This window comes from Dermacentor andersoni, chromosome 6 (assembly GCF_023375885.2).
Source record: "Dermacentor andersoni chromosome 6, qqDerAnde1_hic_scaffold, whole genome shotgun sequence".
Taxonomy (NCBI): domain Eukaryota; kingdom Metazoa; phylum Arthropoda; class Arachnida; order Ixodida; family Ixodidae; genus Dermacentor; species Dermacentor andersoni.
The window spans coordinates 25,853,089-25,997,267 of NC_092819.1; the positions used below are offsets into that span (position 1 = coordinate 25,853,089).

Genomic DNA, 144,179 nt, shown 5'->3' on the forward strand with positions numbered 1-144,179 from the left:
AAGAAAAGCGATTAAGAAAAACTGCTGACATACGCAAGCGTTTTAGTTGCGTCATCATCATCACCAGCCTGGTTACGCCCACTGCAGGGCAAAGGCCTCTCCCATACTTCTCCAACTACTCCGGTGATGTACTAATTGTGGCCGTGTTGTCCCTGCAAACTTCGTAATGTCATCAGCCCACCTAACTTTCTGCCGCTCTCTGCTACGCTTCCCTTCCCTTGGAATCCAGTCCGTAACCCTTAATGACCATCGGTTATCTTCCCTCCTCATTTAGCGCGTTCTAAATCTAGGATTGATAAGTTGTAAATGCCCGATAATATCTGCGCTACACTTTAAAAACTTCTCGCCCCTAGTGTAGGGTAACAAACCGGACGTTCGTCTGGTTGATCTTCCTGCCTTTCCTCTCTTTGCTCTCTCTCTCTCTCTCTCTCTCTCTCTCTCCCTTCGCAGTCTTGTTTTCCCTCAGCCGCGCCAACGGCCATGCTCCGAAAGTTATGTCAGTAAGGACGATTCGCTGACCGCTCAGGCGGCAGCGACTGGCCTTCCAAGGCAACAGTCACCCCGAACACGCCAGAGCAATGCAAGGCCAGGTAACGTCATCCCTGCACTTGCATTCCGAACTTGCGGCGACTTCGTATTCGTTTCTGCGATGCAGCCACACGTATCGTGCAGTATTATTACCTTCCTGTACATATTCTTCGATCGACTGTACGCCAGTGTTCTTGCGAGTTGTTTAGCTTGGTCATCGCGTGCCAGATGAGTGACGTCATAGCCGCGGCAGACGCACTGGCGCCGGCGCATGCCCAGCTGTGCGCCTCCGTTACGCAGTATAGCCAAGTCTGATGCTGCGCCGGAGCCGCTTGATAGCGCCTCTCATTTTGTGCGCATGCGCAGATGTATCAGTGGGGGTATACATATAGCGGGGCGTTTGCCAGTGTGGTATAGTCGCAGAGAAGGAGAGCGAAATTGCTGCTCAGCGGCGCAGAAGAACGGAGAAGTTTAACTCATCGGATCCCGAAGTAGTTGCCTGGCAATTAGTGGTTGAGCGTAGGTTGAGCTCACGCTACGTATATCCTGGCATAGCCGAGCTAAGCCACTGCTAATATTTTTCGTTTAGTGCCGTATCCGACAGAATGAGGGGCAACTGGTGATAGTGGTAGTATAAGTGCTTCATATACAGGGTGTCCCAGCTAAATTTAGCGAGATCTTAAAAATATGCCGATGCGACCAAATGCATGTTGCTGACTATTGTATGAAGTAAGTCACACTGTTTTCTGCATTCTCCTTCATTGCATAATTAGTCAAGATTCAGTAACCAACGTCTGAAGCAATGAAGATACGAAAAAAATTCAATTAGAAAGTTCTAGAGCGTTTTGCAAAATGTCCAAATAACAGTTTCGAAATTTCTATCTATTATGTATTAGTTTTTTTTTTCGCTTACTGCAGATGTCCGCGATATAAAAAAAAAATTATCGTGACATGGCCGCTTGCGCGCCATGATTGCAGTGCTTCCAAATGTCCCACGCAAAAACGAACATAGCATTTAGCAGGGTGTGCTGCCGCTTAATAGGCGATAGGGTATCCTATAGGCGCCACATCATTCGGCGTCAGCGAGCCCATCTTGCAGCCACGCGATAATCTCGCTTTTGTTGGGAATGAAATATATTTTGTGGTGTCTCCATAACATGGAGACACCATAGAATTATACGAAGTACGTTTCAGCCGGAATGACTGCGCAATTAGCGCGCAACGTCAAGTCTCCAGAGGATAAGACACAAGATTTGTCTGCGTTAAGAATATGAAGAATGACTTCAGCTTGTGCTCCCTGAATAAGGACCCTCTTCCGTAGGTGTTGTCCGCGAATGGCCACAACAATGGTTGCATATTTCCTCTATGGCGTCAGTCGCTTTATTTTTAGTAAAGCAATGAAGGGGGCTATAGTTGGTGAACGTTCATGGTTATATTGCGCTCAGTTTTACACAGACAATATTAAGGAAGGACAGGACGTGGACGGACGTAGCGCAATCCGTCCACGTCCTGGACGGATTCGCTTTATTCATATCGCTTTATTGATATCGCTATATTGAGTCGCTTTATTGATATCGGTTGCGCTAGTAGGTGTAGTGGAATCCGTTCAATAGGGAAACGTTACACGCAAGAGCAGTTGGCTCCCTATGTTTCTACCTATGTTCTACCTATTTCTACTTATGTCCCTACCTATGTTCAGTTTCCTACCTAAAGAAGCACAGAGGACAAATTCGTTTTTTTTTTTCTAAGCACTTTTTCCTCATTGACCTGTCGTTATCGCTAATATCACTCTCGCTATGGTGATTAGCTGCGATCAAATGTGATGAGACCTATCGAGTTGTGTTTACTGCAGGAACACAAAACCGAACGCAGAAAGCCCGATGTCCTCCCGAGGAGACGCTCAACGAGACCGGCTGGGCGGCCCGTGCAGCTTTCAGGCCAGAATGCCTCCGGTGCGTTTGCGGGTCGATCGAGATCATAGTGGTATTTTTCCTCTCGTCCCGGCGCAACGCACGACCTTTACAGTGCGTGTGCTCGAAAGCGTTGTTTGGCCTAAGCGACAGTGCCCCTGGATACACAAGATGAACGTCGGGAAGTCACACTAACCGGTTTCCGTACGTGCTTCTCCAAGTGAGCTTGACTATAGACCCATCGAAACACGCAATTCCTTCTTTCTTTCTTTCTTTCTTTCTTTCTTTCTTTCTTTCTTTATTTCTTTCTTTCTTTCTTTCTTTCTTTCTTTCTTTCTTTCTTTCTTTCTTTGTATTTCTCAGACATGCGAGGTGTCAAGCTGTCCTTTCAGGCGCACTGTTTTCTCAAATTAATTACAGCCGCACTCTGGTCTGAAACGGCCTTTGTAACAGAGGCTGGTACCTGAAAGAGTACCGCGCAACTGCGACCGGGACGGACCAGCTCGAATACAAGCCATGCGTGCCTTCTCGCACTGCTGGGCGCCTTGCGTCCTTCGGTTGCGACGCTGCGCTTCCGGTGCCACTATACCGCGCGATTTCAACGACCAGCGCCGCATTGCACCCTGCGGCCCTTGAAGTTGGCCAGGCGGTAGGTTGTTATTACGGTGCCTTCAATCATTCGGCCGGGACCATGAGCCGTCTGGTTTCACTTCAAGCGATTTGGCGAGAGAGTATATGTGTGACCGCAGGGGCGTAGGGGCGCCAAATGTCGTTTCGCGCACAAATGCTATGTGCGAACAGTAAATCAAGCTAGACAGGTAGATTGCCATCGTGAAGCACTCCAAGCTTTTCTTTGTTGAAAAAAATGAAAACACTAATTAGCGGAAGAAAGCGCCCCTGCAGATCCGACTCGCCTTCCTGAATTCATTTCGCACTAAAACCGCGGAACTGATGATGTCATTGATTGACGTCACTAATCTTATACAGTTGATACAGTTAATACAGCGCCTGTGATCGTTCCTATTTTCTTACTTATTTCGCTACTACGTTGTATTACGTCACGAAGAGCTGCTTCGGGAATCTGATCCTTGCGTCGCCGCCTGAATCACTGAAAGAGTTTAGCGATTTTCTTGGCACGCACCGAAAGCTTTTGCCTCAATAAAAGTGATATGTTTGTTATAATATGATACATATCATAAGAAGCCAACAAACACTGACACCAAGGACAATATAGGAGAAATTACTTGTACTCAATAAATGAAATAAATGCGAAGGTTGGGGGATCGTTCCCCACCTGCGGCAAGTTGTTTTTTCATCCACTTTCATTTCCATGAATTTATCGTTTCTTTATTTGATTCATTAAGTACAAGTAATTTCCCCTATGTTGTCCTTGGTGTCAGTGTTTGTTGGCTTCTTATGACGAATAATAAAAATCGGGCCCCTCGGTTTACCCCCTCCCCTTTCTTCTCGTTTATAATATGATAGTTATATGTTGTACCGCATAGTTACATTAAATGCTGTTAATTAATTATGCTTAAGGAGAGAGTGGCACACAAGAAGGTACAGGCTGCTCCTCTGACGTATCGTTATTTTTCTTTTGTTTTTTATGACTCATTTTCAGGGATGCATATATAAGATACGTCTGCGAGGACGATATGACGTGTGGCTTGTGACACTCGCTGAATATATTACTGCTGTGTCACGCACACACGCACGAACGAATTACACAATGATGTCGCCGCACCGAAGGAAGTCCAGAACTACAGTATAATTACAGGACTATCCATGCTTACATAAGGCGCATCTAATTAGTATCCGAGCACCCATCCCAGCATGTGTCACTAATCTTTCAATAATAAAAATCTCGGTTGAGTGCCATATCAGTTATATTTCTTTCCCATGGGCAAGAGGAAACGTCGTCCTCATTTCAGGAGTTTCAATACTAATCAGGAGTTTCCCAAGAATGTGGACGCACTTGTGTGCCGCGCTTCGGATTCACGATTCGTGCCAGCAGCGCAAAATCAAACGAGACAGAAATTGGAGACACACGCACCGCGAACGCCGGCTTCTGTGGTGTCTGTGTGTCTTCCTCGTGTTGTGTTGGATTGATAGCCGAATACGTTAGCTCTTGTTACGCTCGACCTGCGGAGGCTGGCGATCTTCGGGAAAGCGACAGTCCCCAACTGAACGGCGCCACCATGTCTACTGCGGTGACTCGCTTTCTAAGGACGACAATACGACAGTCCCCAGCCCGGCGGCGCCACTATGTCTAGGCGCTGTCGGCGGACCAAGTATTGTTAGTGGATTCGCTGTCACCGTCACGGTTTGTTTGAAGCGGTGGAACTCCTGGAAGACGGTGTTTTGCGGCGCCATCTCACGGGTCTTAGAAGTCGTCAGTCAATGGACAGACGCGGCGGCCACTGTCTGCGGAGTCAACTCTAGGACCAAGAGATGCCTGCTCGGGGCAGGACCCGTGTCTGCGAGAACCCTCTCACCTCGGTGTGGTCAGAGAAACCTGCGCGGAAGTGAGTGTGTAAACCCTCCCCGTCAAAGGCGGGTCGGCGACGATGTCTTTGGACGCTACGAATTGGTCGACGGTCGACGGCCATTTTCCCTCACCTAGGGATCTAGGGAGAACAGAGTGTTTATAAGCAGCCGTCGCCCGGCTGCTGCGTGTGCATTCTCTTTCAGTCATGCTAGACTGATGAACTGTAACTTTCTCATGTAGATACTGTAAACAAATCTTATATTCCTCCTTCTCGATAAGAATAAGGCTCTCCCTTCAACAACGTTTTCAGCGTGGATAAGTTGGACGATGGCATGGGCCAGCTACCGTCTATTTCATGCCCGACCCCAATCATTACACTCAGCGGACATGCCAGGCTGTCAAGACTGGCATGTGTATTGGACGTGGACGAGGTGATGTCAAGAACATGGATGCTTACAAGACCGTGCAATATAAGCACAATATCGGTAATCAAGAATTTGCTGCAGAATCGTCAATTCAGCTCTTACGCTCAGACGTACCTTACGTGATCATTCTCCCAAAGCATCTGGTCAACCTTAATTTCTCGATTTTAAAGATATATACACTGGTGATGTGTTGACTGTCGTGAACGCAAATAAGGTGCTCTCTTTTGTTTTGATCCCGACGCAAGATAGACGGGGCCGGCCGAACGATGAGGGGTAGTGAGCGTGTACAAGTGGACTCCTGGCCCCTGTTTAGAAGATTCGTAAAAAAATTTATTTGAACAGTTCATCGATACCTTATTTATCAGCGACCATTATACGTACACCAAATCCTGACTGGGAGCTTACCAGTATCGTTGAAAGTAAAAGTATACCGTCAATGCACTCTGTCGATGCTAACATATGGGGCAGAAGCTTGGAGGTTAACAAAGCTTGAAGACAAGTTAAGGACCACGCAAAGAGCGACTGAACGCTGATAGTAGGTGTAACGTTAAGAGACAGGAAGAGAGCGGTGTGAATCAGAGAGGAAGAGGCGATAGCCGATACTCTAGTTGACATTCGGAGAAAAAAAAATCAAGCTGGACAGGCCATGTAGTGCATAGGGCAAATAGCAGGTGGACCACTAAAGTTGCAGAATGGGTGCCAAGGGAAGGAATGAGCACAGTCGAGGACGACAGAAAATTACATGGGGTGATGAAATTAGGAAACTTGCAGGCGTAAGCTAGAATCAGCTAGCGTAAGACAGGGGCAATTGGAGATTGCTGGGAGAGGCTTTCGTACGTCCTGCAGTGGACATATAAATAGGATAATGATGGTGGTTATGATGATCCATAGAGTTTTCTCAAACAATCCGTTAGCAAGCCTTTACAACACAACGACAGGTAAATGGATATAAATTCGATACTTTCGTCCAGCAGACAGCACACAGTACTCATAGTCAAAAGTACAAGTCTACAACAGGGCAAGCAGCAAACCCGTACATACAAGACGGGCAATCTACCACCTTCATTAATCCTCGTAAGAAAAGGCACTTGAATCTGTGCGAGCTGACTGGCACGGATCGCAGTTCCTGCCGTCATCTCGTCCACACTTATGATTGACAGGCTCCCTATCGTACGCATTCCCTGGTGCGTTTCTCGGGTACCGTTCTTGAGCGGTTCGAAGCTAACTCCAGGCTCAGCAACTGTTGCCTCAGCCGTGGCGTTTTCTTTCAAACGTTTACGCTGAAGTGGTTGGCTCACACACCCAGCGACCGCCGGGCTGAAACTCATCATTTCAGTGGAGTAGTCAACGCCGTCAAACCATTTGCCTAATACACAACCATTTGCCCAATATCCTCCTGTTTGATAGCAAGGAGTTTCCTCAATAGCGGAGGTGGGTCCAGCGGTTTCCTCATTACACATAGCTATCGATATTTGCACTGCGCATGTCGAACGACTCAAGCCAATTATCGGCCCATGCATCGTTTCATGGAAGGCGTCAGTCTTCCTCATAACAAACCACGCCGCACACTCCACCGCGTGACCTTGTCACCTAGCCTTACTTAATTTGTTTGCTGTAGTGCCTCGCTATACCCGCAGGACAGACCGGCGCATTAAGGTAAGTAAAAGAAACACCAAAAAGAAGAAAAAAAGTCACTGCAGATGTGGTTTCCTGTCAGAGGAATTGGAAGAGGAAGTAAACAATAAGGAAATTAAGTATTACCGTCAATGCCACCGTTTCCCGACAGATACGCGTGCCTGCGCCGCAACCTTCCAGCGCGGATCAAGTCGCCAACTACACTCCGTTTCTGTGCTAACGTGTCTGTAAACTTGGCTGGACTAACTTACAAAGACGCATCAGGCCTCCCTCTCCACCACCAGGGAGTGTCACCTGCGCAAAGGAAGACGACGCGTATCGCAGTCGTCGTTGATGTTGAAAACGTTCAACAAACTGTGTTCATCTCATTCGTCTTCTTCTTTGTTCAAAGAAAGCAACATCCGGGCTCTTACGTTGAACAGAACGGGCGCATTGATAGAGTAGCAGAACCGTTGAATGAAAGGAAAGCTTAAAGTACGTGGCACGTGATGCCGCTTTAGCGGTCGCGGACCAATGAACAACGACAGGTTCTTACTGCGAATTCCTTTTGTTGTAAAGTATTCATTTGGAAGTCATACTGAAGTTCATTTTCATGGCTGGGTGGAGCATACGGAGAGCGTGCCCATGTGGCACTACCTTAACTATCGCCTCCCTTAATGAAACTTCTCTGAGAGGAGTTTTGTGGAATTTTTGGTCTGTTCCTCACCACCGTTTATACGTCATATGTGGTGAAGTGCAGCGAAAAGCTCAAGTAAAAGACCGCGTTCAAATATGGCACCTTCCTCGCCTCCTGAAAGTTGGTGACGTCTTTGCAGATTCCCAGAGACTTCATCGACGCACGTGGTCGATTCGGCGTTCGCTTTCTCCCGAAATGACGTCGGGACGTTGCGACCATTAGCGTACATCGAACAGCCAAATTGAAGGATTGAATGTCTATTTCCAATGGCGGTTGCGACGCAACGTTGACGATTTCGCGCTCGATCTTAAGGTAACGAGTGTTTTATGCAGACCATCAACGACTTTTGATTTGGCGCGCAAGGACAATCAACCATTTGCTGAAAGAGTTACCGCAGGCTCGTGGCCGACGCGCTGTGCTTCTTAAGCAATGAAGACTGTAGAACTTTCATGCGAAAGAGTGAACTCAATGCGTTACCCTAAGGATTACTTCCGGTACTACTGTGAGCAATCTGGTCCATACTAATCGCCGACATCGTCCTCATTTCATCCCTTTCTTTTCCCAGCCTGTCCCTTCTCCCCAAATGCTCAGAAGTTGGACAATGTGCGTTGATATAGACAATGCCTCCTAGGCAACAAAATTAGGCCGGCGCCTCTTGCCCCGTGACTCGAAGAACCGTAGCAAGTTGGGCACCCCGGCAAAACTGCATCAGGTACAGCGCACATCACGTAGACACGTCACAAGCAGCAGCACTTGCGACGTGCGCCTATATGTCTTTTATTTTAGTTATCGCGTTGCACTGCATCATGTCCTTAAGAAGGCACAAACTAGCCTAACATTTCCTCCTCACTGCTTTCTCTCCCTCTCTCTCACGTTCGCGCTGTAGTTAAAGATGCAGTTGATTCGTAACATCATGGTGGGACAATCAAGAGTCCATTTAAAGCCAGGCTCTGGAAAAAAACAAGAATCAAGAACAGCATTCAGTGCAATCATTGCAATGCACTGGCTCTCTGGCTCTGTGTGTGACGTCAAGGCTTAAGGCTGTGCTTCCTGACTTCCTGGGTGTATTCAGTAAAATGCGATTGACCTTGGATATTAGTTAAAGAAACTCTTGTAACTGCCTGTGGAGGTGAACGCGAAGAAATTGATCTGACATGGCGCAACGCCGCGTTATCCACGAATGTCTTCTTTCTCTCCCTCTCTCTTTTCTTCTCGAAATGACGAAAGAGAAATGACGTCTGCCCGCTTCAGCGCGAACAGCTTCGCAGCCTTTGTTATGTATTTAAACACGTTAAATTATAATTTAAACACGTTAAATTCTTCCATTATAGGTATACGTAAAAAAAAAATACGGGTTGCGACGGGAAAAAAAATTGGCAGGGAAAGTGCTTTCAGTGCAACGTAAGGGTACATCTGCGTGCTGAAAGAGGTTTTTCGCTGAATTTTCGCACTCATTCGGTAACGTGCCTCCGACGTAAGCTCAAGGCGTTTGCCTGCATATGTCGAAAGCTGCTAATTCCGCGAAGGTCACTCACACTCGTTGGTCGGACAACAAAGCTTCAGGAGATAGCGGCGAGGTTCCTTCGATGCGTTACAAGACGTACATCAGTCCGACGGGCCTACATAGGCGTTTCTCATCAAGTACAGAGCGCAACAAAGAACGACGTTGCGCATTCTCATGACTATACATTTAGCGAACCCAAAACTTCCCGAGGCACTGCTTTCAGCCAATGAGTGTCCGCGTACGGGCAGCTCCTAGACAGCCCTGGGCACACTCGTAGTCTCGACGCACATATGTCCCACAAAGAATAAGCGGAACAATTATTAGATCAAATGTGAAACTTACTAACTGAAATCTACGAGGAACGAAATTAAGGATGCAGTCAGGAATGACATATTAGAAAGATTCCTAGCCAGCTATCCCCAGTCCGCGAGCCAAGAAATAGGTATATTTGGCACATGTTATTTCTCAACGTGGCCCTCGAACACTTTTCAAGCAACCGTATTCTCTTCATGCGTTGCGTAGGTTGACGGTTGGAGAGATAGATGCAACCAGAATGGCAGTGGTACGGGCACGCTGTCCCAAGCCATTCAGCCGACAATTTTCAAAATACAAGAACAGAAATGCATGCCCCCAACTGAAATTTTGCGCGGTCCCCTATCCCCATTTCTCTCCCCCACTGACGTAACCACTCGCTGTCAATGCTAAGAGCTCAAAGCGCCTACGTAGCGGAAGTGGGCACGTTACGGTTGCCTACATGCTCTACGTTCATTGATTCCGCTTACTATACGGTGGGCTGACGTCGCCGTTACCATGGTAGCAAACTACCTTCGCGCATTGCAGCTCATTTCATGGTTGCTGCTACTGGTCGAGCATCTTGGGACTGCGCAACATATCCTTTCTTCTTTCATAGCCTGCGCAGGCCGTTCAGCAGAGCACCGCGAACAACAAAAAGGGTGCGGAAGCAAGGGTGCAACGAGGAGCGACACTTGCACCACGTGAGGAACACTCACGAGTGTATTGCATAACGCGCAGCACGAGGCAACGAGGAGACAAGGTTGCTCACGACCGTGCATGAGCGAGAAGCTTTTTGTGCGAAGTTCCCGTGTGCGCACTTCTCTATATAACATAGAGCGATGTTCGGAGGCCAGAGGCGAAATAACAGCCAGCGCCCGTACCGTGTTTTGTAGTTGTAGTTATTCTTTTGTTTAACGATTTTTGTTCATACAGAAAGTACAGCACACAAAAATAAAATCAATGTTTAATTTATCATGTTTTTGCCGCAGTGCAGTGGTTAGCTGCAATTTTGTCTTTAACCAATCACGGGCGCGCGAGTGGCGACTAAGATGATGACTCTTGCGAGTGGCAATGGGCGATAATGCGGTCGGCAAATATTAAGTTACGGGGTTTTTACGTGCCAAAACCGTGATCTGATTATGAGGCACGCCGTAGTGGGGGACTCCGGAATAATTTGGACCATCAGGGGTTCTTTAACGTGCACCTAAGTCTAAGCGCACGGGTGTTTTCGCATATCGCCCCCATCGAGATGTGGCCGCCGTGCCACCTCGTGCTTAGCAGGTCAACACCATAGCCGCTAAGCAACCACGGTAGGTGGTGCGGTCGGCAGCGATGTGGTGATTTCCTTGCGCGATTAAAATATTAATACGATAGCGTTAAGGGCTCCGTGTCGCAGAAAATCCGTCGCAGGCGTCGGCGTCCGGCGTCCAGCGTTGGACGTCGTTGCGTCAAAAAAGATTTTCGAACCAGCCATACCCAGGCCCTCCATGTGGTGCAAGGAAGTTACCGAATCGATCGTATTTTTCAAGCTAAAATACGCAGAAAAATCGTGAAGTACGACTTACACACGCCCTACGGACATGATAGCGTCAGAATGTAATTTGAATATACGAGAAAACATAATTCTGTAACGCGAAAACTCAAGCAAACCTCTTTTCCAGCGTTCATACCATTCATAGACCGGCCACGACGTCCGCTATTTGCCCGCGCCGGTGCGTGAATATCTCGAAGTACGCGGAGCGGCGCGCCCGGTTTCCTGAAACACTTCCAGATGGCACTCGCCTCCGCCGCATCGTAAACCCGCATCGCGGCCCACGCAACAGGCCGCGTTTCTACCAGAAAGCTCGCTTGTGTGTACAGTGTTCGCCGTGAGCATTTCCCTGTAAGCATTGCAGTTACATAAGCGGCAGTTGTCGGGAAGCGTGACAACCAGTTAGGGGTCTTTGAATGCTGTTGCGTTCCACTCTTAAAGGCGAAGCTTAAGAGTTCTCCAAATTTTGAATATATTGATATCGGTGCTTTGACCTATGCCAGAAGCATTTCTAACCGACAGCCTACGCAAACCACAATAGAAGACGGTGGCTTGAAAGGCGTTCGAGGGCCCCTTTAGGGTGCGCAGAATCCAAGAGCATAACACGATCAGCGACAAAAACAGCAGTACAGAAGGGCAAAGCAGGAACAGCGACCATTTATTCTTTCCGTGAACTTTCCTTTTCATATTTATATATCAATACGTAAAGTAAAATAATGTAAGTAAAATAATTCGACTAGGACAGGCCGTTAACAAAGAAACATCAATAAGTGGCCGAGAATATGGCGCAATCAACTAGGCGTACGCGACGCGTATAGAAAGAGCATGCGCACACTTTGTTCGTCCACAGTGGTGGTGCCTGCGCGAAGGCACCTGGCAGACTGAGGAGAGCAAAAAAGAAAACACACACACACTCAAGAATAAAAAAAACGGGCAACTGCTCTGCAAGAAAGACTTTACTCTCTGAGTAATAGGAAAGAGCGGGATGCGCGGCGTGGGCCAGGCGGAGTGCCGGAGGTGCAACAGCCCACAGGATGTTTACTTGAGCGAGTCCAAGTGAAAAAGGGGTGGCCGGCACTCGGTTTTCGTGACGTCGGTTACAATTACTTAAAAACAAGAGAAGAACTAAAACGACGCCTTTCCGTAGACCAGAGCAGGCTAAATGCACACGCATATTGGCCTGACAACGCACTGACACACTTTTTTTACGGCCCCCAGTAAGAGCCATAGAAAAAAACCACTCTCATTTGTGCTGATATACGTGCGATTCGGTCACTGTTCCTCGTGATGCGCTCTTGGATTCAGCGCGATTTTTAAGAAGTATCCAAAAATCTACACGTACTCAGCACTGTAGCACGTATGAAGGTTGGTTGCTTTTGTACGAGGTTAAAAACGAAATAAGTGTTAAAGAGAACTCAAAGGAAAGGACATTTAGAGAAATCAGCTATAAGCTGGTCTTACGATGGACATGACAGCATATACATGACGATAATAAAGGTGAAATAGTACGATGGAAATAACAAAGAGATGACACGATAGACGTGTTGACAGCAAGTACAACCACCCCGACGATGGCAAGACGTCGGTCCTGGTGATGATGATGATGACGACGACGACGACAATGATGATGATGATGATGATGATCACTACGTCTGAATGACATCTGAATGACGTTGTTTAGAAGAAGTTTTACTTCAGGAGCTGTTATCTACCATATCTAACCGAATATAGGTCGACGTTGAGCCATAACCTATATTCAGGTCCAAGAAATGTCGACCCATATTCGTGAACAAACCTAGCAAAGTACCGAGCTAACGAAGTTCCTCCATCGCGCCCACCGTAAAGCTATAGTGTGACAATTATTCGGAGCGGCTTTAAGAAATACTTCGCACTCGAAGCACTCGACGGCACCAAGGACGACGTCGTTTGTAGTGCTGAGGACTTCTCCGACGACTTCTCAGCCCACTCTGACGACTTCTCTTCCGACGAGGATGCCACTCAACTAGCGAGGTTTAGAAGCCTAGCTTACGACAAATAAAGGTGTATCATTTTTAAAGTATATTTTTTCCTTGACAGATATTGGTAGACCTATATTCAAATCAAATTTTATTTATGTCACGGCGAGTTCGCTATATAGGGATCACGATATAATCGGGTAAATACGGTAAATGCATGGTGACAGATAAATCGTTTTGCTAATCCACTACACCTAATTTAATTAGGTTTGTTGAATTTACAAGGAAAAGCTAAAACATGCGTTCTACTCCGGTGGCCACTGTGTATGGCGCGACCGCGCGGGTCCTATCTTAAAATTGATCTGCGATGGGGACAGTAGGTGCGCCAAGCGCTGAACATTATCGCGCGCGCTTAGTTCGCGTTGAAGCGAGAGGCAGCACGAAGGTCAATTCGCTCGCTGCTGCTGCCGCGAATCCTCACACCAGCGTTTTGACAGCGAGTTCCCGCGGTGATCGAGTGAGGTGCGTTTATGTTCGCCTGTGCGCGCGTTAATGCTTGTTAATTTAGTTAGTAAGCGAGTGTTCACAAGCTTATACGGCCAATAAAGCTACTATTCTTACTTCGTATAGCTGGCTAATAATTTGCCATCGCAAACAATGCTTAGCCATTCGGGTGAAACTGCGTCTTTCTTTCCTTTCCTCATTATTTGAATTTCAACCACAGCTAATTACCCCTATGCTTTTCTCGGCTTCATTGCCTGCTGGCTTTATATCGTCGTGATTAGGAAATTAAATCCAGCCCCCACTTTTGCCTCCTTCTGGTTTACTAATTTACGAGTAGTACTTATGCAAAACCGTCTAAAACACAGCAACAATTTCGCTTACGTTGTAAACTCATGCATCGCATTTTTCCGCCTTAAGTTCTATAGCAGATACAGTTTAGACAACAGCTATATCGGCACATGGTACAGAATTACAGATCTGTAAGCTTCGCGAATCGGATGTCTTTCTTCTTTTCCTTCTCAACATGGCACTGCCCCCATTCTCCAATCCCCTACCACGAAGGAGTAGGAGGACCTGTCGACCAGCTCCTGCCCTGAGCACCAGCTTCGACCAGTGGACAGAGCACGACGGGCGGCGAGGGACCACGGCGTCCTGGACTGAGGACGCGCCTACCTGGAGACGACAATCGTCATCTGCTCATTAAATAAAATTTATTCTCTCTCTCTCTCTCTCAGTTTTGCAAAAATTTATAAAAGATTTGATGCCCTAACTGTAAACTGTTTCAAAAAGTCGGTGGGTTTTAGCTTTCTCCCTTAAATGCAGTAAATTTAATTGAAATACGTTCAGCGGTTGTCGCATGAGAGCGTTCCTGCGTTTCATGTGAACTTGAAGAGGGAAATCAGAGTTGGCCCAGAGGCAAAACAGCTAACTTGGTTTTTTCATTGTTTTTTTTTTTAGATTTCATTGAGCAGACATAAGACACGCACGTAACTTCAGACAGGCTGACGCGATTCATTGCAGGCACTAAGCATAGCTTGCTATTGCAAGTGAAATTTCGCGTGATTAGACGTTTCGGAGGCAAATATGACACACGAGAGAACTTGGAGAAAAGTCTTTATGGATCAATGTAAACATCATAGCCACTCGATCAAAGAACAACAACAACAACAACAACAACAACGACAACGACGACGACGATGATACTGGGGTTTTACGTGCTAAACGCACAATCTGATTATGAGACACGCCGTAGTGGAGGGGCTCTGGATTAATTTTGACCAGCTGACGTTCCTGAACACGCACTTGCAAATCTAAATACACGAGCGTTCTTTCTTTTTTTGCATTCCGCCCCCACCGGAATGCGGCAGCAGCGGCCGAATCCGCGACCTCAAGTTCAGCAGCGCAACTCCGTAGCCGCCGGGCGAGTAGTGACGAGTAGGGAGCACTGAGACGAGTAGGGAGCACTCTGGCGACCTCTGGACAATCGTCCACTTTCAGAACTAAAAGCTTTAGGCCAATGCTCCGAAAGAACATCCGCGTTGAAGGCCTTACTCGCGCTATTAACGTTCTTGCGGTCTACGGGGCTTCACGACAGACTCTAAGAATGCCGCCCCCTACCGTTCTGTAGTGTACGCGCTTTGTTCGTGCTTGTCTCCCTTTCTTTCTATCTCCCCCTTCCACTCTATTTCTCTTTTTATCCCTCTTAACCCTTCCCCCTGCGCAGGGTAGCCAACCGGAACTACCTCTGGTTAACCTCCCTGCCTTTCTCTGCATTATTTTCTCTTCTCTCTTTCTTCCACAAGAAACGAGATGACAAACACAATGGCGTTGAAACTTGCAACAAATGCCACGAGAATCGCACTGCAGACACCGCTTCGCTCACTGCAGCAGCACGAAGCTATAAGAGCGCCACCGCAGTTTCCGAAGTCAACAAGACCTTTTTTTTTTTTTTGGCAAAGATACAAGGCCCGTCAGGGCAGCGTTTTCACTATTTCAATGACAATCACTGGGCACGCTGCCTTTCGTTTCCACCCGTAGAAAAGACCGACGTTACACGTCCTTTAATCGGTGCTCCGCGATATAAATCGATGCTGTAAAGATAACGCGATAGGAACGACCTCCTTATTCCGATACGCCCGCCTCTAGCTACTTGTGCCTCTTTTTCTTTTTCGCAAGGCCTCACGTTTCACCCAGTAACGCTGCGAACTTGGCACGGTTTCCACGAAAGGCCTCCGGCGTTCATAAACGCTGCGGACAAGAAGGCATGGTGGAACAACAACGAAAGGACGCAACTTTGCCAACTCTTCCGAGGCAATTATATCTCAACAAGGTGCAAGGCAACAACGACGCCAACTAGAAAAAAAAAAAGAAAAGGAGGGGGGGGGGGGGGTAATCACAAGTAGAGCAATAAACACTTTTTCTTTAGCTAGCTATGCCGCTACGAAATTAGAAGCTTGCGTCTACGCTGTTTTGTGCCGATAACAAAACATGTGCCGCGCATATCGATTTCCTCTTCCGTCACAGCGATGACGCGCGACGCGCAGTGAATGTGGCCATCAGCATTCCCATCACTCAGGTTGTTTCGAAATAGCGTCAACACCCTTATCTTCTCTTGAGTAACTGTCACGCGCCATTGGCCACCGCCTATAGGTGATCGTCGGATTGTCATCATGTAGTGGCTGACGCCCCAACGCCAGTCAATCAAGAAATACCCTTAAGGTAAGATACGTTTTTGGGAATACCTGCATTCGCAATAACGTTCTCACGTTAGCACTGCTCCGAACATTGGATGTCAGACAAACAAGAAATTCTTTTACGTAAGAGAAATTTTGGGAATTCGTAAGAGCAGATTACGGCTAATTGGCGATGTCAAACGTAGTAGCGAAGGCAGTCAGCCAATGGCAAGCACCGCTTGCGACACAAAGAGCTTCACGAATTCAGCTGCAGTTGTTGCTAGGAGAGCGAATTAAGTAATTAAAGGGGGGGGGGGGGTACGTAGAGCAAAGAGGGCGGCTGATTGGCGTCCTAGATATGAGGCAAGTCTCGTACAGTAGCCATAACAAGTGGCCGAACCGTGGGAACAGGCAAGGCGCGTCGACAGTGCTTACATGACGTCACTGGTTCTGTGTTCACGACAACGTAACCAGCTGCGACGTCACAAACGAGAGGGCTATCATCAGGAACATCACTAATGTAGCAGACCACCCTCGCACCTCGCGACGTCATTCGGCGCGCGTGAGAAACATACGGGACAATGTTGCCAAGTCGTGTTTGCTTCTTTCTTTTCTATTTAGTAGTATGCATGGAGGATGACGTCAGCCGACCACCGATCTTCTTTTTTTATTTTTGTTTTTGCCGCGGAAGACCAGGACGAATAGCGGCCGCAACGGAATTAGTTGACCAGCCCGAATGTGTTCGCTCGAGGCGCTATGTTTGGATCGCGGTCACCGTCGTCTATGCGGTGCCCGGTTTCATTCGTCGCTTACGCAATGTTCTCCCGCGGTTTAAGGATATGCGCGTGGCGCAATGACCGTGTGAAACTCCGATCCCCCAGTTTCTTTCGCCAGCTGAAAGCTCGGTGACGACACACATATTAAAGCGAGCTATCCGCCCGATACGTTTTTTTTTTTTTTTTTTTGATGTACACTTACGCATGTTTTTCATCCTTGTCGCCAAAGCCTACAACGAGTCACCATTAAGTTTTAAAAATTAAATTGTGCGGTTTTACGTGCCAAAACCACTTTCTGATTATGAGGCACTCCGTAGTCGAGGACTCCGGAGCTTTCGGCCACCTGGGGTTCTTTAACGTGCACCTAAATCTAAGTACACGGGTGTTTTCGCATTTCGCCCCCATCGAAATGCGGCCACCGTGTCCGGGATTCGATCCCGCGACCTCGTGCTCAGCAGCCTAACACGATAGCCACTGAGCAACCACGGCGGGTACCATTAAGTTTAGTCATATTACTGAATTAACCTTAAGGGACTCTTGAAAATGCGAACCTGTCCTGTGGGCATAAACTCAAAGGCAAACTTGGATCCAAATTCATCACCTTCTGCACTTCCCTTCCTTGGTACCCATTCTGTAACTCTAACGGTCCATGGGTTATCCACCCTACACATTGCATGCCCTGCCCAGCTGCATTTCTTTCTCGTAATGTCAACTAGAATATCGGCTATCCACGTTTGCTCTCTGATCCTAACCGCTCTTTTCCTGTCTCTTAACGTTACGTCAAACATTTTTCGTTTCATCGCTCTTTGCACGGTCCTTAACTTGCCTGGAAGTTAACAAAAAAGATCGAGAGCAAGTTAAGGATCGACATGGATACTGATGCACAAGTGGAAAAGGACAGCTATTCCTGTCACTACGCCAGCTACAATAAATAAAATTCGCTGTTTCTATCAATTCTTTCATTGTTCTTGACGTTGACATGACGGATAGATAGGAAAACAAGATAGCTGGTCCCAAGAATAGCAGCACCGCTTGTGCGTTGAATGAGCTTAAAAAAATCAATGATGAAAGATAAAAGATTTCTGACGATAAACTTAACTGCTAAAGAAGTCATGCGGAATTTACCCAAAATTCAAAAGGAAAATTTATTCCTGGGATCATTGATAAGGATTTGTCAACATCGTTCCATACTCGATGACTACGCTTCCAGTGACACAGGTAAATAACTTTGACGTATGTTTACCTCCCTCGACGTTACACTTGTCTGTGAGTCCACTGTGAGTCCACTGTGAGTCCAGTTCTCAGGAAATAAAATGTGCCCCGCTGTGTGCAGACAGACTTCCATGAACACGGCGCCATGAGATTACTGTGCCCAGTGCCCGAGCTAAGATGTGTAAAAAGTTCTAGCCTTAGTAGGACCCTCCAGAATCAGGGAGGCTTCCGCAAACTGTGGTGTTGGCACGCCGTGCCCCACTTTCAGTATACCGACGAATATGTATCAGAACGCTCCCTCAACCAAGGTGAGCGTGATGAGACCATCGCTGCAGCCGAGGTCGGTCAAGACGATATCACGAGCAGCCTTCAAGCCATCGCCTTGGATTGAAGTGATCTTGCATGTCGCGCGACCCTGACCGTCAACACTGCGACGACTCACGCGCACTAGTCAAGGTGATCGACTATATATATAAACTTATATTTCAGGATTTCGCGCTCGCAAGGTGATAATGGATATTGGATTTTTTTTTCATCTCGGGAAGCAGCGAAATGGGCATGGTAAATGCTTTAAAGCGAAAAAGCCCATACTGAATACGAAGAGAACGAGCCGGGCAGCCACAGGCTTCGAGATAAGTGGAGAAGTCGCCGTTTCGCCCGGAAGGCTAAGCATCGATTGCGGTAGCAAATTAGTAGACAGCCTTAATAAGTAAGGGCAGTAGTTTTATCAGTAGTTTAGACTTGTAAACACTCGCTTACTCTCCAAATTAACAAGCACGGTGCCAGCGCGCACACATCACACTCGATGACCGCGGACACCCGGTCAAAAAGCTCGGGAGAGGAAGCGCGGCAGCTGCAGCGGGCGAAGTGACCTTCGTGCTGTCGATCACTTCAACGCAAACTGAGCGGCGAGAACACAGCACACGCAAAGCTACGAGCCAGCCGTCGGCCCACTTTCACTCTGCCGCTGAAGAAGATCGCTTTCAAGACAAAGCCACTGCGACTGCGTGCGGCCGCTCCATACGCAGTTGCTGCCGAAGTACAGCGCCGCCCCCCCCCCCCCCCATCCCTATCTCCCCTCCCCCAGTTCCTTGCGCGCGACGGAGCGCTTCCTCCCCGCTTTCCTCCCTCGCGCACGCGACACTGAGCCGCGATTGACGGCACACCCTCGCTCGCTTTCACTCGCCCATACAACATAAGGCGCGTAGCGACGGTGTTGGGACGGAGACGGCAAAAATGGAAGGCTTTCTTTTTTTTCTGGCGCTTTGATATCCGCAAAATTATTTTTGTTCCTAAAGCTAAGCGAAAGGTGGAATCATGGCCACGAGTTTGCGATGAAGCAAAATTATTTTTGTTCCTAAAGCTAAGCGAAAGGTGGAATCGTGGCCACGAGTTTGCGATGAAGCAAAATTATTTTTGTTCCTAAAGCTAAGCGAAAGGTGGAATCGTGGCCACGAGTTTGCGATGAAGCAAAATTATTTTTGTTCCTAAAGCTAAGCGAAAGGTGGAATCGTGGCCACGAGTTTGCGATGAAGCAAAATTATTTTTGTTCCTAAAGCTAAGCGAAAGGTGGAATCGTGGCCACGAGTTTGCGATGAAGCAAAATTATTTTTGTTCCTAAAGCTAAGCGAAAGGTGGAATCATGGCCACGAGTTTGCGATGAAGCAAAATTATTTTTGTTCCTAAAGCTAAGCGAAAGGTGGAATCATGGCCACGAGTTTGCGATGAAGCAAAATTATTTTTGTTCCTAAAGCTAAGCGAAAGGTGGAATCATGGCCACGAGTTTGCGATGAAGCAATATTATTTTTGTTCCTAAAGCTAAGCGAAAGGTGGAATCATGGCCACGAGTTTGCGATGAAGCAAAATTATTTTTGTTCCTAAAGCTAAGCGAAAGGTGGAATCATGGCCACGAGTTTGCGATGAAGCAAAATTATTTTTGTTCCTAAAGCTAAGCGAAAGGTGGAATCATGGCCACGAGTTTGCGATGAAGCAAAATTATTTTTGTTCCTAAAGCTAAGCGAAAGGTGGAATCATGGCCACGAGTTTGCGATGAAGCAAAATTATTTTTGTTCCTAAAGCTAAGCGAAAGGTGGAATCATGGCCACGAGTTTGCGATGAAGGTTCTATACATGGTGTGCTACAATATAAACCTATATCTTAATATGAATAATCCAGGTAAATGGAGCTCGCCGTAGATGAGAAAGGTCGACACCACTAAGATACCACTAGAACATCTTTTTTTCTACATAAAAAAAATCCTTGTCAGGTACGAATGCGACGTTATTGAGGCGCACCAGCTCAAGTTAGCCAGAAGCTTGAAGAAGTCCAGAAATTATCAGCACACTACATACAGGATAATTATTACCAGAAGTGACCTCGTGATTTCTAGAACGGAAAAAGAAAAGGGAACCAGACAACCGTGCGGTTGGCTACCCTGCAAAGGGGAATGGAAACATGACATGAAAAAAAGAAGAGGCTGAAGAACCGGCAGTTCGCATTTACGGTAGAAGTTTGAGCATGTCTCTAAAGGACAGCTCAAGCCTCGTGGCGACAGAAACATAGAAATAGTTACAATGGAAAGTAATTTTTTGTCTGAAGACTTTCATCGTTAGACCCGAGAAACATACTTACCTTTCTAGTAGCACGGACGTGTCGTTTACCGACGTATCCCAAATAATTACTCTCTAAATTCCTCTGCAGACAACGAAGCGGCACTTCGAGTGGCATGCCCGTCACCGTTCGTAAAGTTCGGCAGCCGCATTATCTCAAAGTTGTATGAAACTCAACTCGGAGCCTGCATCTCCCACCTGTGCGGACTGCTGCGCTCGCAAAGTCCTTTGTCACAACAGCAATCGAGTGGAGGCACTTACCCGCCGACGCCGTGCACCACTCCAGCCCCGATGATTTCAAGAAACACACCGAAGAAACCATCCACTGTTTCTAAAAACTCATCCATCAAGTAATACCTAAATACAGGGGCATTTGAGGCAGAGTAAAGAAAGAGAGAGAAAGAAAGAGAGAGAAAGAAAGAAAGAGAGAGAAAGAAAGAGAGAGAAAGAAAGAAAGAGAGAGAAAGAAAGAAAGAAAGAAAGAAAGAAAGAAAGAAAGAAAGAAAGAAAGAAATACACGAAGTGTTAGCCTAGAGTAGCTCACCTCATTGTGAACGACTACAGAACTTTCAGAGGACTGGACGAACAATAATTGCGAACAAATAATTTCAAAATATCGTACCAGGGCGGCCTGAATATTAACTCCTTCCCGATTGTCTTAATCTTCCCTACTCTATGGTGGCATCTCAATTTCCTTCACCGCAGCACGCGTGAACAAGCCCACGCGCCCCGTAGCTCCCGCTGTGGCTTACATAGATTAAGTGGACGTTTCGGCTCTCCCGCCATTTGCTCTCCTTCGCGGGTGTCGTGGGCAAGCGAATGAGAAGCGCTCGTCCGTGTCTCTTCTTGTGTCGTCTGTCTGGCGCTTTAGTACTTCAGTAACATGCACCAACTAGCCCAACAAAAAGTTCCGCTGGAATGAGAAGCGGCTGCGAGAGTGCGTTGTTGAAATAACCATCCCCGGGTGACCTCGCGCGTATCGCGATCGTGATATGCTAAACAGTGAGAGGACAGCCTGTGGGAAGACGCCTGACGGACGACGCTATAACATAGCCTGCATGGTCTGCGCATGCGTGGCGACGCGTTGGGAGAAGTTCAATTGCTTAAATATGCTGTAGTGGGCGTCTCAAAAGGAGCTCGGCGCGTGTACTCTGGGCTACGGCCCGCTGACATTGAAAAATACTTCGGGGTAAATACTTCGAGACAGGCTGCGCCTCTCTGCGTGTTTGCAAGACGTTATACAGTTCTTGGTGTACTTAAAAATTTTCCTTGATGTTTACAAACACGTGGCGGATATTACCCGTGTGAGCTGCGTATTAGAAAGCCACAGTTGTATTAGAGAGGCTGTTATTAGAGTGGTGACATTACGTAGGCTGTTTTATGACACGGAATTAGTTCCATTTCCTCTCTATCTGAGACGAGGAATCCCAAAGTTGTTCTCGAAATTATGGTACGCTTCCTGGCGGAAAAGTTATCTCGTAAATCATCTTACCACCCCAACCCGAGTAAATGCGAAGATACTATCTACCACTCCTAAAATTTTTACACATTTACGGGTGTAATAGGGGTGTTTCGGTTTTTCCCCCTTGTAAACACCCATGAAACGCCCTTTTTCAGGAAAGGATGTTCCACAAGAAAACACCCTTAGAACACCCCAGTCGTCCTACTTTACACCCTAATTTTGTGAGCCTAAATTAACTGCAATAGTTTGATAAACGAATATTGGCAGGTTACGCATTCATATCGGCTATACGTGAAACGCACGCTACCTGGCTGCCCCTGTGCCACAAACTTTAGGCAGCGCCAATTACCAGCTGCATTTCCTTTTAGATATGAATACTGCTTTAACCGTATTGGATATATGAGTAGGACGACTTACTGCAGTTCCCGGGTATGTCATAAAGAGAACTACACACAGCCACCAGAAAGCCTTAGTTTCAGCAGGTCGCTGGGGGCTGTGCAAGAGTGTGCCATTGTTAGCAGGGTCCATGATGATTCCCATTCACCGCTTTTGCAATTAAGCGAGATACTTTTTGTAAACAAGATTCTTGTAGTTGAGGAAACGGTATTTCGTGCCATTTGCTTTGATGAGCATTTTTTATGCATACGTTTTACACCACAGGCGACCACCAGATTATGTGGTCATTTCCAGAGTGATATAGAACCTGTATACTTGAGAGAGCACAGAGGTCGAACAATTGACACTCAGTGGAGCGGAAAAAAAACAAATTGAAATCCTAGGCGTTCAGTTGCGTGCCTGAACCACAGCGATTGTCAGACGCGCCGTAGCAGGGGACTCCGGGTTAATTTTGACCACCTGGGGTTCCTTCGGGCGCATCTGAAACTAAGTACTCGAGCGTTTTTTTTTTTTTTTTTTTTTTTTTTAATTTCGGCAGTTATCGACATCCTACCGCCGCGGCCGTTATCGAACCCTTGACCTGAGCAGCTGTAGACCAGAGCTACTAGGATACTGCGGCGGGTCAGCTGCTTCGGACTGCTATAGTGACACGGTTTTTGCCGTCCATTAAAGACATACGCATAACAAACGTTTCGATCTGTATCACTTGCGCCACATTAGCTTTTTTTTTTTTTTTAATTCCGGATGTTAGTGTCCTAAAACGCCAGCATTGTCTTTGCTAACAACGGAACGGAAAGGTGGAGAACGAAGAGAGTTCATAGAAAGCCAGTCTTCTTACGCTCTGAATAGCTCCCAGTGATGCTCCCATTCAGTCGGTGTCGCTTGACCAGTTGCAGACAGCGGATGTGCCATTACGGTTGGATGGCACGGCACAGTCTATGCACTACATGGAGTTAGTGAGACGGGCAACAAGAATAAGACTGTTTATTTTGACAGATGATTTGAGCAAGGTGCAGTTTAGCGCTGGTTTTACTGAGTACTCATTGCATTAAACACTACTGTTAAGTCAACGGAATTAAGCGATTCAATGCTACTTGACTGGACTTAATCCCAGATGCTGCAAACAGCATATATACAATACAGTGCGTTAACATACATTTATGCATTTGTACAGGAATACATGTCAAATACATACAGAAACTTACATAGAACAGGTAAGTTCTCAGTTTCACGATACTTCGGCGTATAAAAATGCAAAACTGACAACAGTTTTCTTAGACCAATAAACCGAAAATAACAGCATAAGTGAAGGCGCAGCAACAGACTTCCTTGCATACATTAAAGTTCGAATAGCTTCAAGCTGTAAAACTTATCTGAAATTGGTAAGCGTAGTAGAGCACCTTCGCTGGGAGATGGAAAAACGATTCCGGCATTCGTTTTCAGTAAACGAGAAAGCGCGCAAGTATTCGAACTTTCCCAGTTGGATGCCAAACGCACGGAAGGGACAAACACATTTAGACGACTATCTATACATACCACGTCACATCCTCTAATATGACCTCAATGTGCAGTTATTTCGTGCATCGCTGTCGTATTGCGAACTATTGAGTGCTGTGTGGGTGTCTTGTTTTTCTCTGCGTCCACGTACCATTTGCTTTAGACAAAAAAAGAGAAAAGCTTCCAATGACTCATACGAACAAAAATTATGAGGTTTTACTTGCGAAAACCACGATCTGATGATGCACGCCGCAGTGAGAGACTCCAATAAATTGGACTACCTGGGGTGCTTTAACGGACTTAAATTAAGTGAACAGGTGTTTTCCATTTCGCCTCAATAGAAATGCGGCCGCCGTGGCCGGGATTCGATAGCGCAACCTCGTGCTTAGCAGGCCAACACCATAGCCACTAATCAACCACAGCGGATGCCTATCACGAAGTCCAAATCACCGCACTAGTCGCAAACTGATTGCGAGTATTGTGTGGCGCAATTGCGAGATTGTCGTGTAACTGAAGATGGGAAATAAGGCACCCTACAGTAAGGCTCCATTGCTCTGTATGTTAGAGGTTAAAAAATGCATTTGACTGAGCACAACCGCGCATGCGTGGTTGCTCGACTCGTCACAGCGTATGAAAGCAGCGAAAAAAAAAAAGGCAGAGCAATGCGCCACGCGTGAACATTTACCAAGAACAGTGCTCAGTTTTTGGTTATCGAGCAACGCAAAGGTAAGGTTATTACAGGTTGAGAACGGAAGATTTTCGTAATAAATCAAGTGTGTGTCCTTATATCGAGATTAGTACAACAATGGTAGCGTGTGCAAATTCAATCACTGTTGAACGCAAACGCATTCAGATGCATGCGAAGAGCAATGGAAAGACAACGTACAGCAAAAAAAAGTACGGGGGGAAACTCTGGTGAACTTAATTCGCTTCAACACAAAAAATGCAAGCGGACATTTTCTAACCAAGATTTCTTTGAGCGTGCTCGTCACTTCTCTAGGCGTTTACACACGACTTGGCATAAAGGGAATACATGTAGCCCCTTCGAAGCAGCTGTTTGACAATGGCTCACGTGGTGCACTTTAATCACGAAATTACACAAGTTTGCGTAATCTGAACTACAGTCAGCAGGCAACGACGTCACCGTCGCGTGAAGGGCGCCCTGGCGCTTCAGTGTTCTTGCCTATCTTGCAAAGTACGCGATAGTTGTGGACACAAATATCAAACTACGGCGCGGTGTAAGCGGTGAACAAGCGACGACAGCGGGTAGCACTGTCCGATAAACAAACGACAGGTAATACACAAGTTGGACCATGTAGATCCATAAAAACGTTTGATGAGTCAAGCACACAAAAAAAACTAGCAACAGCGAGCCCGGTGACCTTTACAACCAACCAGTCTTATAGTTTGAAGTCATTATCATCATGAGCAAATCAGGAAATCTTTGTTGGCGAGAGTAATCACCCTCCCCTTTCCCATTCATTGACATTGTGTCCTTTTGTAGTGGCATGTTAATCTCTTCGAGTCAGTGATGTGCGACGTGGAAGAACCGAGAAGGTGTGAAGACCGTTTCTGGCACGAGAAAGGAGCCTGAACAAATCCGCTGAAGGCTGAAACGAGGACAAATCAATCCATGGACCAAAGCCAAAAAAACTAGCGGTTCTACCAATCCAAAAGCGCATGCCCATAGACGATAGTAAACCATCAAACCAGGAACCTTTCAACGGGAATGAACCGGGAAAAGCGAAGCAAATGTGACGATGGAAATGCTACCAGAACAAAAAATTGTAAGTGCGCCAGGTAGCAGCGGAGCTCATGTCATACGTTCTCGATCGAAAAAAAAGAAGTCCAGAGTAGGCCACACACACACACACACACACACACACACACACACACACACACACACACACACACACACACACACACACACACACACACACACACACACACACACACACACACACACACACACACTACGGAAGAACACAATGAATGAATGTCCATTACTCTCGCCACCAAAAATTTACAGATCGGCTCATGGAAACATTGACAGTCCTTATTAAGTACCGAGTGGTGTCCACTTAACCAGAGCTTTACTGTTCTGCTTCGTATTAACCGGAATCCTAGAAGCGCTATCCACTCGCTGAGCAACGTTCCACTCTTGCTAAACAGAAAATCTTGCTACACAAAACTTAAACATGCCTGCAGAAAAAGGCAACAGCGAACTGTAGGAGCACATCCGATGGACAATCTCGCGACGGTGACCCCACGCAGTCCTTCAGAGCATGAACACGCCGTCAACACAGTTCAGGACACCGCCACGACAGGGGTTCGACGCGTTCACTAGTGTGAAGAAGCTTGTTGTATAGAGCACGCGGCAGGATCACCGGGCTGAAGGTAGTTGCTCGTGAGGCAAGGCCAGGAATGTTCTTGTAAATAAGAGTGCTGGGACGTTTCTCTTGCGCCACAAGCGACAGCAAACACTGGGAACCTGAAATGACACAAGCGCTGTTGGTCATTCGAAAACACGCAGGCGCAGTACTGTCGTGTATACGCGATATTTACCAGAATTAAGTGTAAGGGCGCCAGGCTAAGTCCAGTCTGCCAGCAGGACGACGTCGGCGAGAGAACGTATAGAAGGAATAGTAGTCGCTCATGGAACGGCTGATGCTGGTGCCCGAAGTAATCTCTTCTGGAGCGCAGAACGGAGAGCCGATGTGCAGGAGCGTGCTAGGTGTCCACCGCAGTCAAAAACAGGAGTGCAGAACCTGTAACGGCACAATGTTTATTTTTTAAACACTGGAGGACACCGTCGTAATACGAGTCCCGTGTGAACGGCACTTACCAGTAGTAGTGCAGGGCGAGGAGACAAGTACAGTCTATCAGCAGGACGTCACTGGCGAGAGAATGTAGAAGCAATAGCAGTCGCTCCTGGAACAAGTGATGCTCGTGCCCGAAGTAATCTTTTGGAGCGCAGATCGTAGAGCCGTGCAACAGCGCGTTGGGTACGCTTGTGGACCACAATTGAGAACAGGAGGGCAGAACCTGTAACGACACAGTGCTTATTTGTTAAACACTGGAGGACACCGTCGTAATACGAGTCCCGTGTAAAGGACACTTACCAGTAGTAGTGCAGGGCGAGGAGACAAGTACAGTCTATCAGCAGGACGTCACTGGCGAGAGAATGTAGAAGCAATAGCAGTCGCTCCTGGAACAGGTGATGCCCGTGCCCGAAGTAATCTTTTGGAGCACAGATCGTAGAGTCGTGCAACAGCGCCTTGGGTACGCTTGTGGACCACAATTGAGAACAGGAGTGCAGAACCTGTAACGACACAGTGCTTATTTGTTAAACACTGGAGGACAGTCGTAATACGAGTCCCGTGTAAAGGACACTTACCAGTAGTAGTGCAGGGCGAGGAGACAAGTACAGTCTATCAGCAGGACTTCACTGGCGAGAGAATGTAGAAGCAATAGCAGTCGCTCCTGGAACAGGTGATGCCCGTGCCCGAAGTAATCTTTTGGAGCACAGATCGTAGAGTCGTGCAACAGCGCCTTGGGTACGCTTGTGGACCACAATTGAGAACAGGAGTGCAGAACCTGTAACGACACAGTGCTTATTTGTTAAACACTGGAGGACAGTCGTAATACGAGTCCCGTGTAAAGGACACTTACCAGTAGTAGTGCAGGGCGAGGAGACAAGTACAGTCTATCAGCAGGACTTCACTGGCGAGAGAATGTAGAAGCAATAGCAGTCGCTCCTGGAACAGGTGATGCTCGTGCCCGAAGTAATCTCTTGGAATGCAGACCGTAGAGTCGTGCAACAGCGCTTTGGGTACGCTTGTGGACCACAATTGAGAACAGGAGTGACGAACCTGTAACGACACAGTGCTTATTTGTTAAACACTGGAGGACAGTCGTAATACGAGTCCCGTGTAAAGGACACTTACCAGTAGTAGTGCAGGGCGAGGAGACAAGTACAGTCTATCAGCAGGACGTCACTGGCGAGAGAATGTAGAAGCAATAGCAGTCGCTCCTGGAACAGGTGATGCTCGTGCCCGAAGTAATCTTTTGGAGCGCAGATCGTAGAGTCGTGCAACAGCGCGTTGGGTACGCTTGTGGACCACAATTGAGAACAGGAGTGCAGAACCTGCAACGACACAGTGCTTATTTGTTAAACACTGGAGGACAGTCGTAATACGAGTCCCGTGTAAACTACACTTACCAGTAGTAGTGCAGGGCGAGGAGACAAGTACAGTCTATCAGCAGGACTTCACTGGCGAGAGAATGTAGAAGCAATAGCAGTCGCTCCTGGAACAGGTGATGCTCGTGCCCGAAGTAATCTTTTGGAACGCAGACCGTAGAGTCGTGCAACAGCGCTTTGGGTACGCTTGTGGACCACAATTGAGAACAGGAGTGACGAACGTGTAACGACACAGTGCTTATTTGTTAAACACTGGAGGACACCGTCGTAATACGAGTCCCGTGTAAAGGACACTTACCAGTAGTAGTGCAGGGCGAGGAGACAAGTACAGTCTATCAGCAGGACGTCACTGGCGAGAGAATGTAGAAGCAATAGCAGTCGCTCCTGGAACAGGTGATGCTCGTGCCCGAAGTAATCTTTTGGAGCGCAGACCGTAGAGTCGTGGAACAGCGCTTTGGGTACGCTTGTGGACCACAATTGAGAACAGGAGTGACGAACCTGTAACGACACAGTGCTTATTTGTTAAACACTGGAGGACAGTCGTAATACGAGTCCCGTGTAAACTACACTTACCAGTAGTAGTGCAGGGCGAGGAGACAAGTACAGTCTATCAGCAGGACTTCACTGGCGAGAGAATGTGGAAGCAATAGCAGTCGCTCCTGGAACAGGTGATGCTCGTGCCCGAAGTAATCTTTTGGAGCGCAGACCGTAGAGTCGTGCAACAGCGCTTTGGGTACGCTTGTGGACCACAATTGAGAACAGGAGTGACGAACCTGTAACGACACAGTGCTTATTTGTTAAACACTGGAGGACACCGTCGTAATACGAGTCTCGTGTAAAGGACGCTTACCAGTAGTAGTGCAGGGCGAGGAGACAAGTCCAGTGAAAAGACGAAAGAAAGATACCATGGAAAATAGAAAATACCAGACTGGATTGTGCCCGAACCATGTGGTGTAGAAGTGAACTGCGAAACGCGAGACTCGCCATGGTTCTTGGCGCCGGAGAAACTGACGACTTCCATTTTGAACTTTTTGAAGGCGGAATATACTGGCTTAGCTCCTCAGAAAGAAACGATGCATAAAGTGGACTATGTAGTTACAAGGACTGTTCAGAAGGATGGAGAGAGGAAGTTAACGTGGAAATCAACGAAGTTGCAATCGGAAGAACATCTCGAAGACACCAGACAAATGCAACAGCAGTGAGATAAAAATAGAACTGTTCAATGCGAGATGCTTCACACCCGGAAAGCAGAACGAGCGAGTTCGGAAGAATCTGAACAATAACTACCATATCGTGACATCAAGCAATTCGAGAAGACCGACTAGGAAGAAAATTAAGCGTAGCATTTGACGCCTCGTGGTTAAGATCAGGAATGTTCTGAATGATTATGTTCAGGCAGGAGGAAATTTGAATGCAGATGTACCAGCACTGTTAATGAATTTTCCAAGAAATTCTTGCAATGACAGCAAACGTAATTAAGTTTCCGTTGATGAAGTTATGCTTGGAGCGTAAGAAAACCAGCCAAAATGCGTGTATACATAGAAGCGAAAAAAAGAAACATTCTCCGAGCTGCAATGAATCTTAGGAAATGGAGATCGAACAGTGAAGAAACGAGAATTTAAATTCGCATCAAGGTGCCATTGTTACTAAATCAAGCCAGACCAGTATTCTAGGAATGAACTGGGACACGGCCGACGGTATTCTGCTTTCCCATGGATATGAAGACGCGAGTGAAATGCTCACGAAGCGATGAGTATTTCAAGCCAGGGCAAAAATATTTGGTCGGCTGGAATTTCTAACTTCCTGCACTGCAACAGCTAATATCGGTATTCAATGACGGCAGAAAAACCGGAATCTTGGCATAACCCTCTCCCAGACGAAAATAAATGATCTATGGAGAAATATACCGAGGAAGATAAAGGACTAAATGCCTCAAAGCGCATCGGCAACAAGAAACTGAACGTAAGCACCGACACTTTCTTGGGATGCAAGCCCGGCGGTGTATTCAAGTGCAGCGTTCATGGTACTACTATATCAGAGCAGAGACAGTGCTGGTCCTGGCAAAGAACAGAAGCTCCAATGAACACCGTCGTCAGTCTCGCAAATCAGAACTTGCGAGCAACAATAAAATATTGGACCACTTGTACAATTGTGCTGCATTGGAGAAAGGAAATGTATGAAGTAACCGTTGAACACAGACTACAAAAAAAAAGGATTACTTAGTAGGAGGACAATGGGGATACATCAATAATACTGAAAAATCGAGCAGATGTAACCAGGAGTCACTGTAGAAAAGATGTCGTAGTGAACAATTTTGTGGTAGGGATCCCAGTTGCTACAGACCAAATAGCTGTTACAATATGCCGGTTAATAATGAAAGGAAAGGAGATGATTCTCGTGTCAGACATACGCCGAAAATGATCTCAAGACGAGGCATTGAAGTTGACAGGTTCGGCAGTTACTTGAATATTTCGAGAGCAAATGCGTGAATGTTTCGTTCCGTGAATATTTGAGGACAAGTTCAACGGTCCGTTAAAAGCAGAAGAAATAAATACCGCCGAAACCTGCCTCGTTTGGCTAGAACAAAGTGTATAATGCAAAATTGCAGAAATTCAGCAAGCAAGCGAATGTGCAGACAATAGGGGAATACCAGATATTTTAAGATAAAAGACCCAATGAGACTTCAAGGGCGCCTTCGGTAGGGCCCGTATCACAAGAGGAGCAACACCCAATCACATGTAAATGTGAAGAAATCTGGACTATTAGTGCGACGCCTATATGGACAAACTTCACGGTGGAGTACACGGTACAATGGCGCGGGTAATAACAAGGTTTCACGTAATCGGAGGACAAAAATAAGTGAAAGAAGTAATACGACAGTGCTTTGTGTGGCGAAGATACAATTGCACATCCTTGTAAGAGGAAGTACCTCTTCTTGAGGATAGAGTAACGAAGACCACATTGTTTGAAATGGCTCGTATACGTGTCAACGATGCGCTGGGAGCAGCTACAAAGAAAGAAGGAGACTTAGCCAAAACGTGTAGCAACTTTCACATGTGCCGTGGCAAGAGGTGTGCACTGCGAAACTGTTGGAGACGCTTCACATCAGTTTTCTACACTATTTTCGGCGTTTCTCAGGTCGAACATAAATGTGATCAGCAACAACGCAAGACTTTCAGGAGAACTAATAAGGGATTGAGTGCGGTCACAGCAACATTGTCGATAAACAAATGAACAATTCATGACCTATTACCCAGTGGAAATTTCCTCCGCAAAACACCGTGTGGGGGCGGTTTCTATGAAAGGCTCATTCGTAGTTTTCAAGTCTACTGCGGAAAACATTGAAGAATAGGGCGGCAACCTTCGACAAAAGTGAAGACTACCTAGAGTTACAAAAGCATTGTGAAAAATGTGGCACTCCCAGTAAACGAAATAAATTACTGGTGAGGAAATGAACTCAGCTAAGAAATATAACCAGGAACGGAAGAAATTGAACGTCGTCTTACTCGGAGAGCGACAAACGAAATCCTTTTGGAAACTGGCGAAGGAAGTCTTCCGAAGCATAAACTTAACCTCGAAGGTCTGCATAGTAAATACATTCGACAGCAAATTTCATCGGAAGCCCACAAAGTTTGTACTTGCGGAACCGGCAAGTGTAGCAACATGATTAAGGAAAGGAGTACAGAGAACGCGAACCATAGCCGTCAGAGAAAAACACGGCTTCATTCAAAAGCAGACGTCCGGAACCTTAAATGCCACAGGGCTTATACGCCACACGAGAAAACATCCGTAGTACCATTGGAGTGCAAACATGGTACTTGTCAGAAGTAGTGCAGGGAGTTGAACGAATCTCCGTCTCCCAGCTGAAAGCCACCGGCGAGAAAAATTCAGACCTAACACGGCCGGAGACTAGATGTGCAGAAGCACCCGCTGGATATGCTTGTGAATAGCCGCAATGGAAAGCAGACGGTAGGAACCTGAAATCAGGCAGGGCTTGTTAAACATTGAAGAACAAAGCTATACTAGTATTTTAGTAGCCATGATACTTGCCAGGAGTAGGGCCGGGCGAGGAACAAAGTCTAGTTCCCCAGCAGCACTTCACCGCCGAGGGAATGCGAATAGTTAAGACGGTCGGTGACTGCACGAGTGGTGATCAAGGTCATCAACTGCGACGCAAGGAGGAAAGTAAACAACCAGAAAAGAACAGCTGGAACCGCAAAGAAATGGACCACTTACCGTAGCTGCTGCACGGCGGAGCTGCGCTCCCGACCGTAGGCGACGTAAGGTCGCCTAAATAGCTAAAAGCTGGCGAGGCAATTTCAGAATGGCGTTTGCTTCCGTGATGCCACATTTCGCTCGATAGCACTGACGCGCCCGGGCTACCTTGTCACGAAATAGTGGGGTCGGGTCGCAAGGCCATTCGGAAGGGTCCATGTCCCTGACGCAGTCGTAAGAGGACGGCTATCAGCTGTAGCCTGCGCAGTGGAAGCTAAGCCTGTGTGTCAGCTAAACCTGAAGCTATATATACACCGCCACCCCGCAACACGTGGCCCGTCCTCTTCGATTCCGGCACGGAGAAGACCCGTGTGGCCGCAAGCCATGCCCACGAAACCTCGGGCTTACAGCTAAGCAATTTTGTAGTGTAGCTATGCACCCTAGTGAGCGCTAGCTAGTGCAACTGAACAAACAGTTAACTTGTCTAAGGCGTGCGCCACCCTCGCCAGCTAGACCATCTAGAAAAAACGCACAAAGTGCACCTGGTGAGCGTTTAGGACGCTCGATGCGAAGCTCGTAGAGACGACGCTCGCCATGACGAGGGGTTCCCCCGCAGGTCCTGGGGTTAGTGGCCACGCTGAGACTTGGTCATGTCCAGTTGCCGGCCGATGTGCAAACGTGCACAGCCATGGACGGATTGTTGCTCAAAAGTATCTGATCTGGAACGTGGGTAAAAAAAAAATACAATTTTGAGCAGAAACCAGTGCTGCCAAATTGTCACGTGTACTTTTGCCACATATGTGGGCGAAAATTTTCCAATCGCCAAGACCATATTTGTTCAGAAAAGCATCTATACGCTGTGAGGAAGTCGCTTGCTGAGAATCTGAGGCCAAATTCCCTGCAGCTGACTTAACTAAAACCCATTCGACAAAGAAACTCTAAACAAGCAGGATGGAGTCCAAGATGTGTGCGCTTAAGTAGCCGGCAGTTGAAAAAAAAAAGTTTCGTAACCAGGTACAGTGCCCTGATAAAATTCCGTTCAAACCTCGGACATCGAGTGCTAGTGTCAGTTATTCACACGTTCAAGCAATATATAATAGCAATCAAGAAAGCTATCTAAATAAGAAGCTACACTTCCGCCTCTTCATCGGCTTGTTTCAAGCGCCATACTTAGCCTAGAAAAAAAAAATTGACGATGTTCAGTTTGTTATACATGGCCACGTTTTGTCTGAACACATGGCCCGAAACGTATGAAGCTGGTAGTCATCACCCCGCAGTAGAGAGATTCAGCGCTTTAACAAACGATCTAACTAGCTTTGCTGAAACTGCTTTCAAAATTAAGTCTTACTCGCACTGGAGACTCCAAAAAAGTGGCCGAGATCGCTGACATGAGCCTATTGTAATGCGTCATTGCAACTTGAAGTCAGCTGCAGAAAGCGTAGCCGAAGCTGGCCACACGCAAGATGACCTTTAGAAATCTCGCAAATAGCGTCCGTGTGATAATTCAGGCATGTCGCATTGACTTCAGTTGTCTGCTACTACTTCCCATGTCTGTACACTGCAGCACAAATTCGAAAAAGCACGTTTGACGTCATAAAATAGAACACGTTTTCACTGCCAGAATGATATTTCCCCCGAGAGCTCGGACATATTGTCCACAATATGTAAAATTTCTCACCTTTTGACAAGACTGCCTCGGACGTCCTCCTCGCTCACCGCCATCGAAAACGGTCATCTGCAAAACGAAATCAACAGCGGGCTTATTGTCGACCACTGGAGGACAGCCGTAGTACGAGACGTCAGTACGCGATACTCACCAGTACAGTGGTGGGCGAGGAGCAAGGTTCGGACTGCCAGCAGGACGCCATGGGTGAGGGAATGTAATTTGACAAACACGGTCGGCCAGAGTACGAGCGGTGCTCTAGGCCATCTCCCGATGTGGGGTCGTTGGGAGGATGGCAAACGGGGAACAGTACATTGGATAACCTGACTCATGGGCCTCAATCGAACGCAGACGTCAGGATCCTGAAAAGATAGTATCCGTACTGAGCATTTCCACTAGAACATATCAAAGAGTTTTGCACGAAAAGAAATATTTCTCGGTTTCTTGAAAAAACATGAAAATGATTTCGCAACACCAGTGGAGTTTCGAACAGGACAAGTTCTTTGAGCTACCAATGTTGCAAACAAAGGAAGCAATAATAAAATATGAAACTGTAGTTGAATGTAGTATGAATATATATGTACCTATGGGCCTTTGATGAAGTCAAATACTAAGTACTCTTCAGGATTTAAAATTAAGATTAAATTATGGGGTTTTACGTGCCAAAACTACTTTCCTATTATGAGGCGCGCTGTAGTGGAGAACTCCGGAGATTTCGACCACCTGGGGTTCTTTAACGTGCACCTAAATCTAAGTACACGGGTGCTTTCGCATTTCGCCCCCAATGAAATGTGGCCGCCGCGGCCGGGATTCAATCCCGTGACCTCGTGCTCAGCAATCCAACACCATAGCCACTGAGCAACCACGGCGGGTACCCTTCAGGATTTTATAGAATTAGTGGGTGGGGACATTAAATCAATGAAAATCTATCCAAAATTGTACCAATGTGTTTCACGGGTGCATCAATCTCCAAGCCAATCTCAATGACTAAAGGTAACAAAGGCATTTTAAGGCCACTTTCATTTTTGCTTTATAGGTAAACAATATCGCTACCATTCCAACAATAGAAAAAAATATTTTGTACGCGGATTACATGATTTGTTTCATGTAGTGCTGACAACGAATACAATCAAACAGGTGGTTAAGGGAGTGGCCAAATTTGCCAGATGTGAACGAGTTTCAATTGAAGCACATAAAGCAAAGCGAAGCGAGTATTTAAGGTTTCGAATCACGGGAGTAAACCCTTTAGGTCTATGGGCATTTATCATATAGAGCGGACAAACGGCATATTATTGGATGCTTTTCACGACTACCTTGGAATGGCCATGTTGACAATTTAAACATGAAGCCATCTGGTAGAATAGGTGCTTTAGGAAGGGTGACACCAAATGCCACTTAGATGCAGGTCAATCACAGATTGAGTATTTATTGGCATGTGGGGCACGAGTTCTAGTACTAAAATAAAAGGCAAACGACGAAATAAAGCATTTCCTTTCGCTTCAATGTTGCCGAGGAACAGACTACTAAGGATTCCCGAGATCGTTACAAATTGCTATTCGCAGTCCAACCACACGCGCATACTGGCGACATTAATACTGAGGCTAAGAGATTTACAAAACCTGAAAAACCGAGGACAAATTACGGCAGACAGCCTTGACCTCTTGAACACCGCTGTCGTGAATGGTTCTAATATTGAAACTGAAATTCAGCAAGCAAAGTCGTAGAGACATTTCGGCAAGCTACCAATCCATATTGTTTCCCCTAGGCTTAGGTAGTACAAAGTTTGTGCTTTTTAGATGCCAGGTTTTTTTCCTGGGCTATCCAAGTTCACCCAACAAACGGCTAGGAGGGTTTTCTTCGCCCAAAAGAAACGTATGTTTTGTATTGCGTTAACATTGTAAGAGACTTGTTCTTTCACGTTTACTCGCCAACAATGTGCACTTTGTACTCCTTTTTGCTAATTCCCTGAATCCTCCACTCACGCAATACTCCTTCGGGAGCCTGTGAGGTCATTGAATAAATAAATAAGTAATTGCCGACAGAACGTTAAGCTTTGCTTACTAATGTGATGTGTTGAATTATAATTACCACATAGTAAATGCATTACATGCTTGCTTATGAACTGGTAGTCTAGATAAGAATTTTGAGAAAGTGCAGAAAAATTTACGTCTGATTTTTATTTTTGTGACAATGATATGTTACCGCTGTTGCTCGAGTGCAAAATATTGAGGACAGGGACGTAGTCAGGTAGCGACAAGCACTTGTATTCCCTGGTTTTCCTCGTATTCTATTTACTTTGTCGTACTTGTCCAAGCGATAAGACGAATTTGAGTAACGAAAGGTAAGGCGAATGGAAAACGAGCTGAAGCATTAAGGCTTATTTTTCGACCACTCGAGGACACAGCCGTAGTACGAGTGGTATGTACGTGGTACTTGCCCGTAGCAAAGAAGGGCGATGAGCAATCTCGTCTGCCAGCGAGACCGCACCGGCGAAGGGGAACGGTCGGTCACGGTAGGAGCGGTGCTCTAGGCCATATCCTAATGGGGACGTTGGGAGGATGGCAAACGTGGAGCAGCGCGCTGGATATCCACCTTACACGTGGGCTGCAATCGAAAGCAGAAATCAAGATTCTGGAACAATAAGATGCAGTAAGGTGAAGTGCTGGGGGAAGTTGGTACATACCGAAGGAGCAATTAAACCAGTTAACCAGGCGCATACACAGCAAGGAAGAGCATAGGACGATGCTCGTTTTACTATCAAGCGACTCAACCAGCATCGTCCTGTGCACTTATTCGCAGTGTGTATGCATCTTGATCGCTGGTTTAGTTGCTTGTTCAGTAAGGCATGAGCATGGCAGTGCTACCAGCATTCCCCTCTTAATTAACCAATTGACCAGTTCTACGGTCTGCAGCGAATGTTCGCGCCGGATCTGCCGGCGCACGTGGAACAAGCGGTGCGGTTCGATGCGACTTCGTCTGCGCAGGAGCACATCGCCAGATGCTGCTCCCTGCCACACCCTTCGTCGGGTTAAGTGGTACGACTCTAAACGGCTACCCGTGTGGACCGCTCTGCACATATTGACACAGCGCAACCATACCTCCAAACTTGATAACGCCGCACCGTCAACGCCGTCGTGACCGGGCATGGCAGCGCTACCTGCACTTGGGTCTCAAATTAACCCCCTCACCTACATTGTGCAGGTGGGTAAACGTGGTACGTGTGTAAGCGCGAAGAATGCCTTTAGCGCTGGCCTTCCCACGACCATTTTTTGTGATCGACACGGTTGTGTACTTCAGCTTGCTTCTTATGCTAGGGTACATGGAAACCAGGCTAGACCTTAAGCAGATCGCTAAGGATCTTGAAACTGCTGTCGATATTGAAGACATTAAGGAAAAGAGACTGCTTGAAGAATAGAAACTCGTTAACGATGTTGCAAAAGAATTTAATGCTTGCGAAATCTAGGTTATTAGTATGAATGGAATGATTTAAACAAAATGGACCATCTAGAAAATGTTGGTAGGTTGTCAAGTTATACCGTTTATGGTATATGGCGAAGGAGTACGCAAGTAGAAGATACCGTTGCCAAGGGGTTTATTGAGAGCGGGAAGCCACGTTACGTGGAATCGTGCGCAGAGCAGCCGAGCATTCCCGACAGACGCAAGCGCGAGTTGCAGCACCGAACCTTCCATAATGTCAGCAGCAAAGAGGTAGGAGTGACACGAGCTCTCTTCGGCAGTACACAATCGGGACGTGCTCGGTCAGGAAGCGGTCACTATTGAATGCATCTATCGTTAATGCAAGGCAAGACGCAAGACAAGACGAAAGGCAAAGGAAGCCGTGTTATACGTAAGCTCCCGCATTCTCGACGAATGGTACTTCAATGAGGTTACGAATTGAATAGTACGGATATGGTTTATCGAGGAAGACGGAACGAAAAGCATGAAAACATAGAAAGAGACTTGGCACGGGACTAATTCCTAAGAGACATGAGAAAGTGTCGCTCGTGTTCGACAAGCTATGCAACAGCTATCGGTCATACGCGTCTGGTGCGACCGTTACAACAAAGTACCACTGCGGACAAATGCGGAGTCATCGAACATGTTGGAATTTCTGTGAAACGAAGCTTTCTTGAAGCTGTTCATACCGGCGTGTTTGACGAAAACAAAACAGGCGCGTGCACGTTCTCTTGCGTAATTAACCACGCTACACTATGCGACATCTTAAGCAGGCTTGTATTTGTTCGTGTCTTATTTTAATCATACCGGCTGCTTCCTCGGCAATGACCCATTCTGTGCTGTGCCATTGCACCATCCACTTCTTGGCCGATCCCCCGCTGGGGCTATGTGCCACAGTATGGAAATCTATTGTAAAATATCATCGAAGCACTCGAACACTATGAGCAAGAGAACGGCTCCTGATCACGATCACGTGCTACTTTAATAAACCGTTCATATTCGAAGCAATCACCGGTCTATCGTTTTTAACAATGGCGCCGCGAACCAGCATACTACCTCCCCGCCTATAAGGAAGGTCAACCAGCAAAGAAGCCGTAAAGGAAACTGGTGGAGCAGCGGATCGGGCAACGAGACCGAAGAGAACCATAAACATCGGAACAGCTCACTGACAAGCAAGACGCCATTGTTACTCTACTAGAAATGAGCGAAGGATATAGTAACGAAGAAAAGGAAAGCGCTTCGCCCCCACATCACGAAGCTTATCAACGCAATTAACAGACCAAAGTTGGACAGAACGCAAGAGAGTAAGCGAAAGCCTGAACAGCGCCAACGAACAAATGGAGGGATTTGTAGCAGAAAATACTGCCGCAGCAGTATTTGAATGATAGAATACGACATGAAAATAACGACGATCTTGCCTACAATAGAGTTCATAATTCGAGAGGCCATACAGGTAGACTAACAATAGAACAACGCCGGCGACTTCACTAAGTACAGAAGAAGACGCAAGGGAAATACGTAAACTACCTAATCTGGAAATGACAAAGTTTGGCGGAAGAGCTCTAGAGTGGGATCGCTTCTGGGCTCAGTACGTGTGAGCCGTTCACCTCAGATCCAACATGAGCAAGTGACAAGTTTATTAGCATCTAACCGGAAAGGCAGGGTATGCTGTATAAGGACTTCAGTGCTTTATCTGCTTATGAAAATTGTGATGAAGCGATAATATGAACTGAACGATCAGTAGGGCTGTGCATGAGCGTGCTTTTGAGCCCAGAGAAAGTGAGGTCGGTGCAAGAAACTTATTAACTACGCAAGATAGTGCACGGAGCGCAGTTGTACCGATTGTCGGTCTGCACCTTCAGTGATTCGAGTGCCAGTTTCGCGTCGGTGTTGACAGCGTTGAAGATAGCAATTCCACCGGAGTTATTGGTGCAGTTCAAGTGAAAAGAAGCAATGAAAAACAGCTCAGCCATGAAAGCTAGCGCGCAAATCAACATGAAAACAATGCGAGGAAAAGCTGGACTAAAGACAGGCGTTAAGTCATTTCATCGATAGCAAATATCTTTTCAGGAAGACAGTGTGAACAGGATAGTTGCGAAGCCAAGGAATAGCAGACAGCTTCGGAATTGCAGCTTTTATAGCTCAGAAACAGAAGCTGCCTGTTGTGCAAGCAGAACAACCACGCAACTGAGGACTGTCGCCGGAACATTCCAATGACGAAAAAAAAAAAAAAAGCCATTCTCACTGAGAATAGTGTTTCAGATGCACCCGGCCAGAACACTGCACTTATTTGTAGAGCAAGAGGGTAATGTAAGCAGTGCAAAGGACATGCTAGATCAGTAGACATAACGGTGCGGCAAGGTAGAGCAGGTCACAACACAGCAAGCGGAAGCGACGACGGCTACTATACACACAACTTTTGGAGAGTTCTAGCTTGGATAGGGGGAGAATAAGGGTGGCAGACAGTGCCGATTGCTATTAGACAGCGAAAGCCAGAGGACATTTATTGCAGCTGGATTAGTAGAAGAAATAGGAGCGAAGATATGACAGGAAAGGCTGACGACTGGTTCATTCGAAGGAGACGAAAAATTCAAATTAACATTGTCCAATTTACTGTAGCAACGGGAGGAGACAAATCAGCCGTGGTAATAGAACATTACAAGCCGACGTAATGTATGTTGTCTACCTGCTACAAATCAGAATTTCAACGAGAGAAATGCAACTAAAGCTGCAAGTGGCGGATGACAGAACCGAGACGACTGCAACAGAAGCCATAGGACTGCTGAAGTGCTCAATTATTGGGAGTTCACTGGTAGAACGTAAAATATCGAAAGCAGATTGATGGCAGTAGAGACAATACGGGGTTGAATACGACAAGGTTCCCCTGAAAGGGCCCCAAAACAATTTAACCAAGCATAATATCAATCGTACATGGTTCTGAAGGTTGAAGCTGCGTAAACAATTTATGAAGAGCTACAAAGGTTTTGGAGCATTGAATCAACGGGGATCCCCAGACAAAGTGAATACTAAGGAAGCCGAAATTCAATCACAGAGCAAAAGAAAGAACCATTTCAACCAAACAATCAAACCATTTGAAACAAGTGGCCGAGTGATTTGGAGATGCAAGAAACTGTACAGAAAGATTGACGTGGATGATTTATTCCTAGGGTAAGCAACTTTTTAAGGTGCGGTCAAGTTGTACCAAAAGGCAAAACAACTGATTAAAGAGGTGGCGATCAATTTGAGAAAATAGACATACAGTGAAGAGAGCCTAAATAAAATATATAAAACGAAAGGGACGACGATCACATAGGGATTCGATCGAAAGGATACACTATGCTTCTTGCCATTTCATGGAAGTACTCAAAAGACGTGCTAGCCTTTCCTGCGGACAAGTATGCATCCTTACCAGCAACAATGTACTTAACCATAAGGACAATGCTGCACAAGCAGCAGGAAGGATTGGTGCGCTTGGTTTGCCATCACCTTTTACGATACGCGCAGAGACAAGCTTTTAAAAATTAGAGAATGGACGACGCGTGAGATGAGCCACTCCTTAAAGAAGAATGCGACAAGTGTAGGGACCTGATGTCTGAAACGAAGGAGCTGCTAGTTCTAGTTAAATACTACGCAAGCAAGGATCAATTAGAGCACGCATACAAGCTGCATGTCGACGCGAGTCCAACAGCATGTCCACACTTGGCGGTCGTGCAAACCGATGGAACAAAGTCAAGCCTACCGACAGCGAGAAGCGACGTAGCTCCAATCAAAGAGCCAAGTTTAGCAAGACTTGAGCTAATGGCAGCAGTGACAGCATCAAGACTAGGCGTCTACATCAAAAGTCACTTCACCGCAAGAATTCAAGAAGCAACATGCTTGACCTACTCAATGATTGTACTTCATTGTTCCAGAGGGACAAGCAAAGGGGATAAATCAGTTAACAGAGTCGTCGACGTAAGAGCACAAACGAGCGAGTCATTCATTCATTCAAGGCGAAGACACTCTGGCCGATCTACACCCACGTGGTACAAGAGCATGACCGACTAAAAAATATGGTGGCATGGACCCGACTGAGTTACACCCGTGTAGCCGGAAAGAGCAAGCTTGATTCACACGAATGTACAGATGGACGATCAACACGAACCGCATTGTTACAACTTTTCAAATAAGTCACATGGGCGGCATCTAAGAGTTAACAGCATGGGTATTCAGGTTCATAGACAACGCAACATCACAAAGACCGTTTACAGGAAGAAATATAATTGCAGAGACATACTGGATCCGACAAAAGTACTCAGGCAACCAAGTGGCAATGCTGAGTCAAGCGCTAAATCGTTGAAAATAAATGGACAAGTCTATTGTTACAACAAAGGACTGGCAAGACAAAAAGGACGTTTGCACTACAGCCATGAATCAATGCTGGCACGTCATCGTATTTGCGAAGGACGGGTATTTCACGGAACCGCCAATACGTCACGTTCATCAAATATTGCACGGCGGAGTTCAAGCAACGCTAGCGCAACTGCAGGCTAAGTTCTGAATATTGCAAGGTCGCCAAGCTGTAAAAAGTTTAAATAAATGCATAGTTTTCAAGAGGCGTAACACAAGACCGGCCACTTAAATTCTGCCTCCCCTCCCGGCGGACACAGTCAACGAATCGAGGCCATTGCAAATCACAGGAACCGACTTCACCGGAACACTTTATGCGGAAAACAAAGACATTGTAAAACATAACGTAGTAATTTTCACCTGCGCAGTAACGAGAGGAGTGCACTTTGCGATGACCCACGACATGTCGATATTTAGTTTTTTTTTACATGCTTTTCGGCAATTCACCGCACAACGGGCTATACCTGCCGTAATCTGCTCGTAGAACGCGAGTACCTTTACGAAGGCCAAGAAGGAAATGCTTGAAGCTGTTGGGCACGGACGGGTGAAGGATTACTGCAGTACACACCGATGGAAAACAATAGCCGAGTGCGCCCCGTGGAGGTGCGGGGGGGGGGGGGGGGGAAGAATTTTTCGAGCGCCTCATACAAAGCCTGAAGACATCGATGCGAAAAATAATCTCAAGACGTACAACTACAGTGGAGAAGTTACGCACAATTGCAGTAGAAGTTGAAGGAGCGCTTAACAATTGACCGTTAAAATACGTGCATGGCGAACCTAATGAGCCCATGCCACTACTGATACCGGCAAACATAGGCGGACGCCAACAGCTTCAAAGTGGACATACAAGGCTATACAACGGAGACGTTGAAGCATGGCGAAGCAGATGCGAACTCGTGAAAGCTTGGTGGATGAGATGGCATCGCGAATATCTCAAGTAAATAGGTGCTAGTTAAGCGAAACCATTGTCCAAAGGCGATGCGGTGTGGAGACCGGGTCGAAGAACATCTTGGAAAATGTGCGAAATTGAAAGAAGTTACCCTGGACGCGACGAAATAAGGGCTTGTGTAATTCAGAAAGGCAACAAATAATGCCTCGGAACATCTGCGAACATCTTTGAAGGGTGCCTCAAAAATGCCGCCAGAGCCCATGTCAGTGCAGGTTGGAAGGCGGGAGCCTGTAAAATATCTTCACCAAGGTACTCGAAGACTAACACGAGAAAGGCTCCTTGCCGCGAGCTACTTCAATAAACCATTCACGTTCAAAGCAGTCACCCGTCTCGATCGTTCTAATATGCATCATCAACACGTCGCGGTGATCCGAGAGCTAGCTACGGTGCGCGCAGTATGGAATCTCCCGCTTCTTGGCCCGATACCTGGCTCTGGGAAAGTGCCACACATATTGGTTTGGCGCGTAAAGTCGCCTAATTTATTTAAAGTTTACCACTTCTGCCACTCGCCTTGTGAGGCAATGATAGTGCCGACTTTTCTCCCCGGCTATGAACAATGGTGCGCACGCAAATCCCGCATCGCTATCCGTCCTGTGCACTACGTAGACAAACAAGTCGATTACGCAAGGCAACATATCACAGGAACTCTGCGCTAGAGTAAGTACATGCGACGTAAAAAGAAAAAAAAAAGACCACCGCCAATTGCCGTCAAGCAACGCAAACTGTAAAGAAATCTTCGCTTATACCAATTGCAACAACGCGTGGGAGCAGAGTAATTTTTTTATGCCCTATGGCGTTCAGTATCACCGAGCACCTGGCAAAGTGGCCACACGTTGGCGCTCCTAGGGCGTTTGTGCCTGCAGTAGCACCACATGCTTTGCTCCGATTCAAGAGCGGCAGTATTGGGAACAGTAAGAACAGTATTAATAACAAGGAATAAAAATTAATTATACTAAAAACAAACACCAATAATAAAAATGAGCACCAATAATAAAAATGAGCACCAATAATAAAAATGAGCACCAATAATAAAAATGAACACCAATAATAAAAATGAACACCAATAATAAAAATGAACACCAATAATAAAAATGAACACCAATAATAAAAATGAACACCAATAATAAAAATGAACACCAATAATAAAAATGAACACCAATAATAAAAATGAACACCAATAATAAAAATGAACACCAATAATAAAAATGAACACCAATAATAAAAATGAACACCAATAATAAAAATGAACACCAATAATAAAAATGAACACCAATAATAAAAATGAACACCAATAATAAAAATGAACACCAATAATAAAAATGAACACCAATAATAAAAATGAACACTAATAATAAAAATGAACACTAATAATAAAAATGAACAATAGGACACAGCGATAGTGCTAATCGTGTTTAAGCGATATTTACCAGCAGTAGCAAACGAAGTCCCCCGTAGCAGAAGGACGCCATGGACGTGGAAATGCAAAGGAGCCAACGCGGTCAGCCACGGTAAGAGGTGCTCAAGGCCATCTCCGGTGGGGGACGTTGGGAGGATGGCAAACGTGGAGCAGCACACTGGATATCCTTCATACTCGTGGTCCGCAATCTCGAAAGCGGACCTCGGGATCCTGAAACGACAACAAGATTTTTTTTTTTTTTTAAGCACTCGAGAACACAGATGTACTACTATTCATCTGTACGTGGTACTTACCCGGTGCAGGGCCACAAGGCCACACCGACGAGTGAACACGGTAGGCCGCGCGCGGTACGAGTGATGCTCTGGAAAATAGCGAGGACAGTAAGCACACACTGAAAAACAAACAGCAAAAACGGCAATGAAACAGGCAGCTTACTGTAGCTGCTGCCCGGCCCAGCTCCGACGAAAACAGCAGGCGACGTCCGGCGTCGAGGTGCTGCGTAGAGCGGGTTAGTGCCTAATAGCTGGCGAGGTAATGTCCGAATGCCGTTTGCTTCCGTCATTCCACATTTCGCTCAATAGCACGCGCACTGACGCGCGCGGGCTATCTACGTCACGAAATAGTGGGGTCGGGTCGCAAGGCCGTTCGGATGGGTCCATGTCCCTGACGCAATCGTAAGAGGACGGCTATCAGCTGTAGCCTGCACAGTGTAAGCTAACCCTGTGTGTCAGCTAAAACCTGAAGCTATACGCCGCCACCCCGCAACACGTGGCCCGTCCTCTTCGATTCCGGCACGGAGAAGACCCGTGTGGCCGCAAGCCATGCCCACGAAACCTCGGGCTTACAGCTAAGCAACACTAACATTACGCAATTTTGTAGTGTAGCTATACAACCCTAGTGAGCGCTAGCTAGTGCAACTGAACAAACAGTTAACTTCTCTAAGGCATGCGCCACCCTCGCCAGCTAGACCATCTAGAAAAAAATGCACGAAGTGCACACACAGGCCTTTTGAGCGTTTAGGACGCTCGATGCGAAGCTCGTAGAGACGACGCTCGCCGTGACGAGGGGTTGCCGTGCAGGTCCTGGGGTTAGTGGCCACGCTCAGAGTTCATCCACAGTTCCATAGTCCCGGCGCCGTCGGGGGGTGGAAACGCGCGCGCACAAACAAAAGAACGAGTACTCGGCAGGAACGACTTGCGGCTTACATACGCTGCGCCGGCTCGACCGGAGTGTCGTCGGCGTATAGTAACGTAGGTATGCCGGCTGGCGGTCACTTACACTCCGGGAGCTCGAAAGCGGGGCCAGGAATTGCCGAGACAGCGGGCGGGTCGGGCTACAAGTCTCTCGAGGCGTGCCTCACGTCTTGCAGGCCCGGGGCATGAAGCCAGTGCTTCCAGAGTCGGCCGAAGGCGGGAACGTGCGCAGCGTGCAACTTCGAAAAGCGCTGCCACTGTTAGCGCGTAATTAAGACCAGCAGGAACTCGAGGTACGGTGAGGCGCAGAAGGCAGCCCAGACGAGGCACGTCGAAGTGGACAGAAAAGGCAAAATGGCGGCCCGAGCCCCCGGATGCTCGATATAAGCCCACGACGACCACAATGCCAAGCTCTTCGGCGCATGCGTTGATACGCCTGGGCAATTTCTTTTCTGCTCTCATTGGTCTAATGTCGAACTACGTCACCGGCTCGCTAGCCGCCGCGCCGCTGTTATCACCGCGATCGGCGCGAGTGGGGATGGTAAAAACAAAGGAATAAAAAGAAGAAAAAAAAGTTGCAGCCTGCGTACAGTTGCCGAACTCGGAATGTTCTAGAAGCTTCCACATGCTTCCACTGTGTTCTTGGACACGGAATGGCGTTAGCGCTGTCGCCGTAGTTTTATCGATATTATAACCCGCCGACGGAACCTTCGCGGTCCGTGGCTCCGTGGCCGCCTTCGCATTCGCGTTGGGCTCCGGCAGCGAGCATGACTTGCAACTCGTGAGCGCGCGTCTCGACCGTTTCTCTTGGAAGAAAAAAAAATGAAATTCTAGGCCTTCAATTGCGTGCCCGAACGACACAATCTTATTATGGGACGCGTTGTAGCAGGCGCACTAACGGGCTAATTTTGACCACCTGGGGTTCTTTCGCACGCATCTAAAACTAAAAGTACACGAGCGTTTTTGCATTTCGGCCGTTATCGAAGTGCGACTGCCGCGGCTGTGATCGAACCCTCAACCAGGAGCTGAGCAGCGGAACCCCACAGCCACTCGACTTGCCCAGCTTGCGCTTTTTCCGGATATTGGTGTCCCAAAACGCTAGCATCCTGTCTTTGTTGGCAACGTAATAGAGAGGCGCAGAACGAAGAGCTCAGTTAATAGAAAGCCGCTCTTCCTCTACTCTGAATGACTCGGCGAAAAGACATCGCGAACGATTTGGGACGAGAAAATCACACGCATGAAGATTTCATAACCGCATGAAATATCATGACAAAATTATTCTATAAAGCACCTAATCACAAATAACACTTTTAAATATATTTCGATTCCTTGTTCGAAACTTCCTTTACCAAAGATTAGTGCATCTGATCCTACCACCTGCTTCCTTCGCGTTGGTATGGTCGATGGTATATAGTGTTAATTTTCTTTACTTCCTAATTGTTTTCATAACTTTATTTAAATATTGTTTTATTTTTGCTTTGCGCGGCGACCTCTCAACAGTGGCCTCATTGAGCTATGGCCTTCTCGTGCTAAGCACGAGTTGTCGCGGTTCGATGTCTGTGGCCAAGGAAGACAGCTGCTTAGCATGGGTGCCAGTTTAGCGCAGGGTAAAACAACCTTTCATTTTGGGTTCAGAACTGTACGCAAATAATGTAGGTAATGAAGTAGCTGCGTGTCTAATCAACGAAACGTTTAAAGCCATGACAATTTCAATGAATACTGCACGATTCACCGCTAAAAAAGAAAAAAAATAATAATTGTCAACGCGGGTATGTTTATTGTTCTTTTTCATAGAGCTCCGAAATGCCATGATACACTTTACATACCAACAAAATAATTATAGGCATGTTCAATTAGCATTGAATATGGCAGAATTGCCAAGAAAGAAATGTCCAATCGTTTTTTTTTATTTTATTTCTTTTTTTTATACAACACTGAGACGCCATGAAACATGTTTACAAGGGCATCCACATCTCAGAGGTATGCGAAGACCGTAAGTTTGAATTCTCGCTTTCCCAAGAAAACACGCCGTGGGAACCGCGTAATATCTGCTTAATCGCGTGTCGCCTCGGATAAGCGTAGCGATAATCTAGACCGCAGACGAAACGATGTAGAAGAGATCGTCTGCTCCGTGTATAATGTCTTCTTCCGCGGTTCACGTTCAGAAGACCAACGCCGTAGTCTCTCGTGTGCCTTTTGCAGGCGGGACAATCAGCTGTTTACCGAAGCTAAGCTCCTGAGAGCCTGGCCTCAACGCTCTTAAACCCAGCAAAGCACACGAGAGAGAGAGAGAGTAAACTTTAATGAACACCAGCAGTTCTGTCGGCTGGGCCAAGGCCTCCCACGATGGGACGTCGAGGTCTTGCCTCTTCGCCGCTTCGTAGGCCTGCTGGGTCGCCCAGAGTTGGTCGTCGAGATGGGAGCTGCGCAGGGCGGCGTGCCATCTCGACGAGAGGGTCACGGGATTAAGGTCTGTGTATTGACGTTTGCACTCCCATAGCATGTGGGGGAGTGTTGCCGATTCAGTTTTACAGACCTTGCACGTCTGGCTCGGGTAGATGTCGGGGTATATAGTGTGATAGCGTGTGAGGGAGGGGTATGTATTCGTCTGTAGCAGGCGAAGGGTGGTTGCCTGTGCCCTGTTTAACTTGCGGTGAGGGGTGGGGAAGGTTCTTCTTGCGAGGTAAAATGACTTTACAAGGTCGTTGTATCTTGTAAGGCGGTCGCGCCCTGCGGGTGCACCTGCACCGTCTCCGGCACGGTTGACTAGTCCTCGTGCTACGGAGTGTGTAACCTCGTTGAGGTTGGTGAGGTGCGGGTGGACAACGCCGGCGTGTGCTGGGATCCAGACGAGGGTGATTTGATTTTCAGACGAATGCGGGGCTTGTCGTAAGATACGGAGTGATTGATGAGAAATACGACCTTTGATGTAGTTGTTGACTGCTGCGCGAGAATCGCTCAGTATGGTGTGACAGGATGGGTCAAGAGTGGCCAGGGCAATGGCCACTTCCTCGGCCGTCTCGGCATTTTTTGTAATGATGCTGGCAGCATGTCGGAGCAAGCCGCCTGCTGTGGTAACCGCCGCAAAGCGCCGTCCATCTTGGTACTCAGCTGCGTCGACGAAGGTGACACCCGCTTTGTTGGCGTAAGCTTTGATGAGGGAAGTAGCTCGTGCCTTCCTGCGTTCTTTGTTGTAGTCTGGGTGCATGTTTTTCGGAATAGGGTCGGCGTGTATCCATTGCTGAATTTCGCGTGGTATTGGGTGTTTGTCTCCATGTTGACGGTGGTAGGTGATATTAAGCTTGTTTAGAATGCTGCGGCCCATTTCCGTGAGAGTAAGCCGCTCTAGTTGAGATCGACGTTGGGCCTCGATTAACTCGTCTAGCGTGTTGTGGATACCTAATTGTAGTAGAAGATCCGTGCTGGTGTGGTTGGGTAGTCCTAAGGCCTGCTTATAGGCTCCTCTAATGATGATGTCCAGTTTAGTCTTTTCAGCTTTGTACCAGTTGAGAAAGGGCGCAACATAAGTAATGTGACAGACGATAAAAGATTGGACAAGGCGGATGAGGCTGTCTTCCTTCATACCCCCTCGCCGGTTGGTCACTCGTTTCAGCAGTCTGGATGTATTGGCGGTCTGTCGAAGGATCTTTGAGATAGCCGTAGAGTTAGCTCCGTTGGCTTCTATGGTCATACCAAGAACGCGGATGCAAGGGACCACGGGTATAGGTCTGCCATCCCTCAGGTTGAGCTCTATTTCCTCGTATTGGCGTTTAGTCGTGGAGCCCCGCGGGGGGCGTCCACGTAGTGTGGGTCGGTATAGGAGAAGCTCCGACTTTTCGGGGGAACAGCGGAGTCCCGTGCCTTCAAGATAATTTTCTACGACGTCAATGGCGTCTTGTAGGGCAGTTTCGATTTGGCCGTCACTGCCCTTTGCAGCCCAGATTGTAATATCATCGGCGTATATGGTGTGTTCAATGCCGTCGAGTTTTTGGAGTTCTTGTGCTAGTCCGAGCATAACCAGATTAAACAGTATTGGGGAAATGACAGAGCCTTGCGGTGTGCCCGTGCTGCCGAGGGAGAGTTCCTCTGATCGAATGTCTCCGACCGACAGGAAGGCCTTCCGATTGGATAGAAAGTCCCTTACATAGTTATAAGTGCGTTCTCCAAGGTTGAGCAAGGAGATGCGCTCGAGGATGGTGGAGTGCCTTATATTATCGAAGGCGCGCTCGAGGTCGAGGCCCAAGATCGCCTTCGTGTGACGGGATTTGCCATCTAGGATTTGATGCTGAAGTTGGAGCATAGCGTCTTGGGTGGAAAGATGCTGTCTAAAGCCAATTATCGAGTGTGGGTAAGCACATGTGTCTTCGAGGTGAGTGTTTACACGGGTTAGGAGTGCGTGCTCCATGACCTTGCCTACACATGAAGTTAGCGATATGGGCCGGAGATTGGCGAGGCTAGATGGCTTACCGGGTTTCGGGATGAGAATTACTTTGGCCGTTTTCCATGTCGGGGGAATTGATCCCTGGCGCCAGCAGTTGTTGATGTATTCGGTGAGTTGTTGCACCGAGGGGTCATCTAGATTTCTTAGTGTTTTATTCGTAACCCCATCTGGGCCTGGCGCCGAACGGCTGTTCAGCTTATGTAGGGCAGCATGAATCTCTGCCACGCTGAAATCTTCATCAAGGGCAGGGTTGGAGGTCCCTGTGTATGGGCCGTGAGGCTGAGTGGGCCCAGATGGGATGTACTTTTCACATAAGCTATTCTTAACGTGGTCCTGGCCATGCGTTTTGCTTTCTGTGAATAAAAGCTTGGTGAGGCGATCTTGTTGATATGAGCGGGTGGTGGTGCTATCAATCAAATGTTTGAGGATTTTCCACGAGCGGGGATGGTGGAGTTGCCCGTCTAGAGAGTGACAGAGCTCTGTCCATTGTTGGTGACTTAGAACGCGGCAGTGTGCTTCAATTTCCTTGTTGAGAAGTGCAACCTTCCGTCTGAGTCTTCTATTGAGTCGTTGTCCCTTCCATCTAGAGAGGATGGATGATTTGGCCTCGATAAGGTGGGCGAGTCTACTGTCCATGCGCTCAGTCGGGGCGTCTGTTGTGATAATGCGGGTGGCCGATTTAGTATCAGACAGTAGATCACGTGACCATGATTCTATGTCGGTAATGGGAGTGTCCGTCGCTGCTGTTACACGGCGTTTACGGAACGCATCCCAGTCCGTCCAAGTAAAGTCCCTTGTTCTTCTCATAACGGCTGTTAGGTGTGGGAGAGTAATTTCGATGATAGAGTGATCACTCCCGAGGTCGTGTTGGGTGTTGCGCCAATGGGCGTTGTCTGCGTTTTTGGTGAAAGTGAGGTCTGGCGTCGTGTCTCGTTCAGTAGAAGTGCCGAGGCGAGTGGGGAAGGCTGGGTCAGTAATGAGCGTAAGCCCGAGATCATGGGAGTCTTGCCATAAGTTACGACCTGCAGCAGAGCTGCGTCTGTAACCCCATCCTGTGTGCGGGAGATTGAAGTCACCTCCGATGATAAGGGGGCCGCTGCCTGCGATGTTAAGGGCCTTTTTGAAGAGGGTTAGAAATCGGCTATGGCGTTGAGATGGAGTATTGTAGATATTGAGGATAAATATTCCTTCCTTTCGTTTTCTGTGCGGGATGAGCTCAATGAAGAGGTGTTCGGTGCGCCGATCGTTGAGATCGTGTTCGATTGCGGTAATTCTTTTTCGAACGAGTGTGGAGACTCCGTGTGGAGCGTTGTTCGCAGTGAAAGAGTGATATCCTGGAAGGCTGACCGGAGTATTGTGCGTTTCCTGGAGCAAGATTACGTCGGGTTGACATGAAGTAGCACGGAGGTGTTGACGGAGAACGGGTTGTTTATGGAGGTAGCCGCGGCAGTTCCACTGCCACAATGTTGTGTCAGTTTTAGTGTGGGCCATGATGAAGGATAGGGGATGCCACAGGTGGCAGGGTGGCGGCGACGGTTCCTGTAGTGTCCATGGGTACGGTTTGAGCGGTGGAAGCGGGTTGTGTGAAAAGGGTTTGAATATTAGCTTCCATGGTGGTGACTCTGTGCATAAGGGCGATTAGAGAATTCTGTAAAGTTTCCACCGTGCTTTGGAGTGTTATGAGCATATCCTTGACTTCGGAGCGTACTTGGCCCTGAGCTCCTTCTTGGAGGGCTCGCTTTTTTGGGGCTGGTCTTGAGAGTTCTTCGGTTTGGCTGCTGGTAGCGGGTTCTGGGGTGTTAGGTGTGGGTTGGGTTTTGGGTTGTTTGAGGCTGTGAACCTCCTGGGTAAGCTTTTGGATTAAATCACGCATAACTGCGTTTTCTTTCTTAAGGTGTTCGATGTCTGTGTTATCTGTGTTGTCTGTGTTGGGTTTAGGCAGTGGGGGGGATTTAACGTGACCCTCTCGCGAGACGCCCGTCAGGGCCTCTGCGAAGCTCACCTTTTCTGAGGTATATCTGGCTCCTGGAGTCGACGTGGATCTTGATCTGGACCGACCTCGATCCGACCTCGGTCTGGAGACGGAGCGGGACCGGGACCGGTGCTTGGTCTCCATGGACGGGAAATCTTCTGAATGAAGGGCTGAATGCTGTGCTACTCGGCGTTCTCCGAGGCGTCTTCGTATAACGTACGGCGTTTTGTATCTGGCAGTACAGGCTTTGTCCGCTGTGGGGTGGGGTCCACCACACAACATGCACTTGGGTGTACACTGATGATCTTGATCTGGGTTGCGAGCACCGCAGCCCCGGCAGATCTTGTTATTAGGGAACGGGCAAACGTCCATGCGGTGCCCGAGGCGGCCGCAGTGGTAACATATATCGATCTGCTTGCGGTACAGGGAGCATGGGATTAGTGTTGCGCCATACCGAACCATGTATGGTACGTCAGGTCCGTCGAAGGCAATGATGATGGTCGTGGTGGAACCGATTCGCTTTGCGGCCAGGGCTAGAGGATTACGATCATTTATGATGTTAGCATCGACTTGTCTGGCGTCATCGGTGAGAGGGATGCCTCTGATGACTCCTTTGGTGGTATTATCTGGGGCGGCTTCGTACGCGCTGACCTCGTGGGTCACCCCGTTGACTTGGATGGACTTGATTCTGACGTACCGGTCCGCATTTTGCGGGCTGGGCGTGCTGATCACCATGATGTTTTGCTGGTTGTTCGAGCATATTGTGTCGTTTTGACTGTCTTCTGAGCTAAGTTGCGCTGCTTGAAGAATAGCTGCAGTCACTGTAGGGCTGCCGACCTTGGAAATATTGAGTGCTCCTTTGGGTCTAACGATGATCTTGATCTCATTTGCTGGTAGTGGGAGCATGCGCCCGGCCTTGAGAACCTGAGTTCTAACTTGCTGCCTGGGTCTATAGCGAGAGCGAGAGTCTTGCGTCCTAGGTTGTTGTTCTTGGGATAGTTTTCGGCCCCGCTGCTCGTCTGGGCGACGGGCGGTACACCGACGGGAACGGGCGCACGAGCGCTTTTTCAATATCTGAAGGCAAAAGACTTAAGTGATTTACAGCAGACATACTGTGCCTCTGGCGCAAGCGACGGGTTTGAGATCCTCCCATCCTCTTTCTACCCCTCTCGCTCTCTCACTCCTATATAACCCCCTCCCCCGCCATTTCCGCTCATGTTTAGGGCAGCCAACTACACAAACGTCTGTTAAACAAGCCTTTACTGTTTTGCGTTCCTCTCTCTCTCTCTCTCTCTCTCTCTCTCTCTCAATGCACAGCTCGAGTGAATATGGAACTTATTCTCTCCATTCTGCAGCGATATTGTCCGAGTATATATGCAATTGCAACCAGGACTTGGCATACTTTCCCGATTAACGTTAGTTACTGGTAATGGTAATTATATTGGTTAGACTAATTCCTGGCTATTTAAAAAATTTATTTAGCACATCGGTACGGCTTGAGTACTACGAAGCACCGCATTTTATTATATGCGAGAACAAAAATTAGTCATAGAAAGAAAGAAAAAGCAGAGGGGGAGTGGAAGGATCGATCAGGGCTCTTGTAGTTCTTACATCTTCCGAATGGCGCCTACTTTTTTTTTTTTTCACCTTCCTTTGCTGTACCTTTATCACCAATATCGGAGGTAGTCTTGGTCAAAAAACATGAACCCGCTGTGAACGGCCGGGGAGCAGCTGCGCTCCGCTATCACGGCGCTGCCACCGTCGGCGCGCGCCGCTGCTGGCTTGCGCCGAGGATAAAGAGGGCGAGGGAAGTATGTCTCTCACTCTCAAGTGTCGTTTGATAACCGCGCTCGTGAAAAACTAGAGCCATATGCTAGTGCGGCAAGCGCGGCGCGGCGTGGTGGCGAAGCGGAAGCCACCCGATCGGCTAGCATGCCGTTTGCAGCGTATGCTGGATGAGTGGGCGGGGGGTCTCTGGCGACTGCTGTCAAACGCGATACGCTCAAATTTCGAGTATCGTAATCATCAGTTAATATTTTTCGGGACCAAATTAAAGGAACAACGCTATGAATAGCCCTGCGCATGCTCTAACACGGGCACATTGCGAGGATCGTAGCTAAGATCTGACTTCAGCAGCTGAATGATATATTAAATAATGTGCCACAATGGCATCTCGTATTTGTAATCGTGAATGTCACAAGTAGCAAACTAATCAAGCATAAGCTTCAGGTGTGGGACCTCCATCCCTCGACGAAATCAGAGGGGGAGCATGCCTTCAAGGCATAGAGTGTGGCTTGGTCTGTGGTTGCCCCGAACAATTACAGCGTGCACATGTGTTCGACTGTAAACTAGCCAAGGTCTCTGGTTGAAAGGACGCTACGTATAACCCATTTTTGTTAAACTGCCTGTGAAGCCCTTTCTCGTAGAGACGAACGATACCTCAGTAAACTATATCCACAATACTTCTTCCAGTGAACCCGTGACAGCGACAGCACCGCCGGTGTGACGCCTTCAATATGCGAGAATCCTATAATCTCGTGGCCCTGGTCTACTTTACGCGATTCAAACGCGTGATGCCCAATGCAAACTAGATGAACTTACACTGGCCTCACGTGTGCATGAAAGTGGGCCCTAACGACAATGGGGCATTGTGCGCGAGGATATCAAAAAAGGCGAGGTAGCGCGCATTTTCCAAAATGCCGAGGTAATGGGTCTAACTCAATCGGCTGCTCAGGCAGGGCAAATTTCTTCCAGACCCGAAAAGCTTTCATAATTTCACTGTGGGTTTAATTAAGGAACTTCAACGCCAAACGCACTCGTGTGGTCGTTCCTTAGTGGAGAAGTGCGGTCAACGTATTTGAGATATTGTAACGGTGGCTACAGGCCCTTTCCGAAGAGAGCATTTGTAGTCGAAATTACTGCTTCTGGTCTTTTCTAAACGAACGATGATTGAATTGCCCCCATATTACAATAAAACCTGGAACAACGCTAGACAGCACTGAGAGATGTCAGTTTATATTTTAACTTTTGTTTTCATAGCACTCCGAAACACATTTAATATATTTATCTAAAAGCATAATGCGAAGGCTCTCGCTTTTGAATGTGTAGGATAAAGTTGTAATAAGTAATTTCGATGATTAGGACCATTTTTATAGTATAATGCGCTGCGTGGAAGCCGGGCACTTTTGCCCAGGCGAGCGCATTTACTCACACGAATTTGACGTAGTAGTTCTGCGGAAACCCGCAAGGTGGAGAGAAGTAATGAATAAAGGACGCTATTATTATTATTATCGTTATTAGCCTTTGTAGCAATTGCTACGAACGGGTGGATGTCTGATTTTCCCTTTATTCATTACTCACACGAAGCGCCGTACCACAGCGGCCGCAAGACGACCTCGCAGCTAGCAGATCGAACGACGCACTAGTTCTTCACGAGCCCTGTTATACCAAAGGATGCTTGAGAGTAAGATACATGCTTCCCTCGCCCTCTTCATCCTCGGCGCAAGCGAGCAGCGGCGCGCGGCGACTGTGGCAGCGCCGCGATAGCGGAGCGCAGCCGCTCCCCGGCCGTTCACAGCGGGTTCAAGATTTTTGACCAAGACTTTACGTATGTGTCGATGCCGCGTACGAAGAAAATGCTTCAAATCTTTATGCTTGTCATGACTTCAGTGACTACTCTCTTCTTTGGTCTGAGATCGAGCTGCTACGGGAATTTTTGTGGGCTCGCGCTAAAGTGTCCAGGGAGGTAAAGTTCCCCGCCACACCCTGCTACTTTGTCTCTTTCCCAAGCTGCTTCCTTACTCCATTAAAACTTCTTTCTGGGCGAGTTGGTGCATACATGACATAAAAATTGTAACAGCGCAAACACATGCAACCACCAAGTAACAAGGACGAGACAGAAGCGCTTGCTCACACTGCCTCTACAACGAGCACTCCTTCGGGCAAGGGTCGCGCATGATAAGTGCAGCGTCATTAATCAGGGCAGAGACATCGCCTTGCAAATCAACGACACACGCACGAGAGCTACAGCCTTGGTGCGATGGAGGCTGCGATTGTGTCGCGCCAGTCCCGTCGCACCTCGTGGCACTGCAACCGACGCTCCGAGGGCCGGCGAGGCCTGTCACCCGTGGGGGGCCTGTGGACGCCGCAGTTCCTCATCTCGTTATTAGCCCGCGTCATCATCGGCTTATGCTACGATTGCGAATCCCAGAGTATGTTGTCTTTACCTTTGCGCTCTTAAGACGCGTGATGTAGACTGCAGGCGAGAGAACATCGTGAAGAGAGAGAGAGAGAGAGAAAAGTGAAAGTCCAGGCATACAAGAAGGCATACACGCTATAGAAAACGCGGCGGTATACGCTCTGGTGTATATATACACATATTGATGCCGGCTGAAGCGTTGTGTTGTGTCTATGGCCATTATATGCGAGTAGACCAAAAGACAAACTGCCCTAGTGAAGTGGGGCGGATACCGGGAGGAGATGGCGATGATAAGTTTCGCGCACAAGCGCCACGACTTGAACACCCCGGCGCGACGACTTCGTCGAATGGAGAAAGCTCTTTGCCACCCGTCTTTCATCTGGTTTTTTGCCCGCGGAGGCTCTTTCTGGGCTGTCAAGCTGCTCTATAATGATCAGCCTGGCTTGCCCCCACCGCGAATGTATAGTGCGTCTAACTTACCGATGATTTTATAGAAGGCAAGAGCAAGAGTGTATTAAATGCGGGAGCCCGAAGAAGGCCCCTTGGGTCAGTCGCCACCTCTACCTCCTCTAAAAGACATGTTTTTTGCCGCAATTGAACACTCACAAAAGGAAGACACATAAAGACAACACAGGCGGTCTTCCTTTTGTGGGTGTTCAATTGCGGCAAAAGACATGTCTTTTAGCAAGCACCAACTAGGCCAACAAGCAGTTCTGTTGCAACATATCTACCTCCTCTATAGGCAAATGGGGAGGGGACAAATAAAGTGAAACCCAAGCATGCAGCAGCCTCCCTATAGGGATGATGCTACGCGCGTGTTACGGAGCGGCCATCGGCGTCAGGATTGTACCCGCTTGTTTATTCGCCTTTCTTCTCAACTAATTTGGACGTGGACGTGAACCTACTGTTTTCTTTTTGTTTTTTTTTTTGTTTTTTGTTTTTTGTTGCAGGAGTTCAGCAAGGCGACATGGTGCATCGTTTCCCAAGAGGACCAATCAGAGATCCGCCGCCGTAGCAGGAGCAACGTTGAGCGTGTGTGCGCGCGCGTTCAATTCCTTAGCCTCGCGCGATTACAGGCGCTATAGGCAGAGTGCCCATAAGTGATAGAACGCGGGAACGTCACGCTCGCTTACTTACCGAAACGCAGTGCATCGCATTTGTTGTTGTTGCTCAGATGGTCTCTTCTATCACTTTTTTTTCTGTCTTTTTCTTTCCGATGTCGGTCTTTGCGTTTTCCTCTTCAGGCGGCGTTGCGGATGGAATTGCACGAAGCCCTTAGCCTCCAATTAGCCACCATCGTCGTATCAGCAACTGGCTCGGTCGTTCCTCCTCCTCGAACGCTCATTTTCTTTTTCAGCTCCTTAAGCTCATTTGTGACTCAGCACCCAAAACGAAAATGCTTCGCCGTTTCTGCTACCTCTCCATAGTCTTCGGTCAATGGCTCCTTAGTCGATATTAACTTTATGCGATGCCCTCTTGCTTCACATTGCAAAACACATGTGGCATAGATGGATGGTTATGTCAGTCTGAATAAAAGCCTGCGATTTCGATCAATTAACCGATCACGCTATGATTCCAGAGTGAATTGTTTTGTATTGGCCCACTGAGTGGTGATGACCCCTGCACGGCAGCTACGAGACCTGGTGGCCGCGGGTCGACTGATGTGTGTAAGTTCTAGTCACACGCCTGAGGATTGTCGTCCAGCCGAATAGTCCCAGCATGGTACGCAGGGAAAAATTTGGGCAGAACTCATCTATGATGAATATCCAAGTATGATAATAGCCGAAACGCGTCATCTATAAGGCGTGAGCTGCCGCCGGGCTCCTCTTACGCACTTCCATCTGGACACGCTGCGCCACCTAGCGACGCCACCACGAAGTCCGCGTTAAGTTCTTTGCGTGGCCTCCGAGTTAGCATGACCTCAGAGATTGCGGAAGTGGCACGCAGCTACGTATGAGCCGTGCACACTAAAGCCGGGCTCCTCACTCGCGCATCTCTATGCATACTTTGCGTCATCTAGCATTGCGAATTCCGGCGTGGTCTCGGAGATGCCTGGTGCGCCAGTATGTGTGAAAAAGGGTGAACTAATTAATCCCTGCTTACCCACAGGCATTTGACATTACACAGGACTGGTACCCCATTTTGGTGAGGGATTGATCCTTGCCAGCCTTCTAGTGAAATGTATCCCTTTGAAGTACTCCCTGCGAATGTAAACAGCCTGTTTTGTGGCGACTAGCTCATATATGTGGCACTGGCGTAATTGTGCTATCGCGTCTCTAAGTATGAGTATCAATAGTTTGTTTACGAGGTGATGCTTCTTTGTGACACCCATGAAAGAAATACAATGAAAGAAACACCGTGAATGGAAAAAGGGCATTCGTAGTGTATTCAATAAGCTTCACACTTACACCTTGCCAATGAAAACATAGCTTCATGAAAAAGGAGTGTATGTATCCTGGAATGCAAATTGTAGACTTTGCAACCATGCCCGAGACAATATAACACTGTATTATTCTTTGTAGTACGCATATTATTTTTGAGACACTTCATAAAGAACTGTCAAAAAAGAACTTCCTCTCACATCTTACATTATCCGGTTCCTTTTTTTTCAAAAAGACAATCAGTAACACACCATGTGATTTGTTTATGTTATTAGGACTCTATTCATTATGGAGAAGCCGCATAATCGACAGGCACGCCGATTCCCCTCACTTGACAATGTCTGTCTTCCGAGAAGAGTCTGCTCACGTGCGTAGTGTATAGTTCGAACATTTGATCCCCTTCCCGAGTGAATTTCGCATCTGCGGTAGCCTGTCCTTGTTTCCCGATTTTTAAACATTCATTGGACTGTGTAGCATGCGTTCGTTTGTTTTTCGTGTGCGTCTAAAGGTAATGTAAATAATTGTCGCATGATATTACTTATAATTTCATGCAATAAGGAACGCGCTAACGCGGCGGGCTTCACACGGCCGGGTGACGCCATTTCCATTCCGCCCAGCTTTTCCTTTGTTTCCTTTTTAGTTTTTGAACAGCTACGTGAACGAAGTTGGATCCACATTTTTAAACTGCGGTATTTTCAGGATCAGCTCATTTCTTCTTTTTTTTTTTTGAGACTGCACTACCTACGGGATCGACCCACACTTTTTTTTATACTTCAGTATCTTCGGAATCGGCCCATATATTTTGCGAGATAATCAGCTGGCGCGAAAGAAGAAAAAAAAACTCGCCCGACAATGTCAAGAATGCCATTCAAATTAAGGAACTGTGGCTGGACGTGCGGATTATGTACAAAGCAGGACTGATCCCGTGTAAACACCAGCCGCGCAGGGATAGCGCACAAGCTCAATCGGGTTTGATGTGGCCGCCGCCCACTGCGTCCGGACGCCCAGTAACGAGAGTCCTAACTTACGGCGGCTGGCTGACTGCGCCATGTTCTTATCCGCGTACAAACACGACGCAGGTATATCAGGTGCACATTGTAATGCGTGCATCGGCAAAGACACCGCCGTTGTGTCACCTGCTGCACGTGGCACGGCAGACGCCGTTTTGCGTCGGTGAGTGCGTACAACTGGCCGCCAACACGCACGCCGTCACGCAGGCTCAGTGTTACGCATCGAGGGCGCGTGACGCGTATCGTGGATTGAAGGTACACACTGGTAGCCGACACAGAGACGAGACCTCCAAGAAAGACCGAACGGAGCTAATCGGATTAACGAGGTTGGTGCTGGATAAGAGAGGGGGGGTCTCGAATATAGGTATCTATCGATGGCGACACGACAGCACTTCGCCGGCTTCTCTTCTTATGCGGGCATTTGATACGATTAGTTCGATCGTAAAAGACGGCATAGCGCGTGTACAAACGAGTGCTCGGTTCTTTAGGCGAGATTCTGAAGGTACCGGCGTCACCAAAGTTTTGAATTTTATACGATTTAAAGCGAAGAGACACGTTTTTTCGAGATTGTAATTCTTACGATTAAGGCGCAGGTAGTTTCAATACTAGTTGTCTATAAAATCTGGTCGCCACTGTTTAAGTAAACTAAATAACTCAGATGGAGTGGTTCCTTGCGTTATGCTACACATTCATGAAACCTAATTAAAAAATACTTTTTGTACAATTAATGCGCAGCAGATTTTACTGTCAGGTGAATGACAAGGCATGGCAACGTTTTACAATTAAGGCAGCGTCTGTCTTTGACGCATTTCAAGGTTCGAACTTGTAATGCTGCAATAAAGAAAGAAAGAAAAAAAAAGAAAAGCTGTGACAGTAGTTGCGGTATACCGTTACGGAATAACGCGGCTTATTTCTAAACACACACGATCGGCATGCGACTGTATGAAAGGCGCTTGCTGACGCAATTAATTTACCTAATTCGCAGCCGATTCGGTGGAGCTTGATATAACAATACTGCTGCAGATAATGTGAGCGAGTGTTCTATTAGAGCAACATAATGCATACCAAGAAAATGCCAGCGCAGTTATGGCAGCGAAGAATTAGAGTAAGTGGTGAGATTGCATGTTTAACGAGCATTAACTATAAACCTCATGCAAGCGATCTTGGAAGCGACAGTGACAAACGACGCCATGGAGATGGCTGTCACGTTCGCCCGTCTCCTACAAGTCGTGCCCCATGCGAGCGACGGCTTTGAGCAAAGTCTCCCCGGTCTCGCCGGTACGATGGCAGCTAATACGCGCCGAAACTTGGGCGACGCGTGCTTTATTAACTAAAGTTGATGCGTTTCACAAAAAGGAGCAGCGTAAGATATTTCTTAAGATCTTGCAGTAGGTTCTTGTCCTTGCACGTATCAAAATTTAGTCGTTCGCTCGTTCCGTGCGACAATCGGTAGTAACTTGACTAAGGTACGTCCAGTTCCCGCTCGTAGCGCTTCTGGGCGACGAGCGACGAATTTTAGATTTCCAGAACCGAGCGATCGAGCGACATGAGCGAGCGATCTGTTCGCGCGACGCCCCGTTCTTTCGCTCAAAGCCGTCGCTCGTCGCCGTTGCGCACAAAATCACTCTCATTGGGCTTTAGGGAGTTTCACTGGGCACAGTACAAGTGTAGAGGGGCATCTATTGGAGAAAAGGCACACCGAATAGGCTGAGATTTGTGATTATTTACTTGATTACAACCGACCGGGTATTATTTGATCATGATTAGTCACTTAATATGAAAAAAAAAATATTCGGCAGCATGTTACACTCCCCAGGATTTCACAGGTCTTAGTGACAACCCGCGTAGCTTTCTACGATGATGATGATAAATGAGGTCATGAACGCCGGCAAAGCTTTGTACAGTCGGTGGTGACCACATAATGTCATGACGTATACTGCGAACTAATACATTCGCCATTCTAACGCTCTTAACACGTTATAACGTATACGCAGTGGTGCAATCACCATGTCTCGCAAATAAAAAAAAATAGAATAAGCGAAACAAGAGAAGACAAAGCAGGCTCCGTGTGCAAGTAATTTATTAGTATGTAGCAAGTATGTGGCACGAAGCTACAAAGGAAACCCGCACGGGTTTCTCAGAAACAAACCTTCGTAGTCGAATAAAAATTCGTCCTGATCCTGGTCTACTGAGCGATTGAGATAGAAAACATGCCGTCATCTCCGTCATTCCTCCCTATCTTATGGAGATAAGCAAAAACTAATTTATGCAGATGACAGTAGAAGAGCAATTCTCAAATAATTATTGGAAGAGCCATGGTGAATTCAACCTAAGCCACCCAGGAGTCTGAGGCGCTGAAAAAGGTATAATCAATCAGCCGCGAAGTCAGTTCTGCAGAATTTCTAACACCTGACTCTCTCAAGCTCAGGGGCGGAAACGTGCCAAAAGTTTATGCAGAAACTCCACTGGAGTTCAATCTCTATTCGTCCAGAAATCTGGATGGTCTTCAGGGCTAAGGGCTGCTCTAGGCAGCTTGAATGAGTCCTTAAAGACCCTTACATTGGCAGCATGCGACGTTCCTTGTACTATACAGCCGAGAAAATGAAAGCAAGCACGTCGTAGTTACAATGGATGTTGGTACTTACTAAGATAACAGATTTACAGTATGAAGCACACCAAATGTTTAGCCTACTATAAATAAATTCACCGTTTTAAGATACGCACTCTAAATGCACAAGAAGTATCTGTAACTGAAAATAAGCAGTTTATCTAGGTATGCGTGAGCATTGTGCCACTTGCTCATCTCCGCACAGCCCTGTGTCATTATCAATATTTTCAAATTTGATCCAGCTAGTATAAATCCTTGTTAACCCTTATCGCTCGTTATCAACCTTATCGGACTCGATCTGACCCTTATCAACCATTATCGGTTATTATGAACCTTATCGCAATTGATCCAATCCTTATCTGTCTTTACCAAGCTTATCGGACATGATCCGACCTTTATCAACTCTTATCGGCCCTTACCAACCTTATCGGACTTGGTCCGACCCTTATCAACCCTTATCGGTTCTTATCAACCTTATCAAAATTGCTGCGACCATTATAAGCCATTATAGCTCTTTAGCGCCTTATCCATACGCGCTGAACCATTATCAGCCGTGATTAAACCTATGTAACCACTCATCACTCCTTATAAACTCATTGAGTGCTTATCTGCGTGTCTGCTTGTCTGTATTCAGTGCTCTCAGGGATTGGTGGCATTTCTGTCGGTGAAGGAGCACTCCAACGGAAGACGCGTCCCGCGACCACCAAAGCGCATAGGGGATTTGGCGTGTGTGCCATTAAATTTTCGCAATATTGGAATTTTCCTAATGTTTACAATGCTCCAGGTCGACTCTACATGTGGTCCTAGACATGACTTTTACTCCGCCATCACCATATCTTTTAACAAAGCCTTCATAGAAACTGCTCTCTTCGGACATTTGTTTTGTGCCGCCGGTACAACACTGCAGATTCATATGGTTCAGAAATATTCACCTTCTGCAAACGTGGGTGTCTAGCCCAGGATTGAACTTCCACAAATGCCACACGTTTGATGATCTCTCGCCACTGATCGAACTACGTCTTGGCGGAGACTAACTAATATCTTCGCAGATATCTTACAATTCACGTTGCAAAGTGATATGGGGCGATATCCCTTAACTTTCTGCAATTTAGTTGCATCACTGCTTTTTGGTATAAGTACTCTGTGTGCCCTTGAGAGAGGGCGGCGGATACGTATCCAATTCTGTAAGCGTCTTCATACATTTTAAGCAGAAAGGGAGCCAACACAGAGCAAAGGCACTGCCTTCAGCTAGCGAAGCAATGGTTGCTTGAACTTCTGCGATACATACGTCTCTTTCAACATCATCACATTCTTCTCGACTGAGCTGTGGCAACAATGAAACATTTTTTTTTCGTTACAGCTTCACTATTAATTACTCTATGACGTTGAAAAATATTGCTATAATAGTGAGCGAACGCTTGTTTTATTCTAGCCTGGTCATTAACAATCGCTCCGGCATACTCTATATCGAGCACTGGCTTCGACAGAACATGTCGACGCCCATCATCAATCGAACGACTACGAGGCTGTTGCTCCGGTACCGACAATCAATTCAGAAAAATATCCAGGTCTCTGCAAGAGTGTGTAGCAGAAAGTGTAGATCAGGTCGCAATAGTTAAGGTTGATTTGGCAAAAGCATTTGATAAAGTTGGTCACTGCTTCTTGTCTCGTGTGTTAGAGCTCATAAACACTGGGCCTGTTTTTTTCAAAGGCATCACCATCTGTTGGTCCAACAAGGGCATCGGTAAGGCAAGATTGTTCCTTGTCTCCTTTGTTATTCGCTTTGTACTTCGAACCGCTTTGCGACCGAATTCTAGAGGATCATACCTTTCACGGGTTCAAATTGTTATCCAATGAGGTCCGAGTACTTGCCTATGCCGATAATGTAGCCTTCTTCTGTGCTGACGAAAAAAGTGTAGAGACTGCCCTTGCCATAACGCAACAATTTTGTTCAGCTTCCAGTGCAGCAGTAAACTTTGAGAGAAGAGTTCAGGGTTTTTGTTCGCTCTATGGTGTACGATCTAAATCACTTCGCAGGTATTCAGTGGAGGCCGGTCTTCAAGTACTTGGGTGCACCCCTCTCTCAACACCGCAATAGTAATCCTCACTGATCAGTGGAAGTTGCCGAGGTACAACGTAAGGTTAACAATTGGCAGGGGTGGCAGCTGTCCATATTTAAGTATAAACCCCATGCAAGCGATCTTGCACGCGACAGCGACAAGCGACGCGATGGAGATGGCTGTCGCGTTCGCTCGTCGCCTACAAGTTGCACCCCCATGCGAGCGATGACTTCGAGCGACGTCTTCCCAGTGTTGCAGGTATGAGGGCAGCAATATAGGCGCCGAAACTAGCGTGACGCGTGCTTTATTACCTTAAGTTGATGTATTTTACTGTAAAAAGCAGCATAAAATATATCTGAAAGTCTTGCAGTAGGTTCTTATCCTTGCGCGTATAAAAATTCAATCGTTTGCTCGTTCCGTGCGACAATCGGAAGTACTGGAGTTATGTACATCCACTTCCGGCTTTGCGCTATTGGCTAGTCGCTCATAGCACTTCCGGGCGACGAGCGACGAATTCTAGGTTTGCAGAACCGAGCGATCGCGCGACAAGACCAAGCGATCTGTTCACGCGACGGCCCGATCCGTCGCTCGAAGCCGTCGCTCGTCGCTGTCGCGCACAAAATTGCGCTCATGGGGTTTAGCCTTTAGCCGAGCTGGAGCTTGCGATGTGTTCCCTAGCATCTTAACTTACGTATGACCTGCAGGTATTACACTGCTCGCGGCTTATGTTGCAAGCTTTCCATTGTGTGTTTGCTACCTATGTATGGAGCTCACATGTTGATGCCATGCGGCGTGATAACCTTTCTTTCTCTCTTGACACCGAGGGTCTTGGCCTAGTTCACCTTTTTTTTTTTGTTAAGCAACTTGTCTCCCGGTTATTGTTCCTTCGGGATGTAAACAGTCCCTTTCTAAGAGAGATATTATAACTTCGATTAATCTATCACGTTCTAGAAATAGTTGTGTTGTCACCTGTCAGAGATGCACCAACGGCTCCTTGCGGCTTCTTGAAAGAGGTTTTTAAGGCTTTCACTTCCTAACGGCACGCTTTAGTATGGATTATATTTTCACTGCCTCCCGCAAAGAAATTTCTGATGCACTCATATACACATTGTTTCCTGTGCCCCATTACCGTGCGCCTTGCTTGGAATGTTGTCACCTAGATGTACTTAAGCGCGTCCGTCTAATGATCATTCCTCCAGGGATAAAACTCCTTTTCCTTAAGTTACATTCCGCAACCCTTCGTGTCAAAACCTGGTTGGAAGAAAAGGGGCCGTTTCGTGCCGTGGTCGACAAAGTGCCGTTCGTGTCCACACGCCGAAATGATTGATCAATGTCTTGTAGACTGTGGGGATGCCGTGTTCTTCTGGGACATTCTCCAAAGAAAACTTTAAAAAGATTTAGATATCAAACCACACACAATTCGTTTCCGACCAATTAAAGATCCCTGTGGCCCACCATATGACATGTTGATGCCACTTGGCATGCATAGCCTTTGGCCCAGTAGAATGTGCGACAGGCAAGCTGAACCACCCCGAAGCACTGAGTCGTTGTTTCGGGAATCTGCTGCTTACGTTCGTAGCGTGTACGCTGCACAAGAAACAGCGCTGGACATCCAGTCTGGCGCTGTTTCTTATGTACACAAACACATTCAAAAAGTCAGGCAAGCATGCACAAGCGCTCAATAAAAACATCCACTCTTTATTAAGCGCTTGCACGTGCTTACCTTACTTCTTGAGTGTATTTTTCAGTCGGTTTAAATTTCTGTAGCGCTTCCTTTTTCTTGTTTTGCTGAAAATTCTGCCCCCATGTTATAAGGAAAAAAAAAGGGTGTTTAGCCCAGTGGGCAAGACACTCAGTTACTGTGCGTGGGGTCGAAGGTTCGAAACTCACCACCGCCAACGTCTTTCCTCTCGAATTTCATCCGTTTTTTCTCATACATTAATTTCTTCATAGCGATTCGTCCTATACGTGACAGACTGATCGACGGGTTTCCTCGTTGGGTATAGTCGTAGAAATGCTTACGCATTTGAAATCCGTCAAACACTTGTTGGCTTTCGGAATCGCGCACGCCACTGAGGCGCTTGCCACATCCAATCGTTGCGTTTGTTGGCTCGAGAATGTTGCCCCGGGTACTTCCTCGAACTGCGCCGTGAATCTTGAGGGCGCTCAATATTTGTGACTCCGCAATGAGGTGGGCGCTAGAGGAAGTAAACCTCGAAAGTTGTTTGATCAAGCAACTCACTTGCACTTGGTGCCATGTACCTATATATGCATGTCTAAGCCCCGTCCGCCTCGACCAGGAAAAACTACGACTTCGTTTAAATTTCTTTTTGAGGTACGTGAGCCCGCTGTGAGCCAAAGAGGCGTGTGCAGTCTACCTCAAAACGATCGGTGGTGTTGGGGGGGGGGGGGGGGGGGGGGGCGTGCAAGACCGCTCGTCCCCCACTAACACACATCGCGCTGTCCTTGGGGCATCAGCTTTGCACACGCGCCTGGGTCATATATATGAGTTGCGTTCGTTGATCATGCCGTCGGGTCGAACAGCTGCGCTTATATTAGCGGCTGCATAATGGGAAAGATCGAGAAATTTGCTAGTGAACTTCCTTCCTCGATGGATCGTGTGTGTTGCTATAAAGTGGCGCGTGCCTAAAGATACGAGCTTGTTTTTCCCTCGTCGACACCGCCGCAAGGTTCCTCGGTATATCGCTGTCCAAAGGAAAGCGCGAGGTCGTGCGGAACCTACGTGACGGGCGCGCGTCTCAACTCTTGCTTGAGGGATTCGCGGCCTCATCAATGCAATACTGTCCGCCGAGCGTCCGTGGCTCTCCGTCAAGAATATAAATAGAGAGATAGTGTGTGTGCGGGGGGTGACAAGGAAATGGCAAAGGGTAGTTAACAAGGCTGAGCCCGGTTTGCTACCCTATACTGGGGAAAAATTAGAAAGAAGACGGTGAAGATGAGTAGCGAAATCAGTGCCACCTAGTTAACCCCCCTGTATTTCTACTCATCTTTACATCACAAAAGTCATTTTAAACAGTTGTTGCCCTTATTTTTGTGTGTGTGGAGTTCTTGCCGCCTTCAATAAGCATTATTTGAATACTCTGCATGAAGAATGCAAGGAATGTCAATGTATAGCGCACACGGACCACAGACAAAGTCGGCACAATCCGACTTTTCAGTTGGAGCGCGGGAGCACCGGCTGGTATAGAACAAAGCGCCGAAAATTTTACGTCTTCATACAAAACGAGAATCATGTTTATGTTATCAAAATGCTGCAAACGCTGGTACGGAGACACATTCGTATTCAACTAAGATCACGTCAATTTTTCACGTCATGGAGCGACGATAGACTGCCCCACGCTGCCGATAATCTTTCGAGCTCTTTCCCGCTTACGCCGTTAGCTGCCCCTCCCTTTACCCGTTCTTTAGTATAGGATAGCCGATCGGGATCAGTCCTGATTAACTTCCCTGCCTTTTACTTAACTTTATCTCTCTCTCTCTCTCTCTCTCTCTCTTTATGCATCCAGAGTCTATCGGATGCTCCCAGAAATAGGGCTCCACTACTGCAACATGGCGTGTTTGTGGATGCATATTAGTCTGGACTTTCTAATCCACCGAGCCGAAAAATATGGAAGCAGTACCCGAGCACGGCGGAGCATGGTCTGTGGAATACGTAACCAACATGACCAAATATAGGTTCAGCCACGTTAAGGTAACGTTCTGAAATAATTGCTGAACAGTGGAAAGAACGCACTTGCTGTTTTAGTGAGTCACTCGCCTCAGTCGCTCATCCCACCTGATAACTGTGACTTAGTGGCGAAACTCCATGGATGGTGGAAGCAACCAACGTACGAAGGTAATGCTCGGGTTTGTTGTAACGAGGCTGGTGCCCGCTGTTACGATCGACCAGCGGGGGTTGTGACCTAGCCTCTCCTGCCCCTCTGCGACGAATCGCCTCGTGAAGCCAACGACGTGTCCCCTTCGAACAGCCGTGCAGCGCCAGTAAGGCGAGACACGTTTGGCGGACCGAGTATTGTTTTTTGGTTCACTGACGCCTTCACGGACCAATGGGAGCAAGAAAACTCCTGGAAAAGGGTGTTCTAAGGCGTTTCCTCGCGGACACCGGTAACCGCCACGCTCGGTTGACAAACGCTCCAGCTAACTGAAGGGTCATCCCAGAAACCAAGACGCGCGAACTTGAGTCGAGCGTGACAAGCCCTGTCTTCGAGGCCCCACTCCTTTCGGCGTGTTCAGTGAGCAAAGGTGCGGGAGTGAGTGTGATAACCCTCGCCGACAATACGGGTCCTTCGACGACTTGGGACGATCAGATTGGACCAAGGTTGGACGGCAGTTTCCCTGGCCTAGGGATCTAGGGAGCACAGAGGGGGTTTAAGCAGACGTTTTTCGGCTCCTCGGTGTACGTGACTTCAGTCATGCTAGAGTGATTAGATGTAACGTTGTCAATTCTTCATGTAGATATCGTAAATGAACCCAGTACTCCCGGTTCTCGATGAGAACATGTTCCTACCTTCAACAACGTCCTTAGCGTGGATGAGTCGGACGACGGCACGGGCCAGCTAAGCCATTTTACATGCCCGACCCCAACTCTTACAGCACATAATGCGGTCATTTAGCTACGATATCCACTCAGTACGACTCCCATCAGATCACCGGCCACAGGGAAACAAATTATCGATAGGAAAACCTGGGAATGCTAACTGGCCTGACCATGGCCGCGCCGGGGAGACAGCAAGGTAATGAAGGCAGATTGCGAGTTCCTTTTTCCTCCGCAACTCTCCCCCACCGTACGTTATGGCGTGCGAAAAGGCGTTCGTGCCACGGGCAAGACGCACGCCGCAGCTTCAGGCCTCTGCGTCAACGGTGCCTGGTAATTCATTAGCCGATGAGCGAAACGACGGGTCTGTGGCATTGAGCCACAGACCCCCGTCGTTTCGCTCATCGGCTAATGGATCGCTTAGGATGACGCCCTGCTTTCCTCTAAAAGCCGCTGTATCGTCGTTTCCTGCTCTTTCACTGGCGTAGGACAAACAAAACACGTTTCGTCAACGCGACATCTCCTGATCGAAATATCAGTTCCACCACAGGCACTTCTACTTACTCTTACACTCTCGTTCGCGCGCCTCCTCGGTTGGAAACGAACGTCACGGGCAGTTGGATGCAGCGCAGAATATGCGCGATGGTTGAAGCACAACAGCGGGCTGATAAGCAACAGGTTAAGTATCATCCGATAATTCTGACGTATTTCCAGTCATGTAGACTCACTGCAATGAACGCGGATATCACAACCACATGAACAAAAAATAGTAATTAAATTATCTGGCTTTACGTTCCAAAACCACGAATTCATTATGAGGCATGCCGTAGTTTGAGACTCGGGACCAATTTTGACCCCCTGTGATTCCTCAACGTGCACTCAATGCACGACACACAAGCGTTTTTAAACGCGAAGCATGCATTTCTTGGCAAACATTTGACACTTTGCTAGTACCTATTTACCTAGCCGCCTACGTTATTGGATCTGCCGGCTTTTTACATTTCGCGCCCATCAAAATGCGACCACCGCGGCCGGGTATCGAAGCTGCGACCTCATGCTTAGCAGCGCAACGCCGTAGCCGCTAAGGGCCGATTTACGCTCGAGCCGCCCATCGCCGCAAGCCGCACCGCACGCTTGTGGTCGCGCGAAAAATTGCACGTATCCAGCACTTGTTCGCAAATTACCATTTACACTGTGTGCACAGTGTATACCTTACACATTGTAAACCGAAATTTGTGCACAAGCCGCACGACGCGCTGTCTTCGTGAGCGTCCGAAAGGCCAGACAACGGCGAGTGTCTTGTCACGTCTGCCGAGTGCTCTGTCGAGGCTCCTATACACGCCATCGTGTTTGTCACTACACCGTCAGGTGCGATGGAGCCAAGTTTATTCATTTTAAGGGGCGAGAACACGCGCAAGGAGCACCAGTCACCACAACATTCCGCAGGTGCTGCTCGTAAAATCTGTTCGTCCCTTCATGCACACATCCATCCGTCCATGTATACGTCCGTCCGTCCGTCCATCACTCAGTCCATCCATCTGTCCAATCATGTACCCATTCGTACATCTGCCCTCCATACATCCACTTAAAAAATCTATGTAGTCAAGAATTCGTCGGAACCCCCTCTGCCCACTGGGTCACTGGCAATAGCCGAACGAAATGACGTTTCAAGATCCGTGAGGATACTGAAACCTAATTTTGTTTTTAAAGGGGTCAGTTACCTGCTTCATTCTTAATAATTCGTATTCTGCACACTGCCATCGTTACACTTACCATTATTTGCTTATAAATAGCATCGCCACCTCTGTCTGTTCCTCCACAATTCGCCCACAACGCCTGCAACGACTTCACAAGCAAACCGCGCGCCACTTCCAAAAAGTCGCACCTCTGGAACACGGAGAAGGAGCGAGCAACTCGGACAGTGAGACAGGTTGATGCAGCACTCGAATGCGTTTTGTAAGAAGCCGACCAACATGCGAAGCGTGCTCACATATACTGCACGTAACTCTGAAAGAGGAAGTATATGTTGGATTCTGGCCTCGTCGGTGCTTCGCGTCCAACGCAAGCAGGTTCCCATCAGGCCGACGCTGTACGGCCGCGGACGTGTGTGCTTGCCCACGCACGAACATTCGAGACACGTGCAGCTCGCGCGTACGCCACAACAGGGCAAGAGAAAACAAGATATATGTGACGCATCCATCCTATGCGGATCGTAATTGGTGCACGTCGAATGCGGCGAGCTTTCCTTTCTCATTTGCACCATCACGTGCGTCGAGTAGGTGAGTTAGATGTGATGCCAAGTTGATAATGTTCTATCGTTCTGCCCTTCCGGTGTCTCTTTCTAACTTACGTCACTCGGAAACCGCGATTTGCCAAGGCGAAAGCAGGAGCTAACAATACTTCGCGCCATGCGAGAGTACAGCCATTGGGTTTTGTGTACCTATGCTGATCGTAACTATGGTTCTGATTAGTAACTAAGAAACGAGAAGAAAGAAGGCAAAATGCACCATCTAGAAGTAATAGATGGTCAGGCAGCCTCATATAAGCACAGTTTGTACTTTTATCACACAAGATGCATCCTGTCGGGCCGCCTATGGGAGACTGCGCTGACCAGCTCAGACCCGCAAGAGCAGCGACGGCTGATCCGGCGGGCACGCGGAGTGGCGCGAGCCAATGGGGCCTTGAACTAAGGGCTCCACCCTGCGAGGAAGTCGCCCAAACTCATGATAAATAAATGTTTTCTCTCTCTCTCTCTCTCTCTCTCTCTCTCTCTCTCTCTCTCTCTGTCGGGCCGCCTAATTTCGCGAGTGCGCTGAGGCTTCTTCATAGCGCTGATAACCCCCATCTTCTCATGTTTATTCAATTCTAAGGCAGCAGAAGCGATTGCTGCAGTTTTTAGTTATTTCACGAGCTTAAATTTCCTCACAATGTCTCGCAGAAGCCGTCAATATCGCCGCTCTACCAGCCTGAAGATGATGGAGTAGTGCTCCGAGTTTTCTTGATTTCCAACAAACTCGTTTCGGATGTTCCTGTAATGTCTATATTAACCTTGCCGAAGCTAATTTCCCATCTTCGCTCTCCAACAAGAGAAATCTTGCTCACACATTTTGCTGTGACCTCTCAGCGGGCTATCAGGAAGTCTTGACGCTGCTGGCCTGGCGTGGGCGTCGACAGATATGGGGCGGCATCCTCGCTTTGTCGAGAAGCCCAAAGATGTTCATTGCCGTCACACGCATGCCAGCAACGTTCGCCTGCCGCCTCCGCCAGTGGCACCAGTGTAAACGCCCGCCAAACCCCACAACACGCCTACTGGAAATGCCCTTGTTATCCTCTACTCTATAGCTTCACGCCTTTCATTACCACCTGAGAGGAGTGACTCACCCAACCACTTCAAGGTGTCGCCTGGGCAGTACTCCAAGCCCTCGCGGACGGTGCCAAGACCATCTTGACGCCTGTCTAGAAGGCTCACTACGGCCACGGCTGACACACCAATATGTGCACTCTGCTACACAGAAAGCCATAAGTGAAATATTCTCCGCTTTTCAGGGTATACTTTGGTTTTGACGAGGCCCAAGGGTGAATTAACAAAATTAATAACTGCAGCAGCAAAGCTTTATAATTTGAATCCTGATAACGTGAGCATTCCGTCTCTCTCTCTCTCTCTCTCTCTCTCTGTCAGAAGAAAACAACAGTAATTCCTGAATGTGTCCTAATGCGCGCTCTGATAGCGTGATTAACAGAGGTCGAACAAAGGATGTCTCTAAAGGGCGTGCGTGCGTGCGTGCGTGAGCGTGCGTGAGCGTGCGGGAGCGCGCGCGGCATTTGTGACGACATGCAAGGTCTGTCTGAAAAATATCCGACCTCTCTTTATTTTACGGAAGACTTCATGGCAGGTTGCGCAGGTTGCGTGAGCCTCACTTTCGTCTGCGGTTGAGCATGAAGCAGTTGTGTTGAGAACTCTCATCTGGTCTCAGTGCGCTTCTGAGTCCGCGGGGAAAAATATGCAGCGAATTAAACAAGGATGCTGCATAAAGTTCTGCGCTAAGCTTCGGGAAGGCTAAACAGCATTTAGAGATGCTATGGGCGTGAAGCAAACAAAAATGTGGTTCGACTGTCTCAATGAAGTGAAAAACGTCTGTGGAAACCGGGGAGAACGGTAGCGCTAAGCAAAATAACGACTGCACGATGAAACCAGTTGTTATTTTGCTTCGCACTACTGCAGTAACCATAAACCAGTAATCATGACGTACCAACGAGCCCAAACCGCTACCCTTTTAAGTCTGTGGAAAGTTAGCCACGTTTTGTGGAGCCTTCAACAAGTCACAATGCTGCGACTGATGATGAAGTGCACACCTTGATAATGAGATCGTCGGTTAACTCTGGAAATTTTGTAGGAATGTGCGGACATTTAACATACACAATTAAGTCTTCATAGAGCACAAACGCTAAAAAAACAAAACAGGAAAAGAAGTTAATTTTCTCTTCCAGTTCCGGAGGTCAACGAAAAAACTGGACGAAAAAAGAAAATTACTTGGGGCCCTCTAAAAGTTTGCCGTTCCTTCAGGCTGTACATACGGACGCGTTAGATATTGCGATAAGCGTATGTAAAGACCCTGGCAGCAGTAGCGCGTAAATCTTCTTTATCGCGCACCTTCGAGTCCGACAGAAAATTAATGCTGCGCTACACGTCGACCGACCCTGAATACTTCCTGCAGCCAGACCAGCGCGTTTGTGCCACGCAAGAACGAGAAAGCGTTGTTGTTATTGTCCTCAATTAACTGCTGCTGTTATTTGCGCCAGGTCGGCTCAATGCCTTTACAAGAGCGCCTTCTTCCCAATGCAAATGCGGTGAGTCTGCAACCTTCACATAGCAGATTCCGGCGCCTCCACCGCGCCGGATTAGCATAATCACTTCCGTAAGACCAATTGTATTCCTGGGGGTGGTTTCGCCGGCAGCGCCACATGGTGGCGCAACAGGTTGCTCTCGCATCCAGAAAGATAAGATTGTTCGCCTTTCTTGTTTTAAAACATTTACAAAGGTGCGCTCATAAGGTGTAAATAGAGATGCGAATAACATATTTAAATGGTGGCTCGAGGAGTAGTTGGGGATGTGGGCAAGGGGAACGAAGCAGGATTGGCTCCGTAGGAAATTTCCCGCGCGAAACTCGTCAGTCCGATAGGTGTGTGTCTTCGACGTATTGCGCATAGTCGTACTCAGTCCTCAAACGATGTCGCCTTCTTGGACCGGTGCTTTTCCTGGAACGTCTCTAGTCCTTCGCACTCCCACTCGAGGTCATGATACACGTGGAGTAACCTCCCTAGCGCATGCATACCATTTCACTTGCGGAGATTGACTGCGGGCAGTTGGGGTTATTGCGCTGGCGTTGCGGCTGCCTAAGGCTACGATGTCGTCCGTCATGTCGTACCCTGCTCTTGCCTTGGCTATAAGGAGTTGCGCCCCTCGAGATAGCCTTTTGTAAAGAGGGTCATGTGGAACAGGAATCGCAGTCAGGATGTTTCTTCTGCGGCGTTTCTAAGGGCAGCGTCATGGCTCGGCAGGGCCGTGCTGGAAAATGTCAGGGTTGGGGGCCCACAGGTTGGGAGCGGTAATTTAGTGGGATCCTCGCTCGCCGCCTGCTCCTCCGAACCGTCGTAGAGCGTGTGGGAAAGGTGGTCGTTCGGAACGTTGGAACGGGCTCGATTGCTGGACATGTCTTACGATAAGTAAAAAATGTTTACGCATATGCGCATCACGCTTTACACGAGTCAAGCTTGCGGCTATCTGCTGACACCGCTTCGTCGCTGTCGTCATCATCCTTATCTTTTTATTCCGCTTACTTATGTACGCTGCAGGAGGACGGTGTTACGTTTCGCCTACAACGCGCGGTAATACCGGCGCGGATGCAACGGACGCCGGGGCTTTGTTCAAAGCGGCGGACATTTTGGCCCGTCCGACGCCGCCGCAACGTCTACCCGCCAAGCGTGCCCAGGCGTGTTTCAGTGCCACGTGTCTTCGTGTGTGCGTGTGTGTGTGTGTGCCCTCGCTTGTCAAAGCGCGGCAGCCGGGGAGCGGAGTTCCCCGAATGAGGAGCCTGGAGGTCTCTCGGCTCAACTGTTCGCGCCGTCGTGTGGGTGAGGGTTGGCGATGCGTCACTACACTCGGTTCAGCAGGTCTCTCGGCCCGACAGTTCGCGCCGTCGTGGGCTCCTGCTGCGCCGTCCCGTGACCTTCATCCCGTGACCTTCCCTCCTTCCCTTTTGGACCGCGACGCCGGGAGTATAAGAGCAGCTGCCCCCGGACGCCAAGAGAGAGGCTCCGATTTGTACTGTTGAGTTACGTGCTCTCCCGTCTCTCCACTTCGGTCAAACTGACCGGCCGCTCTTTTGCTATGTTAGAATAAACAAGTTGTTCTGTTACCAGTCTTCTCTTGCTTTGCCGGGACCTTCGGATGCTTCCAGTGCCCCAGGCCGCCAGGCCAACGCTACCCTTGGGGCTTGCGACCCATTGGCAATAACGGGCGTCAGCACCGAGACCCCATCAACTCGTGCCAGCGGTGCGATTCCAACATCTGGTTGCCAGCGGTGAGATCGCGACAACGGAGGCCAGCAGCGAAGAGATGCGGTTGACTGTATGCTGAGCAGCTCAACGACCATCCGGGAGCAGCGCAACGAGCCCTGTGTGATGACTGGTTGCCTGCAGCGGAACGACTGCGCTGAAGTCTTGGCTGCAAGGTTTGGTGAGTGCGGGACTTTCTTCTTCTGAGTTTTGCCAGGCTTTTGTTAGTGTTAGAAACAGAGCTGGTAATTGTGGTTGTCGTTGCTACCGGGTTAGTTTGCGGCAAGACAATAGTAGGCAGTAGAGAAAGCAGCATTCAGAGCAGCCATGGATTTGAAGTCGTTGCGCAAACCGAAATTGTTGGAGCTTGCGAGAGAGTTGGGTCTGGATGTCTCAGACAAACTCAGAAAACCAGAACTGCTAAGGGCTATTCTTGAGTTAGAAGCTGAGGATGACGAGCTGTCGGAATGCCTTGAGACCATTGAGGAGAGGGAGACGGCAAAAAGACAGGAACGTGAACTTAAAGAACAGAAAGAGAAACAGGAGCGTGAACTTAAAGAACAAAAAGAGAAAGAAAAAGAAGAGCGCGACCGTCAACACGCTTTGGAAATGAAGCGTCTCGAGTTAGAGATGGAACGCGCTCGTAATGGAAGTCAGGCACACGGTGCAGGAGAACGAGTATTGTTCAAAATGACTGACCTGATGCGGCCGTTTAAGCTTGGAGAGGACATTGGTTTGTTCCTGGTTAACTTTGAGCGAACGTGCGAGAAGCAGGGGTTCTCTCGGGAAACGTGGCCACAGCGCTTGCTCACTTTGCTACCCGGCGAGGCGGCCGACGTAGTCGCTCGCTTGGAGAGAGAGGAGGCAGAGGATTTCGACAAAGTGAAATCGAGTCTGCTAAAAAAGTACCGGCTGTCAGCGGAGGCGTTCCGTCGGAAGTTTCGGGAAAATGAGAAAGGCAGAAGTGAGTCATATACAGAGTTTGCGTACAGGCTTATGTCAAACATGCAGGAGTGGCTCAAAGAAGAGAAAGCGTTTGGTGACCACGAGAAAGTTCTGCAGTGTTTCGGGCTAGAACAGTTTTATAGTCGGTTACCTGAGAACGTGCGGTACTGGGTCTTGGATAGGCCAGACGTTAGTACGGTGGCTAGAGCCGCTGAGTTAGCCGAGGAGTTTGTGACGCGTCGGGCTCGCGGAGCTAAGGACGGTCAAAAGGGTGAATTTGGCTCCAAGTTTGAGAGGCCAAAGTTCACGCCCATGAGAGCAAAGGGGGACACACGTAGTGCGGATGCGAGTGAAAGCAGTCCGACCGAACGTAAGGAGACGGCGGCAACCGAAGCCGAACGCAGAAAGCGGTTCGAGATGAGGCAAGCGCGCGTTTGTTATACGTGCCAGAAGCCGGGTCACTTTTCGGCGCAGTGTCCAGAAACAAAAACACAAGTCGTGTTTTTGTCTATATGCAGCACTGACGAGAACATGAAGCTTCTCGAGCCTTACATGCGAGACCTCCTCGTGAACGGGAAAGAGTGCCGAGTGCTTCGCGATACCGCAGCTACGATGGATGTCGTTCACCCCTCTTACGTAGAACCCGATATGTTCACGGGCGAGTGCGCATGGATCAAGCAAGCAGTGGAAGCTCATAGCGTGTGTCTGCCGGTAGCAAAAGTGCTTATTGAAGGACCTTTCGGAGCACTTGAGACGGAGGCCGCAGTGTCATCTATGCTGCCCCCCCAGTACCCGTACCTATTTTCGAACAGGTCCGATCACCTCCTGCGCGAGAAGGGGCTTTTGTTTGGTGAGGCTAGCGTTCAGGCCTTAACCAGATCGAAGGTTCGGGAGCTCGCTGCAAAGGCGGTAGTTGCGGGGCCGACGTTGTTGAACGATGAGAAAGGGTCAGAGGCGCAGCAAGCTGGTATTCAGAGCACGCCCGAACGGGATAAAATTGAGCCTGTAGCGTTAAAGGCACCAGATACTGGAGAGGAAATTCCCGATGCGGGAAAGTTAGAAGAGCTTCCGGTCGAGCTTCCGGGACTAGGCTCAGTGACAAACAGGAAAGACACCGATCAAGTCATTAGTGACTTAATAAGTAAAGCATCGCTGTCGCCTGAGCAGAAAACCGAACTACACCAGCTCTTACAAGAGTTTTAAGGTCTGTTCTCTGAGAGGCCTGGTAGGACTTCTGTCCTTACTCATGACATAGAACTTACCTCCCCAGAGCCAGTACGATCCAAGGCGTACCGGGTGTCACCCCGCCAGAGCGATATTATGGAGGCTGAGGTAAAGAAAATGCTACAGCTCGGTGTTATTGAAGCGGGTGAGAGTGATTATACCTCCCCTTTGATTTTAGTTGAGGTACCGGGCAAGGAACCTCGTCCTTGCGTCGACTACCGCAGGCTTAATTCCATCACTAAGGATCAAATTTATCCGATCCCTAACATCGAGGAGCGCCTTGAGAGAGTGAGTAGCGCTCAGTTTATTTCCACCCTAGATCTTGTCAGGGGTTATTGGCAGGTTCCACTTACAGAAGAGGCTAGTAGGTATGCGGCGTTCATTTCACCAATGGGGACTTTCCGTCCTAAAGTTTTGAGTTTTGGTTTGAAGAACGCGCCATACTGCTTTTCAAGCCTCATGGATAAAGTGTTGCGGGGGCAGCAAGAATTCGCTTTACCGTATCTAGACGACGTAGCGATATTCTCCGCATCCTGGCCGGAACATATGGCGCACTTGCGGGCAGTGCTAACCCGCCTGCGCGATGCGGGCTTGACAGTCAAGGCTCCCAAGTGCCAGTTAGCACAGGCCGAGGTTGTCTACCTCGGACACGTGATTGGTCGGGGTCGTCGCCGCCCCTCTGAAATAAAGGTGGCCGCTGTGCGAGACTTCCCGCAACCGCGCACGAAGACCGATGTTCGGTCGTTCTTAGGTGTCGCCGGCTACTATCAGAGGTACATCCCCAGGTACTCTGATATCGCGGCTCCCTTGACGGATGCTCTAAGAAAGACAGAGCCGCAAACAGTCGTCTGGGATGAGATAAAGGAAAGAGCTTTTAGCGCCCTAAAGAGCGCCCTAACAAGCCAGCCTGTGCTACGATCGCCCGACTACACAAAAGGGTTCGTTGTTCAGTGTGATGCTAGTGAGCGAGGCATGGGCGTTGTACTGTGCCAACGGGAAAATGGAGAAGTAGAACACCCCGTCCTGTATGCTAGTCGTAAGCTGACGAGTCGTGAGCAGGCGTATAGCGCCACCGAGAAAGAGTGTGCGTGTATCGTGTGGGCCGTTCAGAAATTGTCATGTTACCTAGCCGGCTCGAGGTTTATCATTGAAACGGATCACTGCCCTCTCCAATGGCTGCAGACCATCTCTCCCAAAAATGGCCGCCTCCTGCGCTGGAGCCTCGCTTTGCAACAATATTCCTTTGAGGTACGTTACAAAAAGGGGAGTCTCAACGGTAACGCCGATGGCTTAAGTCGAAGCCCCTAACGTGGGAATCAGCCTCAAAATTGCTTGTTACTGATGTTTTTCTTCCTGAGGCAGGATTTTTTTTTAACTTATTCCTTTGTGTAGTGTTTCAAAGTGATGATGTGCTTTTTAGTGCAATTTTTCCGATTTGTGGACGCGTTCTGAGTGCTGCTAAACTACTGTAAGGAACTAGGCAGCAGTATAAAAGGGGAAAGAGCCTGGCAGGGCTTAGTGAGGGTTGTGCCGTGCTTGCTAACTGAGCGGTTGACTTTTGGCGTGGTTCTAACGCTTGCCGGAAACGAGAACAAAAATGTCACCTCTCCCGAAGTCACTTTGCAGTGTCCTGTGTGCACCTGAACGTGAGAACGAGGCCTTCTCTGTGCGCTGCGCTCAAGAAACGCCCAAGGACGCCCAACTTCGGTTATGAGCATCATCGAGCGACATCCCTCCGGACAGCGGATGCAGTCCCCTGACCATCGGGATCTCCTTCCCCCGGCGGGGCGGTCTGTTACGTTTCGCCTACAACGCGCGGTAATACCGGCGCGGATGCAACGGACGCCGGGGCTTTGTTCAAAGCGGCGGACATTTTGGCCCGTCCGACGCCGCCGCAACGTCTACCCGCCAAGCGTGCCCAGGCGTGTTTCAGTGCCACGTGTCTTCGTGTGTGCGTGTGTGTGTGTGTGCCCTCGCTTGTCAAAGCGCGGCAGCCGGGGAGCGGAGTTCCCCGAATGAGGAGCCTGGAGGTCTCTCGGCTCAACTGTTCGCGCCGTCGTGTGGGTGAGGGTTGGCGATGCGTCACTACACTCGGTTCAGCAGGTCTCTCGGCCCGACAGTTCGCGCCGTCGTGGGCTCCTGCTGCGCCGTCCCGTGACCTTCATCCCGTGACCTTCCCTCCTTCCCTTTTGGACCGCGACGCCGGGAGTATAAGAGCAGCTGCCCCCGGACGCCAAGAGAGAGGCTCCGATTTGTACTGTTGAGTTACGTGCTCTCCCGTCTCTCCACTTCGGTCAAACTGACCGGCCGCTCTTTTGCTATGTTAGAATAAACAAGTTGTTCTGTTACCAGTCTTCTCTTGCTTTGCCGGGACCTTCGGATGCTTCCAGTGCCCCAGGCCGCCAGGCCAACGCTACCCTTGGGGCTTGCGACCCATTGGCAATAACGGGCGTCAGCACCGAGACCCCATCAACTCGTGCCAGCGGTGCGATTCCAACAACGGGCTCTGCTACCGATCTCATATCCGCCGAGCACAGAACAGTAAGTATTATTCATAATAACTGGTGATGACGAAAAGTAGTGCTAAGACAAAATTACAGTTAAAACACACACACACACACAACATACTGTTGCGTCCTAGGTCATTTTAGTGTTATTTCAATTCGTGCAGCTTGTTTATCATCATCTATTAGCATCTAGCTCACGTTTGCCCTTTATTGTAGCCACTAATAAGCCTCAAGTTCTTTTTTTTTTTTGCAATAAATATTGTCACGTGGTGGTGACGTAAAGAACACAGTAGCAATACTGTGAAAGGCAAAACTAGATTTTATTGGGCGAACCTGTGCCCACAAAACAGGCTACACTTATAGCACAACGAAAGCGGCGAACACAGTCGGCGATCGTCGAAAATCTGATCAGCGGGTCAAGCGCGTCGGCTTTTAAAGAAAAGTCGTCGAATGTTCCAGACTAATCGTTCGGACCCGCGTGCCTTCCACAAAGTTCTACACCATTCGCGTCAGGTGATGAAATCAGATAACATAAGGTTCGTCGACAACAGACAGCGGATAAGAGCATCGATAACTTTCCAGAAACTTCGGATACATGCAAGCGCGTCCCGCGCTGTGCGATAAGATTTGTTAGGCGGCGAAACGTGGTCGCCCGATAAATATAAGTACACGTGTCAATATCCTCCTTCGTTATCGCTATCGCCGTCTCCAAACTTAGCCTGTACTGGTGCACATTTTGAAGCGGATATTTTTAGAGACTTCTTATTATTATTATAGTTATTACAATTTTTTTTTTCAATGCGAAAGTGGAGAGACGCAGGTCTTACGCGAGTAAATGCGGTAACACCGCAGCGCGCCCTTATTACTGACCGGGCGTCCGGGTAGGAATACACCGTGCAATTAGCCAATCGCCCGGCGGGTTGCGCAACTTTCACATCGCGGCGCGGGCACACAGCGTGCGGCGCGTTCTGTCGGTCGGTCGCCGGAGCGAGTCTGCGACCTGGTCGCTCAAGACCGCACGTGCCGCCCCGTATAGAACGTAGCAGTCACGGCTTCGCCCTTGGCCGTCCCTGCGGACGCGCTTCCCCCACGGTGCACGCACGAAGTCGCCGTCGCCTTGCTCGAGGAGGAGGTTGGCCACAGATGCGACACAGCGGCGAGCGCCCGCCGGAGCGAGTAGGTCAATGGCGCGCCCTCCCATCCGCCCACTCCAGGGCCCGCTGCGTCGTACACCGCCACGCCAATACTGTGCAGTGGGGCGAAAGCCTGGCAGGCGTGCTGAGCCGGTATCCAGCACTCGGAATAAAGCAGTGCATTGTCTAGAGTGCGCTTGCGCGCCCTTCTTACGCTAGGGAGCCGAGACGAGTCATTTTTGGACTGATTCGAACGCGCGGAGCCGCCTTGCGCGCACGCACTCGAAAATGTCACGCCAGGGCAGGCTGCCGTCAGTCACACTCGTCACAAGTGCGTCGTTCTTATGGAGAACATCACCGCGCCAACGGGAGCACACTTTTAAGTGCTTCGTAAATGCTGCAGCAAGGGCTTGCGATACTTCGAGAGTTATCATGAAAGTGGTTTTCACGTACATCAAGGTGACCCTGTTCGGCCAAATGGGATTCGCCCAACAACCTTCATGGTTTTCTTTTAAACGCTTACAAAAAGCACTGGAGACACGCGTTTCACTTCTTTCTCACGCACCTCCATAGACTTGCACTGTTGCTTACTAGCCGCCATGCGACATTCAATATTCCGCGGTGTTTCACGTCGAGCGCATGTCCTGCGATGCGACGCCAGCGTTTTCCTTTCTTCCTTTCATTTGTTTTCTTTTTTTTCTTTTTTTGTGTGTCGTTCCGCTCTGCTCGCATTTCTTTACACCGCACCCGTCGAACCTGACCGACTGCGCGCCGCCGGCGCCACCCAAACCGCCGCTGAAAGGAGGAGAAATAGGAGGTCAGTGTACGGCGGGCAACAAACCGCGCAGAGACAGCGCGCAGCAGTCTGCTTCGCCGTCACGCATGTGAGACAGAAGGGAAAGCCGCCTGTCTCTTCCCCACGGTCATTCCTGTCTGCGAGTTCTTTCTTAGTGCGCTTCGTCTACGCGTACTGTTACGCTGACGCCACGCTACCACACAAATAGCAGCACTTCAGCGTTGCCGCAATCGTTAACGTTACGTTCCTTTTGTCCATCGTTACGACTCCGTGAAGACCGAGTGCCGCCTTGTTTTTCTTTCTTTTTTTCTTTTTTTGCCTACGTCGCTGCAATACTACGCATTGGAGTGCCTGCTGCGACGTCCTCCTTGTTCTTAAACTTGTGAGCGCACAATGCGCACCGAAGTCCTGCGCGGTCCCCAGTACAGCCTTGTCGGACCGTACGTGCATTTGCGTATTCTGTAACGAGCCTGCGATGACCTGCTTGACTTTGTTGCAGCTTTGTGATTAATATGTGTTGTCCTTGTAACACCGTTGCAGCTGCGCCTCAGCCTGAGTGGTACACCATTGAACTGCGAAAATCGATGCATCATATGGATATGGTTCAGGCATTCGTCGATAGCGACGACCGGTGCCAACTGCAGCATCAGAGAATAAGTTTTGCAACAGCTATTGCTCCAAAAACTACTGCAAAGCATTAGCGACGGCTTATCACGGGCTGTATCAGCAGCCTAATTAAACTTGCGAAAGAACCAGGTGATTGCACACAACCTTTCTTTTCGAAAGCCCACGGGCTTATTGAAAAATTTGGAGGACGCTTAAGCTTCGCCTTTGTGAGTGGAACGCGACAGCATTCAAAGATCCCTGGCTGCTTCTCACGCTTCCCGTCAACTGGAGCGTTTATCGGGAAACGCTGGCAGGGAACGCTATGCACGAAGGCGAGCTTCGTGGTAGGAACGCGGCCTCTTGCGTGGGCCGCGATGCGGTCGAGGCGAGCGCCAGCTGGAGGTACTGCAAGAAACCGGGCGCGCCGCTCCGTGGTCCCCAAGACACGCATCGCACCGGCGCGCGCAAATGGCGGAGGCCGCAGCCGGTCTGTGAATGCCGCGGACGATTTGTGTGTGTGGTGGGATTTCTTTGAGTTCTCGCGTAACAGAATTATGTTTTCTCCTATAGTCAAATTACAATCCGAGAGCTATCGTGTCTGTAGGTTGCGCGTAAGCCGTAGTTTAAGATTTTTCCACGTATTTCAGCTTGAGAAATTCAATTAGAACAGTAAATTTCTTGCGTCTGGAGGGCCTGAGTATGGGTGGTTGGAAAATCTTTCTGCGACACGTGCTTCTTAGCGCTATGACGTTAAAACCACCTTGATGTATTTCGCTTTAAGCGGTAACGTTTTATTTTCTTTAATCCCACGACACGCAAGCAAGCACCCCAAAGCTGGCTGTGCTCATCTTATCTAGGCGGTCTACATGATTTGCTTGTCCTTGCGCTGCGTAGTGGCTAGGTGTTGTGCCATATTATGCTGTTTCTTGTTGTTTGCTTTTCTTGTTTACCTTGTTGCTTCTGTTTCTCTATATATCCTGGATCGATCCCAATAAAACTCCAGTTGCGAGAAAGCGCTCGTGGCGTCCTTTTCTTTCTTTGTCCCTTCTGTTAGCGCTGTGTTTTGTTTGCAACCATGAAACACATCAAACTAGCCTAATTTGCAGTTCTAATGAATCAGTTAGTTGTCCGCCAGAAGCTAACAATGTTATTTTTTAGACTAATTGAGCAACTGACTGTAGAGAAGGCGATGCTGCAATAGGTACCAGCATTTTCTGTGTCACAAAAATAAATAAATAATAGCTAGTGCGGCATCGTATCAGCGCTGTAAAACAATGTCAGAAGCCCAAAGAAGACAAGGCACACTCGTCGGAATTATATCCTTCCCAGTTTTACTTTTTCGAGTTCATTTTTCGGAAGTCACTATTGTCCTTACAACCATCCGATTCCTGAACCATTCCTCATTGTGGATACATGCCACATTTTTACTTATCATCATCATGATCATTATCATGTTCATCATCAGTAGCTAACCGGAAGCCCTTGATTGTCCTCGACGCCCTTGAGCGCGTCTTGCAGTAACGTTTGGACTAGGCGACATCTGCGGATGGCCGCCGTGTCTGCTGCAGACAGACTTAATTTGCAGACGTACGCAGTCTTCACAGCGCAGGTTTGCACTTCCAGAGAGGCAGCTACACTGGCTGAAGCAGTGGCCCGCCCTACTGCTACTCTTAGCAACCACTTCGCCCTCATCCCACCCCTCCGTCCGGCTTGATTGGTTGTCGCAAGCCCTAGCTTACGCCGCACTGCACCGATTTAATGAGACGGTGCATCGTTTGGGCGGGCTTTGAGTTTTGGGAGGCAGGGCGTGCCGCGTTTAAAAGCCGCCCTGGGGAGTAGACGAAGAAAGAAAGCCGGAAAGCAAATAAAGAAAGAAAGGGCGATGGCCGACTGTGAAACTCGGTCACCGAGTCGCTCGCTCCTTATTCTTCTTCTTCTTCTTCTTCTTCTTCTTATGTTTTCTTTCGATTCTCGTCTCGCTGCTCTTTCTCTTCGCCATCGTCCTTGCCACCGGTGATGCTGCACGCTCAGACTACACGTTTCGTAACAACATCAAAGGCCGCCGCCGCAACGCGCGAACCCTCCATCTCCCCTCCCCCCCCCCCCCCCCCCTCCGATGTCCCTTTCCATCCTGTCATCAGCTGGAATGCGCTCGTGGATGAGGCGAGGGGCAACGGCGCAGACAGCAGCAGTCTGCCTGGCGCTGGTGGTGCAAAGGTGACCGAGGAACCGAGAACAGCTGGTCCCAGTCTTATTGCGCGCCTTCCTCTCGTGCTCCTTTCTTTGTCGCCAGTCCTTCTTTATTTGCTCGTTTGTACCTTTGCCTTTCAGCCGCCGCTTTATCGGAAGAACCTATGGTCGACCCCGTTTCGGTAACTGACGGCCCGTGATCAGATTGCCGAAAGGACCGGTGACGCCGGTTGCTAAAGTTGGTCGCACGCGCGAAGGCCACGATCAGGCTTCTTCCTTTCTTTTTTTGTTACGTAAGCGTCCGAGAGAGCCGCCACGTGGTAGTTCGCGCACGTGTGTGCCGATTAGTGGGACCCGATTCGCGTCCCTTCAGTAACCAGTGAAAACGCGCGTGCGAGAGAGTATGCCCTATCATTTGAGAAGCGAGTGCTTCTATCCCTCACTTTATCCCACGGGTAAGAATTTGAGAGAGGGAGATAATTAGGCACAAGACTTTCCCAAAGTGTACGCAGAGGCAGAAACGAATTCTCCTGATTGTGTTGTTATTGGGTGTCAACCAACGATACTTCGGCGGTTACTTGGACATGCGCCTTTTATCGCACCTTTCTAATTTATCATTTTGGCGGTTTTATTGCCAAGTCCTCGCTAGCCCGGCTGTTCTCATTGGTACCATTGATTTATTAAAAATTAGGTTCAGGGCAGCCATCTCTACTCCCGCCTACCTCAGTTCATGTTCCAATCATTATTGCAGCGTTCATCGATGAAATTTTCGTCGGTACCGCCTTGCTTTCATATAATCACCCCACAGTCATCCACTCAGCGCTTCAGAGCCCACCTGTGGCTGCTGTCATCGCCGTATTACTTTACCGTCATGCTTCCCGTGTTCCACCATCCCTTTCGTAAGCAGCTACTATTTCATAATCATCCACATAGAAATGGCTCACAGCCATCATCACAATTAAGATGCGGTAAGTGAGCAAGCCATCACAAATCACAATTAAGATACGGTAGGTGAGCAAGCCAACACAATATGACTTTTTGGACAAGTTGGTGGGGTCTGCTAAACATTATTTACGAGCGCAAAAAAGAGACCTGCTTTTTGTATGTCTATTTTCGCGCCCGCAAATAAAGTTTACAAATGATCACACTTAGTAAATTCTGAACAAAGTCTGTATGGCGCCGTAGGCATATGTACGTATATACCGTATACACTTCGCAAAAGGTAGGGCATCTTATGTAAGAAGAAAAATTCAGTGTATGTACCGGGTGTTCTTTTCTTTAGCTGCACCAAATTTTTTTAAAGGCTGCCTATGGCAGATAGCACAATTCTAACCCTTGATCTAGATTACTCGATGAGACGGCCATTACTTCTACGAGAAATCAAAAAGTTCAGTTGAATAATGAAAGTAACTACGCTAATTAACTTTTTAATTAATTACTTTACGCCACATATTTTAATTTGCGAATTATAGCCGCTGAGTGCGCACGGCGTAACCACTTGGGACGAATTCTCTGGACAGCACCAGTTCCGATATATTAATTTTCAAAGTGTCCGACGAAATGCATTGAAGTCCCAGTTGCCCAGCTACTTTTTTAAGAAAACGCTGTTTTATGCATTGAGGCAGAACAGTAACTGGAGCACCAATGCACTTTGAAAATTAATATATCCGGAATAGTGCTGTCCAGAGAGGGAGAGAGAGAAAAGTATGTATAGAAAGATAGGGAGGTTAACCAGAGGTAGTTCCGGTTGGCTACCCTGCATGAAGAATTCGTTCCAAGTGAATACGCCATGCGAATTCAGCGGCTAATATTGGTAGATTGAAAAATGTGGCGTAGAGTAATTAACTTGAAAGTTAATTAGTGTAGCTACGTTAATTATTCAACTGAACATATTGTACTGGCCGCCTCATCGGGTAATTTAGATCAAGGGAGGGTTACAACTGTGCTATCTGCGGATACGCAATCTTCGAAAGATTTGGTGCGGATCGTTGCTCAGCTCGGACCTTCAGCACCAACTCTGGGCCATCCAGCGAGCTGAGGAAGCCGCCAAGGGCCAACAACCCTTGGCCGAAACCTAGGCGGGGTCCAGGCCCACCCCACCAAATCGCAGGGCACTCAGTAAAGTCATTTGAATGAATGAATGTAGATAATTTTATAGGCCCTATAAAATTAAATGCTGACACGAAGCTGAGTGACTTCGGAACTTTTGATGAAAACTGCGTGTTTCATCATTGCGCCCGGAGGCAATTTCCGCCGGAGGCTCACTGCACACTTGGCTGCATTGCTGCCCAGTGGCTTGCGTGAGAGCAACCACGTGCAATTTGCCGCACGGGTTTGACTGTAGCGTGATTGGTCGTCGCCGGCGAGATGCCGGAGAGACACGTGCTAATCCAGGACCACTCTACGGTCGCGCTCGTTTCGCAACCGTTTCTAGGAAAGGAAGTCAATTTGGTCGCAGCCTACGCCGAGTAGTTGCAGAAGAGTCGCCGCCAAGTATTGACATTTGCTCTTGGAAAGCGGCCTCGACTAATGCGAACGATCACGCGCTACTGCTGAACTAACCCTTGCCCTATCCATTGTCTCCTCATAAACTGCAAGTAAAGCAAAAACATTCCATTCCGACTTGAGGAGAGCACAGGGACATATTCGCTTTTCGAGCCGGTTCTTATCACAGACTGGTATTTTACTAACGTAAATAACCCATGGTTTGTTTAAAATTACAACTTTCAACTTTATGTCAAGATTTTACTATGTTTGTAGAGCCTATGTAGTGTGCTTCTTTAACTTGATTGAGAAAGCTTGTGATTTTTCTTGTGTGTTTATTTTCTCGTTTAGTTATCTTCTTGTTTGCTTGTTTGTTTATTTTCTCGTTTAGTTATGTTCTTGTTTGCTTGTTTGTTTATTTTCTCGTTTAGTTATCTTCTTGCTTGCTTGTTTGTTTATTTTCTCGTTTAGTTATCTTCTTGCTTGCTTGCTTGCTTGCTTGCTTGCTTGCTTGCTTGCTTGCTTGCTTGCTCGTTCGCTGGCTTGTTCGTTCGTTCGTTCGTTCGTTCGTTCGTTCGTTCGTTCGTTCGTTCGTTCGTTCGTTCGTTCGTTCGTTCGTTCGTTCGTTCGTTCGTTCGTTCGTTCGCTCGTTCGTTCGTTCGTTCGTTCGTTCGTTCGTTCGTTCGTTCGTTCGTTCGTTCGTTCGTTCGTTCGTTCGTTCGTTCGTTCGTTCGTTCGTTAATTTGTTTTAACTACGATATTGCGATAGCGGACTCTTCAGGGGCCGAACTTTCTATACCGTCGCAGATAGTAAACAATAAAACAAAAATGACTTACATAGAGTTCCACGTGTTTTTTACTTTATATTCGGCATGAATAGCTTAAGAAGTAATCGCTTCCGAATTAATTTTGCAAATGAATGAAGGTAACGTGCATTTTAATTTACAAGGACTCTCACAGTAACCCAACGAAAGACATCATCCACATCCACACCGACTCGCGTAATATCAACTCGCCCAATGTTACTACACTCCTGCTGGTCTGGTTTTGACTATAATGACGATGATGACGGCGACGACGACTATGATGATGACGATAATGAAAATGCAAAGAAAGGTGTATTGAAACGAACACTTCAAAAAAAAAAGAAAACAGAATAACTCGGACGCTCTAAGGGCCTCAATCGAACATACACCACCGCGTTGGCGCAGCGGCTACATGACGTTCCTCTGCCGAGATCGAGGTAGCGGGCTCGACTCCCGGCCGCGGCGACCGCATTTCGATGGAGGCGAAGTGCAAAAAATACTATTAATAAAAACTTAGAGCACTAAAAACACGAAGGACGTAGAAAATGAAACACACACCGCACGCACTCCCTCACAACTGACGTTTAATCCATCCTTTTGCAAAAAATTCGCTCATGTACACTTAGATTTAGGTGCACGTTCAAGAACCCCAGGAGGTCAAAATCATTCCGAAGTTCCCCACAACGGCGTGCCTCATAATCATGTCGTAGTTTTGGCACGTAAAACCCCGCGGATAAATCAAACCATTCAATCTGGAGATACTCAGGAAAAAATCCCCTGTGACCTCCACCAAGAACGTGTCAGCAGGGTAAAGGCCTTTGTATGAAGCATACGTCTTTGTCAAAGTAGCTTTTAAGAGCGGTGGCTACGTGTGCATAAATGCATAGAGGATAAGGCAGCGAGCGTGGCAACGTAACGTGAAGCGAACGGAAACTTGCCCAGGGCTTCTTACATAACCGCAAGGGCAGGGCTGTTTCTTACTGCGAGGCAGAGGAAATGCTGCATAGTCTTGCTGTGTCAGGCGGTGCCTTTAGTTTAGTGTTCCGCGTTCTAGGTTTTATTGCGCGTGAAAGTTACAGAAGGCTAATACTCTCGACCTCTAAAGTTCTAATCTACTCTTGAGACAAGGAGAACGCAAGTGAGTTAACTGTGCGGCGAAACGATGTCCGCTGAATATGGAAACCACGTCAGATCACCAGAAAGTGAGACCATACTGCAGTCGTCACGTGACCTGCGTCTGTCCCGCGCGAGTGTGTGCGTTGCGAGAGAAGTACGTGCCCGATTGAATGAGTCATCGTGACTGAGTCAGAATGAACGGATAGTGAACTGAATCAGTCACAAAACATAGCCAAGTAAAGGAAATTTTTAAACAGAAGCAAGTATAGCAAATGGGTCAGTGAAAGCGAGTAAGCGAACTAGTACTGAACGACGCAGTGAGTGAGCGACTGAATGGCGCGTGGGTGGGTAGGTGCGCCAATGTGCGAGAGAGTGAGGCAATTGATGAACGAATAAGTGTTTCAGCTTAGAACGACAGAAAGCCGAGCTAGTTGGTAAGGATTCACAATGCAAAGAAGGGGTAAGGCGTGCAGACGCGGACACAAGAGAAGAGAAGAAGACAACACGTGTTGTCCCCTTCTCTTCACTTGTGTCCATATCTGCACGCCTTACCCCTTCTTTGCATTGTGAAGTGTTTCAAACTGAATAAGTCAATCAGTGACTGAGACAGACAAATCAAATCAGAACAGACGAACGGACGGACAGACAGTGTGATCTAGTCAGGGAGACAGACAGAGATAGTGAGTCAGGGGTAAAAAAAAAACATGCGGCCTCTCGGTGCCGCGTGGATGCTCCCAGCGTCTAATTCCTCGGAAGAAAAGGGCGACGGCCGCCACGCGAGCCCGGAAACGCCTCCGTTTTCATGGCCTCTTCGGTCGAGCGCGCTCCTCTGGGTAAATCATCCACGCTTCGCGAAACAATCTACATGCGAGGCTGGCGTAGAACCCGCGTCGCATCGGCCTTCGGGTGCACCATTATTATTATTCAGCTTGTCTCGGCGTACGGGTGCGAACAGCGCCGAGCGGCCCGGGTAAGCCAACGAGAGAAATCGCCGCAGACATGCGCGCGCGTGTGACGAGCACCAACCAACGTTGACGCGCGACACCGCGACGTGGGCACTGCTGAGTTAACTGCTGTCAACCGGCGTGCGTTTAGTGCCGCAAAAGCCAGAGGCCGAAGGAGATCCGCAGACGGCTCGACCTTGTTGTTATGCCACGGGTGTGATCCTGAAGTCGTATATAGTCGCGCACTTGGCGCATGCTCAGTTCGGTCGCACCCAGAAATTTCCAAAGGCCTGCGCAGCGAGCGAGCTCTCGGATGTCAGCTCGACGCCGACCTGCGAAGAATTAACTGCTCCGCAGCTCGGATCTTCGAAAGTCCGCAAGTGAAAGGTCAGTCTCCGTGAAACCTTATTAAACTTTTAATGTGATATCGTTGTACAGGACGCTCGCCGGCATTCATTCCGTTCATCGAAGCAAAGTAAGACAGGCCGAACGCGGAGGCAGTGCAAGCAAAAACATACTGATACGCTGTAGTGTTAGGACCGCTCACAAATATAGCATGAGGACCTGGAACTTGAGTTCATCAAGCGTTTGTCGCTGGAAACGGCAGCAGTGTCTCGCAGCCAAGCATTGCTTAATTCATAAACTACCCCCAAGCATAGATCAATTATATATATATATACCAATTGAAGCTAAACTTCCCGGGTGGAACTGCACGCAATCCATGACATGTGCTGCGGGGCAAGAGTTTCGTGTTTATTAAAGGGACTGACAACTGGCCAGAATGCGTTGTGAGACGTTGATGGAAATGAAAGGGCAATGTCTTATAGGCATAGAATCCAGCACACTGTTAGGAATTTGAGTAGGAATTATAATTTTAAACTAGCAATAACAGTCTCAAGACCAGTAAGTGGCGCGAACTGGCGTTGAAGCCTTGGTACTACGGATGTAGTATATGATATTACTTTGTGTAAGTCGGCTGTTATGAAGTATCGCATTAGTTATTACTTAAAATTGTAGTTGGTGTATTATTAGGCTTTTCCGCTTTATTCTATGCCGTATGACGAAGTAAAAAAAAAAGAGTCCACGCTAACGAGCGGCTCTCGCGTCCCTCAATGCATGGCGGCGCACATGATTGTTGTTGTAAGCGCGCGACATTATGAGCACGCATGCGAGCTAGAATCCTTTGGTGCGACTAGCTCGGGTCTTCGAGCGATGACACGTTTCGGAAATCAAAAGCGTACGCGGGGATATGGCAACACGCTGAACTGCGTATCACGTGTAAAAGCGCGCGTCACTTTAGAGAACTTGGCTTGGCTAAAAAACACCCCTGACTTGCTAATGACAAAAGCTGTTGGACAGGAAACCACGAAAGCGCGTAGCTATTATTGTAGATTTAACCTTTCGGAAAACACGAAGCGCAGGAACATAAACAAAAGCTTGGAGGAGGACACTACTATATCTTCGCGTTTAAGAGTGCAACGCGATAGCATTCAAAGATCCCTGTCTGCTTCTCACGCTTCCCAGCAACTGCAGCTTATGTAACAGTAATGTTTATCGGGAAACGCTGGCGGCGTACGCTATGCACGAAGGCGAGCTTTCTGGTTCTCTTTTGGTCTCGCGCCATTCCAGTGAACGACTACGGCCTCGCTGCAGATTGAAATATTCTATCAAAAAATGTTACACGGTGTTTTCCGCGTTACCACTGCATCGCTCGACACCCTGACCGGTAAGCTTTCCATTGCACTAAAAATGAATGGATACCACATAAAATTGGTTGTCAGTCCGTTTAAGGCAGCACCTAACTGATTTGGTGTGTGAAGGGGCGGACGTCGGATTGACGCAAGGTTAGATCAACCGTTAGGTTGTGTTCGGGGCATGACTAACGGTCCCGTCGGCAGGGAACGCGTAGTTCGAGTTACACTGCAGCGAAGCTTTTCGAACTACTACCGAATTGCGTAAAGGAGGTCTCATTTGCCAAGTGCAAGGGCACGTTGGTAAATTAAGACGAAGTGAGTACAGCGCGAAAGACGGTGCACAGAAAGAAGGGCACACACGGCGCTGACTTCCAACGATGCCTCTTGGCGAAGCAAACACCGTATCATATGTATTGGATCTTAAAAGTTAGGATGACAGTTGTTTTAACAACAACGCTATACTAGCTACGCAGAATCTGTTTGCACAGGCGGTTCGTGCGTTTGTCGTGTGCAAATACAGAGAGAAATTAGAGTCGTCAAACACTTAATGAACAAAAACTTTTTTAATTTTCTTGCTATCGTTATTGTAGTGTAGGTTTATATTTGAAACGTTAAGACAATCGTATTTGAAGACAAGTTTCCTTTCTTTGATTCTGCTGGGGCGCTTCTGTCCCCCGATGTCCATCATGAAATTTCGCACTCATTCAGCTAATTTCGTATTCAAAGCCTTGGATCTCGACTCAATGCCAAGCCCCCATTGTGACGTAGCTAACTGTGTTTGCAATATCGTTTCCAAGCGCGGCGATAACAGCCGAGCTCTTGCTGTCAGCTGGCGAATACTTCAATTTCTTTGATTACGCTTCATATTCCAACACGTGCGTTGGATCTGCACACCCACACACACACACACACACACACACACACACACACACACACACACACACACACACACACACACACACACACACACACACACACACACACACACACACATATATATATATATATACATATATATATATACATATATATATATACACATATATACATATATATATATATATAGCAGACAGACAAAGAACTTTAATGAGGTCCTGAGAAGCGGCGCACTTCGGGCAGCACTGCGGGCCGCTCCCACGTAGGGACGGGGAGGCCTATCCTCACCGCCACATCGTGGGTTCTCTGGACAGCGCGGAGTTGTTGGAAAAGCTCGTAACTATTCATGGCAGAGCTCCACTCCTCCTCGTTGACTGGATTGGGTCCGGGCAACGAGGGGCACCGCCAAAGGATGCGGTCTAAGTTACTAAGCGACCCGCAGTCCGGGCAGGTAGACTCGAAGGCGTCCGGGGCAATAATCCTAGCTAAACTAGGATGTGACCTAGTCTGCAAAATTCTGAGTGTGATTGCCTGAGGCCTGGAGGGTTTGCCGTGCGGAGGCAGAAAAGCCCACCTGCCCATTTGATAGTGCTTGCTGACTTCGTTAAAGGTGATTAAAATGTCTTCTAATTCCCCGTACGCATCCTGCAGACCTGCGTCCTCCCCGGCGCGCAGGGTTAGAGCGCGCGCCCGAGAGTGAGCAGCATCGTTGAGGTTGGTGAGGGATATGTGTACACCTCTCCAACAAGTACGTATCACACTTGGTGCGAGCGCCGCGTCGCCGTGTGGCCCGCGTGAGTGGGTGAACGCGGTAACTGCCCAAACCATAGTTGTGTGATCGTATGGCCGTTGAACCTACATATACATGACACTGGACCAAAGCGCATTCTCTTGCTTATGAACAACTCGATTCAAAGAAAAGGCGTCTTGCCAGCCAGGCTTGTGCTCGGCATATTGAAAGAAACGTGGCGCAGAACGCGCGCGTGAAGCCGCGCAGAACGTCTGCGATGACACGAGGCCGGGGATTCTTGCTATTAGGGACAATTGCTACACAACGAGAAGCGAAACGTCCTCAATGACCGAAAAGCAGCGGCAGGTATAGTCTCTCGCTGCACAACATGAAGCCAAGCGGCAACAAACGTCTGAGATGTCAGGAAACCGGCGACAACAGTTTCTTGGTTCGAAAAGAGAAGTGGTGCAGCGCAGATCGTCCGCCATGAGCCAAGAAGAGAGATCGTCTGCTATGACCCAAGAACAGCGACGCCACATCATGACTGGTGCTACCATCACACGGATGTCTTTTCAGGAACGGCAGTGAAGTGTAAGATGCGTGCATTGCACCTAAAGACTACAGCTCAATAAACGTTGCAGTGGCCGCCGCGTAGCTGGCTACAAACATGCCCGAACTAGAAAGTTAAAGCTTTCTCGTAAAGATTCGTGCAGTTGTCCCATAATGCCATAACACCTTGTTACGAAAACCCGAAGGACGCGGATATGTACTACTCGTTGTGGGTGACTTAAACGTTGATCTACACAAACACGATATTATGTGGACCGTCAACTTCACGAGCGGTATGCATGGGTTACACTTACTTCGTTCTGTCAACACGCCTGAGAGCACGTTTCCAACAACGTCCAGGTGCGGCGGTGGGATAGATGACGTGTTTGCGCGAGGTATAAACGCAGTCAAACTTCAGCTTTCCGTATACGATGTTGGCCACTCACAGACCTCTTCTCACTTTTCTACCTACACCGTCTTTCCAATAATATGAATTCACATGGAATCATGCCATCAGACACCCCTAGTCGTAAGTCACATCTCGTATGTCCATACGATCACTGGGTGAAAATTCAAACATTGTGCCCACGCAGGTGTTTTTAAACTTTTCTCGACTGCGTTAACGTTTGTAATTGGCCGTGAGCTGAGTAATCCAATCGTGTGTACATACTATAGCGTATGCTTTCTTAACGCATGGGTAAGCGTTGAATGTACATGTCTGTACGCAGATTTAAAGTACAGTTCATTTTACCTTTATTTATCTAATTCGACGCTTCTTTGATTAAACGTGTGTTTATATCGATGTTAAAGTGCATCACGATGCTTCCTCTACGTTTACCTTGCGAAGTAAACATGTCCGAATGATTACACATTTCCTTGAAGTGATACTAAACATAATTATAATACTGCGCAGAATGTTGAAAACAAACGTTTAAAGTTAACCAAACCCGTCTTTCTATAGCATAACATATATAGGCGACAACAATAAAGAAAGATTCGCTTCGGATATATTCCAACATATGCCTTGAATCCGCATGCTTTTTTTCTTTTTTTTTTTTTCCTTTTCCTGACGTCACCGTTCCCTTACGGCTTGACGTTGTGTCGAGATCCAAGCCCCTGAGTGCGAAATTAGCGGACTGAGGGTCAAATTTTATTATAAATGCCTCGAAAGAGGGGCACTCCAGGAGATACAAAGTGAAGCTGTCTTCAAATACGATTGTTTTCACGTGTCAGATATAAATATGTACGATAACCGCGATAGAAAAAAAAATGAATTCAGAAGCTTGTTAATTATTTGTTTGATGACTGTAATTGTTCGCGAGTGGTTATGTGCCCAAGCGCATAACCCACTTGCGCAAGCAGATGTCGCGCAGATAGCATAGTGTTTTTGTTAAAATTACTGTTAGTTTCAGTAAAAGCAGGAAGCAAACAAAGGCGTCTTATACAACCCCAGGAATAAAATATCACTTGCCAACGGTTAACAATTCACGAGGCACTCGTGAAATGTTTAGAACTGGTCTAGGTGCGTAGTCTCACTTGGTATCACCGCCACTGACGGGGAACTAACACCCACACTATCAAATTTTCTAATGTATTCTGTATCACCCGCAAGGTGTGCCTTGCCAAGACCTCAAAACGCTCAAAGGAGGGCCCGCAGCCGAAGTCACGGCAATGGATTCCCAGGTGGTCTTCTTGAACTGTGTTGCGCACGTTATTGCGCTCCCTTAAAGGCTCATTTAGCTCCTGCCAGTTTGTCCTGCCTATTTTCTCCCACAAGTCAGTGGAATCAATTACATTAGGGCTGCGGCGCAGGGCACAGGGCACGAAACACGTTATGTGCTTCACATAGCACTCTCTACGGCCTGCTGATGAAGCACTCACAAGCTTGCGAAGTTTTCATTCCGTTTTCCGAGCGGAAAGAAAACAACGGCGATGCCAACACGTTGCACAATCCTTTTCAGCATGTGCGATACGTGGTGTAAATATGAGAGCACGGCAAGCTGGTTCTTTTTCACCGGCGTATAAGCTGAGCGATTTCACCCCCTTTAAATGTACTTGAGAAGCTTTTCTGCAAGTGCATATATTAGGGCCTTCGGGCAACAAGTACTTGAGAAGTGACTTCATTGCAACGTTGCGTTGTGTTGTGTTGCAACACATCGTTGCGCTGCAAAATTTCGTTGCATCGCAAGGAAGTTTAAGCACAGGTCGGCCGCTTTTCTAGTGCCCGTTACCCGAAGGCCTTAATTTCTGCTGTGGCGGAAAAGCTTCTTAAGCAGATCAAAGGTGGCGAAAATGCTCAGCCACGACGTAAGGCCAGTGGAAAAGAACTATGTTGCTGAGCTTCCATAGGAGGAGGGGGAAATGAAGAGAAAAGTGAGGCATGTTATCCAGAAGTGCGTCTAGTTGGCTATCCTACTCTGGGGGACGGGAAAGAGGGAATAGAAAGATAAGATAGAGAGAGGGAGAGGAGGGGGAGAAAAGCCGCGGTAAGTTCGCGCACGCACGCGGAGGGCCTGAGCGAGTCAAAGGCACTCAAGTAGGCCAGTCGCCCTCGAGAAAAACAAAAGTGCCTTCACAGCTTTGTTGGCCGGCGAGTGACGGGGACGATCTTCAAGTATCACCTGCACAGACAATGGCCGATCGTCCAGTCTTGGGAATGCGATATATAATGTTTGTCTTTCCGACTGAATTCGATGAGAGCGGCACAATAAATGTTCAATGTTCTCCTCGGCGCAGCAGACGTCACATGCAGCACTGTCGTTCATTCCAGTCATAGTGTACACCTTCGTGAAAGCCACTACCAACCACAGCCGGTATAGAAGCGATGTCTCGCGTCACTGAAGCCCGGCTGGATGACGGAGTTGGAGCGAAGGCTGCAGTTCGTACAACCTGGTGCGCCTTATATTTGGGTTGTTCCACTCTGTTAAAGAGAGCTTGAGTGCCAGGTGACGAAGCTGCCTTGCAGCGTCTGTCCTGGAAAGAGGAATGGGAACGCCTTGTTGTTCTTGAAGTGACCCTCGGGCAGCTTTGTTTGTCTGCTTGATCATTTCCACTGATCCCGCAATGGCCAGGTAGCAACTGGAAAATAATTTCGTGGCCCTCTGTGCTCCCATAATTAAGTCACGTATCCCACAGGCTGAAAACAAATGTGCAACGTGTAGGCGTCACCATTGTTTTCTTTCCGCTCGGGAAATGCTTTGCAAACTGCAAGGCCGAATGTTTGTCTTGTATCCTTTCGCAGTGTCGCGAGTTTCCCACGTGTGATGCGTGCAAGGAGGGGTCCACACCCCTGTGCGTCCGGGTGGCAAGCGCTTGGGTTTTCCCTGCGGTTTTGGAGAGGCCAGAAGGCCCGCGTGGTGTCGGGCTACGAGTCACAGCCCGCGCATTGTGAGCGCTGTGCGGATAGCGGATTCGGAGAACACGGTCCTGTGCGCCGAGTTCGGACTCCGTCGATGGTCATAACTGGTCCACGCACTCAAACCTTTAGCGGGACTGCTGGACGCGGTGTTGTGCCACCGGCTCCCGAGTCATTTGCTGGCTACAGACGCCGCCCGAGTTTGATAAGGCCTGGCAATAAATTGTGCGTGCCTAGCGCTTTTGTACGAGGCCGTCACTGATTACCTGGAAATAGGAAAGGGAAACGTAGTTGCAGAAATAGGGAAAACAGTTTTGTTTTAAAATGCACTTACTTTTAAGAGTAAGCCCATCCCTTTGGGCTGTGGCTTAACTTCTAACTCTAATTGGCAATTGCATCTGCGGGACGATCGAACGACCCTACCGCCCTTTTTCTTTGTCTGTTTGAGCTATATATATTAATCCAGCCGAAGTCCTGTCCCTTAGTCTGGGCTGTAATCAGCTGTGACGATAGATCAGTAAGGCCCCTTACAGTAGTATGGGCTCTAAGAGTCATTGAAGCAGCCGAAGAGTGAGATACTGCTTGCTCTATCTTTCAAGTTGTAATTCATTTATTTCACCTCCCATGTTCTATAAACCTATAAACATCTTCTTGTCCATCTAGTCTGCCTCGCTTAAGCCCATCCCTTTGGGCTGTGGCTTAACTTCTAACTCTAATTGGCAATTGCATCTGCGGGGCGATCGAACGACCCTACCGCCCTTTTTCTTTGTCTGTTTGAGCTATATTAATCCAGCCGAAGTCCTGTCCCTTAGTCTGGGCTGTAATCAGCTGTGACGATAGATCAGTAAGGCCCCTTACAGTAGTATGGGCTCTAAGAGTCATTGAGGCAGCCGAAGAGTGAGATACTGCTTGCTCTATCTTTCAAGTTGTAATTCATTTATTTGACCTCCCATGTTCTATAAACCTATAAACATCTTCTTGTCCATCTAGTCTGCCTCGCTTCCTGTCAGCGTTTAATCATCTCTTCTGATCACCACACCAGAGACTTCACGTTCCAGCAAAGAACGGAGAAGCGAGAAGAAGAACCGACGACGAAATCTTTGCTCAAACTTTACAAGCTTGTGAATGCTTCAGCAGCTGGCCGCAGTGGACGCACTGTGAAGCACAGAACGCGTTTTGTGTCCTGTGCCGCAGCTGTGGTGTACTCGATTCCACTCGCTTGCGGGAAAAGATGTGTAGGACAAACCGGCAGGTGCCTAAGTGAGCGTTTAAGGGAGCACGACAATGATGTGCGCAACACAGTTCAAGGGCACCTGGGAATACGTTGCCGTGTCTACGGCTGCGTGCCCCTCTTTGAGCGTTATGAAGCCCTGGCAAAGCACAGCTAGCGGTTGAAGCGCGAAATTATAGAAGCAGACTACAATAGAAAGTTTGATAGTTCGGGATTTAGTTCCCCTTCAATTGCGTTGACACCAAGTGAGATTACGTATCGAAACCAGTTCTAAAGGTTTGACATAGGCCTTGTGAATTATTAATACGTGGCAGCTGCTATGTTCATCCTGGTGTACAATAAAGCGATTTTGTTTGCTTCCTTCCTAACTGCACCAATGGTTAAATAGCAGAGCGTCTGCCTCGTATGTGGGATGTCGTGGATCTGAATCCCGGCGCCGCCAGAAACCCGCCGGTTTTTCTAATGGGTAGACATGTACCACGACCCAGAGCTTGGTTGTTTATATGGGTTCTCATCTGGAAAGAGGGCTCCACGGAGATTTGCGAAGGTCCCTGGGCGCCCCTTGTACCACAGCTTTGGTGAATTTGGTCCAGCAGCCACCGCTGCTGTGGGAGGCAGATGAGTGATGCCACCGGGTATACCTACCAACAAAATAGGCACAAGCGCCCCAGGTACGATACAGGTGCTCGGCAACTACGGGAATTCTGGACGCTTGCAAGGACATCCACGCGATAGGAAGCTGACCGCATGGGACCGCCAGACTCCTTTAACAGGTGCTCGATATATATATATATATATATATATGTACGTATATATTATGAGTCCTTGCTTCACCAATCAACATTGTTGCAAGTCAGCGTCGTGTGATCTTTTTTTTTTAATTTTTTCTGTGTCTCCGTCTTCCGCGCTGTGCTCGTTTTGTCAAGGTATCATTTGTTTGGCACAGTTCATAGAATAAGCGTCCCGCACGAGAGTCAGAAGCTGATGCATGAATTATGCCGCCATAGTCATCGTAAAGTTATGTTACAGAAGCCCCCGAATAGAGTGACGGCGTGAAAGAGGTGAAGTGAATGAAAAATGTGCCGAACGCAAAGGGCTCAGTAAGAGGGGTTGCGCTGGAAACCAATACTTGTAGCGTTGCGCTCAAAAACAGTGAAAACGTGCATTTTTGTGAGCCTAATGAAGCGTTCACTGCTTCCCATTTTGATGCGAAAGTCGACGTAGTACTACGGTTCACCCCTCGCTTGCCACACCTATAAGCGCTGCGTTTGTGGTCCTTTCGGGTAGCCGAAATATTAAGAGGACGTGCCGCTGCGCACGTTCACCTGCTCGGAGCACGTGCAGTTTGCTGACGGAAGCATGCGGAAGAGAAGGAAGACAGCGTACTTGCTCCAACGCTCAGTGAGCGCACACCGTTAGGACCACCGCCCGAAAAACCGGGTAGAGGTCATTGACGTATGCAGTTGGAGGGGGTCGGCCTGTGTTTTGCACGTATGGCAGGAAGACCCTTCAGTGAACACTTCCCCTCACCGGGACACCCCTTGCCTCCTCCTCTCTGGTCACGTGACCGCAGCGCCCCCCCCCCCCCCCGCCCCGCGTCCCCCCTTCTTGCAAGAGACCGACCGGGGCACCGCGGGCACAAGCCGGGCCGGCAAACCATGACGAACAACCCAAAAGCAGCAGCGGCGGCGGCGGCCGCCCGGGCGCCCGCTTCGGAAGCGGCGCCCCGACGTCGTCAGCGGGTCGCCGTCATCGGAGCGGGGGCCAGCGGCTTGACCGCGGTCAAGGCATGCCTCGAAGAAGGCCTGGACGTCGTGTGCTACGAGCGCACCGACGTGCTCGCCGGCCTGTGGCACTACACGGAGACCGTGGAGCGCGGCCGCGCCTGCGTCATGCGCTCGACGGTGATCAACTCGAGCAAGGAGATGTCCGCCTTCAGCGACTTCCCGCCGGACGACAAGCTGCCGAACTACATGCACAACTCGCACATGGCGCGCTACATCGTCGACTACGGCCGCCGCTGCGGCGCCGTCGACAGGGTGCTGCTCCGGCACGAGGTGGCCGACGTGCGGCCGACCAGACCGGGCAGCGAGGACACGACCTGGACGCTCAGGGTCCGGAGGCTGGACTACGAGGGCGAAGACCAGGAGTTCCAGGAGGAGAGGGACGCCGTCATGTTGTGCACGGGTCACCACGCGCACCCACTGTGGCCTCGCTTCAAGGGCCTGGGCGACGAGTGCGGAGAGGGCCGGGTCTTCGCGGGGCGTGTGATGCATTCGCAGGACTACCGGACGCCCCGAGGATTCGAAGACCGTCGGGTGCTCGTCATCGGTGTGGGGAACTCGGCCGGCGACCTGGCCGTCGAGCTGGGAGGCGTCGCTGAACAGGTGAGTAAGTGTATTTGACAGACTGGCGATGACCATTCGTCTATGCTGGAGATGGGAAGCATTGTTGATACGTCGTGATTCAATGTGATACAGTGCTGTCCTTTAAAAGATGCGCCAGTATATAGGCGAGCAACATGCCAGACGCACAGGTGTAAAATGTCATTCTGTTAAGATATTGCGGAACAGTAATATGTTGTGTTACAAACAGGCATGCAATTAGTTTAAAGTTTCGAAATTGGCGTCTTCCTGTTTAAGTGGTATCGGTTTACCTGTGCATACAGCGTAGGCGCAGCGACTGTTGGCATTCCCTGGCAAAATGATGCCAAGCTGGCAGATTCTCTGCCCTCTCCGTGCACCATAGGGATTAGCATGTCGGAAGAGCATGCACATTGTTACCCTTGTTGCCATGTGATGTATAGTTAGTTATGGCTGAGCTTGAATAAAACTTGATTGTGACATCATTCAGTGATTTTGCGCGTCCCAACATCGACGCTACACCTTTGTTACGTGGAAAAAATTAAGAGTGAGAAATATTAACGTAGATGTGTTCTCCGGTGGCAAATTGTAATACTGTCGTCCCAACTTATCGTTAAGAAAACTGATGTTTGTGAAATCAATGTAACTATTTAGAGACCTAAACCGAAGAAGCACAAGTAACGTTTCAAAGTAACGGTTTTTGATTCCCTCAAGCGAACAGCTTTCGTTGCGACGTTGTCAGCTATTGTAACTAAGGAGGGAACGAATTTACAATAATAATAATAATAATAATAATAATAATAATAATAATAGAGATATCAAACCGGCACTGGTTCGATAACCTACTTCATCACTTTGCGCCTGAAGATTAAGCTTGCTCAATCTTGAATCCCGTTAACAGGCTTATCTAATCACTGCGGTAATCATCCCTTCATTTTGCCAGCAACACGACAAAGTTGAATGCTTTGACCAGCTAACGGCAGCATTGGACAACGCGTTTCAGCCGCTGAGTTCTGAACACTGAGAAACTCGCGATCGACGCACGGCATAAAAAGTGACAGTCAGTAAAAGATGTTTATGGCGACATGTGGTGGCACAGTGTCCCTGAAAACATACCACTGCGATGCTGAAAACATGGCTACCTCAAGTTCAAGATACGAGCACGTTGAAGAGTTTCTCTGCAGCCTTCCAAGTTCAAGGTCGCAGTTAGGCAACCAGTTTGGCTTCGACGCTATAGCTGTAGACACAGCAAGCTCAGTTTCGAACACTTTTAATTGCTGTCAAAGTGAAAGAAGTGCGACAGCGAGATATGAAGGGAGTGTAAGAGCATCGGAGTAATTTAGCTGGTGGCTTGGATGTGGCATAAGCAAGTAATTTGAGTAATTGAGCCTTGGAAATACCAGTCAATCAATTATTGCTTCATTTTCTGCATTGTCGATGCAAGGTAAAAAAATGAAGTATTGAAAAGAAAATGCTGAGTGCACTTCGGCTAGCTGAAAAGCATGTCGAGCGTCTCGCTTTATAGCCGCAGACAGACCCAAACTGTGTGTTACGTTGATTAAGTAAAGCGTGAAAGGGGCTAGTTGGTGCACGTTCAGTTGATATTCGGCGATTTGTACATATGATTTTAAAACGAGGTGTGAAGGATACATGAGATATTTGTTACTTGTTGGTTTAATAACTCTACACGAATTGTACGACAGGTTACGTTATAGCCGCCTTCTCGAAGGCATAGTTAACAAATCAACTTCCCACATATAAGACGTATTCGCCTGCACCGCATCAAACCCACACAGACGGGACAGATCAAAAGAAAACACTTGCTGCCTTTCTCCACCTGCGTAGAGTGTCGCTCTTTCAGGAGATAAAGCCGACGTCAAGCCAGATTAGTCTACCTATCCGTCCGGTTCCTGTCGACGTGAACGCCGCCATGTTTGTAACCACGCGCAGGCCTATACTGTATTCGCATCCTCTGCGTCCCATGCTTCGCTGTCCAGCTAAGGAGTCGGGTCGTTGCGAACCGACGCACTCTTTGGCCTCCCAGCTCTTCTCCCGTGCCAGCGCGCGCTCACGTTCCGTTGTAGGTCACGGTCAGAGAGAACGAAGAGGAAGCCAGCCGGTGCCGGTCGGTCGCCCGGGGAATCCGCTCCCGCGGACGAGAGAGGGGGGGCATCGTCCTCGCTATAGCGTGGGTCGCGCCGAAACTGGGCCAACGGCTCATCGTACGCGACGCCTGCTGCCGCCGCCGCCGCATGCTCGGGTATCACCGCCAGGACCAGTTATGTGCTCCGCCTCAAGAACTCCGCGCCATTCGGCAAAGGCCGGGGCTCCGGTCCGCCAGTCGGTAACGAGAGCCGGTTGCGTGTTCCAAGAAGGGAAGATGGTTCGCCCATTGTGCGCCGACTGATTCTTCCGCGAAGCTTCCGTTCAGTCGGAACCGCACCGAGCGCGATTACAAGGCGTACAATAGGGGATATTTCGGCTGGCTGGCGCAACTCATAGCTTTCACTACGCTGCACGCAAGTGTCAAGGCGGATGCCGCTGTCGGGCGCGCACCGACGCCAGGGGACGGCTGGTTGGTTGGCCGCGAGATCGCGGGCTCGTCTAGCGAAGTGATATCGTGGACGAGCAAAGACAAATGCGCGTACTGTAGCTGTAAAGAGCGATTGAGCATAATTTACGCTCGTTTTCGATCGTTTGCTACCTCCTCGCCTACGCGCAAAGTCGTCGTTGTCGTTGTCTTACTAGGTGCAAACACGTAAGGAAACATAATGCCTAAGAGCCGGCTATCCTTAGACGCAATTATGTTGAACCAACGAACCCTAGTAACTACCAGGATAGGCTAGTTTTGCAGGCCTGATCCTATCCATGTCTCGGGCATCTTATATTGAATGCCATCTCATGCATTTATAAGTTAGCTGAATAGTTGCCCTGATCAAGTCATTGCTTTTGTTGTCATTCTCAACAATCTCAAGGAACAAACAAAAAAGTTCTGCCCTACGCGCTCGAGGAGCATCACGGAACAAAAACACTAAACCGAATATGGCATACCCCTAAATGCCAAACGACTGAAGTCTCAGACTTTCAATGCTGGCGCGGGATCCACTGAGCGTCCAGAATACGAACAAGACCAGAGGAAGCCGTGAATGTGACTTTGTGCGCACGACAAGTGCTCCGCAACCACCGGGACAACCATGTCGCGTGCGCGCGCACGAACATCATGCGCAATACGTCGCAAGTATGGCGGCCACAGCAAATTCATGCGGGGCCATGTCTGACCAACATAGGAAAACAATGGCGACAGGCACTGCATCGTTGATCTGCAACTGAATATTTTTAATGAAACTGATTTCGACATACGTACATACGCACGACACAGCGCACACGAAGCAAGCGTGGCTGTGCCTCCGGCGGAAGCACCAGGGATGCCGGCACGGCACACTGCGCCTTTCCAGCGACACAAAGACCGCTCGGAACAGCTGGAACGGAGGAAGTCGTGAATGTCACGGCGTCGATCCGCACGACAACAGCTGCTCCTCAAATACTCAATCCGGTTTGCCTCTCGTACGCGAGTGTTTGCATGCCTCGCCGCCCGGGTGCCCCACTCTGCCGTTTCAACGAGGCTCGCCTTTGTTGGCGAAAGCGCGGCTAGACAGGATGCACAAGAAAAAGCCCGCCGCGTTGCGTAAGGCACGCAGCGTGTAGCCGGATGTTTGATCTCGTCCCGGTCTGCGCAGGCTTGAAGGCATATAGTGGGGCACATCAGCTGTGTATCTTGTCGGCAAACCAACGAGGGCTGCCGGAACGCAGTTGAGTTTAGGCCTGTCGTTTGTTGCGGATGGAAACGGTGGCTGCCTATACGAATGAGCGAGTCGCGTGCGCGTTCAGCCTTGCGCGCGTTTTGCGAGGCCAGGGTCACTCGGCGCTGGCTGTCGTGGCGCGTTGGAGGGCGATGACGACGCGCAGTCGCTGACTTGCCGACTGGAGTGGAAATGACCGCTGGGAAAGCACCGCCGAAATTGCCCGTCCGTACGTTCGGAGTATACGGGGCTGCCGCGGATAATCACGCTGACCCAGTTTATATAACGTGGTCTTCTATCGACATCTTGGCTAAGTCGTCGCGGTCGACCGTCCTCTATGCACTTTGGAAGTAGTGGTTACTTATTTGCGTACATGTGCGTAGGGCTGCAGTCTTTACGTGCGTAACGTAGTGAGGATCGTTGATTGGCCGCACGTGACAGGCATTCACGCGCGCTTCTGTATATACAGTTACGACACATTAGGCAGCTTGCTAACTGTTTTTCTTTTTATATATACACGCTACACTACACATGCCATGCTCACGCTTAATTGCATGCACACTGGTCATAAAAATTCCTGCTTACGCAATACCTTTCCTATCATCGCTAGCTCCCGCATTCAAACCCCGTGTTCTTACTTCCTCGTATACATCATCGTGAGCCAAGGGTTTCGTTTGGCGAGATTGTACTGCTGAATATTCTTAGAAATACTTAACGACAAGCACAACGCTTAGTATACCACTTAAGAGAGAGGATAAATTGGACTTGTGAATTTGGAATAAAATTCTGCTTCTCGTTCCGCAGTTTCTTGAACCGAGCCTGTTCTGCCTCATAGAAGCAAGGAAGGAAGGAAGGAAGGAAGGAAGGAAGGAGAAAGGCAGAACGCAGTGAGGTTAACCAGAATAACGTCCGGTTGGCTACCCTACACCGGGGGAAGGGTAAAGGAGAAAACAAGGATGACAGGGAGAGAGAGGAGGGAATGAAAGAAAGAAATTAGCGGTGAGTTCGCTGACGCGTGGTCTAATATCAATTTCACTAATACTCACAGACGTCGTCCTCAAGAGGCACAAAAGTGCCTTCACCGCTTTACGGGCCGACGAGCGATGGGGGCGGTGTTCCAGCAGCACCTGCACGGAAAGTGGCCGATTGTCCAGTTTTTGGAGAGCGTTAGCAAGTTCTTGTCTTTCTGTGGCATATTGTAGCACATAGCACAGCAGGTAGTCGATATTTTCTTCGGTGCCGCAGACCTCACACGCTGCGCTGTCGGTCACTCCAATTAATGTAGAGTATGCCTTTTTGGAGGCAACTCCTAACCAAAAGCGACAGAGAAGCGTAGCTTCACGTCGGGGAAGTCCGAATGGAAGTTGCAGTTGCGGTGAGGCGTTTAATCAATGCAGTTGTGTAAGTCTTACGTTTGGTGAGTTTCCACTCGGACAGTGAGAGACTGCGTGCCAGGTGTCGAAGCTACCTTGCGGCGTCTGTCCTCGAAAGCGGAACTGGAATGCTGTGCTATTCTTGATGCGATGTGCGAGCAGCGTTATCGGCGCAATCATTGCCACTGGTTCCACAATGGTCAGGTACCCATTGAAAGAAAACCTCGTGACCTTTTTGTTGGACGTGATGGTGAAGTTTCACAACTTCGTGTGTCAGCTGTTCATGACATCCGCGTCGGAGAACTGAGTGCGTGCACTGTAATACCGGTTTTGAGTCAGAGAACACAGCCAATTTTCTAGGTCTTTCACAATCAATGAATTCCAGTGCACGACGCAAAGCCGTTAGTTCTGCCACCGTTGAGGTTGTGGCATGCTATGTCTTGAACCGCAGTGTTATTTCTCGCGTTGGTATAACCACCGCACCACCAGAACTGCATGACTACGTAGTCGATCCAACGGTATAAATGTGCGCGTGGTTGTTGTACATTTCATGCAAGAGGAGTAAGCTCAGTTGTTTTAGAGCAGGGGCCGGTAGATCTGACTTCTTCTGTAGTCCTGGAATCATTATATGTACTTGTGGACGGTTCAAACACCACGGAGGAAACACTGGCTTGGCCGCAGGTGCGTACCCTGAAGTAAACGGCGCACGATGTGCACTGACAGTAGCGCTGAACGTCGAGCAGGGCCTTGCAGCAGTGAGGCACGCCAGTTGGTGGGAAGGGGTCCTAGTATGTCTGAGAAGCATACGCATTGTCTCAACGGTAATGTGCGTCGTGATTGGGTAATCCTGCGCAACGGCAATGGTTTCAACCATCGACGCACTGCGTGGTAAGCCAAAATATATCTTAAGGGCTTGGGCTTGAATGATCTGAATCGTGCGCAGGTTAGTCTCGCAGGTGTTGGATATTGCAGGCAGGCTGTACCGCAGCAATCTAACGAACAACGCCATGTACAGCTGTAACATAGCATGTATAGATACTCCCCAACTTTTTCCTGCAAGGAACCTGAGCAGGTGACAGATAGCAGTCAGCCGCTTCTTCACGTAATTCACGTGCGGAGTCCAAGACAAGTCTCGATCTGTCAATTACGACTCCCAAGAGCCTGTGACTTCTGCAGTATAGTAAAGGGTGTCCGTTAATCGATATGCCGCAAGCAGACATTGGCTTCCTCGTGAATGAAATCATTGCGCACTTTCCGCATGAAATTTGAAAACCTTGTTGACAAAGGCAGCAAGATGGGATTGTGGCTGCCTTCTGAAGCCGAGCGCGAAGCTGAAGTCGTTGCACACCTGATGCCCAAATGCAGATGTCGTCCGCATAGATGGAAAGTCGTACGGTGCTTGGCAGGTTGTCAACTAATACAGTGAGGGTTGCATTGAAAAGCGTCGGGCTAAGCACTCCACCTTGAGGCACTCCTTGGCTACCGTAATGCTCGGATGTCGGGCCATTTTCTGTGTGCAGGTAGAATTATCTCCTCTGTAAGTAGTTGCACACCCATCTATATATCTTACCACCAAGTTCTACGGCTTCTAAAGCGCTAAGAATGGCTTTGTGGGTGACATTATCATAAGCCCTTTTAACGTCTAGAAACAGAGCAGCAGATAGTCGTTTGCAGGCCTTCTGGTGTTGCACAAATGTTACCAAGTAAACAACGTTGTCTGTTGGTGAATGCCCACGCCTGAATCCGGCCATAGCATCTGGGTAGAGTTCATAGTACTCTAAGTACCATTCCAGACGTGTTCAATCATTCTTTCCATTGTTTTGCCGACATAGCTGACAAGTGCGATCGGACGGTATGAGGTCCAAAGGGGATAGCAAGCTTTGAGAAGTGGAATGAGGCGACTTGACTTCCATTCTTGCGGAACCGTACCCGTCTGCCAGGAGTCGTTGTATAGGAGCAAGAGTGCCTTCCGAGCTTGGTCTCCTAGGTTACACAGGCCGCGGTATGCGACGCCATCAGGTCCTGTCGCTGAACAACGCCTGCACAAAGCCAGCGCAGCTTCTAGCTCTTCTATAGAAAAAGGGCATTCCATGCGGGAATCGCGTGAGAACGGTGGGCGGTCGAGCGTTCCCGTATCCGTTCCGTCGGAATTTGCTTCGCCAGCAATTTTTCTGCAGAAAGATTCAGCGACGTCAATATCTCTACATTGTAGATAGTATAATAACTGCCCTACAGCTTAAGGAAGCACGCGCCAATCTCTCGTCGTCTTCAACTTGAAATACACTATATCCCAACTGAAGCCTTCCGTGAGAAGTCGAATAATTCCATGTACGTGTTTTACGTACACACACACTTACAAAATATGAAGCAGACAATGACGCCCCATCGGCCGTGGTAGCCCAATGGCTATGGCGTTGCGCTACTTAGCTCGAAGTCGCGGGCTCGATCCCGATCGCGGCGGCCGCATTTCGATGGAGGTGAAATGCAAGAACGCTCGTGCGTGACATTCAGGTGCACGTTAAGAGCCCCAGGCGGTCAAAATTGTTTCCGAGTCCTGCACTACGGCGCGCCTCATAATCATATCGTGGTGGGGGTGGTCGTGGTAAACTTTATTGAAAAGGGGAAAGGGGGAGGTAGCTGAGGGATCGGGCTCAAGTGAGGCCCAGGGCCTGCTTGGCCTTCTCCGCCCAGTCCACCAGTTCAAGCTATCGGTCGACGTCCCCGGAACTGAGCCAGGCTGTCCAGTCAGTCTCGCTGCTGACGGGGGATGAGAACACGGGATCATGCATATCGTGGTTTTCGCACGTGCGACCTCACAATTTAATGACCTCTCTCTCTTCTTTCTTTAATAGCTCGGGGCCAACACCGATTTTCCTATTCGAGTAATCTAACACAGAGATATGCTGTCATTAAACAATCACTGGACCGTATTGAATGGAATTCGTTGCACTTGAGAGAAAAAGCAAAATTATTATCAATTTAGTTTTTGTTATACCAATTTAGAACGTTTCCATTTTTAATTAACACGGTTGCAGGAATTGGCAGGTACAAAGAAGGAGCATTCACATACGTATGCTGAAAGGTTTTCCTGCGCATGTCAATAACTTCGCAAATATTGCGCGCCTTATCCCCAGAACTCATACGGATTTCATAACCATACGGACTTCACACGGTGTCCTTATAACTCCGCATAAATCTTGCGGGAAAAAAGAAACGTATGTAGAAAATATGCGGAACAACTGAACCAGAGCGCCGCGGTAGGAACGGCGCCTGTTTTTCTGCAGGCGAACCTATATTGTTTCAGCCCCTGAACGAACGCACGAAAATAGCTACAGGCAGCGAATTAAGAGACCACACGAACTGTATTCCGATTCGATCCATCGATACTACAGGTATACGCTAGTAAATAACAAGAAACGACCGAGTTGTTTTCACCCCCAAAATGAGCGCTCTCTTTATTTATTTATTTTTCCGCGTGACGCGCGCTTGCGTCTGCAGACCACGTGGACGCCTCGAATCAAGGCTGTGCTACCGATACACCTCACAAGGTGCTTGCTCACCGGGCGTTTATTCCCGACTGGATTTATGACTGAATCTCCGGAACGAGTAATCGGCAGGGAGCGCGGAATGAGCTCGCGTGGCGGTTGCTCGCACCTTCATACGAATGCGCCCTCGCCCGTTTCCAAGTACGGTGTCATGGCCTCTCGGGCAGCCGCGTTAATTCTGGTCTGCGGCAGCCAGTCGCATACTGGGTCAGGGCTCAACGGCGTTGTATATATGCGCTCCGCTCGGAGAGTCTCGCAGTTCGATAGCTCAGGGACGCCTGCGTAACGAGGCTCGTAACGCTTCCACGATGAAATTACTACAGAGGGAATTCTGGCGCCGCAATTACGTTTAGCCGATATGGGAGTACGCGTAGCCAATGCGAGCGCCGACGTAAAGCCAACGTGAAAGTACGCGTAAGCAATGGGTAGGTCAACGGTCAACAAGTGCGGGAGTACTAACAGCCAATAGAACAGAATTTATTGACAGGAAAGACGGAGAGGTCGACCTGAGATAGTGCGCTCTAGTCTGCTACTCTGCACTGGGGAAGAGGGAAGGGGAGTGAAACTACTGGGATGGATGCTGATGATGATGATAAGAGAAGTGGTGAGTGCTTATGTATGTGAGACAGTTGCCTTGCTAGAGCCGCTCGTCGAGCTTGGTGCCCTAACGAAACTTCACCAGCACTTTAGTCGCACGCACTGAAGCTGCAGTGTCAGGCCATGGGCCGAGGATAGCTTCCTCCGACAGTGGTTGCCTGCCAACGCTGGCTAGGAAACTTTCTAACGTCCTTCGCTCCAGCATACATGCTGGGCAATCACACAGTATGAAAGCAACGGGTGAAAACAACGCCCAGCCGAATCTTGTGTAGCAATGACGTTTTGCTCCGCGTAACCTTCGGGGGCAAACAAAATTTACCGTCTGGGTCGATCATATGTAGGCGTCTGTGAATATTGTTATCGTGGGCTCTGTATGCCTTTATAAGGTCCTGCATGAGTGCCTTGATCATGGAGTTGGTGTCAGGTCGCGAGTAGGCAATCCGTACTTCATCAGAGGAAGAGAAGGCCGATGTTGCCTCACTGTCAGCGAGTTCATTGCCAAAAACACCACAATGACTAGGCACCCATTGAAAGGTGATCACGTGGCCACTTAACTCGGCACTGTGATGAAGTTCGGTGATTTCCAGCACGAACAGGAAGTATGGCCCTTTCTTTAAAAAGCATTTTAGCGCCTGTAGCGCTGATTTGGCATCGCAGAATACCGTCCATTTATGAGGTATCTGCGTTCTCATAAAATGGACAGCCTCCCATATTCCCGCAAGTTCCGCAGCTGTAGATATCGATTTGTGGTCTAATTGAGATCGCCGAGTAATTCCAAGTTGTGGGATGACAAATGCGGCCGTTGCGGCAGATGGCGTGATCGAACCGTCGGTATATACTTGTACAGTCCCACTATATTATGTACATATATGGGACAGGGTGAGCTATTTCAAGCCAATGGGAGAAACGTGGGATTTCTTCATAATTCCGGGTATCTGAAGCCTCACTAGTGGTATTGGAAATGTCCGTGGAGGTGTCTCGGGAATGTTCGTTGCCTTGAACCTGGCAGGTATAATGCTTGAGTGACATGCAATTGCTTTAGAAAAACCACAATCAAGGTTGGTTCTTGGGAGTGTCGACAGAGGATGGTGTGAGTGTCCGGTCAGCAGGCGAAGATAGGTTCGCACAGGTTCACAAGACCTGTATGTGTCGATTGGATAAAGTACTACCCAACCTTCAATGCTCGTAGCTAGATCATAGATAGATCATATCTGGTCTATGTAGTAGCCGCTGTTCCGCCAACGCATAAATACGATCGAGAGTAGTACAGCGAAATATCAACCTTAAAAAAAGCGTTCGTTTCAGCGAAAATTTATCCGAGTAACTCTGTGTAGGTGAGCTTTAGAGTAATCAAGAAACACGGAAGAGCAATAAGTATGCCATCTGAAGACAATCTAGACCGTTTAGACAGTATGTAAAAGCTAATTATTCATCAGTGTAGTTTTACGTGTCGAAGCCATTGTTTGACCCTATAAAGCTCGCCGTAAAAGGAGTGTTCCGGGTAAATATTGACCACCTGCATGGCGCTCCTTAGCACGCACCTAAATGTCGAGAAACGAGCCCATTCTTTTTCTTTTCGTTCCACCCTTATCGTTACCGCCGTGGCTGGGAGCCAAACCCTCGATTTCATGCTTACAAATAGAATATTCCCTATAGCTATAAGAGGCTGCTGACGTCGGCACGACCACGGCCTTTCGTGTCTTGAGACAGTTGGACGCCATGCGAACACGTTTGCGAACAGCAGCGGTGAGTGGGCGCTTCCACGCCACGTCTACGTGACTGCGGCTACGGCGGTTCATTTCCCGTACATATTTTTTATCAGAAAACATGCAACTTTCCTTTTAAGTCGTGTTCTTTACAATGCGCACACGATCGCGCTAAATCCCGCTTTTTTTTTTCCTTTTTTTTTCTGGGATTTTAGGTGGCGTATGGTTGTGCAAGCGCCACCTATTGAAACGTGTTAGCCATATATCGTAGATTGAAGAGTGTTAGTGTTTTTTTTTTTCTCTCTATCTCTCTCTCTTCAAAACCTTGCCACGAAACTTCCTTCTAGCAACCGGATAGAACTGGCCCAATGACAAGTTCAGTGTCACGGCATTACGCGCTTGACGCTGTATATATAAACGTATATTGTGAACGCAGCAGACAGATCCCAGACAGAAAAAGAAAATACGCACGTTCGAGTACAGCTATTTGGAGAATCGCGTTTTGGTATGAGTCGCTGAAGAAGTCACATGCACTATACTACCATACAGGCTGAATGTACAGGGATATGTTGCTGGGCGTTAGTGAGTTATAGTGATTATCTGTCTCCGTTGTCTTTCCCGCAGGGAAGCAGATTACTGTAATCCCGCGTGGGGCGTGTACTATGACAATCATGGTTTTGGTTCTGCTGTCAAGGCGAGGCTACCTATTTTCACCAAACGTTGCGCTCGTGATGTTTTGAACGTATATCAGTTTTGTGCTGGGTGTCGGAGAAAACATGTTACTCCACACCGGCCCGCGACACTGCCGAAACCAAATTGTGCAAGCACTGCATAAAGCAGCGTTACCTCAAGGCGATCTACAATGAGCTAAGAGGAATTTCCCGAGGCGAAGCAAGTTTCTTACGACAGCTTTAATACGGGTAATATCCACCCATGTGCTGCATTAAGGCATAAGAGACCGAAACATTGCCGTGTTTTCAGGCTTTCGATTCTGAAGACCATCCGAATTGTATATGAAAGATTCTGCATTGTATGCAATACGCAGCGTATGTCGTAAAAATGCCAATGTCAGGACACTCGAGGCAGTATCGGGTAGTAGGGCTTTGCGTCTTGCTGGTATTGCTGGCACTTGGCTCCATACCTTCGAAGAATTAATACTTTCGGCTATTTTTGACTCTGCTGTCAAAACAAGGATACTGATTTTCGTTAAACGTTTGCACTCGAATTGTTTTGAACGTATACCAGTTGTGTACTGCGTGTCGGAGAAAACATGTTGCTCCACACCAGCCCACGAGGCTGTTTAACCAAATTGTGTAAGCAAAACATAAACCAGCGTTCCTCAAGGCGATCTACAATGAGCTAAGAGGAATTTCCCGAGGCGATGCAAGTTTCTTACGACAGCTTTAATACAAGTAATATCCACCCAAGTGCTGCATTAAGGCATAGCAGAGCAAAACGTTGCCATGTTTCCGGGCTTTCGATTCTAAAGACATTCTGAATTGTATATGAGGAATTATGAATTTCAAGAAGAATTCTGAATTGCATGCAATATGCAGAGTATGTCGTAAAAGTTCCAATGCCAAAACACTCGAGGCACTATCGGGTAGTATTGCTCTGCATCTTGCTAATACTGCCAACACTTGGCTCCGTACGTTCTAAGAATCTATACTTTCGACTTGGCACTCATCCGCTGAACCGAAATCGTAAACTCGGATTCGGCCGCCTGAGCCGATGTCATAAACTTACCGGCGCCAAATGTGACCAGCATTTCTGCGGGCCCTTCAACGAGGATGCACATTTGTTTGTCAGTCAAAGTGTGAGCCAGCAACTGAAATACAGGCTACATCTTTTTTAGACAATACAGATTTTTTATTAAAGAAAGAAAGCTATAATCGCAGCGAGCATGGAGTTCTTGCAGGCGAGTTCCTAGGTGAAGCGGGCATAATTTGCCACTAATAGCATGAGCTTCAGAAGACTAATTAAGAGAAATTTATTAATTAACCTTTTCATATCGAAGCCGAGCGTCGCTGGAGCGCATAAAAGGTGGCCCCGCTTTCACATCGGACCGAAACACCCTGTGGCGATTAGCGCGAGGAAGTTGGAAACCGAACGTCTCCGCCAGGTCGCGGCAGCTACTGATACGGCACGCTTTGCCTGGCAAGCGTGTGCGGCTGTGTGTCGGGTCAGGATTCGCCGCGGCATTGCCATCGTTCAAGCTTCGCCCTACACTTCTCTACGGGGCGTTGCCGTCTAACGCGCAGCGGTATGCGCTCAGTCTCGATATTGCCTCGATTGAGCATTGGGATTTTATGATTGATATCATGAATCAGGTGCGATTTTCAGGATCTTTGAAAAAAGCTGTGCATGAAAGTCTCATTGCCGCCAAATTAGCCATTTAAATACCTGCCCCCAAGGCACTAATAAAAGGATGTTAATTTATGAATTCTTGTTAATCAGTCTTCCCAAGCTTACATTATTAGCGGCAAAGTGTGTCCGCCTTGCCTAGGAACTCGTGTGCACTAACGCATACTCGCTGAGCTCATTACATTTTTATTTAAAAAGATATCTGTTCGTATTGCCTAAAAATTGCGATTCAAGATTTATCGTGCGAAAATTCTCTCTTCGCAACTTCACATCTGTCGACAGCGGAGTGCCGCGGGGGCCGATACAAATGGTACCGTTTTAAGAGCGCACGCGTGCGAGTGTACACTGTTTACCGAGGATTAAGGAGGGATGTCGTTGTGTACACCGACTTCTTACACTGAAGATATAGATCAAAGCACAACCCATCTCGAAACCTTCTCAGTGACTGATGTAGGTATAGTGCATAGTTTCTCCTAAAAGTTCTGATCCACTCGGCGAGTGATCATATCTGTCGCCGGAATCAGTTTCAGAGACGGCGTAGTGTTGCTGTCGTTGTTGTTGACGCCACGTGTAAAGTCGGGAACAGTAAAAAAAAAAAAATTATAGGAGGATTCTTCATTTTTATTGTCAAAGTGCAAATGCGATATTATTGTGGTTATCATCGTTGCTTCAGCGTTTCTTTGTTATGTGACAATGTTGTTTACAAAGTCGCTTTAAGAGCGTCTTTGTAATATCGTCTTGTTACTTTTGGCTTGTATGTGACAACGCCACTTTGTTGTAACTGTGATGTATATTGTTATATGCTGTACGTTGCAAATGTGTTTCATATGCGCAACATATTCAAGAGCCATGGAGTAGCCGACACCGTACTTGCGAGCCAAAATCTACTTATATCAAGTCAATAATAATTTTAAAAAAAGAAACAGTAAGTTGAAAATATCGAGCAAGAAAATTTCACTCGCCATCACGGCCTTGAGAAAGTGGTTAGCCAGCGGAGCTGTTGAAACCCCCCCCCCCCCCCCCCTACAACTGCGGAGGGGGATATGCAATGCTTTATTCCTTTAGAGTAATGGTGGTAATGGGAGTAAGGGTTATTTCGAGGGCACGCCACCACCGATAGAATTGGTAAACGTCATCAAAGTTGCTAACGTTGTCTTGAGTAGATTTGCGAGCGAACACAAGCATGTTCTTTATTGAAACGTATGCTGCTCTGTATGTTATATGCATGATTCCAAAGAATGTACGCACTGTTTGCTTCGCTTTGCTCAGTGCTTGAAGCCTCACCCTTACGCGGGTACGAGCCACTGCCCCCAGCCCTGCGCTGCCACCGGGATTGGCCCACATTTTTGCTGGCGGACGCGGACACGAAAAATACCGAACAACTAGAGGCTAACAGTTTCGCTGTAAAGGATTGGATGCAAGTTCACAGGGGCATGTACAAATGCCAGGCTGAACGCCAACAGTGCACGGGGTCTGTATGATATTGCTATGTTCGAGAAAGTCACGAAGTGCTGCGACAGCGCGCCTTTTATCATCCGGGTACGACCAGACATCAAAGAAACCTTGAGACGGATAAAATACACTTATCCAGCAAACGTAAGTAGCTCTGCAGGGTCACGATCTGCCACAGAGGGCATTTAATGAGCAGGTGTGCTGCATAGGTGTCTCCGGAGCGTTACTGCGAAAGCAAGCAGGGAACGACATTGCTTCTGTGTGAGAAAGTGTTTGCAGGAAAAAAATATACAGAAGCAAAAAAAGGAGAACATAAAGGTTATAAATGTTGCAGAATCGCGCTACGGAATAGACACCCGCAAAAAATTAAAAACAAGCAAGTATACGAACACGGTGCAACTTTCAACTGGCGTTCTTTGAAAGATTGAGAAGAAAGATTATGCAAATCGCCCGTGTTCGGGAAATGACGTTCAGAGAGATTCCCTTCAACAAAAGAACTGTGCACTTGAAGGCAGGTATTTGTTGCGCTCACGATATCTAGGGATCGCTTGTCGTTTCAATGCGTAATTCAGTAGAGCCGAGAGGCTACCGCCGGGACATCTGTAGGGGTACAGTACAGATGGAGCTACATATAAGCCGAGACGTTAATGGGAGTGCTGTCCTGTGTATGAGCCATTCAAGTGAGAAAGCATCGGCAGCAGCAACTGATACGATCAGTAATGCACGGAATGGCCCACCTATAAAACTACGCTTTCAGAAAAGCGAAGAGATCAAGCAGACACAGCGGACACTTTTGTCTTCATATGGTTAAGGCATGTGCAGGCATCATTGACCTTCTTTCAACAAACGTCAGCTGAAAGCAGCGCTTTGCTTGCTGTGCTTGCTCCATTGCGTGCGCCTTGTCTACATGCGCGCTTTTGCAAACTTATTGTGAAATGCCAACACCCTCAAGTTAACAAGCCGCTAAATTAAAAGTTACGCAGAAAGGCTAATAATAGAATAATAAGAAACACGTGCAACAGATTCTTGAGGATTTGGTAACACAAACAGCAAATTTGCGAAACTTCGGAGGGATGAAGCGAACGAAGCGATGAAGTGATGCGGGGACAAATGGAAGATAATAAATAAGAATAAAAGAAACATGAAAAATAACAGATAACAAATAAGAGGAACAACACTTCGATGTACGCCTAAATGCATAAAGTTGTGCTTGCTTTTCTTTTCGTTCCTTTTCTTTCGCTCGTTTGTTTGTTCTTTCGTTCATTAGCACATGACCGTCAAAGCTGCATCCATTCACAAATCGTCAGTGGCTTACGAGTCGAGAGCTTCGCGAATTATGGTCACCCGATTGTAGACGCCAACTCCGCAGCTTCTAGAGCACGCCCCAGAGTGCGTTGTTCGGTAAGTACGTACGTAGACGCCCGCAGGTCTTCCGCTTCGTTTTCCGTGTCCAATTAGGCGCCCTGGCCAACCGCCACTCGAATGGGAACCTTATACGTAATTATCGATGTTTTCCTATAGGTGCCCCGATCGTCCGCTATTACGTCATCCGTGTGACGTGATGCGCGCGCTGTAATGTTGCCTCGTCAAAGGGATCGCGTTTTTCCTTATTTCCCAGACTAAAGGATGCTCGCCTTTTCGACAGACGAATTACGTTTCTGTGAAGTCAGGCGCGAATTCACACGCTCAACGGCATTTCTTTTTTTTTTTTTTTTTTTTCAGCGCACTCGATTAATCGCTGCTGTCGTGACCTCGAAGTGAAGGATGTTCTCATTTCGCATAGGGGTGTTCGAATGGCGAAATCTTCCAATCGAGTTGAACAATAATGTTTGAGAACAAAAAAAAAGTCATCTTCTGATACCGAAACTAATAAAAAAGTACTTGCAATTTCTAAAGAAAGCGAAATATAAATGTTCCATTTCGCTGGCGAGAAGAAAAAAGGAAAGCGGCGTACTTACATTATTTGATACTCACGATTCCATCGAGAAGTAGATGTCAGATCAAATGAGAAGCTTGTGAATGAGAAGGGACTGAAATGTGATGGCAACATAAGTATTTTCGCCAGATGCGCAACGCGTCACCAGATGCACGTGGTATGTTGTGTTTCTTGGTACTAATTGTGCACCGCACATCCTTTCAAAGGGACACAAGACGGCCTAAGATTGGCCAAATAATATACTACGTCGCTTAAATCGAGACAAGAACTTCATAAGCAGCAACTAAGGCGAGGCCATGCCTATGTAGCGATAGGCGACTAATTCCCAAAAGCCATCACCTCTATTCGTTCGCTCGGAAACTCGGGTTCTATTCAAAAAGCTTTTCGTTCGTAAGTGTTCTGTGCCACTGGCCGGCTGCCTTCGCTAATATGTCCACAATCAGGATTGGCTGGAGTTTTCTCTTAAGAAGAATTCTAGCGTACAAGCATTTTTGTGAATACGGGCCTTCATGTGCCTTTGCAACGACCACGATTCTTCTGCAGCACAATCATTGGGAAAAGTACCCCCTGCATCGGTTTACCTCGCCCCCACCCTTTTTAGAGCGCAGCTCTTTGGCACCCGTTCCCCGCGTTTCGCGTCGTCGTCGGCCTCGCCGTAACCAAGGTCATCATCTGCGCTCCTCTAGCTGCGCGCGCTCCTGCTGCCATCTCTCGCATGCGGCGCGAACCCCCCCCCCCCCCCCCTCTTCGCGGCGGTGACCCACTGTAACATGGCGCGATGGCTCGTCGCCGGAGCGCCGGCTCGATAGCGGCAGATCGCGGTGTGTGCTGCCCAGTGCGAAACGCAGAACCGCCTCCGTTCGGCACTGCGTGTTCTGTATGCGGTTGCCTGTTGTTGAAATAAGGCAGCAGCTGCGCTCAAAGATCGCATTACCAAGAAGCGCAATCGTCGGCCAATTTTTGTTGTTGTTGTTGATATAAAAGTAAACAAATGAGTTGTCGCCGATTGCTGGCGACGGCTACCCCTTTCGCTTGATTAAAATAGAGCATGAAAAATTCACAACGTATAAATGCTTTTATTAGCTTAATGCTGAAGCACAAGAACTTCTATTACATTAAGAAATTAAACAATCGTCTGCAAACAGTTTGAGCTTTACGGGCGGCTTTGCTATCTCTTCAATATGAATAATATATATATATATATATATATATATATATATATATATATATATATATATATATATATATATATATATATATATATATATCAAAAATAATAACGTAACGGCCCGAGAACTGAGCCCTGCAGGACTCCTGAAAATACTTCTAGTGGACCAGAAGCGACATCTTCTATTTTCACGTATTGTTGCCTAATTTTCAGCTTTCAGGTACGCTGCGATCCAAATGCACAAATTGACTAAGTCCGGCAATACAAAGTTTATTCATCTGTCTATCATGAGGCACCTTCTCGAAAGCTTTAGCAAAATCTACACATATGAGATCAAGTTGCCTTTACAAGCCCAAAGCAGTCGCAAAGTGATGAATTATTTCGATAAGCTGCGTTCTAGTTGAAACACCGCTCCTGAAAGCATGCTGATAAGAATAAAAATAACTTTTTTGGTTTTCAAAGACGCGATAATGTGTTTGGCTATGACGTGTTCTAATGTTTTGCCGCAAACGGATGTAAGTGAAACCGGTCGGTAATTGTTTGCAGAGAATCGATCACCACTTTTAAACACAGCAATAATGAAAGTTTTGCTCCAGTCACATGGTACCGAATTAGAGCAAAGGGATTTTCGGAAAATAATTTTCAAGTAGCTTTATAACCACTCTGCATAACGCTTTTAAAAGAAACGGAGGTCGGTATTTCATCGGGCCCATTCGCCCATTTTGAATCAAGAGACAGAAGTTGTTCAAATAATCCTTCTTGGCTGATAACAATATCTCTAATCCATTCCGATAAGTAGCATGCCGTACCCACGTTTCCCTAGTCGCTTTTGCATCGCATGAAAACTGACTGAAAAAAACTGTTCAGGCTGCCTGCAATGTCAGCCTTTTGGGTCAGAAATTCCTTAGCGCATTTTATATATAATTTTGTCTCGCCTATCAGCCACATAAAGCCAAAAGTTTCTAGTGAATGTCTAAGAAAAGTACTGAGCGTCTGATTAAAAAAAAAATAGTGCTTAGATTCTAACAGCGCATCCTTCAGTTCCCTTCGTGCACGTGGTATTTCCGTTGAGTGATACTTTCTTTTACGTAGCCTATTTAATTTCCGCTTCTTATGAACAATATCTCGCTTTATCCAGGGATTACGCTTCTTTATTTTCTTCACTCTACTAGGAATATATTCATCAAGGCAATGCTTGATTATACCTTTGAAGTGCTGCCGATAATTATTCTACAGTTTCCTGCTCGGATATATGCTGAAATTGGCTGAATGAATACCCTAGTCTGTCGAAAATGGAAGTCTCACCTGCATTCACGTAATACTTCACCTGTACAGTCTTACAAGATCTGGTTCGCGACAGACTTAATGGAATTGTAACCTAAACCATTTCGTAATGAGCAACACCATGATCAACTGCAATACTTGAGGAACACCGGTTTAAGAGACCGTTTATAGTGTCCCTGTGCATAGTGTCCCGCCCACACGTACTCAGTGCTCACTCCCTCCCTTTCTCCTTTTTATTCCCCTTTCCCCCACCCCAGTGTAGGGTAGCAAACCGGTTACTCTTCTGGTTGACCTCCCTGCCTTTCCAGTCCTTGCTTTCTCTCTCTCTCTCTCATTGTAACACCAAGTCCAATATCGACCTAGACAGAAACTCTTGTATATTCACTGACTATTTGCTTTAGGTTCTCTAGGTTCTTTAGGTTTTCTTTAGGTTCTTTAGGGGGTGATCGGGAACGAACAGGCAGACGCTGAAGCGAATACTGCTTTAGATAATGCTATTGAAGTACGCATTCCATTCTCACGAACAGACACAAACGCCCTACTTCGTCGCGTAAACCGCAACTCTACGTTAGAACACTAAACCCAACCAGATCGACGACACAAGCGATTACACAAATGGGACCAAGAAATGAAATTTCGTATGCCTCACAAGCTCAAAAGAAGCCACACGAGCTTGGTGCACCGGATTCGCCTTGGTGTCGCATTCACCAACCGTTATAGACATATGATAGGTGCCAGTGATACTAGCCCAAACTGTGAATGCTGTGAGGTGCCAGAAACACTTGAACATATATTTTGTGTGTGTCCCGCGTACGCGCAAGAACGACATCAACTAATCTCTTCCATTGAAAAGATCCATGAGGGACCGCTATCAGACGAGTTTCTTTTAGGTCCTTGGCCTAATGCAAACAGCGCAGCCCTAGTAACAAGAGCCGCTATAGCTTTTCTCCAAGCCACTGGGCTGGACGCTCGGCTTTATAGATGCCACAACTATGTGAATTTGTATACACGCATCTCTTCCTTATACCATCATCATTCATCAGCCCTTTCCCTCCCCCTACCTTTTCCCCAGTGTAGAGTAGCAGGCCAGAGCAAGTTATAGCTCAGGCCGACCTCTCTGCCTTTCTGTAAATAAATTTTTCTCTCTGCTTTAGGTTCTGAGCAAACATTAACGTTTCACCACAGTCAGTCTCAATGTGACCAGGCAATAAAGCATACCAATTAGTATGTGGTGGGTTAAAGTCCCTGGTCAGTATAAGCCTGGTGCTCCTACTCACATGGCCACACACACAAAAAAAAAACAGTTCAATTCGTCCAGAAACTCAGGTGCTGTAGCGCGTTGGTCTGTATACGACCCCAACAAAGTATGCAGCTATTTGAAACGTTTACTTTACACCGCACTGTTTCTGGGACATTGTTTTCAACTGCTGAGGCCACAATAGAATTTTTGACAATTATAGCAACTCCGCCCCCTCGTAGGTCCTTGTCCGGTCTAAACATCTTGTAGCCTTCCGGCACGACGCAGTCATCGGTCACACCATTGTGCAGCCACCTTTCGGTTATGGCCGCCACATGCGGGCTTGTCGAAAGCAAAATATATTCAAGTCGTTTTTACAGTATATGCATGAAATTGGTTTCTATGCTTGTATGTAATTTCATTCCGCCATTATGTCGCATGGCAACCCCGGCAAATAAAAAAAATGTGTAAGGCGTCGACATATGGCAATCAATTAAATAAGAGTTCGTTTACGTCCTTAAGAAATATGATCAACCACCCTGATGTAATGTACAGAGCATGACACCTACAATGATATATGTACAGATCCATAGATGCGTTTTCTTACAATATGTGCAGTTTTTAATGCACGAAAGCTGCATGTTTTCAGCAGTATCTTTCTTGGACCTCTGAACATGCTAACTATACACTCTATAATTATACAAAAAATGCATACAGCTGCTTTCAAGAGTAAGAACCTACTTATCGTTTCGTGCTATCTCATACTGCAACCGTCGGGCTTGCGTGCTTTCCATATACCGTAAAATATTACGCAATTTATTTGCTAGGCGACACGCCTAGCATGCCCCATCAGGTCGGAATGATGATAAACGACAGGATGCGCACAGTGAAGGATACGAAGGATACGCACCGACATACACATCTTACACAAAACACACCGCAACACGCAACATAGAGATTCATTAAAGAGAGACCTACTGGAACCTGTGTCTCTCTAGAAGGTTTAAAGTGCCTTCGTTTCCCCGGACGCATAGTCAGCACTAGTTCATGGGCCACGTGCACGCTTCCTAGATGGAGGACACGCTTATTCAGTGCCGGCATTACAGAGGCTGCTGTTTCGAATGCGAGTATAGGCTGCAAGATCAGGTTGAGTTGCATGGCTGCGTCTTCCTGTACGCTGTGCGCAGGGTACAGTGGCGATCTTACGCCTTCTTTTTTTAAATATAAAGTACGTTGCGTTATCGACACTTAGCGGAATACGGTGTAAACGTGCCCGACCGCGCATTTCGAGGCCACTCGGCACGCGAAACTCGCACATCGAATCGTAAGTGCGAATGTGTCGGTTTACTGTTGCTCTGCACGCGGCAATTCCGCCAGCGCTGACATCAGCAACAGCTTGTTTCGGTCCCCCACGGTGCTCCCGCACCAGGAAGGATCTTTCGCTCGATCGCCTCTTCTTGGAGTGCGAGCGGATGATTTCTGCATAAATTGGCCACCCTCTCGGCGCGATACCCGATCCGTTTCAAGGTTCCCATTCAATACAATCCTTATATAAGCGCTGAACATGCTCGCTTCTCCCCGGAAAACGCCCGAACGAACACAGTTTCCTCCAGGATTTCTGCGCAAACAGATAGCACGTTCATACACAAAGCGCGTTACGTCTTTAGCGTTACACGTGTCAAAAAAAAGAAACCTTCGTCCATGCACGGAGGCACTTGTACACCGGGCCCTCGACCATCGCCTGTAGCGTCCCGCTCGGAGAAATACGACGGCGGCCGCTCAAGACGCTCTCAAGACGCCGGTTACGGTATCCGACTTAATTGGCACGCGCATCGGTCGCGTGTGTTACTTGACTGCCAATAAGTCGCGGTCGCGTCCTCATCGTTGCGCTTCTTCCCTGTTCTGCCGCGCCACACGCTCCTTGCCACGCGACGCTCCGGGCAGTCACGTCTCTCCGCGCTGCTGACGACTGCGAGGCGCGTGTCAGCTTTTTTCCCCTTACAGATGTATATATACATGGCCGCGGTGAAAAACAACCGTGATTGACGTATCCAATGACAGAGAGAGAGAGAGAGAGATACTGAATTTAAACAGGAGCTTGAGGCTTTAGCGTAATTAAATGCCTTGTATGGCTTACGCCAGGTATTTTGTGAGATATATGTACGCAGCGCACGGATTTTCACGTGTGGCGCGCAGCTAGTGCCCTTTCTATCTTCTCGTCTCTGTATCCTCTTCCCCACTGCAGGGTAGCAAACCGGACGGGCGTCTGGTTAATCTATTTGCCTTTTTTGTATTCTCTCTCTCTCTCTCTCTCTCTCTCTCTCTCTCTGTAAACAGCGATGCTGACTTCAATGAGAAGCTGAAGACGTTAGCCGCCGGCTGAAGGCTTCTTGTGCCAGAACCAGGTGTTGACTCGTTCTTCCACTGACCAAGGCCTATTATACCTGCGTACTTCCTGTTTTTCTGGGAAAAAAAGCAGAGCCCGTCGGATCAACACCGCCTGCTTGCACGTCAGAGCTCTTTGCCGTCATCTTTTTGATCACCATTACTTCTTAGAAGAACGTGTGGCACCGTGGATCCAGAATGCCCAGGTAGCTCCAATTTCGTGTCGCGCTGCAAGCGTACTGCGGCCTTCCACGATATTTCTTTGTGTGTGTGTGTGTGTGTGTGTGTGTGTGTGTGTGTGTGTGCGTGTGCGTGTGCGTGTGCGTGTGCGTGTGCGTGTGCGTGTGTGTGTGTGTGTGTGTGTGTGTGTGTGTGTGTGTGTGTGTGTGTGTGTTTAATAACGACAAAAGTCACGTATAGACCATGCTGCAAGTCCTCGAGAGCGTTATACGCAATGCAAATTGGCGAGTCTGTACACGCGATGCTTGCGTTAAAGTAGTTTGTGTAGACGACGTTGAGCACCACCCCCACCACAATGGCAAGGACCTGCGTAAGCTGTCATCGAATAGAAGAGAAACGGTAACTGCAAATGCCCGTCGAGTGCTTCTGCAAACACGGGTCCGCCAATCCACTGCCGCAACGGCAGACCGATGCCTCAAGATAGCGACGTGTCTGTTATGTTCGAAACATTTCAAATTCCAATGGTAGTCACATCAACACCCGCCGTGGTTGCTCAGTGGCTATGGTGTTGGGCTGCTGAGCACGAGGTCGCGGGATCGAATCCCGGCCACGGCGGTCGCATTTCGGTGGGGGCGAAATGCGAAAACACCCGTGTACTTAGATTTAGGTGCACGTTAAAGAATCCCAGGTGGTCGAAATTTCCGGAGTCCTCCACTACGGCGTGCCTCATAATCAGAAAGTGCTTTTGGCACGTTAAACCCCATATTTTTTTTTAGTCTTTTACGCGGATCGACAAACATTTATGGTGAGTAAAGCGCCTCACAAACTGTTCCGCTTACATACACACATATTCATTCAGGTCGTTTAAAATTGTGCACACGTACAAACGCGTCATGGTTCTTCCAAAATTAAATTAAGTTCCGGGGTACTACGTGCCAAAACCACGAAATACGCATGCCGTAATTGGGGTTCCGAGTTAATTTTGACCACCTGGTTTCTTTCTTTCTTTTTTTTTTTACGTGCACCCAGTGCACGGTACCGTTCCACTGGCATTTCTTTGACTTTCGCCCCCCCCCCCCCCCCTTCGCCACCGAAATGTGGCCGCTGCTGCTGCCGGGCTTCGATGCCGCGCCCCCGGGCTTGGCAGCGTAACACCAAAGCCACTATATGCCCACCACAGCGGGTCTCTCCCAAAATCAGTGAGTATTCTAGGGACACCGAGACAGGGAAATTTTCTTAGCGGTATGTCTACCTATCCAAAAAACCTTTTTATGTAGTGTGTAGAAAACCTGTAGATCGACAGTCCACGGACTTACGGTTTTACACTTATTTCTGTCTACAGAGTCTCTGCAGTCACAAGTATGTAACTCCGTGAAGCCAAATAGACAACAAGAAAAATATGCACATCCAACGCATATGTTGTCATGTAGGTGAAACGAAGGCTTCCGCGAAGCGGTTATAATTGAATGCTTTACAACTAAATGCGATGCGAGCAAATGCGTTAATTTCTGTCCCACGCAAAGTGTAATCTCGCGCAATGCTTACGTTCGTATGCACCGCAACAGGTCACCGCAAAGGTTGGCGCGGTAAAACTGGTCGCAGTTACGCTATGCAGAAGTGCATACACCGAATGAGGCGAATGCAAATTGTGGTACGCCGGCGCGGAGATGTTACGAGGACGAAGGATGATGTTTGTCGAGGGAGGAAAAATGATGGCGTGTGTATGCGCAGCGGCGTCCGACACATACCTAACTAAATCTTACGCTTACGTAACCCTCGTCTAAAAGTGACACATGCCCATTTTGTGCGACTGGCAAAAAGAAAAACTAATGGTACCAACTTCGCTTTAAAAACGAATTGCTGACGAATTTTCTCGGTATATAGCATGTACGTTTTCTAAAGTACAAAGGACAAACCTATGAGAAGGCGAGCTATTCCACCGAAAAGTCACGCACTCGTTATGATGTCTACAAGGAAATGCAGTAGCATTTATTATTATTGTTATTCTTTTTGTTAGTATCTACTTCAGGCAGCAGGCGACAGCAACATCGAAAGCAGCGTAATAATAAAACAGATGTCTCGCTCTCGTAAATTATGGCTGTCTCGCCACTGTGATCGTTCTGCCATTCCACCGAGCCGCGTCCTTTTTCCCCGATCCGGGACGCCCGTTTTTGAAAACACTGTTTCGTGCGCAAAAAAGCTCAGATCACGCGCAACTGCCCCATTTCGTTACATAAAACAGGAAACGGGACGACGACAGCGCCAAGCTCGCGCATTGTATGCCGTATTTTCGGGCATATTACATGCTTCGACAAATTGTACGCCTGTACTTTTCGCACGTGTCTGTTTATGGGAGAGAGCGCCATCGTCAATGGGCTTTGCTCGAATATAAACACTTGCCACGGTGGTGCGGCAGCCATGGCGTTCTGCATCTGAACCTAAAATCTCAAAAGGTGGAACTCAAATACAAAGACAAATGTTCAAAAAAGAAGAAGAAGAAAGATACTGACGGCCACTAACTTTTACTGAAGAGAACGGCAGGCCTTATACGGTAGTATCCGTCCAGAGAAAAGTGATACGCACGTACCATACCGTGTGCGTGGTTGTGCAGCTTGTGATGAAGGCAGTGTTACGCTTCCTAAAGATAACATACCTGTGCCGAGGGCGTTAATTGTGGCAGATGTTAACTTGTGTCGATGACTCCGTGCATGGGCGTGTGTGCGTTGTGTGTGTCTCTCTATCCTCTGTTTCCCTCTTATTTTTCTACGTCTCCCTTTTACAACTGCAGGGTAGCAAATCGTACTTTTCTGTTCTGGTTGGAATCCCCGCCTCTTCTTTTCTCCATTTCCTCTCTACCTCTTGAACCAGAGAGAGAGAGAGAGAGAGAGAGAGAGAGAGGGCGGAGAAAGACACGGATCGAGGTCAACCACATTCTCTTGAAGCTGATAAATAATTAAAATCTGTGGTACGCGAACGTTAGATGAGGTTAATCCGTCTCGAATAGTCTTTGCCAATAGATTGGTACTCGATTCGAGAATTCGCTATTCGATGTCGTCGAACATCAGTTTCAGTTCGAGTAAAAGTGGTAACCTTCAGTGGAGTGTCAGCGAAGAAAGACCGGCGCAAACAGCGCCTGTCACAAACGGTCCCGCTGCGGGGGAGAGCGGCAGGTGATGCAGAAAGGCGTCAGTTCCTCAGCGAAAAGCGTGGAGCAGCCACCACTTTAGATGCACAATAGCTTCCAGTCATTCGATCAGAGTATCTCGCCTTTAAGCAGCCCACGAATTTGTTGCCTACATTTATTTGACGAATCTCATCCCGGTTCCGTCTCTTTGAACCAATTTGCAGTGCTGTATATTACGTTTGGCTTCCTCAAGAAACACAACCCTCTAGGGGCATGTCATCACGCGTTGTTTTTTTAGTTTCAAATACTGCCATTTCCACGGGTCACTAGACAACTGAAAGAAGCTGTCTCACAAGCTCCTCATTTGACCGGACGCCCATTTGTGAACGACACTACAGAGTGTACCAGTTAATGTAAATAACCCTGCCTTACCACACGGACTCCCCGCAAAATTTATATTTCAGTTTGTTTAGAACCGATATAAAAAATGGGTATTCGATTCAACATTAGGAGTTGTTTTGCTCCATTATTCGAGTTCAATCCAAACAAAAAAAGAAAGGTTCGCTATTGAACGGCCCTATATGCGTCTGGTTGACCTCCCTACCTTTCCTTCCGTCTTTTCCTCCTCATCCTCCTACAAAGGAAACTCATGTGGGTATCTCAAAAGAAAGCTTCGCAGTTGGAGAAAGAGCGCCCTGGCTGTAGCTTCGTGCTATTATCGGATAAATTACAATTTTGTAACCTTCCATGAAAGAGCTACAGAATTCTGCGGATTTCCGTGGAACTGATTTGACATATTCAGATCTCCCTACGCTCCGAGTTGTCGTCGATTGGTTCGGCCTCAACCTGCAATCTGCCAGCCTTCTTGCTAGCTGAGATGGTAGAGCGACCGGCCCGGAAAGGTGCTGGTTCGTCGTGGAGTCGATCCCGGGACCTGAGGACGAATTTATCTTCAACGGCGAAGCTTTCTTTCTGAGAAACCCGTGTGGGCTTCGTTTGTAGCTTCGTGCGATCGTCGCGTGGATGACAGTTTTCCCCTTTGACATCATGACATGACAGCATGCGCATTATATGAAATATTAAAATGTTGGCTGTAGAAGAACTTAAAAAAAAAAAAAAGCCGGCGAGTTGGAAACTATCTATTCTTTTGCGCAGCGCACAGACTAACATAGAGAAAAAACAAAATAGGACGGGACCGGCGCTTGTACCGTCGTCCTCTTTCTGTTGTCTTTCATAGTTAGTGCGCTGTGCAAAAAAGAAAAGAAAGAAAACAATAAATTATGTGGGTTACTGTCACGAAACTGCACGTCTATGAGAGAACACCGTAGTGGGGGACTTCGGATTAATTTTCACCCCCTGGCGTTCTTTTATAGCGTGCACCACAGCCTTATGGTATCTTCGACTGGTCGCCTCCATCCCCCGAAGCAGAGTCGGGCAGATCCGGCGTTCCCCGAGCTCAGAAGTAGAGGACAAGCGCGCAAGCCGAACGTGTGACTCGCTCCCGGAGGAGGAAATAGCAGATGTGAAACCACGTGACTACTGCCAACGTCCAATGTTTCGCCTATCAAAAGCTCCCGGCGCTGCCGAGAAAACCGGCGGACGCGCCGGCGGCACGAGCGTTCGTCGAGACGCCAGCATGCAGTGGCCTAGGTTGCCTAGGTTACGGTGGGCCGTCGCCAACAGCAGCGACGCGGCGCTGCGATGACGTTTCAATCTCGTCGACTGCTCCGACGACAGGGCTCGGAGCGCCTCAGAGCGCTCGAAGATGGAGGAGAGCAATCGAGAAGAACCTAAGAAGAACCAGCCGAACGCAGGGCGCGCACCCTCTTTCAACCAGCCGAAGACAACGCTGCTCGCGAGAGCGCTCCAGAGCGCTCAGAGGCGACCAGCCGAAGATGGCATTAGTTATGTCCGAGCGTTTTTTTTTTTTTTGCACATCGTTCCCATGGAAACGCAGTCGCCGCGCGCCTGCGAATCGAACCCGCGACCTCGAGCTCAGCAGCGCAACAACTCCACGGGCACTGAAGCGCCCCGGCGGGTATACTACACGAACTACATACGTGCGGGTAATGGGCGCGAAGATACGGAATGCTCGTGCCGTCGTGAGCGCGCGCAACGTTTCCTCGCTCGTGGAAACAATCCCACGGCCGTCATTTCCCCGTAATTGCCTTCGCTTTCGTTTTGATACTTTCTTAGCCGTTTCACCGAAGATGCTATAGCCAGGCGCGAGGCGGCGGCGGCGGCGATACACTGTACACAGAGAGAGAGAGAGAGTAGACTGGACTTCGGAAGCAGCGTGGCCCGGACTTCCGGGGGCGTGGTCTCTAGGGTGCGGAAGTGCGCGAGATCCGCACCGCTCCGGCATGTGAGCCACAGCTGCGAGTGCGCGTAATTGAGTTGCTATTGCGGTCGCGCTTCACCAAGTGAGGCTTCCGCTCATACCCGTTGCTTCGCACTCATTATCACGTGAATCGGACGTATCGAAAAAAAAAAAGAGTTATATTTGAACAACTTCGATGAATCACTTCGCTGAGACAATGGCTATATAGTGCCATTCGACCTCGTAAAGCGCTCATAAGCGTGGTTAGTGAGTTCCCACGAAGAGTATATCTGAAATATGACTGCGGGTGCAACACTTGATGACTCTCGAGGGCAAGGAAGGGTGTGAACGCAACGACGAATCAGCGCACCGTTTATACGAAGCTGCATTAAATACAAAGCCTGTTGCCCTTTTTCTTGTCGTCTGTTTTCCCTATGGCTTATTTTTTTCAAATTGTCTTTGTTCCGTCTAGACGAGAAATAGAACAAAAAGGAAAGAATGTTTTTATCTATTGTGGCCTTGTGGGAGAAGCGCCACAAGGCGAACTTTCTTTCTTTCTTTCTTTCTTTCTTTCTTTCTACTGAATTCCTAGCATTTTCATCGTGCCTGAAAGTTCTCAAATGTATTTCGCCGATAACGTCACCATTAAGATGCATTATTGGCAGCATTAGGAAAAACTGAGCACACCATTTTCCCCCAACTTTCCCTCGCACCACCTAAAGTGCTTTGAGACGCTTTGTTAGCCTTCCCCCGCCTTCGCGATCGGCCCACTTTCCCCAGTATTTTCCTCGTGCCAGCTAGCGCTTTGACAAGCAGTGTGACATCATTTTTCCTTGCGAACTTCTTTATTTCGTTATCGATATAAATTTTTTTGTCTTTACCCGTCTGTTTGTTTTGCGCAATCATGTGCGGAATGCAGCCGCACCCGTGCGTGTACCGCAGTTATTCGCGCACAAATTTCAACCTACAGCCTTGCTAACGATGCACGCTAACAGTGCCCCTCTTCTGCAACAGCGACACCGAGATAGAGGAATGCCGTCATTCCGCCATTACGTAACTATAAGCTTTCGCGCGGGGATGCTCGCAGGCGCGTCCTGCGTGGCCAAATGTGCGCAGTTTCTCGTTGGCATCGTCTCGACCGAGAACGCTGCTTCTGGACACGCATGCACAGCCGCAGCATGCGCGTGCCCCTAATCAGCAGACGGCCACTTCCGGCGCTTTCCTCGGTCCTGTCCCTCGGGACAGGGGACGTTGCCACGGGCGATGCTCTATTCCTGCATTGAGTGATACCCGCCGCGGTTGCTCAGTGGCTATGGTGCTAGGCTGCTGTGCACGAGGTCGCGGGATCGAATCCCGGCCACGGCGGCCGCATTTCGATGGGGGCGAAATGCGAAAACACCCGTGTGCTTAGATTTTGGTGCACGGTAAAGAACCCCAGGTGGTCGAAATTTCCGGAGTCCTCCACTACGGCGTGCCTCATAATCAGAAAGTCGTTTTGGCATGTAAAACCCCATAATTTAATTTTAATTTTTTTGCATAGAGTAACTCTATACGTGTGCTGTCTATTTGTCGTGCACTGTGCGTTTCCTTTTTATCATGCCCATCTGGAGTAGCACACGCCTGGCAAACATCTCCAGGTTTAATTAAGGAGTTTCTCTCTCTCTCTCTCTCTCTCAATGGAAGCCACATACAGTAACTAATTTCCTGCATAACCGCGCCTCCATCTCAACGCTACGGCGCCCGTCAGGTGAACGTTACTAGACGTTACTAGCATAACGTCGCGTCAGATCCTGTCTCTAACGTCGGCGTCGACAGGAGAACGAAATCCTTCGGAGAAGGACGGCGCGCTCCGAGCGAGAAGTGTGCGCGGAGACCACCACCTCTCACTGGACGAGCGGCGGCACAATTCCCTGCAGAATAGCGTACAGCACTAACAAAGCCGTTTGAACGCAGTGCTGCCCCGCTTGTGCGGGAAGCACGGCATTATAATTCGAGCGTATGTATTTGGCATTTCTTCTACTTCGCGTAGACAATGTGCCCTATGCGAAGTCTAATGCGCACATCCATCAGTGTAATATTCGACTGCCAATTTTCATGCCACATTTAAGCTGCTATAGGCGCTTGAAGAGTAGTGAGGTTTGTACCTAAAGCTTAGTCACACTGAACGGTAACGTGGTTAGTTGTGTATGGTACTTACCCTCGGCATGCAGTGTTACGTTGTCGTACTGCCTCTTCCTCTTTCTTTTTTCAGAGAGATATGCCTGAGGTGCATTGCTCTAGCCGGCTACTCTGATGTGAGGGAAAGAAAGAGTTACGTAACGGCTAACGGTGAGGATAGAGGTAAGATGAGATAAGCCTGAGATATACCTCTAGCCATGTAGTCCGCGGTGGGGGAAGGAAAAGAGGCAAACACTGAGTAATTACAGCTACTGTATACGTTTACGCCCTACGCCATGTGCAGTAAATATATAGGAGCAATGTGATGGGTGGCTGCGAACACCACAGAGGGAAGAGCCGAAGCACACGGCGAGCAGGTCTACTCAGCGCTGAAGTCCAAGCCGACGCCCTTCAGTGAATGACGTAAGGCACCGACGACATAGAAACTAAATTTACAACCCCGCCTGGAGCACCACAACTAAAGGTGCTCCGACAGCCTCTGGTTTACTTAGATTGGCGATAGAAGTAAACACTTACGTGTCGATCCTATGTACGAAATGAACGTGACACAGAATGTATACGGCCTACACTCACAACGGCTCCGAACAACTCCCAGCGTGCGAAACACACTTCCATTGAAGTGCACAAACGGACGGACGCATCACCTATAGCCTGAGCAGCCAATGCGGGATACTCTGGCTTTAGCGTTGGATGCAGAGCGGTATAGCCCCCATGATATATGTACATATAGGGTGTCCCGGCTTACTTTAGCCAAGCTGTTCAGCGAAACAAAAGATTGAAAAAGCATGGTGCAAGGCACGATTTTAAGACCTATGGTTGTTGGTCGTCGGAGGTCTGAGGACAGAACACCGTTGTCAGTGTACCTTGCACGTAATTTTCTTATTTTTTTTTTTTCACTGAACAGATTCGCTAAAGTTAGCTTCGTATATGGTCCCCATATATAGTCAAGCTAACCCCCTCCCCCCCCCCCCCCAACGTAAAAAAAATTTATTTAAACAACACATTGCTATATGCAAGTATAAAACTTACGATGTTTAGTCCTCAGGCCACTGACGACCGCAAATCGTAGGTTTAATAATTGTACCTTGCACCATGCTTCTTTCTTTTTAAATCTTAGTGTTCTTTGAATAGATTGGCTAAAGTTAACCGGGACACATGCGCAGTCTCTGGAGATGGCTTCGGCGATTCTCCGAGGAGTTCTTTTTTTATATATATTATTGAAATGAATAAACGGAGAGGCTGGCGCCTGTATGGCGGCACCGGCTACTCCTTGTCCCATAGCAAAGGAAGCAAACGTGCGCAAAAAGGGATAATAATGTTCCCAAAAATGGCACTCAGCAGAACACCAGATAGTAAGAACGTGTCGCGGTGTCAAAGGGCTAATATGTGCACACAAACCGTCCCTACCCCTTGTAGCGCTCAATAAACATCGGGCTGGAAATGGACTTCCGCGTTGCGACTGCCACACTAAATAACATTACACCGGGTTACGTAAGGCCCCGACATAACTTGGTGTGCAGGAAGCATTCTCGAGACGCATGCACGTCCTTGAAGTCTAAATACAGCGGGCATGTGCCGCATTCAGTCTCAAGTTAACTTGCACCATGTCGTTGAACATTAGATGCAGCTGTTTTACTCGACGTCGTTCGCTGCTGTAATCTGCGCATGCGTACGTGTCTGTGCACACTTTCCGGCCAGAAATAAAACTAGAGTGGTTACGGCGTTAACCGCCTAGCACCATCGAATTTTTCGACGATCCGATCCAATCCAATTCTTGCCGCGAGCTACGTTGTCTAACAATTTTCTTTTTTCGTGACGTTTACCTAATTCACGCAACTTTATTACGACCTCGTTAGCTCCCTTCGTAATCCCAACTATGGCCTCTTGAAGCTATGTGACTGCACTACGGGACAATGATTTTATTCACGCTTTCTTAGCAGTCGTTTTCCTGTAAGGAACACTCAGACCCGAACGGCTTTCGTTCCATAAAAGCGCCACACACGGCATCAAATTTATAATTAGTTAGTTAGTTAGTTAGTTAGTTAGTTAGTTAGTTAGTTAGTTAGTTAGTTAGTTAGTTAGTTAGTTAGTTAGTTAGTTAGTTAGTTAGTTAGTTAGTTAGTTAGTTAGTTAGTTAGTTAGTTAGTTAGTTAGTTAGTTAGCAAAGGCGTGAAGTTAGATAACAGCGGCAATCTTTATTGAGCCCGAAGATCGGAAGCCCTGAAAGAGAATGAGATCCCGGAACGAGAGTGGTCTTGAGCTTTCGCACGCGGTGCATTCCTTTCCGCTCTCCCGGCTATACCTGGCAAGTCGTCTGTGCAATAATATTGCTCCCGACCGAGTGCCCGCCACCAGAAAAGGACGTTCGGCCGGGAGTGAGAACCTGAATCAAGAGCCGCCCACATAATCCGGACAATACTTCCTCAGTCACTCGTTGCCTCGCTCCTTTCCCAGCGATAATTAACCGCGAGGGCACGCCCCACAGGGCAACTTGTAAAGACGCCTGGCAGATATGGAGATAGTTAAATGCGCAATGTTATCAGAAAACAGAGACCGTTTCTGCATAGCCGGAAAGTGGCATATCCTCGAACGAGTGCATAGCCTTGTACTTTCAAAAGCTTGCATTCGCTTCCCCATGCCGTCCTTGCATATCTATGAATGACGCCATACACAACGTGCGGCTTCGTACAACGGCGTACAAGCGAGTAAATGCGTCGGTGGCCTAGCCTTGCACCTTGCATATCTCGTGTTAGTTTCTGCTCGCATGCCCTATCTTCTCAATAAGGAAGCAGGATGAGCAAGACGAGAACGAGGTACAAGAGGGAGCCAACGTTTCTACAAGTGGGCTTGTCTTTTTTCAAGGCAGAATGAAGAAGGAAGCTACGCAAAGCCTGCATCGTGCGATCAGCTTAGCGATTAGTAACTCTTGTATAACCATCTTAACACTCCCTTCCAGCTTTCAACGCGTTCTTTCGTGATGCACGGACAGGCACAGCGATAACCACAGCCAGAAAAAACTTGTTTCAGGAAAAAAAACTAGCCGAGTACCAAGGCGTGGTTAATGACGTGAACGGGCGATTGTGATATCGGTGCTCAGTTCCTCTGAATGCCTGCAGTGAGACACAAGCTATCCAGTTGCCATCATCCAAGCAGAACTAGCGCGTACGAGCCACACTTCCTTCCTCTGATAAGTAAGCATCCGCATCTACCGACGTCATTTCCTGTAGTGGACCAGAAGATACTGAAGAACGCGCGGCATAAAGTCAAAGTGGGTCGCAGACTTCGGGGTTACAAAAAGTAAACACAACTACAGGTTTTCGTGGACACTTCCTACGCAACGAATGTCCTTTGAGCAACAAGGCCGCGACAGCGTTGAGCCCCGAGCCCGCCGGCATCGAGCACGGACTGAGAGCGGTCGTCACACTGAGCGGTACCAGGGACGCTATAACGCAAAGCTATTGCAAACTTTTCTCTTCCAATTCGGCAATCAGCCCTCCGCGATTGGTCAACACCTTTTTACGACCACGCCCACTTCACTTGTCTCTCCCGCAACGTCACGAAAACCGCGATAGCTCCCCATTTGATATGGCGTGTACACGCTGATTATGCATGATTGGACCGAACAAAACAAAAATAGTTATTTCTGATTCGACGCTGTTATGATCGACCTGTCATGTGTGAGAGACATTCAGGCATACGTTCCCATGACAAGATTATTGGCCTCATCCCAGAAAAGGCTGTTACGATAAGCCCGAACATCGACGTGTCAAGTGTGAGAAGCGCCCAAGTTGGCGTCCACATGTCGACATAATTGTCCTCTTCTCCGAAACAGCGTCACCCCTTTTAGTCTTCGAGCTGACACAAAGGGAGAGACGAAGAGAAGAAAACCCTAAGGGCAGGAGGTCGTCGACGACAGAGCCTGACGAATGCACTAATACTTCCACAGGCTCTCGAAGAAGACAGCGACGACCACCAGACCGCAAGGGGTTATTTAAGGCCGTCCTGGTCCCCGTGCTAATCATAACCGCTCGAGACTCGGATGAGAGTCACAACCACGTACCAATGAAGCGAATACAGTCTTTTCAACTTTTTTTTTCATCATGACGCCCGACTTCGTCGTCGTTTCCTGATTATTGCGCTGAAGACCCACCTCACCCGGTCGAGATCGTATCAACGCCTTTTCGCCATTAGACCTCGGCCATTGGTCAAAAGCTTTAGGGTTGCACCCCCTTCACCAGCCTGTCACACGACGTCACAAAACCGCGAAAACTCACCGCGCCAAAGTGACAGGTACGCGTTAATATGCCGAAGAAAACTGATTTTTTTTCTGAATAGCCACAGGCTGCCCCGTTCCGAAAGGAATAAAAGAGGGATGCCGCCGATCGCTCAGGCACTGGCTACTCGCACTTGCCGGAGAGCATGGGTTTATTTGCGTATACGATAAATCTTTTTGCGTTGCGTGTAACGTTTTCGAGCACTCTTGGCACGTTTACGACCTCACTCTGTCAATTCTTTGTGCTGAGGATCCGTTTTAGCAGCATTCTTAACCTTCCGTTGCATGCCACCGCGATTTTCGACCAGCCACCGCAAGCTAAGTAAGGAAATGCGGACCAATCGCCGACGCCGGCACCACCCGCTTCTTCCGGATATCGATTTTCAGTGCACTGGCTCGGCCCCATTGAATCCCCCTCTACTGGAGCGTGCTCCTCGCCTCTTGTCAGCCAATTAGATAAGACAAGCCACTCAGTGTAGGCAATGTTATTCGTTTCTAAAGCAAACAAAAGTGCCCTCCTATAAACGAGGAGAGCGTTTGATTAGTCAATTCAGACAATCCTGCTGGTCACCGCCCGACGCTTGCGTCGGCGGTTACGCAAATTCGACGTCAGGAGATTGCAGTAAAAACACATTGGAATAGTTTTACGCTATAGGGCCCCATGCTTTTATTTAATTTTAGTTTTTTTACTAGCTTTGCCAAAGTTAACCGGGACACATGCGCAGTCTCTGAAGATGGCTTCGACGATTCTCCGAGGAGTTCTTTATATATATATATATTATTGCAATTAGTAATAGGAGAGGTTAGTGCCTGTGTGGCGGCACCGGCTACTCCTTGTCACATAGCAAAGGAAGCAAACGTGCGCAAAAAGGGATAATAATGTCCCAAAATATGGTACTCAGTAGAACACCAGGTGTATAAAAACAATACATTCCAGCAGCACGTGAATCGCAAAGTTCGCGCATGAGTACGCAGTACACATACACATACATAAAGTCAAATATCTTGAATGGCCAAAACACAGAACACGAGTGATCGCATTGCAAAGCACAGAACACGAGTGATTGCACACAGCCGAGGAGTCCCGCTGTCTTTCTGTAGCCTTCCTTTTGAAGATCAAGCAAATACAATGTGGCGTGTGCACACGAGTGGCACGAGCGTAATGGCACACGTCGTCGTCAAACACGCTGCCAACATACGCGCCGACACCGCCACCCCGCGCTGCCGACGACCACGCACATGTTGCACAACGCGCAGCGCGACCAGTCCAACGGACATGGCTCTCAACTTCCCGTCATCGTGCCCTTGTTCGCCGCCTAGAAGAAAGAGATAGAGAGCGTAAACAAAAGAAAAAAGAAGAATGGATAAAAGAAAGCACGGAGACAGCAACGACCCGTTTTGCCTCTTGGGTCTCATGCGCATTTGTTTGTGTTTATCGTAAATACAGCGGCCGCCGTTACGTTGCTGCAGCAGACGGCTGTCTAATGGCGCCTACTGACCGATTTCCGCGCATTTTTAGAATCAAAACAAACACAGACGCGAGAGCTCAACCGGAAGATAGGGTTGTTGATCCGCGCCGGCGTCGGGGCGGCCCGTTGTGTGGGGAAGTGCACGAAAGAAAGTAGGCAGAATCATCAAAGTTTCCTGGCACGCAGGGCTCGGCCGGGGCGTTGGGAGCTGTGCGTCCCACTTGGCTGAAAGCGGGCATGTACGCATGCGCCTCGATGCGGCGTCTATGGCAAGAACGAGCCGCGGTGTCAAAGGGCTAATATATGCACACAAACCGTCCCTACCCCTTGTAGGGCGCAATAAACATCGGGCTGGAAATGGACTTCCGCGTTGCGAGTGCCACGCTGATTAACATTGTACCGGGTTACGTAAAGCCCCGACGTAACTGGGTGCAGGAAGCATTCCCGAGACGCACGAACGTCCTTGAAGTCTAAATACAGTGGGCATGAGTCGCATTCAGTTTCAAGTTAACTTGCACCATGTCGTTGAACATTAGAGGAAGCTGTTTTACTCGACGTCGTTCGCTGCATGCGTGCGTGTCTGTGCACACTTTCATGCCAGAAATAAAACTAGAGTGATTACGGCATTAACCGCCTAGCACCATCGAATGTTTCGACGATCCGATCCAATCCAATTCTTGCCGCGAGCTACGTTGTCTAACACTTTTCTTTTTTGTGACGTTTACCTAATTCACGTAACTTTATCACGGCCTCGTCAACTTCCTTCCTAGTCCCAGCTATGGGCTCTTGAAGCTATGTGGCTGCACTACGGGACAATGATTTTATTCACGCTTTCTTAGCAGTCGTTTTTCTGTAAGGAACACTCAGACCCGAACGGCTTTCGTGTCATAAAAGCGCAGAGACACACGGCATCAAATTCACAGTTAGTTAGTTAGTTAGTTAGTTAGCTAGTTAGTTAGTTAGTTAGTTAGTTAGTTAGTTAGTTAGTTAGTTAGTTAGTTAGTTAGTTAGTTAGTTAGTTAGTTAGTTAGTTAGTTAGTTAGTTAGTTAGTTAGTTAGTCAGTCAGTCAGTCAGTCAGTCAGTCAGTCAGTCAGTCAGTCAGTTAGTTAGTTAGTTAGTTAGTTAGTTAGTTAGTTAGTTAGTTAGTTAGTTAGTTAGTTAGTTAGTTAGTTAGTTAGTTAGTTAGTTAGTTAGTTAGTTAGTTAGTTAGTTAGTTAGTTAGTTAGTTAGTTAGTTAGTTAGTTAGTTAGTTAGTTAGTTAGTTAGTAAAGGCGTGAAGTTACCTAACAGCGGCAATGTTTATTTAGCCCGAAGATCGGGAGCGCTGAAAGAGAATGATATTCCAGAACGAGAGCGGTCTTGCGCTTTCGCCCGCGGTGCATTCATTTCCGCTCTCCCGGCTATACCTGGCAAGTCGTATGTGTAATAATATTGCTCCCGACCGAGTGCCCGCGGCCAGGAAAGGACGTTCGGCCGGGAGTGAGAACCTGAATCAAGAGCCGCCCACATAATCCGGACAATACTTCCTCAGTCACTCGTTGCCTCGCTCCTTCCCCAGCGATAATTAACCGCGAGGACACGCCCCGCAGCACAACTTGGAAAGACGCCTGGCAGATATGGAGATAACTAAATGCGCGAAGTTATCAGAAAACAGAGACCGCTTCTGCAGAGGCGGAAAGTGGTATATCCTCGAACGAGCGCATAGCCTTGTACTTCCGAAATCTTGCATTCGCTTGCGCCATGCCGCCCTTGCATATCCATGAATGACGCCATACACAACGTGCGGCTTCGTACAACAGCGTACAAACGAGTAAATGTGTCGGTGGCCTGTATAGTCTTGCACCTTGCGTATCTCGTGTTAGTTTCTGCTCGCGTGCCTTATCTTCTCACTAAGGAAGCCGAATGAGCAAGAGGAGAACGAGGTACAAGCGGGAGCCAACGTTTCGACAAGTGGACTTGTCTTTTTTTTTTTTTCAAGGCAGAATGAAGAAGGAAGTTACGCAAAGTGTACCGTAAACCAGCATCGTGCGATCGGGTTAGCGACTAGATACCCTTGGATAACCCGTCTCACTGCTCCCTGCCAGCTTTCAACGCGTTCACCAAGCGATAGTTAATGACGTACACGGGTGATTGTGACATCGGTGCTCAGTTCCGCTGAATGCCTGCAGTGAGGCACAAGCTATCCAGTTGCCATCATCCAACCAGCCACACTTCCTTCCTCCGATAAGTAAGCATCCGCATCTACCGATGTCATTTCCTGTCGAGTAGTGAACCAGAAGATACTGAAGAACGCGTGGCGTAAAGTCAAAATAGGTCGCAGACTTCGGGGTTACAAAAAGTAAACACAACTACAGGTTTTTGTGGACACTTGGTATACGCAATGGATGCCCTTTGAGCAACAAGGCCGCGGCAGCGTTGAGTCCCGAGCCCGCTGGCATCATCACGGGCCGAGAGCCGTCGTCACACTGAGCGGTACCGGGATCTCCGTTCACGAGAAAACAATGCCTGAGGAACGCGTTCCGATAAGCCGATCCGGTGGGCGCGCTGTATGTAGGGTTGCTTCAAACATAGGGATTTCTGCTAAGAAAACCCTATACATTCACGTCTGACCATAAAATACAAGCACAGCGATGACCCGCTCGATTACCGCAATCACTGTTACCGTCCTTGACTGCCAGCCATGCTGCCACGTGACAGACCCGTTAGTGGATGCCTTGTGTTAAGAGCACCAAACGTTGCACGAGCGAATGGACGGTCTGACTATAGTGAGCTTAACCAACAGATATGCCGCGCAAGCAAAGTAATCAGTTCTATAGAATAACTTGCACGGTCGTAACCCCGAAGCGCACTGCGCTAATCCACTGCAGTAGTCTTCGTGCACCTACCGTTGGCTAACGTACTACGGAGAACGAGCAGTTCGCCCGTGACACCCGAGATCGCAGCTGAGGCGCCAGTTTGAGAGCCTCTGTGTCACTCGTAGAAGTTGCTCTGCCAGCCAACCCCTCGGAGGAGGAGGAAAGAACTTTATTGGGTCCTGAGGAACCCCTTCCCACCCACTCTTGGTTTAGTGGTCGGCAGGGGTCGCGGGCCGCACCCACGTTGGGACGGGAAGCCCGTGAGCCTCCGCCCTTTCGTGAGCCCTCTGGACGTAATGAATGAGCCTTTATTCACCGGACGTAGAGCCGCAATGTCCGGATTGCGGCGAATCGTACTGCTCGCTATCGCACATGCTTTGGCAATGCTCCGCGTTAAGCGGCACCGTGTTCAGCAAAGAAGACTGGATGGACGCCCTGCGAAGCGACGACCACCAGACCCAGCTCCGGGCCGACCCCTCGGAAGTTTCTCGTTTTCTCTGGTGTGAGCCGTGCGCCAATGAAACGCGTACGTTCAGCACCCAAACGCGGTAATATTGTACATAGCCGCCGACTACGGGGAGGCTCCGGGGCCCGAACTCCCTCCGGGGTTTTCAGGAGGAAGCCCCCTTCCCCCTAGCTATGCCAAAGCCTACACCCCTCTCTCTACACACACACGCCTACACAGACCTAAAATGTGATTACCAGAGTTTTGTCACCCACATGATTTGAGGTTTCTATTGACTTGCTTCGATCTTTCCGCTTAAAATTATATTGTGGCGAATAGCTTACTGCATCAGTGTTGGCGCGGACGTGCACGGCTTTGAATTCGTGCTGTCCCTTTATTTCTGCAAATCCCCACAATAGGAGGACAAGCGCATTAAAAGCCCCCACTTGCGGCGGCTGCCTCATTCAAATATTTTCTCACTTCAACATTGTTTTAAATTTCCGCTGTAAACACCATGCACATATATATTTAATTATGCACACAAGGTAAAGTTTACTATATTTTTGAAAGAGAAGAAGGCAGCCAAAAAGAAGAAGAAGAAACTTCAGTGAAGAATGGTCCGGCAGTTTGTGTTGTGGTATCTATAGCCTCAAGTGGCGGCTCGAAGTCCTTGGACTTCGAGTCTTCGGCTTGCCAGACGGCCCAGAGCTGGTCTGCCAACTCTGAACTTTTGACAGCCGCCTCCCAGCGGCAGCCAATTAAAAACTATTTCTAAAGGTGTGGATAGCATATGCCTAGAGAATGAATATGTTGTACGTTCACCTCGCTTCAAATTATTTTGCGTGCTTTTCTGACCATGTTAAAAACCTGCAGATCTCAGTACGTAACCCTTTCGGTAGAGTCTTTTACCAACGGCGCGTGAAATACACGTGAATAATATGTGTCTCAGTTTTGCTTCTCTTTCCAGTAAGCAATGCTAAAGACTCATGAAAAAAAAGCTTTTCTAATAATTTACAACGTTTATTAGGGACGGAAACATCGTCATTTGCACGCGAAGGTCATAAGTATATGCAGGGCGGCCCAATTAACTATCTTTCCCCAAGATTTAAAAAAAAAAGAAGAGCAATTGTGTTACTCGAAGAAAGCCTGTTGCATTTTGTTTCCGGTACAGTGGAGTGGCTGCCAATACTTATTTCATTACTGAGATTTAATTAGGTAATTGTAATTAATTATCTAATTCAAGATGTACTTTCCTAATTATCAGTCTTAGGCGTTTGTAGGCACATTTAATTGCAGTATTTTCAGCGAGGTAGTAATTGTGTGCTTCTCGATTTAGATAATTAATTATAATTATCAAATTAAACCTCAGTAAGGAAAAAAATTACTGGCGGCTACTCTATTGTACTGGAAACAACAGCAGGTTTCCTTCGAGTAACGCAATTGCTTTTTCTTTTAAGTCTTGGTGCATGACAGTTGGAACACCCTGTATAGTTCACTCAGTAACCCTAAATGAGGCCAAGCCGGATTCACTCGAAATCAGAATCAACAGCAGTCATGCGCAGAAGCGCTTATACTCGGACTTACAGAAAAGAGAGAGAGAGAGAGAGATGCTGCGATTGCTCCGGAAAGGCGAAGCAGTATTGGTGATAGCGAAGGATAAAACAATTTCACGAATGAAGATTACGCCACTGAGATATGCCACATTCTTGGTGGTGCGAAAACTCAGGCTGTGGAATTGAACCGTCTCCTACTACGAAGTCTTGGTCATACGAAGTCGTGGTCACACAAAGTTTATTCCTATATATATATATATGTGTGTGTGTGTTTTGAAAAGCTAGTCGAGCCCCAGCCCCTGCCGGAACAAGTAAACCTTTTCGTCTATGAATATTGACGATATGTCACTTGGTCGAAAATCGAGTGCTTTGGTTTGGAAGCGCTTGTGACAAGGTTGTTAACCAGTGGCCTTCCTCAACAAGAATCGTGCATTGGGAATTAGTCTAATATGTGGCAAACACCTGAGCACATACCTACTGTTTCTTTGTTTCTTTGAATTTCATCTCCAGCTTACTTTACAGCTCTCTCGCAAAGAAGTCGTGCGTCGAGGCTGCGTGCAAAACTCGTGCGCGTAACTCTACAGCGAAACCGCATTGAGGAAAAAAAAATTACTTATCTCAGCTGCAGCGGTTTTTCTTTTTCGTGTACGCCCCGTTACCGTTATCTCTCCCAATCGTGTCCGATGTCATTGGAGATCGCGCGCGAGGCCTTCGCGAAGGGTAAGGACGGAACCGCAGTGCGCCCTTGTTCCCTCGTGCGCGCGCAATGCGGCGGCGTGTAATTCCCGGCTCAAGGCGACAGCCGTTACGCGTGCAGCGATGAACGAAGAGGCCGAGGCTAATCGCTACGAACGAGTATTAACGTGCTTGTACGTTGGCGATAGGATCGGGCCTTGAAGCTAAAGATAGCGCTTGCGGAGAAAAGGCTGCTCAAGCATTTGCGCGAGATAAAAAGAAATAAGTGGGGGTTGGGTTGAGGAAGAACTCAGAGGCGTTAAATAGTGAGGCCGACATTCTCGTATCACTCTCCTGGTCTCGCTATTTGCTTAGACGCCGGTTTGCTACACAATTCTTCGGACCTTTCAGGAGAGATTGTTGATTTATTTGGATGAAATTAGAAAGGTGGCACTTACTATATCACCGCCTTTTCCACAAACAACAAGTTGTTCAACGATCAAAGGAACGTGAGGTATTATGATAAACGTTCCGGCAATAAGGAACTTCCCGCAAACATGCCTTAAGGGTCTTTGAAAATGCTGCTGAGGCGTATTTACGGGAGTTTTCAATTTCGTTTTGAAGTGCCAAGTGATATGTGCGACTTGATGTTCATTGTACGTATTTTGATAAATGTCAGAAGTGTGCTGAACAGCATTAAAGTGAACATCTTATTCACTGTGAATTGACAAGTGTTAAGCAACTTTACGTACATTGACATTGTCCATATTTGATGTATGTAATTGTTCTGTCCTCTCTGTTATGACCGTCTATGAGGGTTGACAGTATCAATAAATAAATAAATAAATAAATAAATAAATAAATAAATAAATAAAGTCAATATAAAAAGAAAAAAATTAATTGATCCCTCCTTTCAGAGGAATTGATCCTAATGCGAAAGTCAAAAGCGCATTCTAAGAAGTAATGGTAGCTTCGTTGCAAATTCACAAATACGGGTCCATAAATGTGCGTGGTCTGTTATTAATTATACAGTTTCGCTCGAAGGGCGAAGCAACGGCAGCGATAGCAAGCCCGCGAGGTTTTCGCTGCCGCGCAGCGTAAGCTGCATCCCCGGAGGCTACGCGTCCCATGCATGCCCGACGCAACGGCGAGTGCGTATGTGGCGAAAACATAGATGGCGAAACTGCATGCGTCGTGAGAGCTGCATCGCGCGCGCCCGCCCATACACACCCCGAGGTGAAAGGTGAGTAGCCGCGGCGCCACCAATAGGCGACCGTTTTCGGGGACCGTTGTCTAAAAAAGCGCCGGAACGCGCTAGGAACGCGATCGCGCGTACTACGTGCCGGCGCGCGAAAGCTCGCGTTTGCCTCGCC

At 48.1% G+C, this 144,179-nt stretch overlaps 1 protein-coding gene and 3 long non-coding RNA genes across 4 annotated transcripts in view; 1 reads left to right on the plus strand and 3 right to left on the minus strand.

Annotated features, from left to right (window-relative positions):
* Positions 1–23,545: 23,545 nt before the first annotated feature.
* On the minus strand, positions 23,546–28,495 carry LOC126521749 (uncharacterized). Its single transcript, XR_008610369.2, has 8 exons — positions 28,297–28,495; positions 28,022–28,221; positions 27,747–27,946; positions 27,472–27,671; positions 27,197–27,396; positions 26,920–27,119; positions 26,640–26,842; positions 23,546–26,565 (listed from the first exon to the last, which is right to left on the minus strand). It is a non-coding gene; the product is annotated as an uncharacterized lncRNA (long non-coding RNA).
* Positions 28,496–28,577: 82 nt separating this feature from the next.
* LOC126521753 (uncharacterized) lies at positions 28,578–34,503 on the minus strand. The gene is made up of 5 exons (XR_007597282.3): positions 34,308–34,503; positions 34,169–34,225; positions 29,126–33,209; positions 28,849–29,048; positions 28,578–28,773 (listed from the first exon to the last, which is right to left on the minus strand). It is a non-coding gene; the product is annotated as an uncharacterized lncRNA (long non-coding RNA).
* Positions 34,504–36,595: 2,092 nt separating this feature from the next.
* Positions 36,596–46,719, minus strand: LOC126521751 (uncharacterized). Its single transcript, XR_008610282.1, has 3 exons — positions 44,800–46,719; positions 44,375–44,725; positions 36,596–36,757 (listed from the first exon to the last, which is right to left on the minus strand). It is a non-coding gene; the product is annotated as an uncharacterized lncRNA (long non-coding RNA).
* Positions 46,720–100,160: 53,441 nt separating this feature from the next.
* LOC126521698 (flavin-containing monooxygenase 5-like) overlaps positions 100,161–144,179 on the plus strand; it is an 83,193-nt gene continuing 39,174 nt past the window's right edge. The window contains exon 1 of the mRNA XM_050170433.3: positions 100,161–100,910. Coding sequence (XP_050026390.2) covers positions 100,182–100,910 — 729 coding nt within the window. The 5' untranslated portion in view covers positions 100,161–100,181. The remainder of the gene's footprint in view (positions 100,911–144,179) is intronic.